This window comes from Anabas testudineus, chromosome 17 (genome assembly GCF_900324465.2).
Source record: "Anabas testudineus chromosome 17, fAnaTes1.2, whole genome shotgun sequence".
Classification (NCBI taxonomy): domain Eukaryota; kingdom Metazoa; phylum Chordata; class Actinopteri; order Anabantiformes; family Anabantidae; genus Anabas; species Anabas testudineus.
The window spans coordinates 22,820,983-22,957,200 of NC_046626.1; the positions used below are offsets into that span (position 1 = coordinate 22,820,983).

At 44.0% G+C, this 136,218-nt stretch overlaps 11 protein-coding genes and 2 gene segments (V, D, J or C); 5 read left to right on the forward strand and 8 right to left on the reverse strand.

Moving 5' to 3' along the window:
* Nucleotides 1-6,977: 6,977 nt before the first annotated feature.
* Nucleotides 6,978-7,444, reverse strand: LOC113163967 (the record flags this gene model as incomplete). The annotated part of the segment is given in 2 exon segments: nt 6,978-7,288; nt 7,381-7,444. Coding segments are annotated over 2 exon segments (354 nt in total), but the record flags the coding sequence as incomplete, so codon positions are not given.
* A 19,050-nt stretch (nt 7,445-26,494) lies between these two features.
* Nucleotides 26,495-27,007, reverse strand: LOC113163966 (the record flags this gene model as incomplete). The annotated part of the segment is given in 2 exon segments: nt 26,495-26,799; nt 26,890-27,007. Coding segments are annotated over 2 exon segments (423 nt in total), but the record flags the coding sequence as incomplete, so codon positions are not given.
* Nucleotides 27,008-33,282: 6,275 nt separating this feature from the next.
* Nucleotides 33,283-43,327, forward strand: LOC113162808 (armadillo repeat-containing protein 1-like). Of its 2 annotated transcripts, XR_003298845.1 has the most exons (8): nt 33,283-33,511; nt 33,987-34,180; nt 34,979-35,070; nt 35,321-35,510; nt 37,207-37,323; nt 37,497-37,571; nt 38,358-39,439; nt 43,285-43,327. XR_003298845.1 is itself a non-coding variant. In XM_026361021.1 (7 exons), the coding sequence occupies exons 2-7, from the start codon at nt 34,019-34,021 to the stop codon at nt 38,547-38,549; spliced, it is 828 nt and encodes a 275-aa protein (XP_026216806.1). In that variant the 5' UTR covers nt 33,283-33,511; nt 33,987-34,018; the 3' UTR covers nt 38,550-43,121. The 2 variants fall into 2 exon arrangements, 1 of the variants encoding a protein (XP_026216806.1); XM_026361021.1 differs by lacking the exon at nt 43,285-43,327 and having other exon boundaries at nt 38,358-43,121.
* Nucleotides 43,328-44,913: 1,586 nt separating this feature from the next.
* Nucleotides 44,914-51,645, forward strand: LOC113162806 (cytochrome P450 7B1). 3 transcript variants are annotated; one of them, XM_026361019.1, is made up of 6 exons: nt 44,914-45,081; nt 46,824-46,960; nt 47,696-48,295; nt 49,209-49,415; nt 49,521-49,699; nt 49,815-51,645. In XM_026361019.1, the coding sequence occupies exons 1-6, from the start codon at nt 45,011-45,013 to the stop codon at nt 50,106-50,108; spliced, it is 1,488 nt and encodes a 495-aa protein (XP_026216804.1). In that variant the 5' UTR covers nt 44,914-45,010; the 3' UTR covers nt 50,109-51,645. The 3 variants fall into 3 exon arrangements, with proteins under 3 accessions (XP_026216804.1, XP_026216803.1, XP_026216805.1); XM_026361020.1 differs by lacking the exon at nt 44,914-45,081 and adding an exon at nt 46,152-46,721; XM_026361018.1 differs by having other exon boundaries at nt 49,209-49,699.
* Nucleotides 51,646-52,886: 1,241 nt separating this feature from the next.
* On the reverse strand, nt 52,887-54,497 carry LOC113163801 (nuclear factor 7, ovary-like). The gene has a single exon (XM_026362786.1). The coding sequence runs from the start codon at nt 54,030-54,032 to the stop codon at nt 53,049-53,051; it is 984 nt and encodes a 327-aa protein (XP_026218571.1). The 5' UTR covers nt 54,033-54,497; the 3' UTR covers nt 52,887-53,048.
* Nucleotides 54,498-55,548: 1,051 nt separating this feature from the next.
* si:ch1073-184j22.1 (erythroferrone) lies at nt 55,549-63,358 on the reverse strand. The gene is made up of 8 exons (XM_026362788.1): nt 61,505-63,358; nt 60,841-60,957; nt 60,489-60,603; nt 58,756-58,883; nt 58,548-58,659; nt 57,929-58,010; nt 56,359-56,437; nt 55,549-56,119 (listed from the first exon to the last, which is right to left on the reverse strand). Exons 1-8 carry the CDS (start codon nt 61,688-61,690, stop codon nt 56,021-56,023), a joined length of 918 nt encoding a protein of 305 aa, XP_026218573.1. The 5' UTR covers nt 61,691-63,358; the 3' UTR covers nt 55,549-56,020.
* Nucleotides 63,359-63,460: 102 nt separating this feature from the next.
* On the forward strand, nt 63,461-72,574 carry mfn1a (mitofusin 1a). Of its 8 annotated transcripts, XM_026362781.1 has the most exons (20): nt 63,461-63,503; nt 63,901-63,982; nt 64,376-64,454; nt 64,546-64,673; nt 64,782-64,917; nt 65,422-65,584; nt 65,752-65,876; nt 67,678-67,786; nt 67,855-67,962; nt 68,046-68,208; nt 68,620-68,687; nt 68,775-68,896; nt 69,086-69,212; nt 69,959-70,063; nt 70,355-70,457; nt 70,541-70,761; nt 70,847-70,948; nt 71,167-71,663; nt 71,751-71,885; nt 71,968-72,574. In XM_026362781.1, the coding sequence occupies exons 4-20, from the start codon at nt 64,559-64,561 to the stop codon at nt 72,032-72,034; spliced, it is 2,466 nt and encodes an 821-aa protein (XP_026218566.1). In that variant the 5' UTR covers nt 63,461-63,503; nt 63,901-63,982; nt 64,376-64,454; nt 64,546-64,558; the 3' UTR covers nt 72,035-72,574. The 8 variants fall into 8 exon arrangements, 5 of the variants coding, with proteins under 5 accessions (XP_026218566.1, XP_026218568.1, XP_026218569.1 ...); XR_003298939.1 differs by lacking the exon at nt 63,461-63,503 and having other exon boundaries at nt 63,742-63,982; nt 71,187-71,663; nt 71,968-71,978; XR_003298940.1 differs by lacking the exon at nt 63,461-63,503 and having other exon boundaries at nt 63,742-63,982; nt 71,427-71,663; nt 71,968-71,978.
* Nucleotides 72,575-75,962: 3,388 nt separating this feature from the next.
* Nucleotides 75,963-95,890, reverse strand: pex5lb (peroxisomal biogenesis factor 5-like b). 2 transcript variants are annotated; one of them, XM_026363404.1, is made up of 14 exons: nt 95,642-95,890; nt 86,665-86,760; nt 84,568-84,682; nt 83,119-83,361; nt 82,583-82,703; nt 82,132-82,219; nt 81,719-81,817; nt 79,256-79,375; nt 78,326-78,469; nt 77,824-77,894; nt 77,522-77,734; nt 77,210-77,375; nt 76,523-76,680; nt 75,963-76,185 (listed from the first exon to the last, which is right to left on the reverse strand). In XM_026363404.1, the coding sequence occupies exons 1-14, from the start codon at nt 95,654-95,656 to the stop codon at nt 75,987-75,989; spliced, it is 1,848 nt and encodes a 615-aa protein (XP_026219189.1). In that variant the 5' UTR covers nt 95,657-95,890; the 3' UTR covers nt 75,963-75,986. The 2 variants fall into 2 exon arrangements, with proteins under 2 accessions (XP_026219189.1, XP_026219190.1); XM_026363405.1 differs by lacking the exon at nt 86,665-86,760 and having other exon boundaries at nt 95,642-95,889.
* On the forward strand, nt 95,655-97,429 carry LOC113163902 (E3 ubiquitin-protein ligase TRIM39-like). The gene is made up of 2 exons (XM_026362940.1): nt 95,655-95,904; nt 96,090-97,429. Exons 1-2 carry the CDS (start codon nt 95,655-95,657, stop codon nt 97,427-97,429), a joined length of 1,590 nt encoding a protein of 529 aa, XP_026218725.1.
* An 828-nt stretch (nt 97,430-98,257) lies between these two features.
* On the reverse strand, nt 98,258-100,009 carry si:ch1073-184j22.2 (dual specificity protein phosphatase 18). Its single transcript, XM_026361270.1, has one exon. The coding sequence runs from the start codon at nt 99,463-99,465 to the stop codon at nt 98,842-98,844; it is 624 nt and encodes a 207-aa protein (XP_026217055.1). The 5' UTR covers nt 99,466-100,009; the 3' UTR covers nt 98,258-98,841.
* A 172-nt stretch (nt 100,010-100,181) lies between these two features.
* sft2d3 (SFT2 domain containing 3) lies at nt 100,182-101,285 on the forward strand. The gene has a single exon (XM_026361268.1). The coding sequence runs from the start codon at nt 100,369-100,371 to the stop codon at nt 101,047-101,049; it is 681 nt and encodes a 226-aa protein (XP_026217053.1). The 5' UTR covers nt 100,182-100,368; the 3' UTR covers nt 101,050-101,285.
* Nucleotides 101,286-101,861: 576 nt separating this feature from the next.
* wdr33 (WD repeat domain 33) lies at nt 101,862-121,210 on the reverse strand. The gene is given in 22 exon segments (XM_026361267.1): nt 101,862-102,962; nt 103,057-103,236; nt 103,543-103,715; nt 104,110-104,203; nt 104,205-104,434; nt 107,880-107,937; nt 108,022-108,798; nt 109,320-109,475; nt 109,578-109,717; nt 110,079-110,165; nt 110,247-110,341; nt 110,421-110,531; nt 110,693-110,771; nt 110,975-111,129; nt 111,305-111,431; nt 111,731-111,828; nt 116,725-116,876; nt 117,200-117,295; nt 117,501-117,605; nt 118,079-118,147; nt 118,339-118,557; nt 121,133-121,210. Coding segments are annotated over 21 exon segments (3,417 nt in total). The 5' UTR covers nt 118,543-118,557; nt 121,133-121,210; the 3' UTR covers nt 101,862-102,731.
* Nucleotides 121,211-131,576: 10,366 nt separating this feature from the next.
* The window catches only part of LOC113164098 (T-cell ecto-ADP-ribosyltransferase 1-like), a 10,534-nt gene continuing 5,892 nt past the window's right edge, over nt 131,577-136,218 (reverse strand). The window contains exons 1-3 of one of the 3 annotated variants that reach the window (XM_026363231.1): nt 134,553-134,725; nt 133,827-133,906; nt 131,577-132,976 (exon numbers count right to left, since the gene is read on the reverse strand). In XM_026363231.1, the coding sequence (XP_026219016.1) occupies nt 132,236-132,976; nt 133,827-133,895 (810 nt within the window). In that variant the 5' untranslated portion in view covers nt 133,896-133,906; nt 134,553-134,725 and the 3' untranslated portion in view covers nt 131,577-132,235. Of the gene's footprint in view, nt 132,977-133,826; nt 134,019-134,552; nt 134,726-136,218 lie in introns of those variants that run through there. The other 2 variants (XM_026363232.1, XM_026363230.2) reach the window with 2 other exon arrangements.

The window sequence follows — 136,218 nt, forward strand, 5'->3', positions numbered from 1 at the left end:
CACAGTACTGCAGTGAGAGCATCTTCCACACAGTATCTGTGTTCTGTCTGCTTTAGATATTGAATGGATCTGACAGTAGGAGTTCTTTTGTCTTCTGCTCTTTGACAGAGCTGCTCCTCCCTCAACCTGTTCCTCCTCATATCACTGGATGTTATCAACACCAAAACCACACCTCAACACATTTTACTGGTTGAAGCATCAAAACATCCTCTTCTGTTCTTCTTCTGGGTTTTTATTGTATTTGATTTGCTTCTTACAGATGTTATCACCTTGTGATATGTGGCCTCAAAATCCAGCATTCTAATGTTTCTTTGTCAGATGGTCTCACAGTACAGGTTCCTCAGGGTTATACAGGATTTGTAGTTCATGCTATTCCCCAAAGGTTTTTCTTAACCAATGAACATGATGTCAAATGAGTTTGTATCTTGTTGGATTTATTCACTTTTAATTGTTTTCCGGCTGTGTTTGAATCCTCATCCAGTTGGTTTGTGGTTGATGTGGATTTGCTGCTCATGTGAATCCTCCCACAGTGTTTCATGAGCAGCTGGAACCACAGTGACTGTGAGGAAACAGGAATTAGCAGAATCCATCTGATATGAAGCTGTGGTTTGAATACCACTTCCCTCCTCTTTGAAGAGTAGTCAGATATCTGTGTTCAGGTTTTTGTACAGCCTCTTCTCCACTTTGTATCACTGTGTTTCTAGAGCACAGTAGTAGAGAGCTGTGTCTGCCAGGGTTAGTCTGCTTATGGTCAGTTCAGTTGATGAATCTGATGTTTGGGATTCATATCGTTTATCAGGGATATATTCACTATCACTCCGTGATCTTGCTCTTTTCCAGAGAATAAACTGAGGAGCCTGAAGCTCAGAATGATGTTTGTACCAGTAAAGGTCAATACCAGATGATAATGTCTGATATCTACATTTGAGTGTGACAGATTCTCCTTCTCTTCCACTGACTTCATGTTGATCAGCAGAGATGCTGTCTCCAGCTATTAGTCCTGGAAAAAGTGGAGAAAATGAAGCCATTAGATAAACATTGTCCATGAGGCTGAGAGGAGAAGACAGTGGAAAATGTCCCTGTACAGTGTTACTCTGTGGACAGAAACAAGTCAACTGGAGCTGAGATCATCATTCTGTTCAATGAGACACGGATTAGTTGGAAACTCACCTATGAAGTGAGAGAAACAGAGAAAGAGGTAAAGCAACATGTCTTTGGAGGAGTTGAAGCCAAACAGACAGCAGATGAACAATGTTCTTCCACTGCAGTAGAATGAAGCAACTAAACAGCCTCTCTGCTGCACAGCCCTTCTCCTCAACATCAAGCTGATTGTGCTTTTAGTTCCTCCAACATTTCTGCTCTGGACACACAAACAATCTCATTGGTTGACTTGGACTTCAGTGGGTGGGACCAGGTCATTTGATCCACCAATGTTGAAGCTGTTAAAATAAGAGGGTCGTAATAATCAGTAGAAACCATGTTTATTTACACTTTAGTTGAAGGTTTGGTTAAAATGATGTAACAGTGAAACTTTGGATCCACTTTAGTTCATTAATACTTTGACTTTATTCAGTAGGTTTCACTTAAATATGTGTTCATTGGTTTGGTTCCTCTTTTCTTCCAGGTTCACTTCCTGGTTCAGGATGATGCTCTCATTAACGAGTGCACATGAACGCCCCCTTTGCTCCACCAGGTGTTGTCAGTATGGACTGTACCATGTTGGACTGTCCCATGTTGGACTGTCCAATGTTGGACTGTGGGAAAGAGGAACAATGGGTTTTCTTTGTAGCTGTTGTTTTCCTACCAGCTCTAGTAAATGTAACTCAGGTCTAAATAAGATGTTGTAGAGTTCTTGTACATTTTAAAGCCTCAGTGGAAAAGTTAATGCTACCAACATTTGAAATAGCTTTGATGGTCTGAGTTCACCCTTGGTATTTACTAAGTACTTTAACCAGGCAGGATCAGTCCTATGACTTAATGAACCTTACAAGGAGGAGGAGTGATTGGAGGAAGAAACTGGAGGGACACAGTTCAACCTGAAATTTAGTTATTTCTACAGGTTCTGTTGAGGTCTGAGGATGTGGAGCAGAGCTGAGAGAGTGAACGCACAACTAGAGGGAATAAAAATCATGAGGTCCAACAAGGACCACAGCAGCCTGAGGTAAGTCGGCACACTGTGGTGGATCATCAGGGATTGAACCAGTCTGAAGGTAGAAACAACCTTTAACCTTTAAAATGACTGAGAGCTTTACTTCATACTGGATGTGTCCAAACTCTGGTTCATCATCAGAACTGAGTGAAGATCAGCATTTAAGGTGGGGGGGGTCTCTGTAACATGTGTCTATGGTGATAAACATGGGAAATAAATAGAAGATGTGAACATCAGTCCTTGAAATGATGGAGGGTGTTGGACAGACTGGTACTGACCCATTTGAGTCCTCAGACTGAAACCTCTTTAGACCCACTACAGTTCATCTATCACCCCCAGGTTGGACTAGATGCAAGTGATGAGTCCGGTTTGGTCTGGGTGGATGAGTATGGGGGTGACAGTCTATACTAGTAGAAAGAGCTTTGATGAGTGATGGGGGATGGTAGCTGGAAGGAAGAATTGGATCCTTGTTGGGTTTTAGTAAAGGTGTAATGAGAGCTGTATTCATCTGTTCGAGTTTTATAGAGGTGGCTTTAATTTCAGTGGTTAGTCTGTGAAATACTGATGGTGATAAATGTGATTATTATTATTATTATTATTATTATTATTATTATTATTATTATTATTATTAACCTTCAAATTGAAAACACTGTGAAACTGAAACATACAAAATAAAACATATATAAATCAACCACATCAAAACTGACACGTTTAAATATTTATAAGTTTGACACGTTTCCCAGTGAAATACAAATAAAATCCTGTCCTGATGTACTAAAAACTAACTTATTAGCTTGATGCTAATTCCTAATGGAATTCCCCTTTAACGTGCTAAAGTAGATCAACATTGCGTTCACATCTATCACATCTAAGCGTTTTTACAATATAAAGTTATATGAACCAGTATTTGTACTTACTCACATAGAAATAATTTGTTCTGTAGAAATCAAGATATGATTTGATATTTACACATATACTATTGTACTACTCTGTTAGCATGACCGACCTGTGACCAAAACTACGACAAGCGTAACAGAACAAAACTCAAAAACATTTACCGTACAGCCACGATATGTGGTATTATTCCACCATCTAGTGGCAGCACAGTGGATTTCTTGGATATTGCTAGAACCAGAAGAAATGATCAACAGTTGACAGTTTAGGACTGTGTTAAAAGATGCTGTCTATAACACAGTCGATGTTTCCATCCTCCTGGACCACCTGCAGCATGTTGGCATTTTGGAACAGTCCCTTCAGTGGTTTGATTCTGACCTCCAGGACAGATTGGTCTGTTACACATGAGAAGAAGTTCTCTTACTCTGACTTATCTTAGGTGGAGTACCACAAGGCACCATATTAGGTCCAGTAATATTTATTTTATAGAGGCTTCCTTTGGCATCTGTTTTGTGAATTAAACAACACCACATGAGCAGGAGTGCTGTTGTACTGTATATCAGCACGGCTGTGGTCTGCAGGCTGAGTGCTGTAGGTATCACAGCCGTGCTGATATTTGTATTGAATCAGTTATTTGTCTCCATCAACACAAATAGACAGTTGGACTGGTTCTTCACTGTTACTGAGCAACACACACACGCAAGTAATGGCCGCTAATTTGATTCATGTACATCATCTGTATGTTTCTATTTATCTTACAAGCAGAGAAAAAAGTGTTGGGAGTTTCTTTGGTGTAACTTTATGTAGGAATCTACTGCAGGTTTTATGGCTTGTTAAGTTGATTAACATCTAATATCTAAATATCTTGTTGTTTAAATCACCAACAGAAAGAGTCTGGATCATCAGAGTTGAACAGTGTGTGAGTCCCTCTAGTGGATGTTGTGGAGTTTTGTGTTTCTTTGCTCCAAAGGTTTTTGTACAGAGTTTTGCTGTTTCCTGTCACTGTGGGCTGCAGAGCACAGTAGTACACAGCAGAGTCAGACACTGCATCAGAGGAGATCTGCAGATCAACTCGATTTCTCTCTTCATTCAGTTTAGCAGTCAGTCGAGGGTTTGGAGGTTTTGCTTGAATCACATTAGGTTCTTTTGTGTCAGTGATCAGGAGAAGATACTGAGGAGCTGATCCAGGATCCTGTCGATACCACTGGAGATTATTGGCTTTAACAGAATATTTACAGGACACAGTGACACTTTGACCCTCTGATGAAAACACCTCAGCTCTGATGGCAGTAATATCATCTTCCAAGGTTTTACCTAATGAGAGAAACAACAGGTTTTATTTAGAGTTACAAATTCCTCATTTAATGAAAATCACATTTTTAAATGTAGTTAAATATGAGTGATGACGTTTAAACTAGTTTCTTTGAAATGTTAAATTTTTCACTTAAAATAATCCAAATTAAATCTGTAAAGTTTAGTAAATGTTATATTTCAGGTTGTCTTATTAAGACCATACGTACCTACGAGAGTTAACAGGAACAAAATGGCAGCGAGTTTTTCCATCTTTACAGAGGTGAAATACTGTAACTGAATGTTGAGGATGAACTAGTTGTTTGTTCTGATGTTCACAGCTGGAATCAAACTGTTCTCTGTCAAACAGCCACATCTGCAGTTAGTAGGAGGAGACTCAGACAGTGCTGACAACAAGTATTAGACCCCTCCTGATTCCTCCTGTGTGTCTCTAAACCTGAGCAAACACAAAACACAAGTTTGAAACGATCAGTGGAGTTTTTGAAGCAAAACGTTTCTCCAAGACCAAAATGACCAGTGTGAAAAAGTAATCAGCCCCTGAACTAGAGGTCCAGACTTTGACCAGGTCACTCCACAACTTTACTTTGATTTCTTTGGAGACTTTTACGTGTCGACTTCCTCTGATGATCGGGATCATCGTCGAGCTGCAGTTGTTCTTCAGCTTCATCTCACAGACTGATGACCTGATGTTCTCCTTCAGGATTCTCTGGTAGAAAACAGGATTCATGTTTCCCTCAGGTAGAGAAAGTCCCACTGAAGCAGCAAATCATCCCCACAACATCACACTGACCCCCTCATGTTCCACTATAGATGTGATGTTCTTGTTCTGTGTTTGGTTTATTCCAGATGTAACAAGACGCTGTCGTTCAGACAGTTCATCTTTTGATTCATCAGTCCACAGAACATTCTCCCTAAAGGTTGGAGGGTTATCTAGGTGTTTTGTGGCAGATGAGCCTTAATGTCCTTCTGGATTATCAGTGGTTTTCATCTCCCCACTTTCTCATTGATGTTATTTCTGCCCAGTGTCCATCAGACAGCAGAGTCACAGTAACTGACTTTTATTGAATTACAGTTCTTTGGATCCTAGAATCTTTGGAGACCTGCTGTGTTCTGTGGTGTCAGTTTTTCTATCTCTTGAGCCAATTTGATCAAATTCTTTCTTAATAGTGTCAGAAATGAAGTTCTTCATAAAAATCCGACAAAGAGACAGAAACAGTGTTGTTGGGTTTATTAAGGTCAATATACTGAGACACAGCTGAATAATGTCTAAATAAATGCCTTCAAGTCGTCTCTTTAAATACAGCTCACTGCTCCTCTTTACTCAAACCAAGCACAGTTCAAGTCTTATTCTTTCATCTAATTCCAATAAACCCTCTTTTCTTCACTCCCTATGTGTTTTCACATCACTGTACCATGTATGGCAGTTACCCCTCTGTACGCCTGCACTTCTTCTTGTACAGAACAGGACCTATACACTAGAAGTCAGTATTGAGTTCATGTCTCTGAGTCTCTCTCAGACAGGTTAGAGGATTTTCACAACAGTTCCTGGACTGATTTTGGAAGTTGGTCCGTTTATGGGACGCTTCCAGGTTTATGTGTAGATAACAATTCTCAGTATCTCAGATTTTTCATTGCAACTGTGTCTCATGAGTGTAAAGAATTCTCTTAGAATATTCTGAGAGTCCTTCAGGTGCATTTTATCAAACTTATACTGAGGAGTGGTTTCCATCTGTTCACTCTACCGTACAGGCCTGATTGGTGGAGTGCTGCAGAGATGGTTGTTCTCCTAGAAACACTGGAGCTCTTTCAGAGTGACTATCGAGTTATGGGTCAACTCCCTGATGCCCCTCTTTCAGTCATTCACTTTGGCCTAGCAGCCGCTCTAGGAAGAGTACTATTGGTCCAAAGTTCTTCCATTTACAGAGGTTGAGAATAATAAATACTTTATTGATCCCCTACGGAAAATTGTGGTTGGATGCTGCCAGACAGTACAAATCAGAGGTACTACAAGTAACCAGGTAAAAAACAGGAATTGAACCACTCACCCTGAGGTTCATAGACGACTGCTCTACCACCTGAGATACTGCCGCCTTAGGATGCAGTAAGTATGATGGAGGGTACTGTGCTCATTAGAACAATTAATGCTGCAGAACTTTTCAGTTCCCTTCTCCAGCTCTGTGCCTTGATATAATTCAGTTTCCGAGTTCTACATATAAATTCTTGGACTCCATGGTTTGGTTTGTGCTCTGACTGTTAACTGTGGGACCTCATCCAGACAGGTGTATGTCTTTCTAAATCACATCCAACCAACTGAATTTCCCACAGGTGGACTCCAAACAAATTGACATGACAAAGAAGATCAGTGGAAACAGAATGAACAAGAGCTCAATTTTGAAAATCATGGCAAAGACTGTGAAAACATGATTTTTTTAAATTTTTAATAAATTTGCAAAGATTTCAAGCAAAGGTCTTTAACATTGATATTATGGGGTTTTATTTGTAAGATTTCGAGTAAAATCATTAATTGAAACCTTTTTGGAAAAAAACTGTAGCAAAACGAAATGTGGAAAAAGTTAAGTACTTAATTGCTCCAAAGGTTTTTGTACAGAGTTTTACTGTTTCCTGTCACTGTGGGCCTCAGAGCACAGTAGTACACAGCAGAGTCAGACACATCAAGCTTCTGGATCTTCAGAGGAACTGATTTGTCTTCGATCGCAGCATCAAATCTGTCGTTGTCAAACTCTGGAGCCTTATCTACTGTGTTTGAGAAACTTTTCGTCATGTACTTTGGAGGTCCATGGACGTCCTGTTTGTACCAGAACAAATATGGACTTGGGTAACTGGTCTCAAACATACAGTTGAGTGTAACAGCGTCTCCTTCAGTAGCAGTAACATCTCCTGTTGTCTGGATCACTTTGTCTTCTCCTTTACACTCTGAGGAAGAACAGAACATGCAGAGGAAGAGATGGATCAATAAAGAGGATTGATTAAAGGAGAACAATCAGTAGGTTTATTTCCCATCTTACCAAAGCAAAGAGCAGCAAGAATAATCCACAGCCAATGTTCCATCTGTACAACAAGGTTGAAAGCAGCAGGAGAAAGTGTGTGATGTTCAACATTCATTGGGAGAATTGTTCTCTTCACAGCAGCAGTTCTTATTGACAGAATGGTTGAACACAGTGCACAAGTAGAGCACCGCCTACTGGATAATGTGTCCCTCTAGTGGAGGGAAAACCTTCACTTCCCTGATGACACACCAAGTACCCTCCTACCTGTCTCCCTGATCACATTAACTAGTTGTCCAGTCACTCAGAGTCTGTCTCAGCTCCTACCTGAAAACTACACCATTCTTCCTTTTTAAATTTCAACTACTTCGTCCTCTGTTCTGCCTTGGTCCTCTTCATCTTCCTCCCCACCATCGACATTTTACACCATCCTGTGTTGTCTGGCTACACTCTCCACTACCAATACTTTGCAGTCACTGATCTCTTTCAGGTTACATCTTGTCCACCTGAGTGCTTCTCCCTCTGCTCTTACAGTGGTGGGAAAAAGAGTTTGCCCCCTACTTACCTTTCCTATTCTTTTGCATGTTTGTCGCACTTTATTGTGTCTGATCATCAAACAAATTTAATTATTAGTCAAAGATAACACAAGTAAACACATCATGCAATTTTTAAATAAAGTTTACATTATTAAGGGTAAAAATAAATCAAAAACTACATTGCCCTGTGTGAAAAAGTGTTTGCCCCCCCTAACAATATAACTTAACTCTGGTTCATCACACCTGAGCTCAATTTCTCCAGCTGCACCCAGGCCTGATTGCTGCCACACCTGTTTGCACTCAAGAAATCACTTAGGTTGCTTTCACACCTACAGGATATAGTTAGATTAAATCGCACTCAGTTCGTGTTCCTTCTTAGTGCGGTTCCTTTTGTCCGGTGTGAACACGGTAATCGCACTCGAGTGCGCACCAAAACAACCGCACCGAGATCCCCAGAATTAGGTGGTCTCGATCCGCATCATCTAGTGAACTCTGGTGCGGTCCTCCTGGTGAGAACAGGTACCGAACCAAAACGGGACCAAACACTATGAATCGCATGATTTGAGGACTTTGGGTAGTGTGTAGATTTTCCTCTTTTTTGTTTGTCCACCAAAAACATGCTGTCTGATTAATGGAGGACAAACGTGAAGACGTGAGGAGGTGAAGTTTCTTACAGACACCAGGTCTGAAGACTCTGTAGGAGATGTAACGTAAAAAACAACGAACGAAGTCCAGAGAGTCCAGGGGGGAAGCAGACAGGGCTGAGGAGGACGAGCAGTAGCAGGCAGGTTTGAGCAGGCATGGGAAACACAGGCTGGAAACAGGTTGGGAAATGACAACGAACTGACAGAGGGAAAAGGGCTGAGGAGAGTTTTGTAGGGAGAAGGGGACACAGGTGAGATGGAGAACTGAGAGAAAATCCCAGGCTGGCCTGGTGCCAGGCCGAAACGGTGACATCACCAACACGTCCATTGAAATCTGCACCAATCACCACTCTCTCATCTCTGAGGATGATCTGCATCACATCATCTAACTCACTCCAGAACTTCCATCCTACCTGTGGACGTAACCACTAACAACACTGAACATCACACTTTTAATTTCCAGCTTCAGAGTCCTCACCCTGTCTGAGACTCTTTTCACCTCCAGAACAAACTCTTTCAGAATCACTCCTGCTCCATTTATCTTCCCTTCCACACCATGATAAAACAACTTGAACCCTGATCCTAAGCTTCTAGCCTTGCTACATTTCCACCTTGTCTCCTGAACACAGTTTGTCCACCTTCCTTCTCTGTATCACGTAACCAACTCTCCAGCCTTCCTTCACTATCATAGTCCCAACATGTAAAGTCCTACTGTCAGTCCTACACTCTGGCTTTTACTCTTCTCTCTCTCCCTACGAACACACCTTCCTCCTCTCCTTCTTCGACCAACAGTAGCTCAGCTTCCACTGTTGTTGTGAACCTGCTACGACCTCTTTAATATCTTTGATCAGAACGACAACAAGGAAACTGAGAATCAACATTTGAACAACATGTGAATCCTCATCCAGTTGGTTTGTGGTTGATGTGGATTTGCTGCTCATGTGAATCCTCCCACAGTGTTTCATGAGCAGCTGGAACCACAGTGACTGTGAGGAAACAGGAATTAGCAGAATCCATCTGATATGAAGCTGTGGTTTGAATACCACTTCCCTCCTCTTTGAAGAGTAGTCAGATATCTGTGTTCAGGTTTTTGTACAGCCTCTTCTCCACTTTGTATCACTGTGTTTCTAGAGCACAGTAGTAGAGAGCTGTGTCTGCCAGGGTTAGTCTGCTTATGGTCAGTTCAGTTGATGAATCTGATGTTTGGGATTTATATCGTTTATCAGGGATATATTCACCAGTGTATCCTTTGGCTCCTTTCATTAGAATAAACTGAGGAGCCTGAAGCTCAGAATGATGTTTGTACCAGTGAAGTTCAATATTATTATAAGTTGTCTCATAGTTACAGCTGAGTCTGACAGATTCTCCTTCTCTTTTAATGACAAGATTTTCTACAGGAGTCATTTTGTTTCCAGCTATTAGTCCTGAAAAAGCAGAGAAAATTTAGGCATTAGATGAAATCAATCCTACAAACTGAAATACTGATTGTTGAAAAAACAAGTTATGACTATTTAAATAAGACTACAGTAGTTTAAAACTCACCTATAAAGTAAGAGAAACAGAGAAAGAGGTAAAGCAACATGTCTTTGGAGGAGTTGAAGCCAAACAGACAGCAGATGAACAATGTTCTTCCACTGCAGTAGAATGAAGCAACTAAACAGCTTCTCTGCTGCACAGCCCTTCTCCTCAAGCTGATTGTGCTTTTAGTTCCTCCAACATTTCTGCTCTGACACACAAACAATGTCATTGGTTGACTCGGACTTCAGTGGGTGGCGACATTAAATAGATTTCTCTACTTTTCAGAGTTACATTTACTCAGATTATTTATGAACCAGAGTAATTCTACCTCAATTTATAACAACCAATCTCCAGCAGGACCAGGCTTAGGGTGGGTGGCCATCTGGTGGCTCAATGAGTAGATCATTGGCCTGAGATACAAAAGGTTCGGGGTTCAAACCCCGTCACAGACACCAGGCGTGTCCTTGAGCAAGACACTCCCCGGGTGCTGTATGTAGCTGCCCACTGCTCCCTGCAGGGAGATGGGTTAAATGCAGAGAACCAATTTCATCTGTAACATGTAAATAAAGGCATTTCTTTTCTTAGTTGGACCGGGAACTGCAAACAGAAAACATGTAGCTCTGAAGTCAGGGATTCCTGTGGAAATGTACAGAGAGATGTGTAGTACAGATGGAAAAGAAAGATGGCCAAGAACAGAGCCCTGTGGTACACCGTTTGAGAGACTGTGAGAATTAGAAATGTGTTCCTACCAAGATACTTTGGAGATTTGTCCAGATAAGTAAGACCTGAGCCAGATCAGAGCTGCACCAGTGACGCCCAGATCTGAGAGTGGAGAAATAAGGATCTGGTGCTTTAGTGTCAAAGGTACAAAGGACCATTACTGTTGAGTGAGCGCTCATTAAGTCAGACTGGTTGACATCAGGGAGGTTGATCTCAGAAACATTATCTATAATGTTTTGTATTGGTGCCAACAAATATGTTTGGGTTCTTTTGATTTGTTGGTTTTTCTTAATATTCTGGAAACTCATATTCTTTTTACCAGAATGGTATCATCAAAGTCATGTGTAAACTAAGTTAAAGGTAAGTTGAAACACATTAGATGAACCAGTCTGACTTTGTATTTGTTGTCATGGTTGTTATGAACTTTATGATAAACTATTTTTAGTTCTGCAGTTATGATGTAAAAGTTAAATTATATTTGCCTAAATGCTGCTTTTTAATTTGCACTTTATTGATGTCTGATGTTCTGACTTTTATCACTACAAAAATGAAATGAAACTGTTTCATCAAACCATCAGAGTTGAACAGTGTGTGAGTCCCTCTAGTGGATGTTGTGGAGTTTTCTGTTTCTTTGCTCCAAAGGTTTTTGTACAGAGTTTTGCTGTTTCCTGTCACTGTGGGCTGCAGAGCACAGTAGTACACAGCAGAGTCAGACACTGCAGCAGAGGAGATCTGCAGATGAAACTCCTTTCTTGTTTTGTTGTGTCTAAATGAGAACTTTTCTGTTTCCTCTGAATATTCTGTCATGACAAGTTGTGGAGATGAACTGGACTCCTGTTGATACCAGAAAAGGTTGTCGACAGATCCTGAATAATTACAGGAAAGAGTCACAGGGTCTCCTTCCAAAGCCATCATCACATCTTTAAATGGTTTCAGTAAATCCTCAGAGGATCCTGGAAAAATATCAAAACATTATTGAAGTGAGTTTAGTAGTAAATTCAGTTCCCTAACCCGAACCACTCATAAACTAAACCTTTGTCCACATGTTACCAGCTGTTCTTACAACTTGATGCTGTCTGATTACTCACCAGTCTGAAAGGAGACCATCATCATCCAGATGAAGAGCAGTAACATTATTTTCACTTGTACTGAATGAACAATAGAGAGAAGACAGCAGCTCTTCACTTCCTCAATGAAGCTTTTCATATTCAGTGGTGGAGCTCCTCCTCTTACTGTGCTCTGTTTCCATTCAGACTGATGGAAGCTGTAGAATGACAGTGATGCTGCATCATCATCATCATCATCATCACCACCACATAAAATGTGAACTGAAGGAGGAATCTACAGAAACTTGTGACCGTTTTGACTCTTTGATTCATGTTCAGATAAAACGTTTGTGCTGAAGAACAGAACATGCAGCGAGAGAATCAGTAAAGATTCTTAGGAAGGGATTTTAGGAAGTCACAGTAAAATGAAACATTTGTTCCTGGTGAAATTCACTGAGCTTCACATTAAAATGGAAACAAACTCTTGGAGACGACCTGTTGCAGTACTGTGGATGGTTTTACTGACCTGATAAACTGTACCAGGAGGTTTGGTTCAGTTCAAAGGACATTCTCCTTCATTCTCCTCCATGGAGCCAGTTGTAGCTCAAAACTAAACCTATGATGTGATCAAAGCCTGATGTAATTTGACTTTGCTCCTCGTAAGATGTTTTCTACATTACAGCCTCCTACATGCAAAATGTTTTTCCAGATAAGTGGGACCTGAGTCAGTTCAGAGCTTTACCAGTGAAGCAGAAATTAGAGAGTGCAGAAAGAAGGATCTGGTCATTCAGTGTTGAAAGCTGCAGATAGATCAAGTTTTCTGTATTAATCACATCAATTGATTATTGAGAACAACCATTAAAACCTAGTGCTAGAAGAAAAAGTATGTGAACCCTTGGAATCAATAACTGGATGACCCCTTGGCAGCAAAAACCTCATCCAGGTTCTTCCTGTAGCTGTGGATCAGACCTTCAGGAGGAAGTTTAGTCCATTCTTCCAGCAGAACTACTTTAGCTCTGTCATATTCTTTGGACGTCTCATGTGTGGCTCTCTTCAAGTCGTTCCACAGCATCTCTGTTGGGTTGAGGTCTGGGCTCTGACTTGTCCACTCCAAAAGGTGGATTTTGTTTTTCTGAAGTTGTTCTGTTGTGTGTTTTGGGTCATTGTCCTGTAGCATCACTCAACTTCTACAGAGTTTCAGCTGACGTACAGACATTCTCACATTATGCTGAAGACTTTTTTGATACACTTGGGAATTCATTTCACTCTCAATCACTACAAGATGGCCAGGTCCTGATGCAGCAAAGCAGGTCCAAATCATGATGTTTCCGCCACCATACTTTACAGTTGGGAAGATGTTTTCTTGGTTATATGCAGTGACCTTTTACACCAGATGTAGTGCTGTGTGTTCTTCCTGAATAGTTAATAGTTTAATATTATTTCATCAGTCTAGTTTTACCAATACTGCTGTGGAGTGTCAATGTGCTCTTTGTTAAACTTCAGACGTTCAGTAATGTTCTTTTTAGTAAACAGCAGCTTCCTTCGTGGTGTCCTGCCATAGACACAGATTGTTCAATGTTTTACCTACTGTAGACTCATGAACACAGATGTTAGCCAGTTCCAATGATGCCTTCAAATCTTTGACTGTCACTTAGGGTCTGGTCTTTATCTCATTGATGAGAGTTTGTTGTTCTCTTGGAGTCATTTTGACTCATCGCCCACTTCTTGGTAGAGTAGCCACATTCCCAAAGTGTCTCCATTTGTAGATTGTTTAACTGTAGACTGGTGAATTTCTAAAGTCTTTCACATCACTTTGTAACCCTTTCCAGATTTATGTAAATCATCAATTCTTGATTGTGGATCCTCTGAAAGCTCCTTTTGGTGAGGCATGGCCCATAAGAGGCATTTTCTTGTGCAGAGCAAACTCAAAAAGTTAGAGTGTTTCTTGTCAGTCAAAGTAGCTCTACTTCACATATACAAACAGATTTTCTTAATACGACTCCAGGTATGTTAATACCTGACTCCAGTTAGTTGTTTGAAAAGGTTCAGACATACTTTTTTCATAAACACTTTATGGATTTTATGGTTCTTCTCAATAAAGACATGAAGGATCAGAATGTTTTGTGTTATTATTTTAGGCACATTAAATTTATTAATACTGTAGAGTTAGATGAAGATCAGATCACATTTTATGAAAAATGACATGGTTCACATACTTATTCTTACATTGTAATTGTAGCGGACATAAGAGAGGAGTCTGGTCCCCCAGCCAACTAATCTCTATCACAGTAACTGAGAAATGGTTCAGAGTCACCTGAGCCATCTCCATCTCTGTATTTTGTTGACTGATGTTCTAACTATTACAGCTACAAAGAATCGACACTGTTTCATCATCAAAGTTGAGTTTTATTAACTCAAAAATTTTAAAAAGTTGATTTACCTTTAATATTTTGAGTCATTTGAACTGTTTTTTATTTTTAAGTTTATACTGATTAAATTCTTTGAGTAAATTTAGTCATTGAACTCAAATGTTTTGAAGAGTTCTGTCTGACGTCACGCGGTTCAAACTCGAAGCGCGCGCGAAAGTCCGCCATGTTGTTCGCTCGCATTGTGGAGAAAGTGAACTGAGGACGTTTCAGGTGGACCGGGTCAGACAGGGTCAGACAGGCATCACCATCTACCGGACCGGGTCAGACAGGGTCAGACAGACAGCACCAGCTCCTGTCGGACCGGGTCAGACAGGGTCAGACAGGCAGCACCAGGTCCTGTCGGACCGGGTCAGACAGGGTCAGACAGACAGCACCAGCTCCTGTCGGACCGGGTCAGACAGGGTCAGACAGGCAGCACCAGCTCCTGTCGGACAGGGTCAGACAGGCAACACCAGCTCCTGTCGGACCGGGTCAGACAGGGTCAGACAGGGTCTAGACAGGGTCTAGACAGGCAGCACCAGCTCCTGTCGGACCGGGTCAGACAGGGTCAGACAGGGTCAGACAGGGTCAGACAGGCAGCACCAGGTCCTGTCGGACCGGGTCAGACAGGGTCAGACAGACAGCACCAGCTCCTGTCGGACAGGGTCAGACAGGCAACACCAGCTCCTGTCGGACCGGGTCAGACAGGGTCTAGACAGGGTCTAGACAGGCAGCACCAGCTCCTGCCGGACCGCGCCTTCACACCACTGACCGCGTCTGTCGCAGTTGGACCGACTCTGACTCTGAACCACTTCTCTGGTGAGTTAAGAAACATGGTGTCGTGTCTCACTTGATTCATCAGCTTTTGTAGTATCAACATTTTGGTGTGTATATGAGAGGTGAACGGTGTTTTAGCTAATTCTTCTATATTGTGTAGAATAAATAGTTTATTGGGAGGCTGTGTGTCGAGCTAACAGCTAGCTTAATATCTGACAATATAAAGCTAGCAGTTAGCTTTCTATTGCTAACTGCGAGCTTTATATTGTTAACAGTTAGCTTTATATTGTTAACTGTTATCTTTATATTGCCGTTTTAACAAGTAGCTAATGTTCATGGCGCCAAATCAGCTGCTTAAAGTTTTTGTTACCGCTTCAGGTCAAAATGTCACTTTTTTACTCAGGTTTAATTTTCATACATGTCTGGTGTGTTGAGCTAAGTAGCTAACGGTGACATAGAGCCTCTGTGAAACGACCATGTTGAGACAGGAGTTGTAACATGTGCTTAGCTAAGTCTTTATAAATCATGTCAATTATAGGTTTGAATCAGTTCAGTGAATAACCTGAGTGTCATTAAATGAAACAAGTAACGTTGTTGTTAAATCAAAGTCTTTGAGCTTTTTCTGTCTGTTCTGTATAAGTCATTTCATATTTGGTGATATGATTTTTAAAATATTTAATTATGTCGAGTGTTGCGTATTTGTCATAAATAGTCAATTGTTTCTACTGTAGTGTCAGAAGAGTTTTAACATTTCAATTTCGTTAAATTGTCTATATTCTCTCTCTTTAGGCTAAAAGTGAAGCACCTGTTTGGTGGAGTTTTTAATCAGGTAAGCTGTGTGCATTTTCAGTACAGAACACTGAAACCAGTAAAATGACTTGGAGGTGCAAACTTTGTGTTACCACCATTGATAAAAGATTATATTTACTTTTCAGGCAAGAGGAGTAGAAAAAAATCCAGACAAACAAGCTCCCCATACTAACGTTAAAAGGCCAAAGTGTATTTCCTTCCTAACTTCCCAAGAAGTGAAGATGCTGTGAGCCTTGAACAACTGAGACTGCAAATTGTTGGAGAAGTTCAGAAGATGGAGAAAAATCTTCCTATGATCACTAAGCTAACGCAGACCACCTTTGCCCTGCTGTGGAAAGAGGTTGTCTGTGATGACCTGCCTGTTAATGACATACTGGAACGCTGGCCTGCCCTTAAACTGGAGTCACAGGTGAAAATGTTGTTCTTAGTTCATCTGTTTGTCTAGGTAAATGTAATTATTTGTGTCAATAGTATCTTGGTCAGTTTCACTTAACACCTGGCATATGAATTGTGCTAGTATAAAGATGGTTTTTATGTCTTCAGCCACCATTAGATATATTTTGGCATTTTATCTTTCAGTTTTTACATTAAACCACTTATAACAAATGTTCAAATATATATATTCTAATATTCTGCTATGTGTGGTTTTTCAACACAGACCGTACATTCTTCATTCGTTCAGGAAAAGTAGCTGAAGTTCTGGAGCTGTTTCGGATTTATGACCTTCAGGTAAGTTATTTAAACAAATTGGTACCTGAACATACTAACATTGGGAATCTTAGGTTTACCACACAAAGAAATGAAAGAGAAATATTATTATACGTTTTTTTTATTGCTGTGACCTTTACCATCCATGCTGAAACAAGTTCTGTTCTCACACTCAAGGATCAAATTGATGTTGATGTGAGACGTGCTGCTGTCCTTCAAGCTCTTCCTGCATATCTGCATGAGGACGGCTCAACATTTCTTAAGATGTGAGATGTAAGTTAGCACATTGTTTATAGTTTAGGCAACAGTTCATTTATATAAACAAATGTCATTATGCTAAAGAATAACGTGCAATAGGCCTGGTGTGATTAGGGCACATCATTAAACCTTCAGATTTTCATCACATTCAGATTAAAGTTGCATTTAATTATCAACAAGAGAGTTTTTTATTCCTCATTAATTGGACTAATCCACCAACCTGGTTCATGGACTGTTTAACTAAAAGAGTATAATGTTATGGGAGTTTCTGAAGATTTGTTAACCCAAATGAATAGAAGTGATTGGAAGTTATGCTTTTCCTTCATGCAAGTACTTTTACCTAATTTTTACTTATTTAATGTGATCAATATGGAGGCATTAATTAGATGTTTATACAGTATGAGAGGATGTGGGAGATAAGCAACAATTTGTTTGTTGGGTCACTAAATCTTTAATATGAAAATGTTGTGAATTATTCCAGATAAACACATTTTAACAACTATAGCCCATTTTGTGTCGACCTGTTAAGTAAGACAGCACTCTCCACATCTGAATGGGTTGACCCTTACACCAATATAGTATGGCTCAATTTGATTGATACTGTCTACCTTTGGAGATACCATAGGCGATGTACCCCAAGTAAGGTAACCTTATTTTCTCTTCAGTTGTCACAGGTTGAACAACCAGACACAGGTGACCAGTTGGACTCCTCTTAATCAACTCCACCTCCAGCAACATTCTTCTCTCCAGATAGGATTTCAGTTGTGCTTGAGGGTAATGTAGTTGTTGATTGCACCACACTGGCTGATGCTTTTGTAATACTTTTGGCACTTATTTATGCCCTGCATCTGAGCTACCCAAATAAGTTGGCCAACACATTTAACTTTATCCAGAATGTGTTGATGGGCCTAGATGATGGGAAGTTAAGGCCCAGGGTGCTGAGTCTTAAAAAGGACCTTTTATCAGTGGAGTAATCTGATGTGACTTTATTATCTTGAAGATTGTACACATGCACTACAGTCACTTTTGTAATATAGTTAGCAATTGAAGTATTTTTTGTGATTTGATCATTTTTAAATTAGGTAAATGTGAAGAAGTTTAGCCATAGTGTAGTATGTAATTACATTGATCACTGTGGGTTAATATGTAACACTTATATATGTGTTAGAAGTGTTTACAAGTATATCTTGCACTGTTTTATGATGGTATTTTGTCATGCATGTTTGACTTGAGTAATGGTTACTTAATAAAGAAGTAACTTGTTCTGAAACGGCCTATTATTCTGTTGTGTAATCTACTGTTAAAGTGTATGGGTTTAACAAATTGAGTTAAAACTACTTAAAAAAACTTATGTAATCAGTTTCAAAAGAAATTTTAAGTATTGTGTTTTAATTTTTGAGTTTTAGTTAAGCAAAGCTTTAAGTTAGAGTAGAGTGCAAACAACTTTATTTACCATGTACGCTTTACTTGAAAAATCTATTACTGAGCAACTAATTATTTTTTGTTACTTGTAATTGATATATAAGAGTTAACTATACTTAAATTAGTTCTGTATTCTGAACTTAAAATAACAAGTTAAAAACAATGATAAAAAGCAGTATTTAGAACTTACAAAGTCAAGTTAGTATCAATTAAAACTAATTTGTAGAACTCACTTGATACCATATGTTTTTTGGACTTATAAAAACAAGTTATGTTAAGTCAAAATTTCTTATGTAATCAGTTTCAACTAATTTTTTGAGTTCTATTAACTTATCGAGTTTTACAGTGCAGAGTTGAACAGTGTGAACAGTGGAGGTTGTCCTGTACTAACAGGATGTAGTTGCCTAATACAGGAGGTTAGTCACCTGATGAGGTTCACCTGACCTATAAAACATGACTTACAGGGACAATTGTTCTCTCTTTACCTTAAGCTGAAACCTACCTGTTATTGACTTCTATTGCTCTTTGTTGGCTTTAGTTTTAATAGGTTCCAGTGTTTTATCATGACCTTTGCATAAATTCTCTCTTTTTCACATTACTTGAGTCAATTTGAGAATGATTGTGTGAAATCGTTAAAGTTGAACAGTGTGTGAGTCCCTCTAGTGGATGTTGTGGAGTTTTCTGTTTCTTTGCTCCAAAGGTTTTTGTACAGAGTTTTGCTGTTTCCTGTCACTGTGGGCCTCAGAGCACAGTAGTACACAGCAGAGTCAGACACATGAAGCTTCTGGATCTTCAGAGGAACTGATTTGTCTGTGATCGCAGCATCAAATCTTTGTTTGTTGAACTCTGGAGCATTATCCTTTGTTCCAATCTTGTCACGTCGCAAAATGTATTTAGGAAAGTTGTTTTTTTCTTGTTTGTACCAGAACAAATAGGGAAATGAGCCACTAGTCTCATATGTACAGTTGAGTGTAACAGCGTCTCCTTCAGTAGCAGTAACATCTCCTGTTGTCTGGATCACTTTGTCTTCTCCTTTACACTCTGAGGAAGAACAGAACATGCAGAGGAAGAGATGGATCAATAAAGAGGATTGATTAAAGGAGAACAATCAGTAGGTTTATTTCCCATCTTACCAAAGCAAAGAGCAGCAAGAATAATCCACAGCCAATGTTCCATCTGTACAACAAGGTTGAAAGCAGCAGGAGAAAGTGTGTGATGTTCAACATTCAGTGGGAGAATTGTTCTCTTCACAGCAGCAGTTCTTATTGACAGAATGGTTGAACACAGTGCACAAGTAGAGCACCGCCTACTGGATAATGTGTCCCTCTAGTGGAGGGAAAACGTTCACTTCAACAGTGTTTTCTGTTCCTCTTGTTCCCTCTCATTCATTCTGTTTTGCTGTATCTAACCTTCATTCCTCTTCTTTCCAGAGCACACCTCCACCTCTCTAGATTTTCCTCCACCTGTTCTTACCGCAGATCAGAATGTCATCTGCAAACTTCAGAGTCCATCTCTGTCTTCACCTCCACAACCTGTACTAATCCACCTCTCCCTCCTTACTGTCTAACCTCTCACCTCAACACCACTTCCGGGTCGTCATCATCTCGTCATCTCCTCGCCTCGCTGCTCTCACTCAGGTCAACTACTTTCCATATTACAACAGTATTCTAAACAGTGTGAACCCGGCTTACTCTGTCTCCTCTCTTAGATCACCACCCACACCAGAAGTCACCCCTCTTCAGTTGTGACACTACTGGAGTTCATCACATTATTATTGTATATCTTTCTGTAATAAACATCTTTAATCTCACTCTGGTTTCTGAATCATCTCAGGTTATGAAGTCTGATCCTAGACCTGTGACACAAACAACACTGAACATCACACTTTTAATTTCCAGATTCAGAGTCCTCACCCTGTCTGAGACCCTGTTCACCTCCAGAACATTTAAACAAACTCCTCTTTTAGAGTAACTCCTTCTCCATTTCTGTTTCCTAAAATCATGGTAAATCCACTTGAACCCTGATCCTAAGCTTCTAGCCTTACTAACTGGTATCTCTCCTCTTCTGTCAGTCATACCTTTTCTCTCTGCCATGAACACACCTTCCTCCTCTCCTTCTTCGACCAACAGTAGCTCAGATTCCACCGTTGTTGTGAACCTACTACGACATCTTTAATATCTTTGATCACAACGACAACAAGGAAACTGAGAATCAACATTTGAACAACATGTGACTTTTTATTGTTTTCCTGCTGTGTTTGAATCTTCATCCAGTTGGTTTGTGGTTGATGTGGATTTGCTGCTCATGTGAATCCTCCCACAGTGTTTCATGAGCAGCTGGAACCACAGTGACTGTGAGGAAACAGGAATTAGCAGAATCCATCTGATATGAAGCTGTGGTTTGAATACCACTTCCCTCCTCTTTGAAGAGTAGTCAGATATCTGTGTTCAGGTTTTTGTACAGCCTCTTCTACACTTTGTATCACTGTGTTTCTAGAGCACAGTAGTAGAGAGCTGTGTCTGCCAGGGTTAGTCTGCTTATGGTCAGTTCAGTTGTTAAAGGTGATGTTTGGGATTCATATCGTTTATCAGGGATATATTCACCAGTGTTTGATCCTGCTCCTTTCCAGAGAATAAACTGAGGAGCCTGAAGCTCAGAATGATGTTTGTACCAGTAAAGGTCAACACCAGATGATGATGTCTGATATCTACATTTGAGTGTGACAGATTCTCCTTCTCTTCCACTGACTTCATGTTGATCAGCAGAGATGCTGTCTCCAGCTATTAGTCCTGGAAAAAGTGGAGAAAATGAAGCCATTAGATGAACATTGTCCATGAGGCTGAGAGGAGAAGACAGTGGAAAATGTCCCTGTACAGTGTTACTCTGTGGACAGAAACAAGTCAACTGGAGCTGAGATCATCATTCTGTTCAATGAGACACGGATTAGTTGGAAACTCACCTATGAAGTGAGAGAAACAGAGAAAGAGGTAAAGCAACATGTCTTTGGAGGAGTTGAAGCCAAACAGACAGCAGATGAACAATGTTCTTCCACTGCAGTAGAATGAAGCAACTAAACAGCCTCTCTGCTGCACAGCCCTTCTCCTCAACATCAAGCTGATTGTGCTTTTAGTTCCTCCAACATTTCTGCTCTGGACACACAAACAATCTCATTGGTTGACTTGGACTTCAGTGGGTGGGACCAGGTAAGAACCTCTGTTAGAGATTCTCCTCCTTCCAATGTTCAATTCACTCAGTGAGATTATTTGATTCTTAATCAGCTCAGTCTCAGTAATATTTGCTGAATGTCAACTTTCTCTTCTTAACTCCATTGTTAGAAAATAAGAACGTCTTAACAATCAGGTAAAACTATGTGTATTCGTAATCTAGTTCAATCTGGAAGTTAAGTCATGGCAACTCGATTTCCTTCTCTTCAGTTCCACATGTTCCACTACTCATCCCAGTGGCACCGTCCACAGATTTGTCCTCCAGGTTGGTTCCTGCTCTTACTGAATAGGTTTCTAAGGTGTTCATATTTTTGTTTGTGGGTCTGATTTAATTCAACACAAACAATTTGATGTTAAAAACTCAACTGATGTTTTCTTCATCTTGACTAAAAGCTATAAAAACAGTAAATATGGTTGATATTGTCCCTTTATCTTTTCTATTTGGGGTCAACTAAGAACAGATAAAGATCAATTCCCTCAAGACAGAGGGTCAAATGTGCAGAATGTGAGAGCAGACAGGTGTCGGTGCTTCAAGTTTAAAACACTAAACTCACACTGTCTCACACACAAACTAACATCACGTCCAGACAGCAGAGGGACAAAGTGAAGCTACACAGGACCTGGAAATACTACAGCTTTATTAGCCCCAGACCCGAACATCCTGTATGTGTGTAGATGTACAATGTGTGGTCAGTGAAAATGTGTTCTGATCAATGTTGTTCACAGATAATGAGGCAACGAGTCTGAGTTTGAATAAATAATGATATATTTTATCTTTTCACTGCAGCAGACGAGATCTGAAGATCCATGAGGGTTTTATCCTCACTCACTGTCACAGACAGTCCAGAAACTGGACTTTGGATTATGTTGCCTGTTCCTGAGTGAGAGATGAGGAACTCTGGTGGTTTTCCTGGATGATGTCGATACCAGTAAAACTCATCAGCAGCAGCTGCTTTTTTGGAGAATGTGTAGATCAGAGTAACAGAGTTTCCCTCTAAACTGAACTCTTCTCTCTTTACTGGAGTTAGATCTTCACAGCTGACACCTAAAAACATTTAAAGATCAGTTCATATTTATAGATCTATATATTCATATAACACTGAAATATACTTTGTATGTATCTAACGTACCTTTTAGAACAGAGAATAACAGCAGAGTTTGTACATAACACACCAAGCCCAGCATGTTGAGTACAGTGAATGTTTCTGGTTTGTGTATTAAACTCTGTAGAATCTACAAGTTTCTCTCTCTTCTATAGTTCAGTAACAGCTCAGCTCCTCCCTGAACCTCTGTCTCCTCTTAGATCTGTAGTTTCACTTCTCTCTGTTCCTCTTCCTCCTGGTTCTCAGACTGGTGGCAGCATTTAGAATCAACTGGTGGTCGGAAAGTTTTATGTCTGTTTGCTTTTGGTGTTTGATCATTTCTTCATAAGCAGATAAAAACCTTTTGATGATTTTGAACTATCAACACTGAAGCTGTCCAGGAAAAATGTACAAAATAATTTAACTGATTCAAATCAAGAATTAAAATCTAAATAAAATTTATTTTACATTTTAATTTCTTACAATTAAAAGTGAGTTTTTCTACCAATTTCCTTGACTCCAAGTGATTCAACACTTTTAAGACTGTTGCACACAACATCCTAATTATTAATAATCACTTGTTATAAGGTTGGACTTTTCCTACTTCCCCAAGTGTACTGTTACTGAACAATAACAAGTATCCAGATCCATGTGTGATCAGAAACAACAGGCCAATTTCCAACTTTTGTTCATCAGCAAAATCTTTAGAAATATTCAGCATGTTAATATTTTCTGATGTTAAATGTGGAGTACCCCAGGGCTCGGTTTTCGGCCCTCCTCTCTTCTCTCTGTATATTTTACATATTGGCCAAACTACACACGGTCATGAAATTCAGTTCCACTGTTATGTGGATGATGTGCAGCTGTACGTCCCTGTAAAGGCTGATGACCCTTCTGAAATTACAAAATTAGAATCTTCCCTTCCTACATAGGCAAATTGGAAGTCACTTAATTTTCTGGTCTTAAATTCAGATAACACTGACATGCAGGTCATCAGTCTGCCCATTCACAAGTTTGATACCCTTAACCATTGACAACCATTGGACAGTGATTCCTCTTCACTATTATCTAGTGCTGCTCAACAGGGACTCTAAAAGGTTTTGACCTTAGAATGTGAACTCTTCTAAGTTGTAGCATATTAAAAAGTTTGTCATCATCAACATCCAGTCTATAGAGAACATTTTTAATGATTAAAACATCCCTGAAACATCTAAATAGTTTCACATATTCTTATTTTTAAGGGTTTTGAGTCAGTTCATTGTGTTTCAAAAATCTTAACTCAGTGGTTCCCAAACTGTGGTTCTCCTACTACTGATGACACGTGAAGCTCCACCTAGTGCTACACCAGTATCCTGCTGAAATAACTGAACTCCAACTGGTCCAAGTCTTTAACTTGTTAACTTGTGGTCAGTTCAGAGGATGAATCTGATGTTTGGGATTTCATTCATCAGTGATATATTCATGATCACTCCATGATTTTGGTCCTTTGTATAGAATAAACTGAGGAGCCTGAAGGTCAGAATGATATTTGTACTAGTAAAGGTGAACATAATTATCAGTTGTCTCATGTAAATTTGAGGCTTTGAAGTGAACAGGGTTCAGTTAACACTGAGATAAAACTGTGTAGACGACTGAGTCACCTGTTAACTTACTGTTTCAAAGTCAATTTAAAAAGTTCTTCAGTTTTTTGTTCATGTTGTTTGAGACTTTGTCAAATCTTCTCTGGAAATGAAGAAATTAGAAAAAACACAGAGGAGAAAATGTTTCTCTGTGGACAGAAACAAGTCAACTGTGACTGAGACAGAACTAGACTTCATGACACAGATCTGACAACTGAAGTTGAACAGTGTGTGAGTCCCTCTAGTGGATGTTGTGGAGTTTTCTGTTTCTTTGCTCCAAAGGTTTTTGTACAGAGTTTTACTGTTTCCTGTCACTGTGGGCCTCAGAGCACAGTAGTACACAGCAGAGTCAGACACTGCAGCAGAGGAGATCTGCAGATGAAACTCCTTTCTTGTTTTGTTGTGTCTAAATGAGAACTTTTCTGTTTCCTCTGAATATTCTGTGATGACAAGTTGTGGAGATGAACTGGACTCCTGTTGATACCAGTAGAGGTTGTTGACAGATCCTGAATAATTACAGGACAGAGTCACAGGGTCTCCTTCCAAAGCCATCATCACATCTTTAAATGGTTTCAGTAAATCCTCAGAGGATCCTGGAAAAATATCAAAATCTCATTAAACTGAGTTTAGTAGTAAATTCAGTTCCCTAACCCGAACCACTCAAACTAAACCTTTGTCCCCATGTTACCAGCTGTTCTTACAACTTGATGCTGTCTGATTACTCACCAGTCTGAAAGGAGACCATCATCATCCAGATGAAGAGCAGTAACATTATTTTCCCTTGTACTGAATGAACAATAGAGAGAAGACAGCAGCTCTTCACTTCCTCAATGAAGCTTTTCATATTCAGTGGTGGAGCTCCTGCTCTTACTGTGCTCTGTTTCCATTCAGACTGATGGAAGCTGTAGAAATGACAGTGATGCTGCATCATCATCATCATCATCATCATCATCATCATCACCACCACATAAAGTGTGAACTGAAGGAGGAATCTACAGAAACTTGTGACCGTTTTGACTCTTTGATTCATGTTCAGATAAAACGTTTGTGCTGAAGAACAGAACATGCAGCGAGAGAATCAGTAAAGATTCTTTATTTTAGGAAGTCACAGTAAAATGAAACATTTGTTCCTGGTGAAATTCACTGAGCTTCACATTAAAATGGAAACAAACTCTTTGAGACGACCTGTTGTAGTACTGTGGATGGTTTTACTGACCTGATAAACTGTACCAGGAGGTTTGGTTACAGCCCATGGATACTAGTAGTATAAGAGGTTTTAGTAAAGTCTGCTAGTGTAGTGTAGACCTGGATGGGGGAGTTCAGGTTCCGGTGCTCCATGAAGTCAGTGCAGAGATCTGAACAGTGGTGTAACGTGTCCTTAATACTGATCAAATGAGACGTTCCATCTGTACAACAAGGTTGAAAGCAGCAGGAGAAAGTGTTTGATGTTCAACATTCAGTGTGAGAATTGTTCTCTTCACAGCAGCAGTTCTTATTGACAGAATGGTTGAACACAGTGCACAAGTAGAGCACCGCCTACTGGATAATGTGTCCCTCTAGTGGAGGGAAAACGTTCACTTCAACAGGTGGAAAAAAGGCTTCCAGCAGCTTGTCAGTGTGTCAGCTGGTGTTTCTGTACAGAGACTGTGGCTTTGCTGTCACTGTGGGCCTCACAGCACAGTAGTACACAGCAGAGTCAGACACTGCAGCAGAGGAGATCTGAAGATCCATGAGGGTTTTATCTTTTCTCAGTTTACCATCGAGTCCAGAAACTGGATTTGCTGTTATCTCTCCTGACTCCAAGTGAGAGATGAGGAACTCTGGGTGTTTTCCTGGATGTTGTCGATACCAGAAGAAATATTCAGCAGCACCTTTGGAGTATTTGCAGGACAGAGTAACAGAGCTGCCTTCTACACTGAACTCTTCAACCTTGGCTGCAGTGAGTCCTTGACAGTTGACACCTAAAGAAAAAGAAAACTCAGTTATAACATGTTGAAAAGTCCCAATTTAAGGAATTCACATGTGAACATTAACATTGAGACATGTTTTAAGAATCTTACAAACCTTTTAGAATGAATAATAACAGTAGTAGAAGTACAAAATACTTTGATGACATCATGTTGAGTACAGTGAATGTTTCTGGTTTGTGTATTAAACTCTGTAGAATCTACAAGTTTCTGTCTCTTCTATAGTTCAGTAACAGCTCAGCTCCTCCCTGAACCTCTGTCTCCTCTTAGATCTGTTTTCTATTTTAGTTAGTTGAACAGTGTGTGAGTCCCTCTAGTGGATGTTGTGGAGTTTTCTGTTTCTTTGCTCCAAAGGTTTTTGTACAGAGTTTTACTGTTTCCTGTCACTGTGGGCTGCAGAGCACAGTAGTACACAGCAGAGTCAGACACATGAAGCTTCTGGATCTTCAGAGGAATTGATCTAAAGGTGGAATTCAGTGTGGATGAAAATCTCTCCTTAAATTCATTCTCTGTTTTCCCCTGGCCGATCTTAAAGCGGCTCAAGATGAATCTGGGTCTGTTGTTTCCATCCTGTTTGTACCAGAACAGATAATAATTTGTTGAACTGCTGTTATACAGACAGTCCAGTGTTACTGTGTCTCCTTCAGTCTGAGTCTCGTCTCCTTCTGGTTGCAGCACGTTGTCTTTTTGTGCTCTGCATCCTGTAAAACACCAACAAACAGTATCAGTGTGCTGTTAAAGAATCATGTCAATGTTGGATTGATATCAAAGAAACAGAGTTGTGTTCATACCAAGGCACATAGCAGCCAGCAGCACTGAGATGAACAGAGGCGTCATATCTGCAGTGTTGAGGAACTGGGAGCTACAGCGAGTAGAAAGAAGGCTGTGATCTCTCTGTTTAGTCTTCATCAACACTAAGTTGGTGGATTAGAAGAAGGAACCTGATCACAGTGACAGGGCTCATTCACAGCTCTGTGTTATTCCCTCTGCTGACAACTGGACACTAAACACACTTTGTACCAAGATTAAAGACTTTATTGATCCCAGAGGGAAATAGTTTTACCTCATTACAGCTGCTCTCTGTTCAGAAGGTTAGAAAAATATATTTGATCATTGTCATTGTTACAGTTTGATGGTCACTGGTAGAAACGATCTCCTGTGCTGCACTTGACTTTGATCAGTCTCTTTTCATGCTCCTCTCTGTTTCTAATGAGACTAATAGATTTTTGTCAGGTTCAATCATCATGACCTTTCCACAGAGGTCTCTGTGTCACTAGCTCAGATTAACTGTGACACCAATTGTTACCCCTCGTTACAGTCACAGTAAGACAAAAGAATCAATAATGGATCATCATAAAAGGAAATATAGACTACTACTAACTGCCACTGATCATCAGTTAATCAAAATAGTTTCCTCTTAAATATGTAGGAGTTCACATTGATGGTAAATTCAGTTGTTCAGATAATGTTCAGTCTGTGGAACAGGACAAACAGCTTTATTAAAAAAGACGGTTTTATTAAAACTGTTTCATTATAGACCAAACTACAGTTTTAGGGTCGTCTCTTTTAGTGACTGTAAAGTGCAATGAGTGATTGATTCAGGACTCCAAGGTGCATCCACAGAATGTTTTAGAAGCTATTTATACCAACTTCTGTGGGACTTCTGACTGAGACGTCTATCGATGTTTGTAGGACCAGGTTTTAAATGTTAGTATTAAATCTTGTTTTTACTTGTTTGAAATTAATTAAGAAATAGACCCTTGAAGTCCACCATGTCCTCCTTGAACAGGTTTTTATGTCTTGTGGTGCTGTGAACTGTTCTCTTGTTGTTGTATAGCATTAACAACATAACTTTCCTCTCTGGGGATTAACCCTTAGGAGTCTAGGCTGTGGACTAAGTTGACTACATCGCTCTATGTGCTTGTTTTTATGTTACACTATCTTGACCTAGTCATGTGATCAGGTCACACCAGTATCAGACTCCTAAGGGTTAATAAATCTGTCTATACCACTCTCCTTTCCTGGTACAACTTGTCTTGTAGTCATCATTGGAAATGTCAGCTGACATGTTTCCTGTTTAACAAGTGCTGCAGATTCACTTTGTTCACTAACATAGAAAAGGTGCTGATTGTTGTGAACCTGCTACGACCTCTTTAACATCTTTCTAGGAAACCGAGAATCAACATTTGAACAACATGTGACTTTTTATTATTTTCCTGCAGTGTTTGACTCCTCATCCAGTTGGTTTGTGGTTGATGTGGATTTGCTGCTCATGTGAATCCTCCCACAGTGTTTCATGAGCAGCTGGAACCACAGTGACTGTGAGGAAACAGGAATTAGCAGAATCCATCTGATATGAAGCTGTGGTTTGAATACCACTTCCCTCCTCTTTGAAGAGTAGTCAGATATCTGTGTTCAGGTTTTTGTACAGCCTCTTCTCCACTTTGTATCACTGTGTTTCTAGAGCACAGTAGTAGAGAGCTGTGTCTGCCAGGGTTAGTCTGCTTATGGTCAGTTCAGTTGATGAATCTGATGTTTGGGATTCATATCGTTTATCAGGGATATATTCATCAGTGTATCCTTTGGCTCCTTTCAAGAGAATAAACTGAGGAGCCTGAAGCTCAGAATGATGTTTGTACCAGTGAAGGTAAATTTTATAATAAGTTGTCTCATAGTTACAGCTGAGTCTGACAGATTCTCCTTCTCTTTTAATGACAAGATCTTCTACAGGAGTAATTTTGTCTCCAGCTATTAGTCCTGAAAAAGCAGAGAACATTAATGCATTAGATGAAATCAATCCTACAAATTAAAATACTGATTGTTGGACAAACAAGTTATGACTATTTAAATAAGACTACAGTAGTTTAAAACTCACCTATAAAGTGAGAGAAACAGAGAAAGAGGTAAAGCAACATGTCTTTGGAGGAGTTGAAGCCAAACAGACAGCAGATGAACAATGTTCTTCCACTGCAGTAGAATGAAGCAACTAAACAGCCTCTGTGCTGCACAGCCCTTCTCCTCAACATCAAGCTGATTGTGCTTTTAGTTCCTCCAACATTTCTGCTCTGGACACACAAACAATCTCATTGGTTGACTTGGACTTCAGTGGGTGGGACCAGGTCATTTGATCCACCAATGTTGAAGCTGTTAAAATAAGAGGGTCGTAATAATCAGTAGAAACCATGTTTATTAACACTTTAGGTTAAGGTTTGGTTAAAATGATGTAACAGTGAAACTTTGGATCCACTTTAGTTCATTAATACTTTGACTTTATTTAGTAGGTTTCACTTAAATATGTGTTCATTGGTTTGGTTCCTCTTTTCTTCCAGGTCCACTTCCTGGTTCAAGATGATGCCCTCATTAACGAGTGAACATGAACGCCCCCTTTGCTCCACCAGGTGTTGTCAGTATGGACTGTACCATGTTGGACTGTCCCATGTTGGACTGTACCATGTTGGACTGTGCCATGTTGGACTGTAGGAGAGAGGAAACAATGTGTTTTCTTTGTAGCTGTTGTTTTCCAGCTCTAGTAAATGTAGAGTTGTAGTGTTGAGAGTTTCTTTGATGTAACTTTATGTAGGAATCTACTGCAAGTTTTATGGCTTAGTAATAGATATATAATAGATATTTCCTGTTTCTAATAACAGTAAGTCTTCAGTAACATAATTAATATTTTCATCTGTGTGTAAAACAAATTGAATAACATCTTATATCTAAAAGTCTTTTGTTTAAATCACCAACACAAAGACTCTGGATCATCAGAGTTGAACAGTGTGTGAGTCCCTCTAGTGGATGTCTTAGTTTTCTGTTTCTTTGCTCCAAAGGTTTTTGTTCAGAGTTTTACTGTTTCCTGTCACTGTGGGCTGCAGAGCACAGTAGTACACAGCAGAGTCAGACACATGAAGCTTCTGGATCTTCAGAGGAACTGATTTGTCTTCGATCGCAGCATCAAATCTTTGTTTGTTGAACTCTGGAGCATTGTCTTCTGTTCCAAAAGTGTCGCGTCGCAAAATGTATTTAGGAAACTCATTTTCTTTTTTCTTGTACCAGAACAAATACGAATTTGTGGAAAGGCTACTTTCAAACATACAGTTGAGTGTAACAGCGTCTCCTTCAGTAGCAGTAACATCTCCTGTTGTCTGGATCACTTTGTCTTCTCCTTTACACTCTGAGGAAGAACAGAACATGCAGAGGAAGAGATGGATCAATAAAGAGGATTGATTAAAGGAGAACAATCAGTAGGTTTATTTCCCATCTTACCAAAGCAAAGAGCAGCAAGAATAATCCACAGCCAATGTTCCATCTGTACAACAAGGTTGAAAGCAGCAGGAGAAAGTGTGTGATGTTCAACATTCAGTGGGAGAATTGTTCTCTTCACAGCAGCAGTTCTTATTGACAGAATGGTTGAACACAGTCCACAAGTAGAGCACCGCCTACTGGATAATGTGTCCCTCTAGTGGAGGGAAAACGTTCACTTCAACAGGTGGAACAAAGGCTTCCAGCAGCTTGTCAGTGTGTCAGCTGGTGTTTTTGTACAGAGACTGTGGCTTTGCTGTCACTGTGGGCCTCACAGCACAGTAGTACACAGCAGAGTCAGACACTGCAGCAGATGAGATCTGAAGATCCATGAGGGTTTTATCCTCACTCACTGTCACAGACAGTCCAGAGACTGGACTTTGGATTATGTTGCCTGTTCCTGAGTGACAGATGAGAAACTCTGGTGGTTTTCCTGGATGTTGTTGATACCAGTAAAATGTATGAGAACCAGTTGCTGTCTTGGAGTATTTGTAGGACAGAGTAACAGAGTTTCCTTCTAATCTGAACTCTTCATTCTTCAGTGAAGTTAAACCTTCACAGCTGACCCCTAAAGGAAGAGAAATGTTTTTATCAGTGAATTTAGTTTGACATTCCCATTACATTTGACCTCATTGGTGATCTCTCCTACCTGTGATGGTGATCAGAATCAAAGCTGAAAGCAGACAGGTTCTCACTGACTCTATCCTAAACATACAAGCTGTGGCTGTTTCTGTCTTTTCTGTACTTCTGTCAGTTTTCTGCCTCCCTTCATCTCCCCCCCCCCCACGGGACTGACTGATGTGCTTCACTCTGCTGATCATTGACTCTTATATCAATACATGCTTTAGATGAACAACTAGCTCAGTCTGTCATCTATCATCTCAGGTTTTTTGTCCTTAAAATTCAGTTTTGTCAAAGTTTTAGTGGCACTCTCATGAACTTTTTTGTTTCAGTCTATGACTGATAAAAACTTAAAGTGAGAGGTTACATATAAATTTAGTCCTTGAGCTGATTCTTGTTGATGTTGCTGATCTTTCCACAACCTCCGTCCATGGTTCTCCTCATATGTTCACAGAAACTAAACAACAACATGATGCAGGAACTTTTCTGCAATTATGTTTTCATGTCTAACTCATTAGAATAAAACAGCTGTAGATCAGGAACATTCTTGATCTTCTCTTTGTGTATGAAGCCTTATTTATACAGATACATAAGATTGGATTTGTTTGATTTCATGATTTTCGGGAGCTTGTTTAAAAATCATTTGAGACACAAATTCACTTTGTTCTCATTTAAATATCAGGTAAATGTTTCATATATCTCGAACAATAAGAAGTGGAAAGACAAGAAGGTAAAGCAACATGCCTTTGGAGGAGTTGAAGCCAAACAGACAGCAGATGAACAATGTTCTTCCACTGCAGTAGAATGAAGCAACTAAACAGCCTCTCTGCTGCACAGCCCTTCTCCTCAACAACAGCTGATTGTGCTTTTAGTTCCTCCAACATTTCTGAAGTGAAGGAGCTGTCAGGTTTTTGTACTGAGTGCTGCTGCTTCCTGTCACTGTGGGTCACTGCAGCAGACGAGATCTGCACATCCACCTGGTTTTATCTTCATTCACAGTAACACATACTACAGAGTTTGTTGTTTTCTGTTTCCACATGCTTCCTGCATGGATGTAGTCATTAACTGTAACATTAACATGTTGTTTCTTCAGAATATGTGCAGGACAGAGTAACTTTCCAAACATGTAACCTGCAGACTAGTGCCCCCCTCTGCTCATACAGCTCACTGCAGCACAGGACATCCTTTTACCTGCTGACAGGTGTTATGTGATGAAACATTTTCTGACAGACCTGTACTTATTGAGGTCAGTGATGATCCACGGAGCAAACATCTAAAAGTCTGTTTTGGCATTAAATTCACATCTACTGTAGTTACTCTTAGATTACTGAGTTGGAGAATCCAGCTGTGTGTTTTTCCTGGTTTATCTGTGGATTGATTTTTTGCAGGTCTGTGCTGCTCTCTGGTGGGATAAATGGGATACACGCCAATACTTTAATGTGACACAATCATCGGCTCAGTAATGAAGAATTAAACAGATCATATTCACTTATTTTATATGTTCAGATGTTAGCTTGGCCAGACGGTTCTGACATGTTTGTGGATTTTTATTATGAGACAAACTTGCTGTTCATTGATGTGTTGATGTCTTTGCTGCTATCATTTTAAAAGTCATGAGATGCATGAAAGCGCTTTGAGTACTAATAAGGTACAAAAGCGCTTTATAAGTGCAGACCACTTACCATCGGAGCAGATGGACCTCACCTGAGTTCACCTGACCTCACCTGTCCCCACCTGTCCCCACCTGACCTCACCTGACCTCACCTGACCTCACCTGTCCCCACCTGACCTCACCTGTCCCCACCTGTCCCCACCTGACCTCACCTGTCCCCACCTGACCTCACCTGTCCTCACCTGACCTCACCTGACCTCACCTGACCTCACCTGTCCCCACCTGACCTCACCTGACCTCACCTGTCCCCACCTGACCTCACCTGTCCCCACCTGACCTCACCTGACCTCACCTGACCTCACCTGTCCCCACCTGACCTCACCTGTCCCCACCTGACCTCACCTGACCTCACCTGACCTCACCTGTCCCCACCTGACCCCACCTGACCTCACCTGACCTCACCTGTCCTCACCTGACCTCACCTGACCTCACCTGACCTCACCTGACCTCACCTGTCCCCACCTGACCTCACCTGACCTCCTTCATCCTCCTATAGACTCGTCTCTGCCCACAGGGCGTTGGACCTTTAACTAGTAGAACAACGCAGCTCATTGGTCAGCAGTATCAGGTGGCTGCTAGCGTCCAATCACAGCCCGTTTTGTTGCGTGGTGGCTCTGGTTTCTTTTTCGGCAGGAAGACTCAGCACGATTTATTTACTGTCCGTCTAAACGGCATCATTAACGTATTTTAAATTAAATTTCAGTGATAAATAATCTGTGAGTCGCCGTATTCTGTCTCCAGCTGCTGGTAAAGAAACGTTAACCGAGGACAAGCTAACCGGACAGCTAGCATTAGCCGCTGCTCGGAGCCGGTGACCGTCAGAGGTGAGTGCCGTTAGCATTAGCATTCCTCCAGATGTTAGCTTGGCCAGACGGTTCTGACCCGAAATATGCAGCCTGAGAGCCGGGCTCACGGGAGACAACACCCGGTCCTGTTGGCATACCACCGCGTCTGTGGTCTGCAGGAGGACCAACCGAGGACGGTGCTGATGAGATGTGATGTTTACATGACTTCATGTGTTAAATAATGTGCAGAGTTCGGCTCATGTTTCATCCATTAGTCTGTATTTTATTTAATTAAAACAGTCTATAGGTTGTCTGTCCTACTGTCTGTGCTTGTATTTGATGAGATAACAGGTGGCTCCGTGTTAATAAAATAATAAAATAAAGAATGAATGAATGATGAATGAATGATGCAGAAAGGCACCAAGAAGTAGAATCAGGAACTGAAACAGTGATTTATCATTTATAATAAATGTACATATAACAAACCCTGAACGTTTGTCTCTGCTGTCCTCAGCTCGTTCGTGCGTGGATGACTGACCGTCAGCCATGAGTACAGAGCCGGAAGCCCTGGCCGTGGTCAACCAGCTGAGGGACCTGGCCGCAGACCCCATGAACCGCAGGGCCATCGTCCAGGACCAAGGCTGTCTGCCTGGACTCATCCTGTTCCTGGACCACCCGAACCCTCAGGTTGTCTACTCTGCCCTCTTGGTGAGTTACACCAATCAGTGGAGGGATTACCTTGAAAATCACTTCTGAGTAATCTGATTACTCCTCTACTTTGGCCTACATGGCTCAAAGGTTTTAACTGTACAGTGACAGAAGATATGCTGACTTCTATTTGTTCCCTTTAAAGCTTGAACTGTCTGAATATAATGAAAAGTAGAAACCAACTTATTCAGACTTTTGGTTTGTTAGTTTCAGTCTGATGCGTCACTCCATGTCGCAGTCACTGTCCTGCACATCTGAAGTGGGACAAAACAGATTAGGATACTGGCTGTATGCCAATTCAATTCAGTTTTATTAGTGAAGCTCCAAATCACAGCAGAAGTCATCTCTCACATAACTGTATACAGAATTATTTAGAAAACCCAACAACCCCACTGAGCAGCACCAGGAGACAGTGGAGAGGGAAAAACTCCCTTTAGAGGAAGAAACCTCCAGCAGGACCAGGCTCAAGGTGAGCGGTCATCTGCCTCGACAGGTTGGGGTGAGTGGAAAGAGGAGAGAGAAAAGAACAGCAGGCAACAAAAACAACAACAAGCAGCAGAAACAGCACAGGTTGGTAGGACCAGTAACTGGATTCTGGAGATAACAGCTTCAAGGAGGAGGATACCTGCAGAGGAGAACAGAGAGGAGGAAACGACTACAGGAGAGAGAAGATGTTTTATTACTTTAAAGTAACATTGCTCAGCTGCTGCCTTGAGGGACAGTACAGAGTGTAGGTCGTCCATGGGTTTAAACGAAATCCAAAACAAACATCAAGGTGATTGGATGATGTTATTCCAGGCGATCCGTTACCTGGCAGAATGTCGAGCCAACCGAGAGAAGCTGAAGGGAGAACTGGGGATGATGCTGAGCCTCCAGAACGTCATGCAGAAGTGAGTCGATCTTTACCTGGACAGGTATCTGTGTCAGCAGGTACCACATGTGATTCAAAGTTTCAAGACAGTTTTAAGACCCCTCTCAGGGTCAAAATGAAAATGGTTTAAAAACTAAATAAAAACTGTAGTAATTCACTATTATTGCTGTTAACTAATTTGGTCAGTACCATATATAATACCTAAAGTATACTAATACTATCAACAGGGTCGAAATCAAACAGAAGTTTCATCTTGTTGTATCGCCCAGGTCGACCACTCCTGGAGAGACGAAGCTGCTGGCGTCTGAGATCTACGAGCTCCTGCAGGCTTCAAGCAGCGTTGACTCTGAGCCGGCCGAGGAGAGCGTTAGCAGCCGCCGTAAAGCGCAGTTCTTCCTGGGCTCCAGCAACAAAAGAGCCAAAACCGTCATCCTCCACATCGACGGACTGGACGACTCGGTGAGTGTGATCCTCACTAAGCCTCCAGGCTTGTCCAAGTGGGTGTAGGTGCGATGGAGAAGGTGTATGATGGCGTCATCCACTCCAATATGGGGTTGATAGGCAAACTGGAGGGGGTCAAGTGAGGGTTTGACCAGAGGTCGGAGGGACTCCAGGATCAGCCTCTCAAAAGCCTTCATGATGTGTGATGTCAGAGCCACTGGTCTGAAGTCATTGAGGACTCTGGGACGTTCACTGGAACCAGGCACGACTTTTTCCACCCTAGAGGAACTCTCTCCAGTTGTAGGCTGAGGTTGAAGATGTGTTGGAGAACAACACATAGCTGAGGAGCACAGGCTTTCAGCATCCTTGGACTGACTCCATCAGGACCTGCAGCCTTTGTGGGGTGAAGCCTGTTCAGCTCTCTTCTCACCTGCTCAGCTGAGATTGTTAGGGTGGGTCGTGTGGGGGAGGGACTGAGGAGCAGTTGGTGAACTGAAGTGGGCTCTGTGGATCAGCCTGGAATCGATTGAAAAAATGATTCAATTCATTGGCTCGGTCCACAGTCCCCACATTCTCCTGGCTGCTGGACTTGTAGCCAGTGATGGTCCTCATACCCCTCCAAACCTCCCTGGTGTTGTTCTGTTGAAGGCTATGTTCTAGTTTTCTCCTGTACGTCTCCTTCCCCTTCCCGATCTTGACAGACAGCAGTCTCTGGACCCTCCTTGCTGCCTCCCTGTCTCCTGATCTGAAGTCTGCTGATCTGATTAAAGTCTCCAGAGATCATAAAGAAGGCGTCAGGGTGTCGGGTCTGCAGGCTGGAGGTGACTGTCTGAATGATGTCACAAGCAGCTGCGGCGTTGCCCCCCACCCCCCCGTCCCAGCGCACGGTGCAGAAACCGTCTATATTAACACTGGAGTCAGGAATACCATCATGCAGCCATGTCTCTGTGAAACACATCAAACTACACTCAGCAAAGATTTTCTCCATCCTCACCAGAGCTGTCAGTTCGTCCATCTTATTGTCCAGTGATCTCACATTGATCATAATCACAGAGGGGAGATGTGGTTTGAATCTTCTCACCTTCTCTCTGAACATCGCTCTTCTCCGTTCTTTATTTCCTCCTTGATGTTTTTTGCCTTCCCTACATCCTCTCGTTGTTCTTCTTCTGATCTCCTCTGGAATGTTTAAAGTCCCGGACAAAGTTTGATCTTTTACTCCGGTCGTCCTCAGTAAGATCAGCTGATCCCGGGTGTAAACAGAGGAGCTGTCTCCATGGTGATGGAGCAGCTGCTGCTCTCCGGTCTTTCGGATCAGTGAAAGGATGAATCCAAAGGTAAAAACGAAGATAAAAACTCTCTCGAACAACATGATCTGAGCAGGTAGAACCTAATTTCAAAACTAGTTTATTATCTACACAAAAGTAATAGAAATAATAAGATAAAGACATCACAACATGAGAACAACGTAAATCGGCTGCAGCACAAGCAGTTTCTTTCTGATGAGATAAACTTTGAAGCTCTGCTCTGTAAACAGCCCAAACGTGTTTTAAATTACAGAGAAATACAACAGGTTTGACCCAGAATATTCAGATTTCAGACAGCCTCTACATTAAAAGCTTACCACCACTGAAAAGGCATTTAGACAAAGGAGAATGAAAGGAAAGGGTGAAGTGAATGTCACTTAACATCTGGCTGTAAATGTGTTTCCTCTCAGTGTCGGAGGAGTCTGTGTGAGGACGCTCTGCTGAAGGTCAGAGGAGTGATCAGCTTCACCTTCCAGATGGCCGTGAAGAGGTGCATCGTCCGGGTCCGATCGGACCTGAAGGCTGAGGTGAGTGATGACAAACGAATGATCCACACTGATGAAAGTTTGTCACACTTACAGCAGTTTATGAGTTGTTAAGTCTCATCATGGAAACTCCTGATGAATCCTGGAAACCCTGGAATACTGGGTTATGTTTTATAAAGACATGATTAACTGATGTTCAGCGTTTTCCTGCTCAGGCTCTGGCGTCTGCGATCTCCACCACTCAGGTGATGACGGCTCAGCAGGTGGTGAAAAGAGAAAACGGAGACGAGGTCAGATTCTTATTTGACTGCTTTAAAGTGTTAACGGTTACACTTGTTACACTGTTCACATGTTAATCTTTATGTTAATAAACGTCAGTTAGAAACCAGTTAGTAAATCTTTACATACTGGTTACACTGGATAAATGGTGGAGTTGTGTATATGGTTGATTTTTTAGTCTTTAGCCTCCTTGTGAATCTTCAGTATCTTTTAGATACTGGAGATTGAAACAATAACAAAATATCCTGCTGCCCCCCCTGGTGTTCACACCAGGAGGGGGCAGCAGAGTCAGGCTGAGGCTGAACCAGAGCTGCAGACACAATGAGAGAACTCAGTGAAAAATTATCTTTTGGTTTTTCCTAACTCACAACGTCCACTTCAGTCCAGAAAGGTCTCAGTGTTTCTACTGGGGATTAAACATTACAGAGCTTGAACCAGCTTCTGTTTTTCTAAGGGGGGGGACCTTATATCACAGACCATTTATGACCGTCTAGTAAGGACTATTTCAACATTTAGATAAATCCTGATGTTGAGCTCAACACCACTTGTGTGAGTGCACTAAACTACTTAATGCGTTAGCCTAGCTTAGCATAAAGACTGGTAGCAGTAGGAAACTGCTAGCCTTGTTCAGCGTATATTAGGATTGTAGCCAGCCTACCAAGTCCAGCACTTTCTCTTACTCAGCAAAAAAATGTGTCTGCAGGTCCAACAAACCCATCTCACCTGACGGCCCTCTGTTGTCAGTCAGGTATGTTGAACTTGTATCTGTAGCACGTTTTCACTGTGGGTGTCCTCAGGTTTTGATCCCGTTGGTGGAGGACGGTTCAGTGGAGGTGGAGCAGAACGTGGATCTTCCAGACTATCTGCCGGAAGACGAGAGTCCGTCACAGGAGCCTGACAAAGCAGTGAGCCGTGTGGGATCAGGCCAGGACGGGTCGAGCTGGCTGAGCACTGCCGCCAACTTCCTGTCCCGCTCCTTCTACTGGTGACCGAGCAGGGCCGCTCCCCCCTCCTGCCCCCTCCATTAAACCTTCACCTCGTCTCTGAACCAAAATCCACCAGCTGCCAAATGTCACCGCTGTGTCTCAGCCAAACAGAGAAACAAAAACTGAGACTTGAACAGTGAGTGTAAAAACTGATCCACGGTCTCTCAGCACTGTGACAGGGGAGACGAGCCGGCCCTTCCAAAACCCACAGGATTCTGGTTTTAGTTCCAAGCTTCTGAGAGAGACCTGTGGAGGTGTGGCCTCTGTAAACGGGTCCATGTGTTACAAACCAAATTGTCTTAACAGACTCCTCCTTCTCTCTTGCGTAATTTATTTATTACAGACTTTTCCTGCAGTTTGACGTGTTTTAAAGGACGAGCAACATCAGAGAGCGGTGCCTTCAGTTCCTCTGATCCACAAACGACAAAGTCACTGGTTCAGTTACTGATGGTTCAGAAATGATGACAAACACCCAATACACTTAACAAGAGGCGTCCAAACAGTAGACGCTGCTTCAAAGCACCTGAACACGGTAAAACGTTAAAACAGACAAACTTCTCAGGCTTTCACTGACTTTATACAGACTTTAGACAGGAGGAGTTTCGACTGTGTGATGGAGGTTCTGCTGGACTGCATCATACTGAGAAGAGCTTCTGTCATTCAGCCTGACTGTGGGGTGGACAGAACAATAGAAACACCCGTTGATGTGTGTCCAAAGTGTCGCTACAGCTGAATCAGATCCTCTGTGAAACAGTTTAGTTTTACACAGTGATTCCTAAAACACTGACCGCTGGTCCAACCTGTGGACCAGGTTTGAGACCATAATTCGAGTTCCTGTCTTAAATGCTTCTTGGATGTGTGGAAGTGGAAACACGGAGTGAGGATTTCTTCTTGTGAGTATTTGTCATCGTTTCTGACAAACTGAAAGACAGACTGTCGGTTTCGTTACTTAAATTAATAAGAGATATTGATATTTTGGTGCTTTACTTTCTGTCTCTGACTTTCCCTCTGAATGCAGCCGCTGTGTTTATAACTCTGTATGAATGCCTTTATACCTTTTTAAGCTTTTACTTTGAAACTGCCTCACATCACACCATGGTGGTAATTTATGGAGCGATGTTACTTTCCTTCTTGTCGGCCGTGTGTAACAAGCTGAAGGTTGTTGGGAAACACTTTGTGACCATTTTGCACAGTTTAACCTGAGATGGATGTTTTTTAAACTTGGGACCACAGGCGGCCTCAGATTGAAGAGCCGAGCGAACACTTTCCTGTGAACAAAAACCTGCAGACAGACAGTATTAACAGGACTGACCTGACGTCGTTTCCCTTTTTAAAAGTTGCCATTCCCTCGGAGCACGTTGGCTGTTATCTCCTTCCCTCTTCCTCTAATTGTGTCTCGATGTGTGATTAGTGATTAATCTACACAAATTGAGGCTAAAGGAAGAACAGCAGACGGGTCTGAACCTTAAGACACAATAGAAGGAAACCACATGGTGAGATATAAACCCACCATGTCTGGGTTTAGATCCAGCACTGTTTCCAGACGCTGACTTGACCTTTAATGACCTTGTACAGATTTGTACTCTTCTTCTCTTCCTGTGATTGTTTGTGTACCTGCCAGGTGTGCTCATAGCTCCGCCTACACCACACGCTGTCCAATCCCATTCACAGCAGCCTGACATGACTGATCTGAATATGAGACGCCTGAGAACCTCACACGGTTACATTTTCTAAAGTCATGACAACCCTGTCTCCTAAAAATCATGAGTCGTACTGAACATGCCGACGTTTCTCAAGGAACACAACTGGACTCTGGTTCCCGTTGACCTATCGGTATCTTATAGGTTAACAGATTCTCAGTCTTCCAGGTGAGGTTCTCTGGAAGCTGAGTCCTGGTCACTGGACTTCCTTCTTGATTGGTCACTACCCATCAAGTAGCTTCTTCAGTCTGAGGACAGTTAGTCCAGTGATCTGAGCCAAATGTGTTTGTGTTTGGACCTAATTACCAACAAGTCCAGTTGTCACGCCTCAACTTCCAGAGCCCGTCACCTGGACCACACAGAATCTTCACACTAACAACAAAAAGACACAAATGATGAAACTAAACAAACTGTGCGTTTAGTCCCATCGTCCATCTGTGTTCACTGATTGATTAATTGATCCGCTGATTAGTTTCCTATAAACTTGTAACGACTGTCAGGATCTTCTACCTGGATCCAGAATGATCCAGTCCAGAGTGGGACAAGCTTTTTTATTTCGTTTTTAACATGGAGGGAATGAGCACCACAAAGTGACACCTGAGCCAAACTGGGACTAGTCTCACCTCAGACCTGGATCTCATGGTCTTTCTAGTCCTTCACATTAAATGTTCATTTAACAACGGGAGCAGACACATCGTGACGACTTGCAGCAGCCTGTTGGTTGTTTCAGTGGTTTGACTTCACGCCTCTGCAAACGACTCACGTTTGGTCTCGTGTCTGAGCTCGTCTGTGTCTTCATGACTCTGACTGATGCTGTTGATCCGGATCAGTTTCTGTGGTGAAGACACGGTTTGTTCTGGTCCCAGTCTGTCGTGTTCTCCCAGACCCGGAGTTCACTCTGCTTTGGTTGTTACGTGTTGAGAACATGTTTAAACTAAAACAGATGGTAACATGTGCTTCACGCGTTTGTGCTGTTACATTTGAATAGATTCCTGCATGAGCTGATCTCTGCGTTTCTCTTCTACTCAGGTTTTATTCATGTGGGATCTTGAACATTTTAGTGAACAGCCCTAAAAACCCAGTTTCCTTCTGTTGTTTTGTGGTTTCTGATTTTTTGACTTGTTTCCTGAACCTGGACACATCTGTTCATCATCAGTGTGCTGCTGTACAGTTTGTTTAGAGAATAAAATGTGTGGCATCAAACTTAGTCTCGACTTCACCTGTTAGATTCGTCTTTACTAAGGTCAGACGTTGATCGGACCACAGCTCACTGTGTAACCATGTCCACGCTGCATTAATGTGTTAGCTTTTATTTTCCTGCAGCTCGGGCTCAGTCTGTGTTTTATACATGAAGTGAATGAGGCTCTTTGAGCTGCGAGCGTCTGCGGCGACTCTGCTCCTGAGCTCCACGGACGCTGAACAGAGGTTTTTGTTCAGGACTGAAAGCTGAGACTTTGATTTGAGACAGAAAGAGCTGCTGAATGCGGCTCGTCACCAAGAGGTTACTGCAGTTCAGGAGGCTGCGAACGCCTCAGCAAATACTCGACACACGCGAGCTGCTGTATTCCAAAAACAAGTGTTCGATTTTTTTTATGGGGGTACAGCCTCCCACTGTCTCTGTCCTTTCTTTGCTTCTTCACTTTGTCTGAGCCCTGGCCTCCGTGAGCGGTAACTCTTCAAACTCAAAGTCAGGACGAGTAAGAGAAACTGAACTGAGGTCATTGAGACGAGTCTGAACGAGTTCTGTGTCGTCGCTTCATGAAGGAATTTCAAAAAGAGCTGGAGGGTTTCAGAACTGAACTCGGCTCAGGTTTGTCGTCCAGGTAGCAGATCTTCTACAGTCTGCTGTTTAGATAAGCTACCATCAGACCCCCCAGGCGAGGCTGGCTTCACCTGGACCCCAGTCAGTTGAACCAGTCGCCCTCCCCCTCACTGGCTGGAGCTGAGCCTCACTTCCTGAGGACTGAGCTCAGCTGGATTTAGTTTGTGTAGGTTCAGGAAACTGTTTAATGAGCATTATGAGACGTGCGAGCGGCCGTAACGTTAGTTACTTGAGCTTGAGGATAATTTTACTCTCATGAACTTTGACCCCAGAGTGACTGTGACTGTGAAATGTCCTGAAAACTGAAACTGTTTGACAACAGATTCTGCACCAGGACCAGGTTTGTGGGAGATTTCAGATGAAGTTCAGTTGTCACAGAGGCGGCTCGCTGTAGTATTTTAGTTCTTAATTAATAATTAATTCTTGTGCTAAGTATCCAACCGCTCAAACGCAACATAATGACGTCTTTGTCCAGAGCTAAGAGAAAACTTCATGACGTCTGGTTCAGTCACAGAGCTGCTTTATCTCTGCAGAACAGTGATGTAGAACATCGAGCGTGTGAATTAAGGAGGTTTGATCTGAGTCGTCAGCTGCTGATTCATCAAACGTGGTTCTGAATCAGAGCTGGGATCATTCCACATACAGACAGACTCCATTTAACGATGTACTGACGCGTTCAATCCGACTGAAACTTCAGGATCAGTTGCTCAACCAGAACCTGCTTAAGGTTTTCCCACAGTTACAAAACTATGAGAGCCGGTGACTCACTGTGACCTCACGGCTCAAGCTGCTGAACTATCTGCTCGTCTCTAACAGGCCGGTTCAGCACATCTACCACAGCTGACTACATCGGACTAGTCCCTACTCTCCAGGAACTGAACTTCACAGTGAACAGAATCCACAGTGAACTAAGGACTCAGACATCCGGCCTGCTCCCTCCTAGAACTGTGACCGTCTGGTCAACACTGGAAAACACAGCACTATCTTTAAACGTCTGTGTCTAACAAATGTACTGGAATTTGCACATAATAAAACTGGCTCTCTCTCTCTATATATATGTATGTGTGTGTGTGTGTGTGTGTGTGTGTGTGTGTATATATATATATAATATAGTGTGTGTGTATATATATTTATTTATTTATTTAGCTGTGCGTACAGTTGTCAGCTTGTATGTTGTTGTTCTCTGTCAACCTGTTTATTCTTTATTTGCTCACAGACAAGGACCCGGTGACTCTGATACCTTTAATAAACTCTGAGTAAAGGTGCGTACGAGCCGATGGTTCGACACTAGTTCACGAGTTCTCCAGGTCATTTTAAACTATCGACATGTTTTTACACAGACACAGACGTGAGTCAAACTGTGACTCTGGAAGCTGCTCGTTGTTCACGGTTTCGGTTTCACCACCAGCAGAAGTGATGTTAATGTCTTCCAGCTGTGAGCTGCTCCTCCAGCACATCTGGGCTGTGAACTGTGGGAAACTGCAGCTTCTAGTCTGAACGCTGAGTTGGGCCAAATGCGATGGTGGGTGATGTGGACCCTGGACCTGGTTCTGGACCTGGAAAGGAAGCAGAGTGACACCACGTTATGTGAGTGCTGTAAAACATCCGACAGGAATTTAGAGAAGTTGAATTCAAACATTTAGACTTAAATGATGACGCCCGGTCATTTTCTGTGTTCTGACCTCTGCCCCCCGACCTTTACCCAGTGCTGTGAGGCTCTGAACCCATACGTAACATTGACATTTAGTGGAAGAGAGAACAGGATGTTGTGTTGAAACCTTTTCATGTGACTGGATCTGATGGTCGGTGTCGTCTCCTACCCACAGTCCTCTGGTTCCGTTCAACCCAGTAGTGTGGAGGTTCTGTGGTGACCCAACAAGCCCTCTGAGCAGCACCAGGACACAGTGGAGAGGACAAACTCCCTTTTACTGATTTCAATGGGATTCGTTGTGTTTTGTCAGTGACCCTTGTAAATCAGTGACGGTGACACGGTGGTCTTTGTGTTCTTGTGATTTATTGGTCCTCTTTTACTGATGAGTCACTCTCCAGCTGAACTTTCATCTCTTCATGTCTGCACAGAGCAGTCTGCCTTCAAAATAAAAGCCCCGGGACACAGCAGTAATATTAACATGTAGATAACAGTTGGGGATTTGTGACAAGGTCTGTTTTCACATCAGAAACTTTTTATGGAGGTAAGAACAATTGTTTATCTCACTGAACCACACAGCTGAGCATTAATTCCTACAGGTGTGACGTCTCTACAGAACCTAGACTGGTTCCTGGTCATCCAGGTGCGTCGTTCACCTGAACGTCCTTCTTCCTGGAGTCGGGTCCAGATTTGTTCCACGTGTTTAAAAGAACAGGTTTCTGCAGAATCCAACATGTTCAGGTCCAGAGCAGGAGCGGGTCTAGGTTTTCATCCTTGGGGGGGGTTAGCCCTCACTGCTGATGTTCATCTGGGACAGCCTTAAGCTAAAGGCTGTTTGTGGTTGTATGTTTTATTGTCGTTAAACTGATTAAACAGATTCAATGTGCGTTGAATTAATAAATCTTTTCCTCTGGATGTTTTTCAGAAACAGTTTATTTTAAGATCATTAAAAATCTTATTAACAATAAGATTTAAAAAATTATTCTTAGTTTAAAAAGTAAAACGTTCAGTAACTTTCACACTTTTAATAAGTTTTAATGCTTTAATTAAGCTGAACTGTCTCTGTGGGACCTGGAGAGGGGACTCAAATCCTGGTCTGCAGCTGTGGTCTGGATTCAGTTCTTCCTGATCTGGTTCGAGGGTCTTGGGACAGACGGTCTCGGTGGCTGGTCTCCAGTAAACCGCTTTATTCTGAAGGCTGGGACCGGAAGCTGTGCGTGTGCATGTGCGTGCTGCGGGAACTCTGAGGAGCGTGTGTGTCGGAGCTGCTCCGCGTCCGGACAGAAGCTCCAACATGTCCCCGCTGCTGCTGCTCCTGCTCGGCCTCCTGTCCCTGGTCCTGTGCGTCCTCCGCGGCAGGAAGAGGTCAGTTCTCCCGCTCGGCTCTGTGTCGGCTCGGCTCGGTTCGGTTCGGTTCGGTTAGAAAGGTAAAGCTGCATCACACGCGGCTCATTGACGGAACTTTGGCTCCTCTGCGTTTGCTCCTGACTTGATAAGATCATCATCAGCCCTGATCCCTGTCTGACAGGAATCAGGGCTGCTGGGTGGTGTCCTGCCTGATCCTGCTGCAGGTCTGTGGCACCAACATCAGGAAGCCACGGTACAGTTCTTCTTCCCCCTTTGAGCTTCAGGTCCCAAATGGATGGAACCGGTCTCGGCTCCACCACTGATGCTCAGTTGTTCTGGTCCAGATCGTGATTGTTGGTCACGTTTTAATAGAGCGAGACTGACAAACACCATGTTAAGACCCAGGGAGGGGTCCAGACCCACAGGTTGGACACCTAAGTGTTGACTTGGTAGCGGCTGCTTCAGGGACTTTCCTGGATCCAGATCAGCTGAGCTGGTCTGGCCTCTGGAGGGGTTTTCCACTCTGCTGTGTGTCGTCTCTCAGACTGGATCAGAGCGTCAGTCAGTTCATCATCAGCTGGTCACAGAATCGATTCACCGTCTGAACACAGTAGCTGAAGACACCGGCTCCGAATGTGGACCGTCCTCAAACAGACCCGGAACAGGAGCTGGGTCAATGAGAACTGCAGCACATGAAGAACTAGTTTTGACCAGTGAGGAACCGGTGTGATGGAGTTCTACTACTGAATCTACGGACGTGTAGAACGACATGCATCAACTCAAAATCTGGACCTTGAGGTCGATTGAAGACGATTGACCAGTTCAAAGCTTCCTGTCTGTGGGGAGCAGCCAATCAGCTCCCAGCAGGAAGTAGTGGGGTGGTAATCACATTCCTTCATGTTTACCACAAAGACTGGAAAAAGAAAGAACTCTAACTGTTCTACTGGACACATAGCATGTAATCACCCATATGAGGACGGGTTCCCTGTTGAGTCTGGTTCCTCTCAAGGTTTCTTCCTGTTGTCTTCTCAGGGAGTTTTTTTTGCCTTGACAATCTGATTATTATGATTCATACACATTCACTGTTCTTTGCTTGTGTAAAGCTGCTTTGTGACAATGTCAATTGTAAAAAATACAAATAAAATTGAATTGAACTGTCAGCACGTCAGTGGCCATCAGCAAAGACGCGATACTAAAGATAAAGAGGACGTCTGGCAGATGATTTGCTGAGAAATCGTTGGTTGAATCAAAATTAGCTCCTGAAAACAGATTAATCAGTTGAATTTACAATATTTGAATCAATCAATAAATGTGTAGAAAGAGGAAATGTGAAACTGTGGGAGAGTAAAAGTCGGCTGCAGAAGTAGGAGTGATCGTAATCAGCTGTAAAATAACCCCCAGTGTCCACAGACTGAGGAAGGATCCTCAGAGAGGACAGTTCAGTGCAGACGCTCTGCAGCTCAGGTGGAGAGAGGTGAGCTTCGTATTATCAGCAGCAGAGAGAGGAAAAGAATGGGGAAGGGCGGGAACCTGTGTTCTCAGGTTAGAGGGAGGAGGGAGTTCTGTGTTTGTTCCAGCAGGTTTCACAATCACGCAGTCCAGAGTCCAGGAGCGGATTCAGTAACACGAGCGAAGCGAGGAAAATAAAAGAGGAGAAAGTATGTGGGTCATGAAGCAGCAGCTGAAACAGCCCCCGCTTGAATCAAAGGCAGCAGACGGAGAGTTCCGCAGCAGGTTTATCAGTGTTTTCTCTTTTGCAGGAGAGCGGGTGAACCTCCTTTGATCAAAGGCTGGATCCCGTACGTTGGAAAAGCTCTGGAGTTTGGAAAAGATGCTCACAAGTTTCTTGAAGAACACAAGAAGAAATATGGAGACGTATTTACAGTGAGGATAGCAGGTTGGTATTTAACCCTAACCCGAACCCAGCACAGCTGGTCACAAACATACCAGGCACAGGCCCTGGGGGCCCGAGAGGTCAGGGGGCGCCGGTCACAGACTGAGCTCAGTTCAAAGACACAAACCGACCACAAGAAGACACAAGAAGACTGAGAGACAAACCTCACTCACACTTTGAGTCTGGGCGTCTATGTGCTGTACAGTAGGGGGGGGAGGGCTTTACTCGTCTGTGCCCCAAACAGTTTAATAATTCACTGATGAAACTGTTGTTGCACAGCTGCACACTGACTGCTGAGCTGCTGCTGCTACACTGGCTACGAAACTAACAGCAACTAACGACCACAAGATCAGAATAAGAATAAAATAAAATAAGATAAAATCAGAATAAGAATAAAATAAGAATAAGATAAAATCAGAATAAGAATAAATTAAATAAATTACGGTCCAGTTACAGTGAATCAGAGCTGAGTGTCTTGTCCCCTTGTCCATCATCAGCTCGTCTTCCCTTCTCCCGTCTCTATCCTGGGATATAAAAACTAATAAAACCAAAAACAACAAAGTTAAACAGGTTCAGGCTCCAGGTTCAGGATGTCGTCGTGTTTCCACGGTGGGACGGAGCAAAGAGAAAACTCAGGGCCTAAAAACAAATCGCTCTGAAACAGCCGCACACGTTCTTCTAAAAAGGTTTGGTCAGGAGTCTGGTACTGTGGTCACTCAGGTGTCGTCTCCTCCGCAGGTAAATACATGACCTTCATCACGGACCCTTTAATGTACCCAAACATCATCAAACAAGGCCGGCAGCTGGACTTCCACGAGTTCTCCGACAAGGTGGCGCCCGTCACTTTCGGCTACCCACCGGTCATCAACGGGAAGTACCCCGGGCTGAGCGAGCAGGTCAAACGCTCCTTCAACCTACTTCAGGGAGACAAGCTCACACCGCTGACAGAGAGCATGATGGGTAACCTGATGCTGGTGTTTCGTCAGGACCACCTACAGGAGGAGGGCGGCTGGAAGATTGGCAACATGTTCGAGTTCTGTTTCTCCATCATGTTCGAGGCCACCTTCCTCACCATGTACGGCCGGCCGCTGTCGACCCGCCGCCACAGCGGGATGGACGTGCTGATGGACCACTTCATCAAGTTCGACACCATGTTTCCTCTGCTCATTGCTCAGATCCCCATCCGGCTGCTGGGACGGACCAAGGCGATTCGCGAGAAGCTCATCAACTACTTCCTGCCAAACAAGATGTCGTGTTGGTCCAACACTTCACAGTTCATCAAGAGACGGTCGGAGCTGTTTGAGCAGTACGACGCGCTGAGGGATGTCGACAAAGCAGGTAACTTGCTAACGTGCTAATGCTAAAGCTCCCTTGGTAAAACATTCCAGTGGCACCAGGCTTCAGTCAATCTGGGAAAGAGTGTGTGGTCAGTCATCAGCTCAGAGTCCAGGCAGCAGAAAAGGCCGAAACCATTAATGAACAGTCGTGGTCTTTGGGCCCTCAGGGGCCACTGCATTAGAAACGAGCATGATTCTGTAGTGGAGATGTAAAAAATCATAAATGTCTTTTTCAGCCCACACAATTCACATCCGGACTGATCAGGATCAGAATCCCCTGGTGCACCAGATGTGGGAGTACCGCCTGACAGACGTGCTAAATGTGGCCCAATAATAATAATGACAATTACTGATCGATGATTAATATCCTTTTAATCCCCCTCGGGGAAATTCCTGTGGACATGCAGCCACATTTAAGACACCGAGGGTCCTGGGTTCACTGTCTGTCAAGAGGAACAGGGGGTCAGACCACCAATCCTGGACTTTAGGGACAGCTCATAGAGTTGTTGTGTTTTGGTTCCAGCAACACGTCTTTTTTATCATCAGCTGCTGCTCATCATGTTACAGTCATCACACGTTCTACAGCCAGATCTCCTCCTCTCGTACAATCTGTTCAGTGTTTCCCAGAATCTCTCGGAGCACAGATTAAGTCGTATTGTGCAACTCAAGAAAGTGAAAGTATGAAAGTGTGGTTTGACTCCAGCTGGTCACAGATCCTCACACATTCTTTTGGCCTGTTTTCACGGAGTTGGATTCTTCTCTCTGTCCGGACTCGTCTCATTCCCCGATGGGATCAATAAAGTATTTCCTTATTATTATTTTCATTAGTTCACTTTGACTAACATGGGAACTTGAGATGTGAGGTTACGTCCTGTACAGTAGTTTGAGTGATTCCTCTCCCCCCTGACTTGCAGCTCATCATTTTGCTATGCTCTGGGCATCTGTGGGGAACACCGCCCCCGCCACCTTCTGGGCCATGTACTACTTGGTGAGTCACCCCGAGGCCCTGCAGGTCGTCCGTCAGGAGCTCCACGACCTCCTGACACTCAGCGGCGTGGACTTCAGCAGTGACAAAGACGTGATGCTCAGCAGAGAGCAGCTGGAGAAACTTCTCTATCTGGGTAAACTTAGCTTCTCTGCTTCTCTGTTGCTGTGGGGACACTTTGACAGATTTCATATTTCCAGTGGATGCTGGACTCTAACCACAGGTCTGCTCTTCTCCACAGAGAGCTCCATCAACGAGAGCCTCCGTCTGTCGTCATCCTCCATGAACATCCGGGTGGCTCAGGAGGACTTCAGTCTGCGCCTGGATGCCGAGCGCTCGGCGAGTGTCAGGAAAGGAGACATCATCGCTCTGTACCCTCAGATCATGCACCTGGACCCCGAGATCTACGAGGATCCAGAGGTATGACAAACAACTCCTTCAGTGAAAACTGAATCTGTCCAGTGTTAAATTCACTTTACAGAATCCACTGTAAGTGTTTGAATCCAATGATTGATTTAGAACTAAATCCCTTCAGACTTTCCGGTTCGACCGCTACATGCAGGACGGCACAGTGAAGACGGAGTTCTACAAGGACGGCCAGAAGCTCAAGTACTATCTCATGCCGTTCGGCTCCGGCTCCACCATGTGTCCCGGACGACACTTCGCCCTCAACGAGATCAAACAGTTCCTGTGTCTCCTGCTGCTCTACTTCGACCTTGAGCTGGAGGAAGGTCAGACCAGAGCCACTCTGGACCCCAGCAGAGCTGGACTGGGAGTCCTGCTGCCCAACAACGACGTACATTTCCGCTACAGACTGAGAAAGGTTTAAACCGCTTTAACCTGATGTGCTCCTGGTACAACGCTTTTTAACAACCGTGATAGAGAATAATCAGCTTAATCTGCAGGTTTCCGCTCATGGTTCAGTATCCAGACCACACTTTGACATTTTGTTCTGTTCTGCATCACACTGTCAGACCTGCACTGGAACCTAGAGGGTTATCCTCCCAATCTGACTGAGCCCACACATAACACGTCGATGCTAATCCTGCGACTGCTTCTGCTTCGATGTGCTGTAAACAAAACACTGTGATTTCTGCAGCACTTTTAGTGTCTCAACGTGCCTCCTGCACGCTCGGACCAGGAACCACCCCTCAAAGAAACCAAAGGACTATTTCCCCGAGTGAGAACACGTCTGACCCAGACAGTCTGGAGATAGTGTGAAAATAGCTTCACTACTTTCAGTGTGGTTTTAAAACATTAAACAGCTAAAGAGATGCTGCAGCTTGAGGCGTCAGCATCAACATGACGTCATTCACCCTGAAATGACCCGACCTGACACGGCTCAGCCGGACTCAGGTCGAACTGACCCGACCTGACACGGCTCAGCCGGACTCAGGTCGAACTGACCCGACCTGACACGGCTCAGCCGGACTCAGGTCGAACTGACCCGACCTGACACGGCTCAGCCTTCCATTGTCCAGTTTAGTCCTGTCAGTCATTTACTTTGAGGTTTAGTTCATCACTTACTGTGAGTCGAGTCCTTTTTACTGTACAGTTGTTTTTCTCTTCTGTGACACTGAGCTGTAGAAACTGGAGGAATGAGCACTGACATCAGCCCACAACGCTCCGTTAACTTTGAACAGACACTCTCCTTCATTATTTTTATTAGTTGCTTTACTTTTACGCTATTGTAAAGGAACAGTCCAGCATTTCTGTTGATCCTCTAGTTGCCGGCTCTACATGTTGCGTCATGTTTACTGAACAGGGACAGAAATAGAAATGTAAAAAGGGGATTTTAGAGTTTCAGCAGCAGCTTCATGACTAACAACTGTTCCTGTAACCAGTCACTTTGCCAAATGACTAAACGTGAAGACGCTGATCTGCATGTTCAGCATCTGGCTGGTGACTGATTGGTAATCTACTGGTAAAGATGCACTGTTCATCCCCTCTCTGCTGCAGTGTAGCTGCCTAGAGGAATTCCTAAACTGTGGGACTGTTCCTTTAGTGTCAATGTAATTGTCAATGTGTTTCAGTTTGTGAATTTTATAATGTGAGTCACACAGTGAAGTGCTTTAGTGATTGAATGTAAAGTTGGGTTGTTTATTGCTCTCGGTAAAATGGGGGATTCACTGTCTATAACTGGATCTGTACTGGTTTCCAGTGGATAGCTGGGGGGCAACACGGCACAGGATCGACCAGGACGAGCCCCGTCCACAGATGTTCTGTCAACGCTGTATGTTGGAACACGGCTGAAATAAACTGCTGTCCGTGGAAATTACCCCGTGATGACAGGTTTCAGAGACTCTGTGTGTGGAGGTTGCAGCACTGTAGTGATTCTAAAGAATTAATAAATAAGCTGATAATTGTTCTGGAAACTTTATTTCACAGGTCGAAACCAGCTTCCATCATAACCAGAAGCCTGGAGCTCGTCTTTTATTTCCAGGAGTTGAACCACAGGCTTCATCAAACTGTCTCAGCAGGTGCTCACAGGTGTGTCTGTGGTGAAGCTCATAGCTTTGTCGTGTAGTTCAAGTTCATCTGCTGCAGCTCGTTCAGTATCCGCTTCCTCCCTTTGACATTTGACCTCTAATACTGCAGGATACGGGAGTTTGACCTGTGAGCGCCTTTTAATCAGATTCAGGTGAACAAGAGAAACTAGAGTCAGACCTGTCAGGTTATTAAACTCACCTCAGTTATCTTCATGGCCTTTGGGTCTGGTCTGAAGTGAGCTGTTCAGCTGTTCCCACCACTAGAGGCAGCAGACTCACCTGTTGCTCCATTCAGGTGAGAGAAGAAGAGGTTTGCAGGATCACAAACATCTGCTGCTAATTCTGTGAAACTCGTGTTTTAGCAGCTTTAACCTGCAGGAATATTTTCTCCTGATGAAACGGGACTTCATCTTCTCTCAGGTGAGTTTGTGTTGTTCACTGTCCTCTGTTAGTAAAGGTCAAGGGTTAAAGGTTAAAGTAAGGGGATGCAACCGTGTCTGTGTGTCAGTTTTCACACGTGGGAAAATGTTTTATTGTTCACACTTAGAGAGTTTGTCCAACGTTTTCTAACTGATCATGAACTCTACTGAAGTAGGTGTGTGACTGGAGGCTGCAGGTACCTGTTTATCTCTCTGTTTTTATTTTATTTTATTTTATTTTATATTATTTTATAATTTGATTTTGTTTTATTTTATTTTAGTTTAGTTTAGTTTAGTTTTAGTTTAGTTTTAGTTCATGTGATTCTGTTCTGCAGGAAGTCAGGCTGATGCTTCACAGTGTCCAGCAGCAGCACAGTAAGTATGCTGGTGTGCCATCTGCTGGACACCTGTCAGTACTGCAGCTACATCTGCTGGTTGGAGAACTGTCAAGCATCAAGTTATTGTGCAAGAGATGAGTTACAGAACCTAGATTCTCAGAAACGAGCAACAACAGGACTCTGTCCAACTTTATCCAGCAGGTCGAGGAGCCGCAGCTGATAATTAGAGAAGAGTCAGAACAACTTAGAACACTGGTTTTAAAACCTGAACACAAACACAAAGCACCAGGACTATAAACCAGACAGAAAGGCAGCGTGGAACGACCAGAGGTTTGGATCAGCTAAGAGCATCCGAAGCATCTGAGAAAGTCTAATGAATCGGTCGATCCTCAGGTGCAAGTCTTCAGAAAAGCTCATAGACTGTTAAAGTACAGGTAGAAGACGTGAAGACATGCGTAATGTGTTTATTTGTTCTGGTCAGCGTCAGTTACCCACAGAGTTCTGGAGAAATCGTAGCTCATGTTTAATCTGATGCTGGAAGTTCTGACTCGGCTCTGTCAGTCCTCCTGCCTGAGACCGAGCTCGCCCCCCTGCCGTGCCACCCAGCAGGTGTGAAGGTAACTGGATTGTATTGTATAATCCTGTAACAGATTCGATTCGTGTCTGTACCTGAATCCTCTCCCACACCACTACAGTCCCCTGAGCAGCTTGAACACTGGACTGTTTTTGTCCGGAACCTTTTTTTTTCCTGTAGATTATTCAGCAGACTCAGTGTTCCTGCAGCGCTCAGCTTAAACCAGTTTAAAGATGCTCTGCAGGAATCCGGACTTTCAGGGAGTTTGGCAAAAGTTGACGTAAAAGAAAAGAAAATTACATTTAATTGAATTACTGTGTTTCCCTTCCTCTGAACAGACTCTGCTAACACATCCAGTTTCCAGTTTGTACTATCTCCAACCTCAACATCCCATCTGTGAGTCCCTGAGTTAAAACCCTCAGAGCCCAGAACAGACCAGTATCTGAACCTCTCTGGGTTTTCAGGAAGCTGCTGTTTCTCTCCTCGTCTCACACTGGTCAGATCTTCAGACAGGATCAGTTCTGGATGAGCAGTGTTTGGATCCAGAACCACAGGAGTGTAGGAGACCACGTCCTTCATCTTGGTCCAGATGTTGAAGCTCAGGTTTCCCAGGTGTTTGACCTGGTCTATCAGAGCTCCTGAGGGCAGCTGTGGATCCTCCAGCAGGGGGCGCTGCTGGACTCTTTCCACTGCAGCCTTGTAGTTGTTGAGGAATGAGACGTCTCCAGCTCTCAGCTCCTCCTCTGTGGCTCTGACGGTGTCTGAAAGAGCTGCTATGTCTCTGCTCAGAGCCTCCATCTTCTCCTTCATCCTCTGACTCTTGTGCTCCTCTTCCTCCCTCAGTGCAGCCATCCTGGCCTCCTCTTCCTCTTCTAGGAACTGGTGAAGAGTTTGAGTTTCTCCGAGTGCAGACTGCAGAGACTCTCTGAACATCTCGGCTCTGTCTCCTGTAACAAACTCTCACACAGGTTCTTTAACACCATGTTACAGGGAGGTTCACTCTGAAAAGATAGTCTCTTACAAACTGGACAGTCATGGATCAGTTTCTCTGTCCATGAGTTCTGCAGACAGACTTTACAGAAGCTGTGGCTACGTGACAGGATCTTTAAAGATGTCCTGGCAGACAGGACAGCAGAGCTCCTCCTGTAAACCAGTGGGTGTCCGTGTGCATCTCTCCTGAAAGTTTCTTTCCCCTTTTCTCAAACTCTTTTTCCTACGTGTGTTTTTCAGCAGGGTGAGTTCTAATCTTCCAGTGATCCCACGTCTCTCGTCGTTTCCTCTCTTTCCTGTAGAAGTTTTGGTCTGAACCATGTGTCCGTCTGTGTCTCCTGTAAATTAATTTTAAGGGACTTCGAGCGTTTGGACATGTTGATGTGAAGGATTTTCTTCCTGTGAAAGAAACAGGTTCATTTTTTATGCCCTTTGAACTTTGAACTGAAGTGTCCAGTGATATAAAGGTCTGTGTTGTGAGATGATCTCAGGGCAGCATAGACAAATGTCACCAGGGACGGTTCAGACATCAGCAGGAACTGTTTCCCTGTCAAACCCGAGCGACACGTCGGTGTCGCAGCTGCAGTGAATGTTACACGACCACCAGCTGTTAATTGAGGATAATGGACTCGTTCCTTCCCCACAGTTCTGTTTATGGTTCAAATCATTTATTGATCTCTGTCAGCAGGTCACTGCAGTGTGCATGAGGTGCACACTAGTCTGTTTCAGTGACGTCACTTCACAGCTGATGGATGAAAAGTTGAGTCACAGCCCGATGAGAGGTTTTCTGCACAGATCTGAAGAGCTTTGTCTTCAGGGACACTGAAAACTGCTGAGACTTAACTCGTACGTGTAGAGACTGCACAGTGGAAACACTGTGTAACTGTGGTTTTCACATTTGCCGTCTCCAACTCTCCTTCGTGTGCTTCAGTTTGTTTAGCTCACTGAGCCGTGCTGTCAGCAGGGCCGTCAGGCAGCTCTCATTATTCTGTCGACACACCTTGTACGGTGATTCAGCCTGTGTGTGTGTGTGTGTGTGTGTGTGTGTGTGTGTGTGTGTGTGTGTGTTCGTGGCCTGGTGCCAAACATAAGGCGCCACTTTGTGAGTTGGATGATCTCACCTCGACCCACCTCCAAACACTGTTTATTCAGTGTTTGCTGTGTGAAGTGTACTTTGGCATCGTTTTTCAGCTAGAACAGATTTTACAGAAGCTGTTTGTTGCTGTAAGTCTGAGCCTCAGAAGGTGGAACACACCACAAAACTACAACGTACTAGTTAAACTACTAGAGTGAGTAGAAATCAGAGTAAATGTTGCAGTAAAAAAACTCACTGAGTCAGATCTGAGGTCTATTCAGAGCAGTTTGAAACTGATTCACTGAGTGTTTTTTCTTTTTAGATATTCAAAAACCAATAATAATGATAATAGAGCAGCTACTGTATCTTTCAAATCAAACACTAGAAATCATTCAACGAACAGTTGAACAGACCTGGAACGATGAGAACCGACAGCAAGTAGAAAAGATTTATTAGAATTATTCACATCCAGAGAATAAATAGTGATATTACAGGAACAACATCGAGCACACGTTCAGCGTCTCTCAGCTCAGGCTGCTGCTGTGAAGGGAAAAACCAAAGCTAGAAAACACGGAAGCTTCATCTTCAGCTTTAAGAAACGGCAGCAAGACGTGTACGTGTGTGTTTGGACTGGTGTCCACCGTCTCCTCTGAACTCCACCCAGGCTCCTGGATCCAGATCAGAGGCCCTGATGAGGATCTCATGTTAAGACCAGGTGGAGAAGGGGTCCTGCTGTTCACTGCTGAGCTTCTCCAGCAGCTGATGCAGTGATGGAGAAGTGATGGAGAACAGGTGTAAAACTGGACCAGGTGAAGCTTCAGGCACTGTAGACCAGGTACTGGAGGTGTGTGTGCGCTCAGACTCCCAGCAGGATCCCAGAGAACACCGAGTCCTGCAGGATGCTGATGGCCGAGCCGGTGGCGTTGTCCACGAACACAGACACATATTCTCCAGCCTGAAAAACACACAGAGAAATATGAGGAAACTCAAGCCTGAAGTGTCCAGAAGACAGAAGACAGGTCGTAGTACAGCGACGTCGTTCGTAGTACAGCGACGTCGTTCGTAGTACAGCGACGTCGTTCGTAGTACAACTGTCGTGCTGGAACTTTAATAAACCTGTGTTTTCACTTTGACACTGTTCCTCTTAAAGGTGAACGCGGTGTTTCAGGCTGTGGTTGGATGTACGCGTCGTACCTGTAGGTAAAGAGTTCCTGTCAGTAGAATGCTGAATGTTCCTCCAGCAGCCGCCACGCCCATCACTGACTCGACAGAGCTGAAACACAGACAGGTGACGAGGTAAAGTCCAAGCTCAGCTGTTCCACTTCACACTGTAGGACGGTGGAACTGAAGGAACAAGATTCTAAAGATATTGTCTGTTCCATCGTTTCTGTGCTGTGATGTTGGAGGAAGAGTGTGACGGCTGGTTCGGCCTAATTCAGTCACTTTAATCCCTCCACGCCTCAAACACCCAGACAGACTGCTGCTGCACGGGTGGAGCATTGAACTGCAGCTACAGCGAGTACTATACTGTACTGTACTTGTACTATACTGTACTGTACTATAATATACTGTACTATACTATACTGTACTGTACTATAATATACTGTACTATACTTTACTGTACTATATTATACTGTACTGTACTATAATATACTGTACTGTACTATACTGTACTATAATATACTGTACTATAATATACTGTACTATACTTTACTGTACTATATTATACTGTACTGTACTATAATATACTGTACTGTACTATACTGTACTATAATATACTGTACTGTACTATAATATACTGTACTATACTGTACTATAACATACTGTACTATACTGTACTTTACTGTACTGTACTATAATATACTGTTCTATAATATACTGTACTGTACTATAATATACTGTACTATACTGTACTATAACATACTGTACTATACTGTACTTTACTGTACTGTACTATAATATACTGTACTGTACTATATTATACTGTACTTTAATGTACTGTACTATAATATACTGTACTATACTTTACTGTACTATATTATACTGTACTATATTATACTGTACTGTACTATATTATACTGCACTATACTATATTATACTGTACTGTACTATATTATACTGTACTATACTGTACTATATTATACTGTACTGTACTATAATATACTGTACTGTACTATAATATACTGTACTGTACTATAATATACTATACTGTACTGTACTATAATATACTGTACTATACTGTACTGTACTATAATATACTGTACTGTACTATAATATACTGTACTATACTGTACTGTAATATACTGTACTATACTGTACTGTACTATACTGTACTGTACTATAATATACTGTACTGTACTATAATATACTATACTGTACTGTACTATAATATACTGTACTATACTGTACTGTAATATACTGTACTATACTGTACTGTACTATACTGTACTGTACTATATTATACTGTACTGTACTATAATATACTGTACTGTACTATACTGTACTGTACTATAATATACTGTACTGTACTATAATATACTGTATTGTACTATAATATACTATACTGTACTATAATATACTGTACTATAATATACTGTACTATACTGTACTATAATATACTGTACTGTACTATAATATACTATACTGTACTATACTGTACTGTACTATAATATACTGTACTATACTGTACTGTACTGTACTGTACTATAATATACTGTATTGTACTATACTCTGCATACGTAGTATTTTAGAGGTCAGTACTCACAGGTTGCTCTGGCACAGGGACTCGATGCAGATCGCTGCCTTGACGTTGTCTCTGATCCGGATCTGGACTCTGTCTCCAGACTCTGACACACAGATAGAGATCAGTTACTGACAGTATGTGGACTCAGGTTTATGTTGAGCCTCGGTGCTCAGATCCAGGCTTGTAGGGAGCGTGGGGGGATCACAGCGTGGTTACAAGTGAAATCCTGACACCGGTGAACGCCGTTTGCTTTGTGTACGTGGACTCGTGCAGCTGGTGTGTTTGTGGATTTAGAGTCGACAGGTTGCAGCAGAAACATGAATCTAACATGAATCTACAGGACGAACAGGGAACTGTTTGTTCTACGATTGTTGTCTGTGTGAGAACGTTCCCTGAAGGTTTCTGTGTGAGAACGTTCCCTGAAGGTTTCTGTGTGAGAACGTTCCCTGAAGGTTTCTGTGTGAGAACGTTCCCTGAAGGTTTCTGTGTGAGAACGTTCCCTGAAGGTTTCTGTGTGAGAACGTTCCCTGAAGGTTTCTGTGTGAGAACGTTCCCTGAAGGTTTCTGTGTGAGAACGTTCCCTGAAGGTTTCTGTGTGACTTTGAAGTTGAAGTCTGAGTCGTCGTCACTGAACTCTCACCTATCAGGAGGCTGGCAGTGAGCTGGTAGAAGCCAGAGACGGGTGCTGTGTATCGGCCGGTGCTGGTGTTGAAGCTCTGACCCCTCTGGAGGCTCCGCTCGGAGTTTGAGGGCTGCAGGGGTCAAAGGTCAAACACAAGAAGCAGTTAATCCCTGTGTGAATTAGTCTGAGGCTCCGCCCACTAAACCTGCTTCATTTTTAATTTCACCTTGCTGAACGGCTGCAGCTCCAGCAGGCTGCGCCGCGGGATGGCGACGGTCTGCAGGAGGCGACCGAGGAAGGACGTGGCCACACGAGGAGGACGGTCACACAGCAAACACACTCCTCCTGCCGTGTCTGAGAGGCGGTGAAACAGGAAGTGAAAGAAAAACAGGAGAAGAGGAATTAGAAGTAAAAAGGGTTTTTACTCAGCTCAGAGACGACAGATTCACAGAGTGTGTCGACCTTCGTGTGTGGGACGAGTGGAAACTCCGACTGTGGTCAGACTGCAGACGTCTGAGCTCATCAGTCACTCAAACCTCTGCTGTACAACTAATTCACCATGAACTCTGAAACACGCTCCTCTCTCCTACAGCCAGCTGACTGAGACGAGACAGAACCAGTAGAAACCTGTAGTCCAGCACCAGTGAAATGGATCAGTCCAGACACACAAACAGACACACACACACACACAAACAGACACACACAGACACACACAGACACAAACAGACACACACAGACACAAACAGACACACACAGACACAAACAGACACACACAGACACACACAGACACACACAGACACACACACACACACAAACAGACACACACAGACACACACAGACACAAACAGACACACACAGACACACACACACAGAAACACACAGACACACACACACAGACACACAAACACAAACACACACAGACACACACACAGATATACACACACACACACACACACACACACACACACACACACACACACACACACACACACACACACACACACACACAGACACAAACAGACACACACACACACACACACACACAAACAGACACAAACAGACACACACAGACACACACAGACACACACAGACACACACAGACACACAGACACACACACACAGAAACACACAGACACACACACACAGACACACAAACACACACAGACACACACACAGATATACACACACACACACACACACACACACACACACACACACACACACACACACACAGACACAAACAGACACACACAGACACAAACAGACACACACAGAGACACAAACAGACACACACAGACACACACACACTGACACACACTAACGTGCAGAAAGTCAGACACACACACACACTAACGTGCAGAAAGTCACACACACACACACACACACACTAACGTGCAGAAAGTCACACACACACACACTAACATGCAGAAAGTCACACACACACACACTAACGTGCAGAAAGTCACACACACACACACACTAACGTGCAGAAAGTCACAGACACACACACACACACACACACATAGACACACACACACACACACACACACACACACACACACACACACACACACACACACACACACACACACACACACACACACACACACACTAACGTGCAGAAAGTCACAGACACACACACACACACACACACACACTAACGTGCAGAAAGTCACACACACACACACACACACACACACACACACACACACATACACACACACACCCCATCAGTCAGCAGGAATGTCAGGAATCCCGCCGCTGAGCCAAGTCCCGTCCACACTCCACCAAATTGCCCCTATTAAGGTCTCAGACAGGCTCCACACAGAACACAGAGGGATGAATGAGACGAGTCCGACGAGCTGCTGGACTGGACTCTTCACAGGAACCAGACAGTGACGCAGCTCCTGGACCTGGTTTAAAATCGAGTTAATCTGGGAGCGATCGGTCGGGTCTCACCTCTTAGTTTTTGCTGCAGCTCCTGGATGAGAACCTGCTGCTGGGGCAGGAGAGGGGCAGGTGGTCCTGGAGGCCCTTGGGGCCCTGGAGGTCCTGGAGGACCTGGAAGACCATGCTGCAGAGACACATATGAAGATGAGTACAACTGCTTCTCGTGGCTGAGGCCGACTGTCTCCTGACTCCATGGACAGGTGGTCCAGTCTCAGACCCACATTCACGGTTCTGCTGCTCAAATACTCACTAGACACCAAATCTGGATTGATCCAAAACCCACAATGTAGAACTATGTGTAAACTATATGAACAGACTCGATCCGATCACTGTCATCACTAATGATCTTTTTTAATCAGACCTTGGAGGTTCTTCTGGACCCTTTGGTTCTCCGGTTGTCCCCCTTGTTGGAGTTTCTTCTGAAGATCAACCAGGAGTTGTGAGGAGTCATTCTGGACGGTTCAGAGAGCCCCGGCTCCTGGAGGAGAGACACAGCGCAGCAGGATTAGATTTCGAGCTGCAGCTGGATTCAAGCTCAGTAACCAGAAGAATTCACATGATCAGCGTTTGATTCGTACGGTCTGCAGGTCACTGGTTCCACGTTGTGGTTCGTTCTCTCCTCGATTTATATGTAGGAGCTGTCAACAGAAACCACCTTGAACCTGAACAGGTTTAATGAGACCTGGACTCAGGTCTTGGATGAAGCTGCTACACAGTGGGTCCAGAAACCCCACAGAACCCCGTTCAAGCCCAGCAGCCGACACCGTGGTTCTGTATTACCTCTAGTCACCTCTGGACTGGTTTTCCAGTCCAGAACCGGGTCCTCCCCGCCCCCATCACTGTCAGTGTCAGACGGACACTGTGACATGTTCAGAGTGATCAGTAATTCGTTCTTTGTATCCGGGTCTGGATCCCTGATGTGACTCAGTGGAACACGTTCGGCTGCAGAACGTCTGGTTCCTGTTCACACAGCATGCGGGAAAATGCTGGAACATTTGTGGGTTCACCTGTGAAAAGGTTCTTACCAGGCTGTCGGTGCTGACGTCGTCCTCCAGGATCTCCAGACTCTCGTCAGCCTCCATCTCATCGACGCTCACGGCCTCCACCATCATCACCATCATCATCGTCGTCACTCCCAGGAGCAGAGGGAGCAGCCGGCGCCCTCCTACCCCACCCCGAGAGCTGGTGCCCGGGGATAACCTGACCAGCATGCTGCAACCAGAGGACGGCGTTCAGGTCTATGTCTTTATGGACCTAAGACGTTCCCATGATGCTCTTGTGACATCAGCGTGAAGTTCAGTGGGAATGTTTCCTGCTGCTTTTCTTCTTGGACTCTCGTGCTGAAGTTCATGTGTCCTCCCGTCCGTCCTCCTGCTTCTTTTCCAGCAGCTCTTATTTTCCACCTCGCTGCTGTGAACACAAACAGAAACACACGGTGCTGCGACTGTGTGTGGAAACTTTCTCTCCGTGGGTGGTGCTGCCTCCGCCTCTTTCCAGCTCTTCTTCTCTTGTCTTTCAGCGCTCGCTCTCTCGTTCCTGCTGCAGCCCGACGGTCTTCTCTGATCCTCCTCAGCGTGGACGTCTCCTCTCTGCTCACTCTGTTTTCTTATCTCCTTCCCTGCTCCCTGACTCCTCCTCCTCCTCAGCTCCTCCCTCCCTCCCTCCTTCTCTCTATCTGTCTCCATCTGTCTGCAGTCTTTTCTCTAATGTCTCCCCAGCGTCCGTCTGTCTCTCTCTGTTTTATCTCGTTCTGCCATCGTTTGTCTCTCTCCACACTTTGTTCCTCTCCTCCTCCTCCTCCTCCTCCACCTCCTCCTCCTCTCACCTCTTCAGGGTCCTAATGCTGCAGCTCGACCAAAAAAAAGACCATAAATATTTGGACACGTTCAGCTTCTGTGCTTCAGCACAGAATGAATGTGAGCAGGTTTCCAGTGTGGAAGATAAAACGCTGCCGAGAAATTAGCTACACGGTGGTTAGTGATCAGCAGTTGAAGTAGTAGTAGTAGTAGTAGTAGTAGTAGTAGTAGTAACTGAGGACGTTCTGATGGAAATGGCTATGTAGTAGTGATAGTAGTTTTACTATTAAACACCTGTGGTACCAAACGCATGGATAAAGAAACGTTAACACTACAAATCATAGTTTGAAAATAAAAGTCGACCCCGACCCTGAAACAGCAGCAGACACACAGACAGCCCCCCCAGATAAGCCGGGTGTGGCCGTCAGCTGACAGGGTGATGAAAGCCGGGTTGGATGTTGGCGTCGGTGATGAAACTGCAGCGACCGTTTGCATTTTCCTCTGAACCTGACTGAAGCTGATAGAGACACACCCACCGCTCGCTCCGGGTCTCACTGCAGCCTGTCTCTCTTCTGTCCTCTTCACTGAGGAAACCACAACGGATCTGAAATAAGATGCTGAACATGGGTTTTCATTTGAAGCGTCCTGTAGGTACTACAGCCACCTTTAGTCACACCTGTCCAGGTTTAGTGGCTCTTAAGTATTTGGACGGCTGACTGCTCTGATGTGTGTTCCTTCCTCTTTAGTTCATTTCCAAAATCAAAGGTGTAGAGTTGAGAAGTGTTGTCAGTAACGTCCGGAGCTGTTACTGCTAAAAAGAAGAAACCGACCTTAACAACAGTCGGTCAGATCCAGGTCAGCCTCCAGGAAACAGAGGCGTCAATACCCGAGTCAACAGGAACCAGATTAGAGTTTGTTAAAAAGTCCTGGATCAACATCACCTGAGCACCAGGTGTTGGTTCTGTTGTGTTTACTGATGATGAATTCTGAAGAGTTGAGAGGAGAATCTGGTGCCTTCAACTCAACACAACATCAGCATTAACATTGGATCTGCGGTGATTGCCCCTACTAAGTCAGACAGAAACCTGGGGGTCATCATTGATGATCAGCTGACCTTCACGGAACACATCGCCTCAGTCTCTAGGTCGTGTAGATATGACCTCCACAACATCAGAAAGATCAACCAGGGAACGTCGTCTGGTACCAGCACCACACAGTCGACACCAGGGTAAACTGTTCAGCTCAGTGATCCCACGATGGTGGAATGAGCTGGAGAACTCTGCACGCTCAGCCACCTCACTTTAATATTTAAAAAACTGATGAACACAGAACTCTTCATCATCTTCCTTTGCACTAAAAAAAACTTTTCTACTCTTTTGTTCTCACATCTCTTGAAACAGAAATACTTCTTTAACAGCACTTTGCTTTGATGTTGTTTCTTCTTGACTTAGATTTGGTTTGTTTGTCTTGTTCCTCACTTGTAAGTCGCTTTGGATAAAAGCGTCTGATAAATGATTGAATGTAAATGTAAATGTGAGATGATCTGATCACAGTCATGCACCCGACTGTGGTCAGTTCACATTCAGGATGTTGGTGCTGCTCATTAATAATTAATTATCCTCCAGCCACAGCACACGAGACGTTGACTGAGCGATGATAACGAAGCTATAGTCAACACACACATGACGGAGGCAGCAGGTGGAACAGGTGAAGCAGCTGTAATCCTGTTAAGAGGATCAGTGCACGCATACTAACACACACACACACGCACACACACACACACTAATACACACACACACACATTAACACACACACACACATTAACACACACACTAACACACACACACACTAACACACACACACTAACACACACACACATTAACACACACACACACACACACACACACACACTAATACACACACACACACATTAACACACACACACACATTAACACACACACACACTAACACACACACACACACACACACACACATTAACACACACATTAACACACACACAGCAGTGTAAGCTGAGCTCTGTGTGCCGAGGATCCGCTCAGTCGTCGTGTGTGTGTGTGTGTGTGTGTGTGTGTTGAACAGAGGGATGATGGGAACTGACGGGGACGAAGAACACGACTGACGTCTGAACAGGAGACAAACAGAACACGGAAAATACACGGTAACACTGTGTTGTTGGTGTTCGTGTGTGTGTGTTAATGTGTGTGTGTGTGTGTGTTAATGTGTGTTAGTGTGTGTGTGTTTGTGTGTAGGGGTCAAGGGGTCATGGATGTCGTGGATCCGTCTCCTTTGCGGCGTTTCGTCGTAGCGAAGCGATCGATCACCTCCATCTTTGATCAGCTGCTGGACTTCGTGAAGGACGGCTTCACCTTCGTGGACGGTCAGAAACACACTGTGTTGTCTGTAGTTGTGAGGACGCTGCCCCCACCCTGCCCCCACCCGCCCGGAGGTCAGCAGTCTAACAGCTGTGTGTCTGTTGTGGTGTCAGAGGTGTGGCGGAGCGACGACCTGGGTCAGGTGGCCGTGGAGGAGCAGACTCTGGAGATGCAGAGCTGCGCCACCAAGCTGTCGACCATCAGAGAGGTTCTGGTCCGGAGACACATGAAGGTGGCGTTTTTTGGCAGGTGAGAAACTGTCGGGTTGAACGAGGACGTAGATGAAGCCCAATCGGACGGATTCAGAGCACGTTGGTGGCCTCGGTGTTTCTGAGGTCACGAGCCGAGACCTGTCTGACGTGCAGCAGAGGGAAGCTGTGGACGATAAAAGCAGCAGAGATCTGGTGGTTTCCAGTATTTTTCTGTTCTGAGAACAAACTGTCGCCTCAGATAAACTTATCTCTGATTCACAAGCTGCTGCTGCATCTTAGTCTTCAGCTGAAACTCGAACACAATAAAACCAGTGGAGTTTTTCCTGATTCTGTAGAAAGTGATGATGCAATAAACTAAAGGTTTCCTGGTAAATGGGGTAAAACGAGTCCATAAACAGCTTCAAACATGAAACTGATTCCAACCTTCTCCTGTTTCTGGAGAATTCAGGCCACATTCAGTTTAGTGTAATTATTTACTATTTATAGATCCTTTCAGAATAAAAGTCTTCAGACTCTGCTGACGCTGGTCTCTGTTCCTCAGGACCAGTAACGGGAAGAGCACGGTGATCAACGCCATGCTGAGAGATCGAGTGCTGCCCAGCGGCATCGGACACACCACCAACTGCTTCCTGAGGGTGGAGGGAACTGAAGCAGACGAGGCGTACCTCACCACCGAGGCGTCCAATGAGAGGAGGAGCGTCTCTGTACGCCAAACCCAGAGGCTATAAAGGAGCAGTCCGACATTTAGGAAACCCAGACACTGACTAACAGTGGTTTAAAGAAACATTGGACTGTTTCTATGCGTTTGATTTTTCTCTCATCTGCTGCTGATTCAGCTGCGATAACTCTTCTTCCTCTTCCTCTTCCTCAGACGGTGAACCAGCTGGCTCACGCTCTCCACATGGATCCCACTCTGGACTCTGGGAGTCTGGTGAAAGTGTTCTGGCCTAAAAGTCGCTGCGCTCTGCTGAGAGACGACCTGGTGCTCATGGACAGGTAAGTTGAGCGCGTATCCACCCAGGTGTGAACGTCTGGGTTCCAGAAACCACCAGCAAACCAAAGTCAGCCCAGTATTTATTACTGGATACGTTTCAAAGATCTTCTCTAAACTCCTCAACACAGGAGAAAAGTCAAACATACATATCAAAGATCCTAAAACCTCAGCGCCAACTGTTGGACACGGAGGAGAACGTGCAGCGTGTTTTTACCACTAATCTTTCCACAGATCTTATCTTAATATATCTTAATAATATCTTCTAATATATTAATACTTCAAATGTCGTCAGTAAACTACGACGGCATAAAACAACAGTTTAGTTTGACATCAAATCACTGGTCTAACAAAAAATGAACAATTTCATAACATCAAGAAAAATTCTTTTCCATTGTTGTCTGTGATTTAAAGACGCACGAGACAATAAAAAAAGAGATCTAATCTTCTGTTCGAGTGCTGCATTCAAATGGTAACAAGTAGTAATAGGTAGTAATTAGTAGTAATAAATAGTAATATATAGTAATTAGTAGTAATAAATAGTAACAAATATAGTAGTAAGTAGTAATAAATAATAATTATAGTAATAAATAGTAATTATAGTAATTAGTAGTATAATGAGTAGTAATAATAGTAATAAGTAGTAATAAATGTAGTAGTAAGTAGTAATAAATAGTAATTCGTAGTAATAAATAGTACCAAATGTAGTAGTACAGTAGTAATACAATAGTAAATGAGTAGTCATAAATAGTAATAAATATAATGTAGTATAAATAGTATATATAGTAATTAGTAGTAATAAATAGTAATAAATAGTAATGAGTAGTCTAATAGTATTATAGTAATTAGTAGTATTAATAGTAATAAATAGTAATGAGTAGTAATAAATAGTAATATATAGTAATTAGTAGTATTAATAGTAATAAATAGTAAGCGTAGTAAGTAGTAGTTAAATAGTAATAATAGTAATGAGTCGTAATAAGTAGTAATAAATAGTAAGAGTAGTATTAAATAGTAATAAATAGTAATTAGTAGTAATAAATAGTAACAAATGTAGTAGTAAGTAGTAATAAATAGTAATTATAGTAATAATAGTATATATAGTAATTAGTAGTAATAAATAGTACAAATGTAGTAAGTAGTAAAATAGTAATTAGTAGTAATAAATAGTAATGAGTAGTAATAAATAGTAATGAGTAGTAAAAGTAGTAATAAATAGTAATAAATAGTATGAGTAGTAATAATAGTAATGAGTAGTAATAAATAGTATAAATGTAATGAGTAGTAATAAGTAGTTAATGATATAGTAATGAGTAGTAATAATAGTATACTAGTAATGAGTAGTATAAGTAGTAATAATAAAATAGTAATGAGTAGTAATAAATAGTAATGAGTAGTATAAATAGTAATAAATAGTAATGAGTAGTAATAAATAGTAATATATAGTAATTAGTAGTATTAAATAGTAATAAATAGTAATGAGTAGTATAAATAGTAATGAGTAGTAACAAATGGTCATAAGTAATATATAGTAATTAGTAGTAATAAATAGTACTAAGTAGTATGAATAGTACTAAGTAGTAATAAGTAGTAATAAATGGTACTAAGTAGTAATAAGTAGTAATAAATAGTACTAAGTAGTATCTACAGATGAAAAAGCTCCATCAGGTTTAAAGGAGGTTTAAACTGTGGTTATGATGTTTATGATGCTGCAGCAAGTTCCTCACTAATGAAACATTTAAATCAGGTCAAAACAACAAAGCAGGAAGCTAAATGATTAATACCGACCTTTGACCCTTGACCCAGCCCTGGCACCGACGTCACTCTGCAGCTGGACAGCTGGATCGATAAGTTCTGTCTGGACGCCGATGTCTTCGTCCTGGTGGGAAATGCAGAGTCGACGCTGATGAACACGGTGAGGAACCCGCTCGCAGGTTCGTCGCACTTCTTCTTCTACTCTTCTAACGTTTCTTCTGTTTTCAGGAGAAACTCTTCTTCCACAAAGTCAGTGAGAGAATTTCCAAACCGAACATCTTCATCCTCCACAACAGATGGGACGCCTCGGTGACTGAGCCTGAATACATCGAGGAGGTCCGTGAGTCCAGAAACACAAGGGATTTATTAATAACATCTGAACGAGGTGAGGGTGACGTGTTCCGCCCCCTGCTGTCCAGGTGAGGAAGCAGCACCTGGACCGCTGTGTGAGCTTCCTGGCTGAGGAGCTAAAGGTGGTGGGTCTGGAAGAGGCTGCGGGGAGGATCTTCTTCGTCTCGGCCAAAGAGGTTCTGAGCTCCAGGATGCAGCGAGCGCAGGGCATGCCCGAGACAGGTGAGACAGGTGAGACAGGTGAGGGGCAGTCGCAGGAGAATCCAGGAGATAGAATCAGACGAAGTACATGCGGAGTACTCGCTACCTGCTGCTTAATTACTTTTAATGTTGTGACTCAGGATTTCGGAGATGAAGGAATTTGAATGTGAGCGAAGGACCGGGTCGTGGTTCTGTACGTTAAAAACAGTCAGGTGACCCGCTAACGAGAAGCTTCAGCAGTGTGAACGGGTCAGAATAGAACGTTCTGAAGTGACGTCTGAACTGCTGAAGCCTCTCGCTCCTCTGCTGGACTCGTGCATTGCCTGATCGTGTTACTGCATCGTAAAACGAGTAGAACCCTAGCAGCGCAGAGCTGTGGGTTCTGTCAGATCAGAAGAAGTTAGAACCGTTCCACCTTCACTGAAGCTGAACGTCCTGCAGGTGGCGCTCTGGCCGAAGGTTTCCACGACAGACTGAGAGAGTTCCAGATGTTTGAGAGAACGTTTGAGGTATGAAACCAGACCACTTCTATCTTTTTGTATGTGTATACCTTAGTCCACGTTCTGACCCGATCCGGTTTACCTGTGACCCTGCAGGAGTTTATCTCCCAGTCTGCCGTGAAGACCAAGTTCGAGCAGCACACAGTGAGAGCGTGGCAGATCACTGAGGCCATCAAGGCCGTGATGGACGCCATCAACATCGCCTCCGCTGACAGGAAGTGAGGCTCTTTAACCTCTTAGGCCGTAGACGGGTTCATCCAGGTTCTGCCAGATTGAACCTGAACCCAGGGTTCTGTGCTTAAAGTAGCTGTTCCACCCTCACAGATGTTCTGAGGACGCAATTTAGTTTAGTCACATGTTGTTTGACGTGGTCAGAGGTCAGTGTGCCTGTCTCTGACCTCTGACAGGATCTGCTGCCTGGAGGAGCGCGAGGAGCAGAGGGACCAGCTGGACTTTGTTCGAGGGCAGATTAACCGTCTGAGCGACAACGTGAGAGAGCGGATCAAGACTCTGACGGACGACGTCGCTGCCAAGGTGAAGAAATCAGAGCCGACAGGTGTCGTCTCACCTGTAGAGAATCACCTGGTCAGTCACCGGTCAACACCTGGTCTGAGGAGCAGCCGGATACTGATTCTGGTTCTGTTCAGTCCAGACTGTGACAGTGATGAACCCACTGGTGGTTCTGGAAAAATGAAACCAGTCCAACAACACCGGGTGTACTAGTGTGTAATATGTGTGTATTAGTGAGTAATGTGTGTGTAATATGTGTGTACGAGTGTGTAATATGTGTGTACTAGTGTGTAATATGTGTGTATTAGTGTGTAATATGTGTAATATGTGTGTACTAGTGTGTAATATGTGTGTACGAGTGTGTAATATTTGTGTATTAGTGTGTAATGTGTGTATTAGTGTGTAATGTGTGTGTATTAGTGTGTAATATGTGTGTATTAGTGTGTAATATGTGTGTAATGTGTGTACTAGTGTGTACTAGTGTGTAATATGTGTGTAGTATGTGTGTACTAGTGTGTAATATGTGTGTACTAGTGTGTAATATGTATGTAATATCTGTGTACTAGTGTGTAATATGTGTGTACTAGTGTGTAATATGTGTGTAATAGTGTGTACATGTGTGTACTGGAGTGTACGTGTGTGTAATATGTGTGTACTAGTGTGTATTAGTGTGTAATATGGGTGTACTAGTGTGTATTAGTGTGTAATATGTGTGTACTAGTGTGTACATGTGTGTATTAGTGTGTAACAGCAGGTTGTGTCGTCGTCAGGTGGCCTCCGCTCTCTCAGACCAGATCCGGTCTCTTCCGGTCCTGGTGGACGAGTTCAGAGCCGACTTCAGCCCGACACAGGAAACTCTGCAGCTCTACAAAACTGTGAGTACTGCAGTAAAACTGCGAGTACTGCAGTAAAACTGCATGTGGGAACATCTGGCGACTGTCGGACTGCTCCTTTATACCCCTGTGGGTGTGGTCATGGCTCCGCTTCACCTGTTCAGGTGACAGGTGTTACTGTAAGGAGTCAACGAGATCCAGGTCAGGACATAAACAAATGGTTTTCTTAGTCTTGACCACAGTGTAACCATCAGGTCCAGGTCCTGAATGAGGTCTCTGACCCCCCTGAACTGCAGGAGCTGGATCTGATCCGATCTCTCCTCCGTTCTGTAGAAGCTGCTGCTGCACGTGGAGGAGAGGATGGTCGGCTGCTTGTCTCATCGCTGCTCCGTCAGCGTCCTCAGAGACATCAGAGACGCCCAGAGACACATGATCGGTAACGACGACGTCTGACGACATTTTCCTGTGGATCAGAATCCTCAGAACCCTCTGACCTCTGACCCTCTGCTCTGTCCTCAGACAGCGTCCGTCCTCTGCTGTCTCTGTCCGTCCAGGAGCAGCTCTCTGCTCCTTCTACCTCCTTTGAGTTGACCTATGACCTCGGCCTCGCCGCCCTCTGTGCAGATTTCCGGGAGAACATCGAGTTCCAGTTTTCTTTGGGCTGGACCGCCCTCGTCACCCGCTTCATCGGTGCGGCCAACGCCAAGCGGGCGCTGTGCAGCTCCGACTCCAGACTGCAGGTCTTCACATCACAGACGAAACTCCAGCTGTTTGAGGCTGAAACAGTTTTAACAATAAAAAAAACACGTCGCTCTGTTTCTGCAGGAAGCCTCCACCTTTAAGGACGAGATGGTGGTTTCCATAGCAACAGGTCTGGTCTACGTCACCTCCCGAGCGTCCATGATGGTTCTGGTGATCGGAGGAGTGGTACGTCCTGCAAAGTTAGAGACTTTACTGGGAGACACAAACGTAAGGTCAGGACCCGCCCATATGTCTATAAACGATTAGCACCTGTCCTCTCACCTGGACAGTCGGGGCTCAGCCCCCCAGGACTGGAATGTCACATAATGAAACAGAAGGAGCAGTTTGTAAAATGTGCAGCCTGCTCCTTTAACGGCTCCTCAGGTGTGTCGTTGTTCCTTCAGGTGTGTCGTTGTTCCTTCAGGTGTGTCCTTGTTCCTTCAGGTGTGTTCTTGTTCCTTCAGGTGTGTTCTTGTTCCTTCAGGTGTGTCGTTGTTCCTTCAGGTGTGTTCTTGTTCCTTCAGGTGTGTTCTTGTTCCTTCAGGTGTGTCGTTGTTCCTTCAGGTGTGTCCTTGTTCCTTCAGGTGTGTTCTTGTTCCTTCAGGTGTGTCGTTGTTCCTTCAGGTGTGTCCTTGTTCCTTCAGGTGTGTTCTTGTTCCTTCAGGTGTGTCGTTGTTCCTTCAGGTGTGTCCTTGTTCCTTCAGGTGTGTCGTTCGGTGGGCTGGCGTCTCATTGCGCTCTCTGTGTCTCTCTACGGACTCCTCTACCTGTACGAGAAACTCACCTGGACCGACGCCAGCAGGGAGCGCGCACTGAAGCAGCAGTTTGTGGAGCACGCCTCCCAGCGCCTGAGAGCTGTCGTCCCCGTCACCAGCTCTGCCTGCGGACAGCAGGTGTGCAAGTAAGGCCACACCCACTCCTGATGCACAGTGAACACCTGACGGGAGCGTGAACGGTTGGTTTATTCTGCTGTGTGTGCGCGTGTCAGGGAGCTGTCGTCCACGTTCAGCCGTCTGAGCCAGAGAGTGGATCTGAGTGAAGCTGAGCTGGAGGGAAACATCCGGCAGCTGAGCTTCAGGATCCAGAGGCTGGAGAACATCCAGAGGCGGTCCAAGGCCTTCAGGTGCGGACTCTACTAGTGCTACACAGCTCAGTGGGGGTGATAACGTTCAGTAGAAATTCACTAGAGTGTCGTCGTTTTGCAGGAACAGATCCACAGAGCTGGAGACTCAGCTGGAGGCGTTCTCTGTTCAGTACCTGCAGGGAAACTGAGGAACAACTCAAGCGGTTCCTGACATCTGTGGCTGCTGCTCTCCAACTGTTCTTCATGTGCAGAACCATCACAGACTGTGCACCGTGCTGTAGTTCCTGAGAGACACGTCCAACATCAGTCGTTTCAAACCTTATTCATTTTATATCGATTGATCAACCGACAAGTTGAATTCACTAAAAAACAAAGTGACATGACGTAGAGTCAAAGACGTAGTAACTGAAGGAACTCTGGTTTCTAATACGTCGTTCTTCTGACTCACGATCAACTCACCGGCTCTTTCAGATGAATCAGTGAATGTAGCTGTTACTGATTAGATTTAAATCATTATTATTATTATTATTATTATTATTATTATTGAGGATCCGTTCTGGACCATCAGCCGTGTGTAGACAGAACATGTTCCAATCATGAATGTTTGTTTCTTATGTTTGCTGCTGGACTCAAACCCACATCTGTCATGTTGTTTCCCTTCACTTCACTGGTTGATGTCATTTTCTTATTAAATCTGTGTGACGTCACTGCGGCGACTTACAGGTGTGCTCAGGTGTCACTCTCTCTCTTCCTTTGTAAGAATGAGCAGCTCAGACAGGCTGACACACAGCTCAGTACAAAACCCGACGTCTCTGAAACTTTCCTGTTGTTACTTCCACCTGTAGGATACTTGATAAAACCCAGTATTTTATGTTGTGTGTACTGTGAGACATGTTGAAGTACCTGAACACCTGAACTTATCAGTTCACGGAGTCATGAGGTGTCAGGAAAATAAACTTCATCAGAGCTCACATTTAAACGTTCTTTGAGATTTGAACCAGTTAAGCTGCTTGGAGAAACATTTCCTTTGGCTGCATCACCACCTCCTTCCACCAGAGGCCACTGCTGCACCAACATCTGCAGGTGAGGGACACAGGTGAGTACGGTTCTTTACAAATGGATCTGACTTTATCGTTTAACACTTAATCTTCTGTGTGTTGGAGGTGACGCGTCTGGATGGTCCAGTTCTGATATGGTCAGGTGAGCCACACCTGCTGGACCAGTCATCAGGACTCTGAACCACATGATGCTCACGATGGTCAATACTTTAGTACACAGCAGCAGCAGCAGCGCCCCCTAGTGTGTGAATCAACTGTATGTATACTGTAGTATAGTTAATGTACAGTACATAGTGTGTATACTACAGTATACTTAATGTGTATTTACTACAGTATACCTAATGTGTATATACTACAGTATACCTAATGTGTATATACTACAGTATACCTAATGTATATACTACAGTATACCTAATGTATATACTACAGTATACCTAATGTGTATATACTACAGTAAACCTAATGTGTATACTACAGTAAACCTAATGTGTATATACTACAGTATACCTAATGTGTATATACTACAGTATACCTAATGTATATATACTACAGTATACCTAATGTGTATATACTACAGTATACCTAATGTGTATATACTACAGTATACCTAATGTGTATACTACAGTATACCTAATGTGTATACTACAGTATACCTAATGTATATATACTACAGTATAACTAATGTATATATACTACAGTATACCTAATGTGTATATACTACAGTATACCTAATGTGTATATACTACAGTATACCTAATGTCTATACAATTCTACTATATTTATAACATTTTCAGTCAACATCTGCTTTAAATTCCAGGTTTTTGTGAACGATGCAGGTTCTGTGTTTTCTGTCTGCTGCTGCATCTTTGTTCCCAGGTCATAAGGTCAAACCCAATCCAAGGAAAGAAAGTGATGATGATGATGATCAGTCAGTGAAGCTGTGAAACATTGATAGTAGAATGAAGACGTTTTATTCAGGACGTCTCTTCTGACAGAGCAGCTGTTTAATTCCATGTTAACTTAGTCTGTACAGATTCATCATCATTAATAACTGTGATCGGTCTGGAAACCTTCGTGGCTCCTTATAACTAAAACTTTACCGTGAAGACGTTTACATTTAGAAGATAATAACTATGAAGAGAATCAATATGAACAGTGAGAGGCTCCGTCATCTTGTCCTACTGTCATGAAAACTGAATCTCACGATGACAAATCAAGAAAAACACGGAGACATGAGGAATAAATAGGAAAGCGCCCACAAAACGGACCCACAGCTGAGCTGAGGCATAAAAAGAACAAAGTCTCTGCTTCAGCACAAAGAGCAGCTGATCAGATGTGTAGGGAGACTAACTTCACGTCTGGTCTGGAGTTCTGTCTCCAGCTGAGACTCTGTGGTTTGTTATTTTAGTTTCTGTCTCCGTTCACCAGGTTTGAATCTTTAATGGTGTAGATTTGATTATTTCATGTTAATGATTGTTAATGCTTATTAATTACTTCTTTACGATCCAGTCGATTCCTGGACACGGTTTTTATGTCTCAGCCCACACTGGGAGGTTTTTAAATCCTCTCTAAGTGTCTCCACGACCTGAACGTTTGAAATGTGTTTGGATCAAACTGAAACCAGAAGATTCACCTGAGCAAAGCACAGGAAACAGGTAAGAAAACTGCCAAAATAAAACAAAAACACCTGGAACAAATGACTGACACAGAAATAAACAGTTAAACAGCTGAAGAAACGTTTTAGACACATGATCACCTGAGAGCAGGTACAGTCAGAATCCACCAATCACAGAGCAGCAGCTCCGTCAGACGAGCAGGTGGTGTTAAATCTGCTGCTGTTCTTATCTTTACCTGCAGGTGTGAACAGCGCCCCCTGCTGGAGGACATGTTGTCACAACCCTTCAGAATTAAAGTCCAGAATCAGGAACAACGTGAAACAGGTGAGTTTCAGAAAGTTTTACATTCTGGAGCAGTCGGAGGTTCAGTGCTCGGATGATAGAAGTGATCATTCAGATTTTATGGCTTGAAAATGTTTTAAAGGGCAGAAACATGCTGAAAACAGAAAAAAATCGTTTTTTATTTAAGTTTTGCACTTTAATCTCATCAGAATCTGTTGAGTTCTTTTTACTTTTACATCCTGCAGCCACGAATCATCCTCAACATCAGGGTCCATTTAGTCTGAGCAGAATCATAATGAGGAGAATATGTCTAACAGTATATCTGATAAAGGCGCAGGTCGATAGTTAACTCATGCATTTAGCAGGTTCATAAATAGTTGAACTACATTTATTTTTACATTTGTACCTGTTCCTACGTCAGGTGAGAAGAAGCTCAGAGATGAACCTGAACGTTTATTGTAATAGAACAGACACCTGTCAGCTGAGGGCTTCTAGTTTGATTAAGACACAGTGGAAACAACCAGCTCTTATTAACTGAGACAATAATTTGGGATTTTGTTTTTCCAGCTCAGGTAAAGATTCGTGATCAGTGCAGGTTGTTTTCAGCCACTACAGGAACAAATGAATGATGCAGGTTCCTTGTTTTCCGTCTGCAGGTCACAGTGAAGTGATGCTGCTTTGTTATCTGCTAATTTACCACTGGTACTATTAACGGATTCTTTTAGTCTCTGTAAAGTTTCTATCACTAAAACAAGCTGAAACCTGCCAGTGAAGGTGATTGACTGTGTGAAATGTTAGTTTCATTAGTGAGACGCTGTGAGTGTGACGTGACCTGAACTGAACTGATGACAGGTTCAGGACCTTTGTGTTTGACGTGGCTGCAGTGATGTAAACCAGCTGTGTTAGAATTCTCTCTGAACAGTCTACATGTAAATACTGAGCCCAGTATAATGGCTTTTAAGGCCTTTTCTAAAAGTGACTTTAAGATGTTTGATATATTTTATTAAAGCGTCACTGACCTCGTCCTAAAAGTTCTGAACCGGGTTCCTACAGGAAGCTAAAGGGTTGCACTGTAACTAATGGAATCTGCAGCAGTCGTTTCTTTGGCTTCGCACCAAACTGTCATGTACTGTAGTTCCTGGGAGACAGCAGCACCAGAACCTTCCAGTGAACCACGAGCCCCCTCAGACGTCGCCCATATCAAAGGCCCTCATCAGCAGGTCCAGGTCTCCGATGTTGGCGGCCTGGAACAGCTCGGGCCGGTCCAGCATGGAGATGGCGATGCGCAGGGCGGTCCAGATGTTGGCCGACATCTGCTGGTGGCTGCAGCGCTGACTCCGCCTCTGCTGGTTCAGAGCTGTCAGGAAGTTACTGACTGCCTCCCTGCAGGACCAGAACCAGAACCAGGTCAGACCAAATACTGTACTGTATGTGAAATATCACCTGAGAATACCAGCTGTGTTTCCTTGGTTCTGAATCTTTTTGAATGGTTCACATCTCACAGCTGAATCCAGTTCTGTTCCATCTTTGGGTTTGTTGATGCAGCTTTTTCTCAGACTCTATTTAGATTCTATTTCCTGTCACTAAAGCTTCTGGGTATTAAGAATCAGAACCAGAACCATGCATCGCTCATATTATTTTTAGCTGAGCAAATGCCACACACCTGAACAACCTTCACGTTATTCAGCCCGTGTACCTTTTCCTCATGATGTCAGTTTACCTGTGAGCTCCGAGGTTGATGCAGCTGATTCCCAGGTTGTATCTGGACCGGATGAACCCGGGCTGCAGCTCCAGAGCTCTGGTGTACGCCTCCACCGCCTCCTCATTACGGTTTCCATTTGCCAGCGTCGCCCCCAGACGGTTCCACAGCAGGTAGTCCTGAGGGGGGGGCAGGAAGTAAAGGCTGAGTTCATTGCCTTGACACAGAGGTAACTTGTCTCTGAGCAGTTTAATCATTTACATTTAGTCATTTGGCATTTGGTACAGGGCAGAAGTCTCGCCCCAGGACCCCTACCAGAGGCAGACCACAGCTGGGACTGGAACCCGTCTACCACCTGATCAGAATAATCTAATCTAATCTAATCTGATAAAAAGGCTAATTAGAGGCTTTAGAGATCGACGAGCTGTCCAGACGAATTCTGTCCTGAAACTGAAGCAGCTTCTTCGACCACTTTACTTTAAACTCGTCTCCTTGACCTAATTATTTGCTTTGTATGTGAAAGTTGCTTTGAATAAAAGCTGTAAATGTAAAGCTCACTGTAAATGTTTGATGTATTTAAGGATCAGTATAAACATGTTCTGTTCGTCGCTGTGTTCTGGATGTTAATGACCCAAAATGCTGTCAAAGCTTGTTCTTGCTACACCTCTGATTTTCCTGTACCTCCTCCCGTCAGACGTCGTGTGTTACCTGTGGTCTGACTGACAGCGCTGCAGTAAAAGCCTCCACTGCTTTGTCAAACTCTGAGCTGAGGTTGAAGAGGACTCCGAGTCCGGTCTGCAGGTCTGGATCCACACAGTCCAGATTCAACAGAGCTGCTTCCTGGAAGAGGAGCAGCACATCCTGGAGCTCAGACCTGCGACACAGATGAGATGTTGTACTCTAACTTCAGTGCTGCCTAATAAATGTTTATGAGTATTAATCCTGTTGGATTCATTGACATTAACACACAGCTGATATAGTCTCCATAGTAACAGCAGCTTAGTCTCAAGGTGTTCGTACCTGGCTGTGGTGGGGATGTGGGGGCCCCTGCGTGACGTGGCGGGGGAGTCCTGTAGCAGGCTCCTGTGGTCCAGGACCAGGCGTTTGTATCGAGGGTTGTGGCTGATCCAGCGGTGCAGGGCACCACACGCCTCCTGCTGCATGCTGCTGTTGGTGAAGCTGACGGCGAGCGCCATGAGAGCCAGCAGGTTGTTGGGCTGAAGCTCCAGACACCTGCAGCAGGTGAGACGGGTTAGAAGCCCTCACAGTCACCTGTGTCACATCTATCTTATTTATTTCAACAGCGTTAAAGAACATCTGACCTCTGCAGGGACACGATGGCGGCCTGCTCGTTCTCGTTTTCAGCTTGAGTCATCCCCAGAACCTGCCAGGCCTGAAAACAGGGTGAAGATGAGTCGGTCATTATCATCTGACTCTGATTTAGTAAAATGCTCTTGATGCTCTTGGTGCCAAAACAACGGCCAACGTCATTTAAAACACAAACCACACGTGCAGCTTCTACTGGTGAACCGAGCTCACAGCCCGGCCCCCTCTGAACTGCATCCTGCAGCACGTCCTGTCACGTTTAACCATGAGACCATGTGTCTCGTTAGCAGGTCTTTGTATTGGTGAGTTTACTAAAACAACCTGTCAGACCACCTCTAAATAAGACCTGCAGTAAAAGAAGCGACAGGACATCCCAAACGGTACAAACTACGTTAAACATTGTTTAGTTGGCAAATCTTCCTGTGGCACTGAGGAAGACTCCGTCTGTCTGTAGCTGTATCACTGAAGCTGCTCATGGAAACGTTCAGGAGGTTTCACCTCATGGTCCTGTGGGTCCTGTAAGATGGCAGCTTCCAGCAGCAGGACGGCCGTGTTCAGGTCTCCTTCTCGGACCTTCTCCTGCCCCTCAGCGAAGGCATTGGGCCAGTCTCGGTACGGGTTGTTGGTGCTGAAGTAGTAACTCTGGAGGGAAAAAACACCAGATCATTAACACCTGTAGCCCCCGATGTTATCAGTGTCCAGAGGAACTAATCAATCAGACGAACTGAGCTGAAAAAGTATTTATCTTCAGCTCAGAAGAATAAAGTGAGAGAGTCAAGAACCAGGTGAGAACCTTTGTTTGTCTGTGAATTCATCGTATTATATGAGAAATAAAGTTCTTATCTTCAATCAGCCAAAAACATACGTTGGTCCAATTTAGTCCTTATTGCTGACTTTCTATTATTGAACTTATCTTTAAATGGATTCTGTTTCTCTCTGATTTGAACTTTAAACTTCTGTTTGTGTATAAAGCGTTTGACGTCGTTTATTCCAAACTCGCTTCATTATCATCACTAGCAGCTGTTTTCTCTTCATTGAGATTGGACAGAAGTGGACTGAACCTTCAAACTAAAACTGAACACAGGAACCCAAACAGCTGAAACCTCTTTTTCATCAGATTAAAACTTGTCAGCATCAAACGAAAGCGAAGTTTTCATTAATAAAAGCGAAATTAGGATTAAAAGCGAAGAGGGAAAAGACGAATATGAAGGATTAAACATCTGTTCACACTCGTCAACAGATGTTTAATAATGTGTTCACCTCCGTCACACGGTGATGTAACCTGAGCAGCGATTACAGCAGGATTACTGAGGCGCTCAGAGCTGATCTCAGGCCAGAGGATTAAAACTGCAGATTAGTGCTGACAAACATTCATCTCAGTAATATTTGCTAGTTTCAGGGAAAAGCTGGCTGAGAAAACACAGTCACCTTCTCCACAGGTGAGACAGAAGGCGGGATCGGACGCTGTTCCTCCGAGTCCTCCAGCCAGTTTCTCCGAGCCAGTTCTTCCCACTCCGCCTGCATCTTATCCCAGAACTCCGTGTCCGACTGAAACACAAACAGGTTTAGACGTGTTCACACATCCACAGTCTGGTTTGGACCTGAATTTAAACCTCAAACTGTGTGAAACTAGTTTAGCCTGTTCACAGTCACAGACGGAGACTTGAATCTACTTAAACCCGTTTGATCTGTCCTGGGCTGTGTTTTTAGGTCCTCATGTCTCATCTTTTATTCTGATGATTTTAATACGAGGACCATGTCACTGCAGGGATCTGTGTGAGTCTTTCATCTCTCCACAATTCTGGCTTTGAAAATGTCTCTCTGAGCTCAGAGTTCACCTGTATAATGTAGGATCTTATAAATACTGGATCAGTACTCAGTGTTTGAACCAGCTCGCTCCGAGTCCGTCATTAAATACCCAGCAGGAGGAGGAAACACTCTCAGCCTTCTTCACCTTTATTTCACCTCCTCTCGAAACAGAGCGATGGTGCTTTCAGCTCAGTCACGTTGTCCTGTTTGCTGCGTTTCCTGTTGTGAATATAAAAGCTGTTTCTCTAAAATCCATACTGCTGCTTGTTGGACCGGAGCGTCAACAAACAGGCTGTCAGAGCCAATCAACTCCAGACAGGAAACAAACAGCCGACAGAGACAGTCTGAGCATCAACATATGGAAAAGTACTGCAGGAAAAAACTGTGTCAGTGCTGCAGGAAAATGGGAAAAACCCCACAGTGTCTCAGTAAAGAACTGGTGTCTACACTTTGTTAAATTACTGCAGTATTCTGCAATATTACTGCAGTATTCTGCAATATTACTGCAGTATTCTGCAACTCCTACTCCTGAGTAGTTTAAAGGTTTTTCTTGAGGTTTTAGTGTCAGACTGTGGTGACCTCCATGTGCTTCACCCTCTGTGGATTAAACACCTGCAGATAAATTCAGAAACTGTCGGTTTAATGAAGAAGAGCTTTTTAATCAGAGCAGACGCTGGGATCGGTTCACTGAGCCGAGCTGAAAGGACAGAAGAGCAGAACAGAACAAACTCATCGACACGAGTGTCTGACAGAAAATCTGCACTTTAATCACTGAGCTGTTAGTTCCCCTGCTCCACATCCACATCATCACCGGCAAAGTCACCATCCTGAGTCAACCTGAGCCAACCTGAGCCATCAACCCCCATCCTGCCCTGGACCAACCCGAACCATCAACCACCATCCTGCCCTGGACCAACCCGAACCATCAACCACCATCCTGCCCTGGACCAACCCGAACCATCAACCACCATCCTGCCCTGGACCAACCCGAACCATCAACCACCATCCTGCCCTGGACCAACCCGAACCATCAACCACCATCCTGCCCTGGACCAACCCGAACCATCAACCACCATCCTGCCCTGGACCAACCTGAGCCATCAACCACCATCCTGCCCTGGACCAACCTGAGCCATCAACCACCATCCTGCCCTGGACCAACCTGAACCCAATGTCAACCATCCTCTGTAGTCACTGACTGAGATGAACCAACGTGAACCAACAGGAACCAATGTGACCAAACGCGAACAAACAGGAACCAAAGTGAACCAACAGGAACCAAGTGAACCAAAGTGAAAAAACGCAAACCAAAGGGAACCAACAGGAACCAAAGTGAACTAACATGAAACAACGTGAACCAACAGGAACCAAAGTGAACAAACGCGAACCAACAGGAACCAAAGTGAACCAACGCGAACCAAAGGAAACCAACAGGAACTAACATGAACCAACCAGCATCACAGCAAAAAAACTAAATGTTAGTGAGAATAGACGTCGCACCAGAATCTGAAGATTTAAAAACATGAAAGATTTGGTTGCTTTTAATCTGGGTGGATCCTCAGTTCCTGTGTTTCTCTCTGAGAGCAGGACGCTCAGACTGTCGGGAAAATTCAGGGCGTATTTAGTATCATCACATTTAAATTAAATGATTAAAGCAGACACAGCTGTGGACTCTGATGATATAAGTCAATGTCAGATATGAAAACTGATCCTAGTTCTGCTGGTTCGTCTTGCTGTAGGCTGATCCGAGCGCAGCGTCATTCATCTGAACGTTTGCTGAATCCCAGAGTTCTGAAATCTGATCAGCAACATACTGAACTCTGCTCCGTCTGCAGTTTGGACGGAGGTATTCTAGTTTTCTAACATCGGCACAGGAAAACTGAGAAAAGGAGAAGAGAGACTTTCTTCTCAACTGATTTTTCTGCAGCAATGACACATTTGGAAGAGAGGAATCCGCTGAAAACAAAGACGTTTTTGGAAAGTAGAGTGGAGTTCAAAGGTCGTCTGTCGTAGAAAGTGAAGTATTTGTTGGAAAAGTGAGATCCGTGAGCACATCCCTCAGTGTGTGTGGTCTGCGTGTACCTCGACAGCAGCCTTCGCTCTGACAAACTCGTCCTCCAGAGACTCGTTTCTGGCCAGCAGGGAACGAGTCCGTCTGCGCTGTCTGGACACCCCGCAGTCCTAAAAACACACACAAAGGTCGGCCAGCAGCCGTCAGTGCGACAGTAAAGACAGACCAACAGATGCCAAAAAACTTCAACAAGGTCAAAGTGGTATTTAAAGCACCTGAAGTAACAGGCAGGGAATACCCTTCTATCCCAGACTCCCTGAACTACACACCACTCACTCTGTACTGCACTGTTGTGTTCGTATCAATGGTAATTTGTATGTTTTAGATAAACTACAGAATTACACGAGTTATGAGCTTTCTTTAATTTATTAAAGTGGATTTTAGAAGAGTACATTCATATAAATACTGTGAGACATTAACTGACCTGTGTGGAGGATATGAAGTCGAGATCATCAAAGCTGTGGATGTCGAACGAGTTCTTTATGAGCGGGTCAGTTTTAAAGTCTGCAGACCTGAAGGATCAAAATACAAAAAGAGTTTATGAACAAACAGCCACCTGATCATTTCTCACGTCTGAAAAGCAAAACATCATGGAGTCATTCTCCGGGAAACGGTCTAAAGAACTAAAACCGCCTTCTGCCGATGACTCCATCACTTCAGAAGAACCTTAGATTTAAGGGCAGTTGATGTTTTCTGCATTTGTGTGACGTCAGTTTCATCAAATCTGTGAGAGTCTACATTTGGACTCTCAGTTTTAGAAAACACGTCTATTATAGAGTGAAATCACTTTGACAATGAACACTTCAAACCTTCAGAAACAGGCGTTATGCAGACGACACTCTGTTGTCTGTTTGATTTAGGTTTAGACTGTTTACCAGAGCAGTTCGCTGGAGGAGTGGTGAGAAGTGCACCTCTTCTCGTATCTCTTCCTGCGTCTCCCGTCCTCCAAGTCCAGCTTCACCTCGTCCCATTTGTCCGGAGGAGACAACAAACTGACTGTGAATGACGAATGAAACCCCTTCAGTACTGCTCGACACACAGTTTATATCAAAATCAAATGAAAACAGGAGCAGGTGATGAGCAGGTTTCAACAGGCCAATTAGCTCTTTATTAGAACCTTTTTAAATAAAGGTTGGAGATTTAAAGTAAGGACCCGGCTTCTACCTGACCGTCTTTACCTTGACGATATCATGCTCCATAATTCTTGAATGAGAAGATAGAAAAATACGTTTTGAGGTTCATAGCAAACTAATGTGAAACCACCACCCTGCTGCACCGTACCCATCTTAAAACCTTTGGTCATTATGTGGGGGTCAAACCAGAAGCAAGGGCACCAGAACTGTAAAACCAGTAGGACCCGAACACCGGGAATTTGTCTTAAATCTCATAACGATGACATTTCCTGTGTGACCTGAGTCCAGTGAGATCCTCTCAGGTGTTCTGGGGCTGGTAGGCAGATGTTCCACCTCCACCTGGATCAGCTCCGTCTCATCAGGTCTCGCTCGGCGTCGAGGACTCTTTGAGCTGCCCTTCCTCCTCAGGGGGCTCCTCCTCTGGTCCTTTTTACCGCTGCTGCTACTTCTTCCACCATTACTTCCCCCACTGCTCTCCCCCGGCTCGCTGAGGTCAACCAGGTCCAGAGCCGTGGACAGAACTGCAGGAGGACAGAACAGGGGCTAAATATGAGTAACGGTGTGATCATACATTTAGAACTATAATGGATCCAAACCAATAAGTCCTGAACCACTAACTGGACTCTTCCAAAGACTGCGAGCGAGAAGACACATCACTCCGTAAAATCTGCACGCCCACAAATTCACTCATTTCAAAAATATTTCGGTCCAGTGTGTCTGATATTCTGTTCTTTATCATCAATAACACATTTGAGATTTAACTTTTTCACTGTTCCCACCAAGAACTGATCAGAGAATGTTTTACGTGCATTCACCGTGTGACACAGCTTGTTCACTGCGACCTTTAAAATGTCAGAGAAAACATGATGCCGCGGTTTGATCTCCACTTTGTCTCTGAACAGATGAAATTTCAGCTGCTGCCTCAGATTTTATTTTAATGAACACAGAGAAACAAACAAACAGAGGAGTCGGTGTGTTTGAGACAGGAAATGAATGTGAGGAGGACGACGGAGGAGACAGGAGGACAGAGCGGGTCAGAGGTGTTAATTAATGGCTGGTGTACCTGCTGAGTCGGAGGTGACAGATGGGCACAGAGGAGGAAGGAGGACGCCAAGGACACAAAGTTAGAGGAGAACAAAGAGGTTTGGGAGGAAAGAGAGAAACAGAGGAGGGTGGAGGAGGGTGGAGGAGGAGGCATGAAGTTAAAAAGTCAGAAAAAAGACAAACTGAGTTTGCAGGAGGAAGATGAGGCATCAGACTGGAGGATGACGAAGAACAAGAACGTGATGTCTCTCCTCTCTACAAATACCAAGTCAGGACTCCACCTCTCCCTCAGTCAGATGGTTTGGACGTGTTGTTGAGTGACAGGTGGTGGTTCTAAGACTTCCACTAATAAAACCTGTTTAACGTTGCCTGGATATTGCAGCAGTAGTAAACAGACCGAGGTTCTGAATGTTGTAGCTGTAACACCCAGACCCTAAAACATCGACTGAGTTGGGTCAGCTATGACGTTGGACTGAGCAGCGGTTAGCTGAGTTCACCTCGTCAGTTATTTTAGGCTTTAAAATGGTGTTTGATGATATTCTGATCAGAGGGATCATCTATCGTTAATGACTCGACACCACCTGATAGGAGGGGGGGAGAGGGAGGAGGAGGAGGATCCCACTGAGCTGTGCAGGAAGGGGGACACAGAGGGGGTGAGAAGGTCATCATTAGCGGGAGTTTACCTGCTGTGTTGGAGGTGAGGGGTCGGGTGGAGGGGGCGTCGCTGCGGCTCTCTGACAGGAAGTCATCGATGGAGGGGCTCAGCAGGGGTCGACTCTCCTGCTGCTCCCCGACCAGCTGGAGACCAGAAACACGGAGTCAAACCACAGAGCACAGAGCGGACGACTGATGGAGCATGATGATAATCAGTGATTAGTAAAGTCTGACAAACAGCGACTGACAGAAACGTTTCAATGGATTTTATAAAACCTGATCGTAGTTCTCACTTCACTGGTCAACAGACAGAAAAAAAACGGCTGTTGTTGAACACGTGCACGTAATGAGCTAACGGGTCTAAATAGAATGAAATGGTTCTGAATGAAACGATGAAATCCTCCACAGCTCTGGAAGATTTCATGTATTTTTAAAACCTGAAGAATCATTTGGTGTTTGCATGAAGTCTGAAAGTTCCAGAGCAGCAGACAGTTCTCAGATGCTGCTGCTGGTTTCACTGTTACAATCTCTTGAAATGTTTAATTCATGAGCGGCTGCTGACGGGACAGAAGCAAACAAGAGCAACAAGGAGGTCTAAAAACAGCCTGAAGGACTTTCAACGGACTCGGACGGATTTAAACTAAGTGATTTTCAGACCAGAACGACTGAAAAGCTGCTCTACACAAGTTTTATAACTTTATGAAACAGACAACACAGCCACTGCACACATGTCTTCATCTTCATTCATTCTCCACTCTGCAGCACTGTGTCATGAACACGTACATTTAAAAGGAGCTGCAGGAGCTGCTGCAGACGGACACCCCCACAGCTCATTTATCAGACCCAATCAAAACCCCATTAGATCTTCACTGGGTTTACACTGACGGTTCCATCACATGATCAACATGTAATGTTGAAACACCCAGCGAGTTAAGCATACATTTATAACCCTGAACCCTAAAACTGATAAAAGTCTGATTGATCATGACATGACATTGAGCTAAGATGGATGCAGCTGTTCTCCCATCCCAGACTCTGACTGAGGAAAAACGCCACCATAATCCCACCGTGAAAAGGCCACAAGGCGACAAATGACTTCCAGCTGGGGTTACTGAAAAGCATTCTGGGAAACGAAGGAAAAAACACAGCCTTTGATTCACAGTCTGAGGCCTCATTTAATCTGATCCCAGATGTGTGTGTGTGTGTGTGCCTTCCTAATCCTAATCCACACACTGATGTACACCCACATGTCAGCTGTAATCTACTCATACTGAATCCTGTGACAGAGAAAAACACATCAACTGTCCAGTAAAAACCACCCTGATCAAATCTCCTCAAGACAAAGACCGCTGACAGATTTCAGAGACAAGGTTTGATCAGATAGAAACTGTGGTGCTGACAACAGAAGCATTAACATCACTAAGATTAAATAATACCAGTAACAAAAGTCACGGAGACAGATTTAATTCAACTCCTCCAATATCTGACCTTTTGAAACCAAAGATCTGACTTTGAACTTTTTCCCCTAAATCGAGCTGGATCACGAACTCTGACCGAACACGTTTCACTCGAGGACTCGGTGGTGTTTCTGCACAGAATTGATGTTTGGCTTCCTCCTTTTCCAGGATCACTGCTGGATGCAGTGGTGGACGATGTTAAGTAACACTTATCCTGAGATTTATCTGAATCTGTTCAGTGGTATAACCTGTAGATGGTGGAGACTTCAATTCTTTAGTGTTTTAGGAAACACAAGGTTGTTATGAAGTGATGAACCATGACCCGTCTGCAAAGACTGAGCCTTTGGTGGATAATCGCTGTTTCTGCTGCCGGAACCAGACTCACATTAAACATTCAATTAATGTGTTCAGTGAAAATACAGAAAATCTAAAGGTTAAAGTGAGTCAAGAAATCGGAATTATTACATTTATCGTTTCTGATAAATGTGAGATAAACATCAGACGATCTTATATTACATGCACACGCTAAGGAAACTTAAGAAACGGTCGTACTTTAATTTGGGTGAATAATTGAGTCATTTTTAATGATGTTTCTGTTTTCTGAAGAAAAAACTAAAGAATAATGAATCTGAGCAGTGCGAGATAAACAGTCATGGTCGTCATGCCAACCTTGGTTGTCACGGTGAGGAGGTTGTTTCCTTCACAGGATGCCTTTTTACCAGGAAGTTCCTTCAGCACCATGGCAACGACCCTTTCCCCTTTGCCCTACAACAGGTAGATCAACAGGTTCAGACTCTCTGGCATCCTCACAAACAAATGTTAGTTTGACTGATTCAAGAGACAAAAAAACAACGTGCTGTCCAGCAAGGCAGCGTGGATTTTATCAAGACGCAATCTAGATACAAAAGTACAGTCTAGAAACAGTGGGACAATCCAGATAGAAGGATCTGGATCAAACTACAGAATCTAGACCCCGTAATCAACAGTAAGACTAGAAACAACGACACAATATAAATACAAAATACAGATACAAGAATCAAGAGATGTTCGTCCATCTCTGAATCTAGACTAACAACGTGATCTAGATAGAAGGCAGCACATACAATCTGAATCCAGATTCAAAGGTGGAATCTCGATAAAAAGACTCTATGTAGCTCCAGATACACGGACAGGATCTGTGTACAACAATGGATAAAAGAATCTAGAAAAATATTCTATTAATAATGATTAATAGAAGAGGACACAATCTAGATTCACGCATCTAGAAACAAAACGATCTAGAGGTGAGGTCTAGATATACGTATGTAATGTGAATCGAAGCAGGTTCTAGAGACCCAGATACAACGCAGACAGACCTGTCTGGATACATACAAAGAGACAAAAACACTCAATCCAGATAACGGTCCACACTTCCCATTTCAAATCTGTAGCACATCAGTACCTGTACTCTCTACGCAGTACACAGTACTGCAGTACCAGCACATACTGTAGGTATGCTGGGTTCAGTTGACAGAATAATGAGACGAGTTGATGGAGTGGGATCGGCCTCGGTGAAGCCAGCAGGCAGGACGAGGTTATCAATAAAACATGGTGCTCAGCAGCTTTATTATTAGACCGGCTCACATACAGACACAGCAGCACTTCACCTGCTCCTCCTCCCAGGGATCAGTAAAGACCACGTCTGCTCTGATTCTTCAGTCCGAGTGCAGGAGACATCACAGCCGAGGCTGATTAAAACCAAACAGCTGTGATAGACGGACAGAGACAGATGGACGGTACACAGACCAGGTCTGTTTGACATGAGGGGAAAGTAAAACACAGGGACACGAGCATCTCGAGCTGCTGCACTGCTTTTCTGATACGTGACTAACTCTATTTAAGGTTTTATTGACCTTAAGTTACTTTAAAATCATCTGTTCCAGTACTTTTACTCTGTCTTCTGATGGTAATAACAGCTTTCTGTCGGAAAGTGAATTAGCCTCGTCGTTCTAATACTTTCCTGTGGGAATGTATTACTGCAGTAGCACAGAGTAACTCTGAGTACTGTAGCCAATCTGGAGTTACTTTAATCCCATGTAAGAATCCTGTAAACTCAATCTTTTTATATATAACAGTGATTCGTTTCATTAAAGCCAGCTGTGAGTCTGTTCTACAGCAGCTTTAATTTATCTTGTAGAGAACTGTGAGTTCCTGTAAACAGCTCCGCTGCAAATATGTTCAGTTACAGTTGAATGATGCTAATTAACCAGTAATAACATGTATGATAACACTAATACTGTGAATGGTGAGTACTTTTACTGTAATACTTTACTAATATTTGACGTCAGAGGTTTACTGTGTTTCTACTGAGCCACAGACGAACGACGATGATCCTGATGTGAGATGTTTCACTGAATCCTAACTTCCTCTCTCCTTTCCACCACATCTCCTCACTGTGTCCAAGTGTGTGTGTGTGTGTGTGGTTCGTAGAGATGCTGTCGGTCTAAAAATAACCTGCTGTTGTGCTGAGCAAACAGTCCTCCTCCATCAGCCCACAGAGTCCCAGCAGAGCTGAGCTCAGTGCTGCTGCAGCACATCCACCAACACATTTAGCAGCTTCACGTGCACCTGGAATTATCCTGACGTGCACACACTCACACAGCTGCTGCTGGTCTCACACACACACTTCGTTCATGCTGCTGCTGCTGTGGTGAATTCAGAATTTGTGCTGACGGTTTGGAATCAGCTTCTTCTTGACTTCATCGAGTAGCAGCTGAAAACATTTTATCAATAATTCCCGTCTATGTCAGACTGTTAGAAAACAAACTAACCCTCCACCAGCGTGGATTTCAGCCTGCAGCTCTGAGACAGCAGGTGTTAAATCAGACTTTGTAATAAAGGCCTCAGGTGATGGGGACACAGAACCACGGGAGATCGTTCACATTAACTGGAAGATTTGTCAGTAGTCAGTGAAATCTGCTGGTGAATTTGTGCCAAGGGCAGCGACAGCAGCAGCAGCAGCAGCAGCAGCTCGGCCGTCAGATGTTTGACCCTGGAGAGTTCAGACATTTATATCCTCCAGCGATGCAGCAGCTCAGCTGCTAATTAATCTTGTATGAGAGTGTTTCCCTGTGGACCTCCGTGCCTCGGTCACACACACTGTAACTACAGTCCAGGACGAGCACAGCAGCCGTTTGTTCCGGGTCGGGATCAGTCCTGGATCCAGAAGCAGCTACTAAAGATTCTTAATTCACGATCAGCTGCTGCCCTGTTGACCGGCCGGTCTTTATTACAAATGGCTGCTGATGATCTGGTTTTGGCAGGATCAGGATCACAATCTAGTCTTTGATCTGGTTTTATCACAAACGTGATTCAAGAAGACAAAGAGCATTTATTTCAAAGTGAACTAATGAACTGCACTGACCCAGCTCAGACACATGAAGTGGTTCAGAGTGGAACCGGTTTGTGAAAACATAAAAAAATGACCTTGGGACAGTGAAACCCGCCGCTACACCTAACAGACTGGAAAGCGGTCGGACTGTGACCCACTCAGGGTGGATTTTAAAAACACAGATTCACCAAACCAGAGTTCTGGACTTTTGGCTGAGACATTAGTTTAATAAATGAGAACGTGGTTTCACAGCAGCACCTATCATCCTGCTCGAGTCTCATATTCTACTGGTCACACTCTTCATCGTGACGTGAAAACATCAGGATGATAAATGTGCAGAGACAGGATGTACGGGCAGGTCAGTCCTCGTACAGAGTCCACTGACAGATACGTTCTAACTAACTGAGTCTAATTCAGAGTCCACTGACAGATACGTTCTGAGTCCACTGACAGATACGTTCTAACTGAGTCTCTGACAGATACGTTCTAACTAACCGAGTCTCGTTCAGAGTCCACTGACAGATACATTCTAACTGAGTCCACTGACAGATACGTTCTAACTGACTCCACTGACAGATACGTTCTAACTAATTGAGTCTCGTTCAGAGTCCACTGACAGATACATTCTAACTGAGTCCACTGACAGATACATTCTAACTAATTGAGTCTCGTTCAGAGTCCACTGACAGATACATTCTAACTGAGTCTCTGACAGATACATTCTAACTGAGTCTCTGACAGATACATTCTAACTGAGTCTCTGACAGATACATTCTAACTGAGTCTCTGACAGATACGTTCTAACTGAGTCTCTGACAGATACATTCTAACTGAGTCCACTGACAGATACATTCTAACTGAGTCTCTGACAGATACATTCTAATTGAGTCTCTTACAGATACATTCTAACTGAGTCCACTGACAGATACATTCTAACTGAGTCTCTGACAGATACGTTCTAACTGAGTCCACTGACAGATACATTCTAACTGAGTCTCTGACAGATACGTTCTAACTGAGTCCACTGACAGATACATTCTAACTGAGTCTCTGACAGATACATTCTAACTGAGTCTCTGACAGATACATTCTGAGTCCACTGACTGATACATTCTAACTGAGTCTCTGACAGATACATTCTGAGTCCACTGACAGATACATTCTAACTGAGTCTCTGACAGATACGTTCTAACTGAGTCCACTGACAGATACATTCTAACTGAGTCTCTGACAGATACATTCTAACTGAGTCTCTGACAGATACATTCTGAGTCCACTGACTGATACATTCTAACTGAGTCTCTGACAGATACGTTCTAACTGAGTCCACTGACAGATACATTCTAACTGAGTCTCTGACAGATACGTTCTAACTGAGTCTCTGACAGATACATTCTAACTGAGTCCACTGACTGATACATTCTAACTGAGTCTCTGACAGATACGTTCTAACTGAGTCTCTGACAGATACATTCTAACTGAGTCTCTGACAGATACATTCTAACTGAGTCCACTGACAGATACATTCTAACTGAGTCCACTGACAGATACATTCTAACTGAGTCCACTGACAGATACATTCTAACTGAGTCTCTGACTGATACATTCTAACTGAGTCCACTGACAGATACATTCTAACTGAGTCTCTGACAGATACGTTCTAACTGAGTCTCTGACAGATACATTCTAACTGAGTCTCTGACAGATACGTTCTAACTGAGTCCACTGACAGATACATTCTAACTGAGTCCACTGACAGATACATTCTAACTGAGTCCACTGACAGATACGTTCTAACTAATTGAGTCTCGTTCAGAGTCCACTGACAGATACATTCTAACTGAGTCCACTGACAGATACGTTCTAACTAATTGAGTCTCGTTCAGAGTCCACTGACAGATACATTCTAACTGAGTCCACTGACAGATACATTCTAACTAATTGAGTCTCGTTCAGAGTCCACTGACAGATACATTCTAACTGAGTCCACTGACAGATACATTCTAACTGAGTCCACTGACAGATACATTCTAACTGAGTCTCTGACAGATACGTTCTAACTGAGTCCACTGACAGATACATTCTAACTGAGTCCACTGACAGATACATTCTAACTGAGTCCACTGACAGATACATTCTAACTGAGTCTCTGACAGATACATTCTAACTAATTGAGTCTCGTTCAGAGTCCACTGACAGATACGTTCTAACTGAGTCCACTGACAGATACGTTCTAACTGAGTCTCTGACAGATACATTCTAACTGAGTCCACTGACAGATACGTTCTAACTGAGTCTCTGACAGATACGTTCTAACTGACTCCACTGACAGATATGTTCTAACTAAGTCCACTGACAGATACGTTCTAACTGAGTCTCTGACAGATACGTTCTAACTGACTCCACTGACAGATAGGTTCTAACTGAGTCCACTGACAGATACGTTCTAACTAACTGACTGACTCCACTGACAGATACGTTCTAACTAACTGACTCCACTGACAGATATGTTCTAACTGAGTCCACTGACAGATACGTTCTAAATGAGTCCACTGACAGATACGTTCTAACTGACTAAGTCCACTGACAGATACGTTCTGAGTCCACTGACAGATATGTTCTGAGTCCTCTTACAGATACGTTCTAACTGACTGAGTCCACTGACAGATACGTTCTGAGTCCACTGACAGATACGTTCTAACTGAGTCCACTGACAGATACGTTCTAACTGAGTCCACTGACAGATACGTTCTAACTGAGTCCACTGACAGATACGTTCTGAGTCCACTGACAGATGCGTTCTAACTGAGTCCACTGACAGATGTGTTCTAACTGAGTCCACTGACAGATGCGTTCTAACTGAGTCCACTGACAGATGCGTTCTAACTGAGTCCACTGACAGATACGTTCTAACTGAGTCCACTGACAGATACGTTCTGAGTCCACTGACAGATATGTTCTGAGTCCTCTTACAGATATGTTCTAACTGAGTCCTCTTACAGATACGTTCTAACTGAGTCCACTGACAGATACGTTCTAACTGAGTCCACTGACAGATACGTTCTAACTGAGTCCACTGACAGATACGTTCTGAGTCCTCTGACAGATACGTTCTAACTGAGTCCTCTGACAGATACGTTCTAACTGAGTCCACTGACAGATACGTTCTGAGTCCTCTTACAGATACGTTCTAACTGAGTCCACTGACAGATACGTTCTAACTGAGTCCACTGACAGATACGTTCTAACTGAGTCTCTGACAGATACGTTCTAACTGAGTCCACTGACAGATATGTTCTGAGTCCTCTTACAGATACGTTCTAACTGAGTCCTCTTACAGATACGTTCTAACTGAGTCCACTGACAGATACGTTCTAACTGAGTCCACTGACAGATACGTTCTGAGTCCTCTTACAGATACGTTCTAACTGAGTCCACTGACAGATACGTTCTGAGTCCTCTTACAGATACGTTCTAACTGAGTCCTCTGACAGATACGTTCTAACTGAGTCCACTGACAGATACGTTCGTCATGAACTAACTGAATTAACCACTTGGTGAAACACTGAAAACACCCGTTAAAAAGAACAGAAGCTGAGTATGTATGAGACGTAAAAGACCAATCACTTATTGAGAGAGAGGTTTGTCTTTAGACCGTTTTAATCCTTCCTGAGGTCCAGTTTCAGCCCGGACTCGTTACACGAGGATCAATAAACCCAGTACAGAGACGTCTGACTTCCTCCTGCTGCTCCGTCGACAGCAACAAGATCTGACTTCAACACCTTGATGTGTTTTTCTGTTCAGCGACACTAAAGTTTCCTCATCTCCTTCAGCAGCTCCTCGTTTCTTCGCTGTGAAGTTAAAGACGGATCAGTTCTAGGATCTGAGTTTTAGGATCGGTCCTAAACAACCCAAGCAGCCGTCACAGGTTCCTGCCGGTCCAAGCTGCTCTCACCTCTCTGTGTTTCAACATGACAGAACCTCCTTCATTCAGAGGAGTGAGATGGAGCTCAACGTGCTTTACTGTGATCGGACCCGGTAATAATCCAGGTTCTGAGGTTCATACATGAAACTGATGATCACAGAAAGATGATGTTAGTTTTCACAAAACAGCAACGCTGCAACACCTCATCTGAACCGGGTCAGGTTCAGTTGAGGTGATGCAAGGTGAGGTGAGGTTCTGGACAGAATCACAGGATCAAAGATTCTTGAGGATTCTGTTGGTCTATCAGGTTCTGCTCTATAACAAGAAGCTGACGCTGGTCCATCCCCAGACGCTGACTGGACTCTGACCATTTATCCGGTTGGTGAATGTTTGGCTGGTTCTGGTCTGCGGCCCGGTAAGGCCCAATGACAGAATCCCCACCTCCCAGCTCTTCAGGGTGTAATCAGAGCTGCAGGACGCGGCTCTCAGGCACACTCAGCCTCTTCGGAAAAGCCATTTGATCCCTTCGCTCCTCACATTCACCAAGGTCAGCCGGGCCGCGACCCGCTGAGCAGAACCCTTCTCAGAAACCTCCTCCTGGATTTTCTCATTCACTGTTTGATGAGTGGAAGTGACATGCTGAAGGGGGGCGGGGTGTCAGGAGACGAGGTCGAGAGCGTTTAATTAAAGTGAAGACACTTCACCTCCGCTGACTCGGCACGGCTCGATCGAAGGAGGGCAAAGGTCACGGTGAGTTCATTACCCAGTTGGTCCAATCGGCTCATCACCAAGTCTCGACAGAGTCCAGAGGATCTGAGCAGAACATGAGTCGTTCATAAATGGGGATCGTGATTAATGTTGTTTATCTCTGTAAAATCCGAACAGTCCAAAACCCGGTTGACGGTGCCACGATGGACCCAACTAGTTAGTGGACTAACCGGTTCTGCTGAAGTTCAAATCAAAAGCATCAAAGCGAAAAAATCCGATTGACCTGTCCAACTCAAATTCAATCTTAAAAACAACTGTGGTTCTAACAACCGACAGACGAGGTTTAGTCCAGGTCCAGGTCCGGTTCGGTCCAGTCCAAGTCACACTACAAGAGATCAGAGTGACACAGGTCAGCACGAGTCTGATGTTCTACTGAGAGAAAGACAGAAAACAGGTCAAACTAGAGGTCTAGTCTAGTCTGAGGTCGGAGGTCAGAGGTCAGCACCATGTGGTCACATCAAAGTCTGCTGTTCTTTCTGTTTCCTCTGATCAAAGTGTCGTCTTCAAACGTCCGAGCCCACCGATTGGACTGTGTCTGAACATCAGAACACAGCTGCAGCAAAGAGAAACGACCGGTTCGCTTGGCGCCAGTCAAAGGTCCAACACATCAGAACAGAACCAACCAGACACGAACAGGACCTTTCACCACTTCCTGGTCCCGGTCCAGAACATCCGTCCATTTATCTTCGACTGGAGCGTCTCTCGTTCAGAAAAAATTGACAGCGCCGGTTCTGTTTCCACGGTAACTTCTCTACAGCAGGACTCTGGATCTGACCCGTCTTTAAATGCAGCACCAGACCCACAGCTTTAACTAGAATCTAAGAGCGAGACAAGGACCAACACGCTGAGCAAGACCAGGACCAACACGTCTCTCACAGTGTGTTGGTCCTGGTCTCGTGTCAGTCCTGGTCTCAGTGAACATGAGGAGATCACAACTTCCTGTCACCAGAAGACCCTGGAGCTGTTCTCCTGGGTTTTGTTCCCCTGGTTTTGTTCACCTGGGTTTTGTTCCCCTGGTTTTGTTCTCCTGGTTTTGTTCTCCTGGTTTTGTTCACCTGGGTTTTGTTCTCCTAGTTTTGTTCTCCTGGTTTTGTTCTCCTGGGTTTTGTTCTCCTGGTTTTGTTCACCTGGGTTTTGTTCTCCTGGTTTTGTTCACCTGGGTTTTGTTCTCCTAGTTTTGTTCCCCTGGGTTTTGTTCTCCTGGTTTTGTTCTCCTGGTTTTGTTCCCCTGGGTTTTGTTCTCCTGGTTTTGTTCACCTGGGTTTTGTTCTCCTGGTTTTGTTCTCCTGGGTTTTGTTCTCCTGGTTTTGTTCTCCTGGGTTTTGTTCTCCTGGTTTTGTTCTCCTGGTTTTGTTCTCCTGGTTTTGTTCCCCTGGGTTTTGTTCCCCTGGGTTTTGTTCTCCTGGTTTTGTTCACCTGGTTCCGTTCACCTGGTTCCTCAGTTCTCTTTTATTTTAGAACCTACTCAGCTTCTTATTGACTATTTTCCATTTTCACACACAAACACGGATCATTTCTTCTTCTCTCTACAGATAAAATCAGGATTTGTCCTCGTCCTAAACTTGGAAACAGGTCGGACTCACCTGGACCTGGTACATGTCTCAGTCCGCTGCAGCAGCTCCGGTCAGCGGGACGCAGGTGCAGCTGCAGCCGCCGGGAGTCCACCCCAACTCGGCTGTGCTGCCACAAACGGCTCGCTGTCTGTCCGGAGCCTCTCCGGTCCGAAACCGCAGTAAGGACGCTGATATCCCGGTCCGCTCCGAGTCCCGGTCCGCTCCGAGTCCCGGTCCGCTCCGTCCAGTCTGTCCGACGCCGCGGAATCCGGTTTTCATCTCGCTTCGTTCCGGTGAGGGGCGGGGTCAAAACAAAACGATCAGAGCCGAGAGGAGCCGAGCTCCTCCGAGGTCGAGTTGCCATGGCTACACTCTGTGACTTCCTGTGAGGGTTTTCACAATAAAACTGTTGTTTGTAGGAAAACTAAACGTGGAGAATATTATTTAATTATGAAGATAAAATCTAATTCAACATGAGGAAAATGGGTCAAAACTGTCTGTCTGCAGAACTCATGGACAGAGAAACTGATCCATGACTGTCCGGTTTGTAAGAGACTATCTTTTCAGAGTGAACCTCCCTGTAACCTGGTGTTAAAGAACCTGTGTGAGAGTTTGTTACAGCAGAGAGATCAGAGATGTTCAGAGAGTCTCTGCAGTCTGCACTCGGAGAAACTCAAACTCTTCTGTCTGGACCATCAGCAGCCGCTTTGTCTCATCTGCAGAGATTCAGAAAATCACATCAACCACAGATTCAGACCCATCGAAGAAGTTACTCGACAACACAGGAAGGAACTCGAGGAAACTCTGGAGCCCTTAAAGGAGAAGTTGAAGGTTTGTGAAGAAGCTAAAGTGAAGTTTGATCAAACAGCAGAACACATTAAGGTCCAGGCCCGACACACAGAGAGGCAGATCAAGGAGCAGTTCAAGAAGCTTCACCAGTTCCTAGAAGAGGAAGAGGAGGCCAGGATGGCTGCACTGAGGGAGGAAGAGGAGCACAAGAGTCAGAGGATGAAGGAGAAGATGGAGGCTCTGAGCAGAGAGATAGCAGCTCTTTCAGACACCGTCAGAGCCACAGAGGAGGAGCTGAGAGCTGGAGACGTCTCATTCCTCAACAACTACAAGGCTGCAGTGGAAAGAGTCCAGCAGCGCCCCCTGCTGGAGGATCCACAGCTGCCCTCAGGAGCTGTGATAGACCAGGTCAAACACCTGGGAAACCTGAGCTTCAACATCTGGACCAAGATGAAGGACGTGGTCTCCTACACTCCTGTGGTTCTGGATCCAAACACTGCTCATCCAGAACTGATCCTGTCTGAAGATCTGACCAGTGTGAGACGAGGAGAGAAACAGCAGCTTCCTGAAAACCCAGAGAGGTTCAGATACTGGTCTGTTCTGGGCTCTGAGGGTTTTAACTCGGGGACTCACAGATGGGATGTTGATGTTGGAGACAGTACAAACTGGAAACTGGGTGTGTTAGCAGAGTCTGTTCAGAGGAAGGGAAACACAGGGTCTGGATTATGGAGGATCTGGTTCTTTCTAGGTAAATACACAGCACTGTGTCCATCACATCCAGAAACTGTTCTCCCAGTGAAGAAGAAGAAGATCCAGAGGATCAGAGTGAATCTGGACTGGAACAGAGGAAAGTTGTCTTTCTCTGATCCTGATACTAACACACACATACACACCTTCACACACACTTTTACTAACAGACTGTTTCCATATGTTTATAATGGGAAAAATCTCCCAGTGAACATTTTACCAGTGAAGGTCTCTGTGAGAGTAGAACAACACACACAGATGATGATGAACTTTTCCACTTGAACATTTGAGACTAAAACCAGGTCAAGAGACCTGCTGAACTGGATCCAGCAGCTGGACTGTCTGAATGATTCAGTGTTCTGATGATCCAGTGAACCTGTCCTCTGTTCTACAACTGGATCCACATTCAGCTCTGCTTCATCGTTTTCTGCTGTGATGTTTCAGCTTTGACTCGAACTCGGTCGCTTCATGTTTGTTTCCTGTTTTTATGCTGATTTTTGTTATAAAGAGTCGATTTGAGGATTTTTAGTGTAAAGATTCAACTTTTCCAAAATACAGATGTTTCCAGATGTTGGTTCTTCACTAACACAGTCACTTACAGACTAATCCCGTTTTCTAACAGTCTACTGCAGTACTGCTGTGTACTTTTTACTAGGCTGGTTTCTGTCTCCTCCCTTTAATGCAGACGCAGGAATGGGAATAGAGAAGCAACTGGTAGAATTTCTGTTAAAATACACAAACTGTGACTGAAGTCTCGTTCAGAAAGGTTCAGCGTCTGGTTTCACAGGTACTGTAGTAAACACAGTAGAACTATTTTCTATCATTGTCTCACCACCGGGTGTCTCTGTCCTCTAGTATTAGTACCAGGCTCTATAGACTACAGGAAAAACTCTTTAACAGAAGAAACCTCCAGCAGAACCAGGCTCATGGTGGGCGGCCATCTGCCTCGGCCGGTAGGGGTGAGTGAAAAGAGGAGAGAGAAACTGACTTGAGTGAACAGAACTGAACAGAAGCTGCTTCCTGCTCTCGTGAGAGTTTCTGCTGCCGTCACGAGACTTTTTCTTGGTTCAACATCAAAACACAGACAAAGCTTCAGATTTTCTGCTTTGCTTTAATATTATGTACAAATAGATCCATTAAAAACACAGAACCTGTTTCTATCAAGTGCAGATTTATCCCACAACTAAAATCTAATGCGTTTAGGACACCTGGTAATATCCGCCGTCTTCATGTTCCTCTGTAGTAAGTAAAGAATTGATAATAATAATAATAATAAAGTGAGTGACGGAGAAATCAACTGGACCCAAACAAGTGAAGTCAGAGTGTTGATGTCGTGACTGTTCACAGAACCAGTTGTTGAGCACAGAACACAGTGACTGGACTAAAGGTTAACGACTCTGTAGTGAGGCAGTTCAGACTCCGACAGAGCAGGATTCTATAAAACGGGATCATCTGATCCAGATCAAGGGTCAGCAGCCTCTTCAGAGCAGGTTTGCTATTGGCCAGTAGAGTGGACCAGTCTGCAGCTGAGGATTAAGTCCAGTCTACGGCCTGTGTAGTTCACATGTTTCAGGATGTACAGGTCTACTGCCGGAACGGATCCAAACCTCCCTGACTTCAGCTGTGTCTGGTTCCGTCCTCAGGTGTGTCCCTGCCTTGAGTCCTGGTTGTTGTCTTCTCAGACTGTCTGCAGCTCAGACTTTGATGCTGCTGGACTTTGCTCCTCCTCTTGACTTGTTTTCTGAGGTCATCTTGTGAGATCGTGACATCAGAGGTGATCTGGGGACGTGTGTAAACCAGGTGGTCTGCTGCTGCGGCTGCACCGACCTGGTCATCCTCGGGGTCCTCGGGGTCGGGGTGGCGTCCTCCACTGCGGCCACTCTCACGGTGTTCCTTCCGTACAGCCTCCTCTCGTACTGCAGCAGCTGGTCCCAGAAGCCGGCGTTCAGCCTGACGTAGGGCCGGCTCTCCTGCACCCAGCGGTGCGCCTGGCACAGCGTCACCCCTCGGTACCGCATCAGGTAGGCCATCACCAGCGCCGGAGAGCGGCTCATCCCCGCGGCGCAGTGCACCAACGTGCCCCCCGCGCGGTTGCAGTGGATGCGCTCGGCCACACGGTCGAAGTGGTCCCCGAGGCGGGCGCTGGGCAGGTCGGACACGGGGACTCTAACGCACTCCACCCCCGGATACGTGGGGCTGGCGTGGCTCAGTGTGGCGTTGACGATCAGCGTGATCCGTTTCTGCGACACCAGCGCCGCGTTGAGGGGCCCGTCGGCCCCGCTGAGGAACAGGGTGGGGGTGACCTGGGAGACCGACATGAGGCCCACCTGTCAGGAAACAGGTGGGGGAGTTAGAGCCCCTCCGGGCAGCTCCGAGTACTTTTACTTACTCCAACTAGCCGGATGGATTCAATACTTGTAATTCAGTATCGTTACTGGTACTTCTACTTAGAGTACTGCAGTACTTCCTCCACCACAACTGTACAAAGCGTCTCCACAGTCTTTAGCTGCTGCTGTCGCTCGTCTCTCCTCTGGTTCCTCTGGTTCCTGTGGTTCCTCTGGTTCTGATGACACCCTACATGGTGTACGTGTCTGTGGCTCAGCTCAGAGGTTAATTTTAGTCCGACAGCTGGAGACTCCTGAAGTCCTGAAGTCACGTGACTCTCACCAGAAATAAAACCAACACAAAGTTCTGAGAACAAAACTAATTCTAACGAGGAAAAACAACAACAGACAAACAACAGAACACAGTGAAACATCTGGGACTTTCTCACATACTGTTTATGACTCGGACCCCCCCTTTATTATGCATTTTGTTTGTAATTCACTTATTTATATTCATGTTATTTATCACCTGTACATTATGTCGTTGACCTGGTCTCAGTTAAACGTGTCTGTGTCTACAACAATAAATTATAATACAATTCGTTATAAGTCGTGACTTTATTTTTCTGTGACAGTGTTTGAGCCACAGCTCGTCCTCCTCCTCTGTTCTTATTATTTTTCTTCTTATTATCATCATCATCATCTCTTCTGGTGCTGGTTCTGACCCGGTTCTTTGCTTCTGTCCGAACTTACATCAGCTTTAATAGAGCTGAGCTACAGCTGTAGTTCCTCGTGTGTCCTCTGGAGGGCAGCGGCGCACCGGAAGTGGAGCATTTGTGTCGCATTCCTCATCGACGAAGAAGTCGAGCTAGCAGTTAGCAGTTAGCTTCCTCCGTCATGGCGGAACTGAACCGACAGCTTCAGGAGTATTTGGCTCAGTCCAAAGGCGGCGGAGCCAAGACCATCTCCCAGTCCAGCTCCAGCACCTCGGTGGACCTGGGCGACCCGGAGCCGGTACCTGGGAGCTGGTTCGGGCGATGGTCTAGTCCGTGGTCCGACAGCCGCGGCGGCACTCAGGCCAGCTCCAGCGGTAGCAGCGGGTTTTCCTGGCCGTGGTCGGCCGAACCGGACCCTTGTCTGCCGGGAATGAGCCGGCGGCAGCGGCTGGTGGCCTTCGGGGTGTGCGTGTCGTTTTCCGGCCTGTGTTTCGGACTGTCGGCGCTCTACGCGCCGCTGCTGCTGCTCTACGCCCGCAAGTTCGCGCTGCTCTGGTCGCTCGGTTCGCTGTTCGCCATCGCCGCCGCGGCGGTGCTGCGCGGCCCCAGTAAACTGGCCGCCGGACTGCCCACCTCCCCCGGGGCCGCCGTGTACCTGTGCGCCCTCGGAGGAACTCTGTACGCGGCGCTCAGCCTCCACAGCACCGTGCTGACCGCTCTGGGAGCCGCCCTGCAGGTCACAGTCATCATCGGCTACGTGGTGTCGCTGCTGCCCGGGGGGAGCGCCGGTCTCCGCTTCATGGGGGGGATGGCGGCCTCGGCCATCAGAAGGACCGTCACCGGGAAAACTATGCCGATCTGACCAGGGACAGAGCTCAGAGAACCACGGCAGGGTCCAGCATCTGCCGGACTTAAAGTACTGAATCCCTAACCGGGGTCCAGGGGCCCAGGGGCCCCCAGAAGAGTGGGCCACTACATTCCCCGCAGACTGATCAGAGTGATTAGTGGCTGCTCTCTGCTGAACTGTGACTCTCTGAAGACCAAAATCCAGATCACATGTAAATAGTTTGTAACCTAATAAACTTTATTTTCTCCGATGATCATTGAGGTTTGTGTCTGAGAGGGTTGAAATAAAACTGAGATAAACTCTTTAAATCTACAAACCATGAAACATTTTTGCATTTGGAAGGAACCCTTCCTCTTACCGCGTTTAACAGCTTCCCGTGTGACGTGGCTGAAAGACTCAGCAATGACCTGAAAGTGTCCTCATTCAGTCTCTAATCAGAAACTAACATTATTCCAACACAATAACCCACAGATTAAGTCACGTCATTAGTTTGGTTCAGTAAGAGCTGAAATCAGACTAACTAAACTCTAAACGTGCTGAACTGATGACAAATTACTGGATGTTATGTAGTTTTTGTAACCGATGTGTCGACACGTCTGTAATTATGGTCTGTAGGACCTGAGATGAGCCCAGGGTCACTGCAGAGACGAAGAGAACAGAACCACAGACCTGTTCTAATATCAGGTTCAATTGTCTGAAGAGTTGGAAAGTTGCACAATGTCTGATCAGTTCATTGTACCAGTGTGAATCTTGTTTCTGTGTCTAAGTTCAATGATTAGAAACCAGAGTCAGACCCTGTTTGTACAAACATAATCAGATTCTGATCCTTTGAGTTTGTAAAGACCTGCAGAGAGCGTTTTTACTTGACTGATGCACAGAAAATATAGAACTGTCACATCGATCAGATGAGACTCATACTGAAGAAGCTTCATTTTAACCTGAAGATGTCTGAAAACATTTCTGCAAAAAACAAACTGGATTTTAGTCTGGACAATACACAGTACTACTAAATAACAGTACAAATACTACAAACCACACCTGCTGATCTGCACCTCTCCAGTAAATCCCTCTGATAAATGACTAAACAAAGTCACAAACATGATCCCGGCCCCTTATTGAATTAGAACTGGTTAATCTTGGCTGAGCAGACTGCATCTGTTCCATCAACACAGCCCCTTTTAAAACTCAACCAACGGTAGCTGTCAGAGAAATGTCTTCCTGTGTCCAGGAGACGTGAAACTGAACCGTCTGAAAATCTTGAACCTGGTTTAACAGCATTTCATCGAGTTTGTTTCATACGTTTGTTAAAAACCAGCAGAACTTATTTACACAAATGTTGGACTGTTCCTTTAAATCTCAGCTGCTCTGAGTCAGCACACGTGGAGCCGCGGTGACGATGGAGTTTGAAGAGTGAATCTTTATTGTCCACCTCGGTGAAAACACAAAACATAGAAATCTTTTACAAAAGGACAAAACGAGCTGCAGAGTGAAACCGAGGAGACGACGTTCGGACGTTAAAACTGCTTCTGTGCTTCAGAGGAGACGTCACACCTGTCGCCTCAGGTGTTTCACACTCTGTTCAGTCAGTACGGACCAATCACAACGCACCATTCGTCACAGGAGCAGCATCTCAAAGTGTCACATGACCAAAAGTCTGTGTGAGGGTTCGTCAGGGTCTGGTGTATCAGGATCTGGTCTCAGGTCTGTGGAGGGTCCAGCAGGGAGACGACCAGAGCAAAGGTGGTCCACAAGGCTTGTGTTCTGCGGAAACTACCGACCTCGGCCACCCCCCCTCGGCATTCCTCTGGGTGGCGGCCCTCCTCTCCTGGGGCCTGGACCCGGTCCAGGTCCTCCTCCAGGACCCCAGCCGCCTCGTCCTCCTCGACCTGAGGGACCGTAGCCGCCGTCCTCCCTCTGAGGCGGTCGACCTGCAGGACCAGAACAGAGTTCAGTTAAACCTCTGCTCATGCTGAACGAGTGAACAATAATCACATCGTGTGTTTTTCACTGGAGCGTTTTCACCTCCATCAGGTCCGGGGGACTCTCGCTCTCGGGGGTCTCCAGTTCCGGGTCCGTCCTGCCACGGGCGCTTCCTGGGGGGCAACGACGCCATGTCCATCCCCTGCAGGGACGACGAGCGCTCACGACCGGCCGGAGAAGACCCATCATGCATCTGCTGAGCATCTCGATAACTGTCATGGCCTGCAGACAGGAAGACAAGGAGAGAACTGCCAAAATAAGAGTCTGGAGAACAATTCAATGAATGTCAGGAATTTTACTGTGTTTAGCAGATTTCGTTAAAACAGCAGGAGAGAAAAGGGAGAAGAGAGGAGGCAGAGAGCTGATGGGGATCGAAGCGTCAACACCTGATATGTTAATGCTAAAATCCTCCGGCTGTACTGATCCAGTGTTTGTTGGTTCCTGGAAAAATACAACTTTCATTTGCAGGGTTTTAAAAGTGAAACAAAGACTAGAAAAAACGGTTCTAGTCAGTAAGGGAAAAGTCACCTCCTCCTCTGGGGGGCCCTCCTCCTCGAGGCGGTCTCCCTCGGCCTCCGTTGTCCCAACCCCGGCCCATCTCCTCCGGGCCATCGTAGCCCTCGTAGCTCTCGAAGCCCTCCTCCTGACCACCGTACTCGTCAGGGTAACCTCGACCTCCAGGCCGACCGGCTCCTCTGAACCTGAAACACAGAGTCTGGTTCAGATCTGATCCATGTGTTAATGATGACACCATGTTCAGGCAGCCGGTCTGTTCATATCTCTGCTACAGAGGGGTCAACTCAACAGCACCACCTGATCCAGGTCTACAGCCCCCCCACTAGGCCCTTCAGATCAGTGGTCAGACGAGGTACATAACTCTGACTCTGACCTGAACACAGGATTCTGGATCCTGAGAGAGACCTTTTCCTGGACGTGGCTGAAGAGGATGATTTTTGTCTGATCTGCTACAGAATCTACTGGGATCAGTAGAACCCCTCTATACAGACTTTAACAGTCCTGATAAATCCAGACCTGTGTGGATTAAGGTCCCAGACTCTGCTGGTACCCATACATTCAGAATAAAAAGTGACTCACCGGTCGTCTCTCCGTCCTCTAAACTCTCCTCCCCCGAACCTCTCATCGGGGCCCCAGTTCCCTGCGTTCCCTCCACCTCCTCTGTGTCCTCCCCCCCTGTGGCCTCTTCCTCCTCCGCCCTGGTATCCTGGACCAGGTCCTGGCCTCCAGCCCTCCTCGCCACTCCCGTGGAAGTCCTGTCCTCCCTCAAAGTCCTGCGGTCCTCGCCGACCCTGCTGATTGTCCCCCCAGTAAGGCCCGGAGCCCTGGTCTGGTCCTCCAGGACCTCCGGGACCCTGCCGGTCAGGAGGGCCCATGTGGTGGTTTGGCGGTGGCCCTCGCGGGTCTGATTAGAAGAGACAGTGACAGTGAGGACTCTGAAGTAGTTTCTGAGAATCAACTAAATAAAGGTCCTGCATCACGCTGGCACAGGTTCCAAAAACCACACACTTTTCTCCAGAAACCTGGGTTAAACTCTGGACCTGATGAACATCTAGTGGATCGGTTCTTCTCTGAACATCACTCAGTGCGTTTACACGGATTCAAGTAACCAGGTTTCAGTCGTCTTAAGTGTCATGTAAATGGAAACCTGGTTACTGCAATTGGCGTAGTGGATTAGAGAAACCTGATTTCTCCTGGAGAACTCTGATCACTCTCTCATGTAAACGTGTACCTGGGATTCTAATCTACTTTCTGTAAGAGCGCACTCAGAACAAAGGCTGCAGACACTCACCAGTCTACTACTATCAGCAGAGGATGAAAGCAGAGGTCTTCACACAGAGAGATGCTGCCTCGATTTAAATTAAGTCTAAGTTTGCTTTCACACCTTAGTTCGTTTGCTTTGATCCGAATCAGTTGATGAGTTTTTAAACTTGGAGCAGTTTCTCCTCAGTTCGGTTTCGTTTCACACACAGAAAAATTCAAACAAACCAAAACACGTCACTTCAAACTACCTGAGAACGTCCTCTCCTCTTATTGGTCAGATTGTTTCTGTTCCCGTGGCAGAAACAATCTGACCAATAAGAGGAGAGGACGTTCTCAGGTAGTTTGAAGTGACGTGTTTTGGTTTGTAAATACAGGAAGTGAAGTGTTGTTCTACTGTACGTTTGTGTGACAGGAGAGAGATGAGTTCACTATGAATGTTAACACGGGTTGTTATTATTGTTTAATGTTAACACAGGTTGTTATTATTGTTTAATGTTAACACAGGTTGTTATTATTGTTTAATGTTAACACAGGTTGTTATTATTGTTTAATGTTAACACAGGTTGTTATTATTGTTTAATGTTAACACAGGTTGTTATTATTGTTTAATGTTAACACAGGTTGTTATTATAGTTTAATGTTAACACGGGTTGTTCGTCCTGTTGATTACTGTTTAATGTTAACTCAGGTTGTTATTATAGTTTAATGTTAACACAGGTTGTTATAATAGTTTAATGTTAACACGGGTTGTTCGTCCTGTTGATTATTGTTTAATGTTAACTCAGGTTGTTATTATAGTTTAATGTTAACACAGGTTGTTATAATAGTTTAATGTTAACACGGGTTGTTCGTCCTGTTGATTACTGTTTAATGTTAACTCAGGTTGTTATTATAGTTTAATGTTAACACAGGTTGTTATAATAGTTTAATGTTAACACGGGTTGTTCGTCCTGTTGATTATTGTTTAATGTTAACTCAGGTTGTTATAATAGTTTAATGTCAACACGGGTTGTTCGTCCTGTTGATTATTGTTTAATGTTAACTCAGGTTGTTATTATAGTTTAATGTTAACACAGGTTGTTCGTCCTGTTGATTATTGTTTAATGTTAACTCAGGTTGTTATTATTGTTTAATGTTAACACAGGTTGTTCGTCCTGTTGATTATTGTTTAATGTTAACTCAGGTTGTTATAATAGTTTAATGTCAACACGGGTTGTTCGTCCTGTTGATTATTGTTTAATGTTAACTCAGGTTGTTATAATAGTTTAATGTCAACACGGGTTGTTCGTCCTGTTGATTATTGTTTAATGTTAACTCAGTTTGTTATTATAGTTTAATGTCAACACGGGTTGTTCGTCCTGTTGATTATTGTTTAATGTTAACTCAGGTTGTTATTATAGTTTAATGTCAACACGGGTTGTTCGTCCTGTTTATTACTGTTTAATGTTAACACGGGTTGTTCGTCCTGTTTATTATTGTTTAATGTTAACACAGGTTGTTATTATAGTTCAATGTTAACTCAGGTTGTTCGTCCTGTTTATTATTGTTTAATGTTAACACAGGTTGTTATTATTGTTTAATGTTAACACAGGTTGTTATTATAGTTTAATGTTAACACAGGTTGTTATTATTGTTTGATGTTAACTCAGGTTGTTCGTCCTGTTTATTATTGTTTAATGTTAACACAGGTTGTTATTATTGTTTAATGTTAACACAGGTTGTTATTATTGTTTAATGTCAACACAGGTTGTTATTATTGTTTAATGTTAACACAGGTTGTTATTATTGTTTAATGTTAACACAGGTTGTTCGTCCTGTTTATTATTGTTTAATGTCAACACGGGTTGTTCGTCCTGTTTATTATTGTTTAATGTTAACACAGGTTGTTATTATAGTTTAATGTTAACACAGGTTGTTATTATTGTTTAATGTCAACACAGGTTGTTATTATTGTTTAATGTTAACACAGGTTGTTATTATTGTTTAATGTTAACACAGGTTGTTATTATAGTTTAATGTCAACACAGGTTGTTATTATTGTTTAATGTTAACTCCGGTTGTTCGTCCTGTTTATTATTGTTTAATGTTAACTCAGGTTGTTATTATTGTTTAATGTCAACACAGGTTGTTATTATTGTTTAATGTCAACACAGGTTGTTCGTCCTGTTTATTATTGTTTAATGTCAACACAGGTTGTTATTATAGTTTAATGTCAACACAGGTTGTTATTATTGTTTAATGTTAACACAGGTTGTTATTATTGTTTAATGTTAACACAGGTTGTTATTATAGTTTAATGTCAACACAGGTTGTTATTATTGTTTAATGTTAACTCCGGTTGTTCGTCCTGTTTATTATTGTTTAATGTTAACTCAGGTTGTTATTATTGTTTAATGTCAACACAGGTTGTTATTATTGTTTAATGTCAACACAGGTTGTTCGTCCTGTTTATTATTGTTTAATGTTAACACAGGTTGTTATTATAGTTCAATGTTAACTCAGGTTGTTATTATTGTTTAATGTTAACTCAGGTTGTTATTATTGTTTAATGTTAACACAGGTTGTTATTATTGTTTAATGTTAACTCAGGTTGTTATTATAGTTCAATGTTAACTCAGGTTGTTCGTCCTGTTGATTATTGTTTAATGTTAACACAGGTTGTTATTCTAGTTCAATGTTAACTCAGGTTGTTCGTCCTGTTTATTATTGTTTAATGTTAACACAGGTTGTTATTATAGTTCAATGTTAACTCAGGTTGTTCGTCCTGTTTATTATTGTTTAATGTTAACACAGGTTGTTATTATAGTTCAATGTTAACTCAGGTTGTTCGTCCTGTTTATTATTGTTTAATGTTAACACAGGTTGTTATTATAGTTCAATGTTAACTCAGGTTGTTCGTCCTGTTTATTATTGTTTAATGTTAACACAGGTTGTTATTATAGTTTAATGTTAACACAGGTTGTTCGTCCTGTTGATTACTGTTTAATGTTAACACAGGTTGTTATTATAGTATAGGGTCCACGTGAGTCCACCAAGGGACTGATGGAAACCTATACTCTAATAAGGACCAAATTAATTTTTCTTACCTTTGTTGCTGGGCCCCTGCTGCCCCATGCCGTGCATCATGGGCCCCGAGTTCTGGCCCTGTAAAGACCAAACAACAGTTCCAGAGACCTCAGTCCACTTGAACTCAACACGACTGATAAACATGATAAGAAGAGAACTCACCTGGTGCTGCATGTACGGAGGCCCCTGCATGTTTCCTTGAGGCCCCTGCATGTTTCCGTGGGGTCCTTGTATGTTTCCGTGTGGCCCCTGCATGTTTCCATGGGATCCTTGCATGTTACCTGGGGGCCCCTGCATATTTCCTGGAGGCCCGTGCATCCCTCCAGGGGGCCCCTGCATGTTGCCCATCCCATAGTTGTTTTGCATGTTGCCATGTGTCCTTGGTGGGGGCCCCATCATCCCACCCTGCATAGGGCCCTGGGGCCCCATCATGTTCCCTTGAGGTGGCATCATACCCCCCTGGGGTGGAGGCCCCTGAGGGTCCCTTGGACCCATTCCTCGAGGAGGAGGACCCATCATGCTTCCAGGAGGCCCCTGTACCCCTCTGGGTCCCATACCGTGAGGCCCTTGAGGGCCTATGTTTCTCGGTGGACCGGGATGTCTCTGCATACCTTGGGGTCCTTGCATGTCTGGCGGTCCCATCATACCCTGAGGAGGCCCCTGATGAGGCTGGGGTCCAGATGGTGGCCCCATTTGTCCAGGTGGCATGAAAGGAGGCTGCATGCCTCCAGGGCCCATTGGGGGCCCCATATTGTTGGGTATTTGCTGAGGAGGCATGTTGGGAGGAAAGCCCTGCTGGCCTGGAGGCATGGGGCCTCCAGGACCACTGGGACCTCCTGGCCCTCCAGGTCCGGGGAAGGGGGGCATAGGGCCCTGTCCTGGTGGGGGGCCCATGTTCCCATCTGTGTTCATCTGGTTCATGCGGTCCATCTTCATTTGCTGCAGGAGAACAGAACAGGTTCAAACAAGATCAGTGGTTCCTGAGATGAGGAGCAGAGGGAGCGAGGGGAGCAGGGAGGAGCAGAGAGGAGCAGGGGGAGCAGGGGGAAGAAGGAGGAGCAAGGGGAGCAGGGAGGAGCAAGGGGAGTAGGAAGGAGCAGGAAGGAACAGGAGGAGCAGGGGGGAAAGGGGAAGAAGGAGGAGCAAGGGGAACAGGGAGGAGCAAGAGGACCAGGGGAAGCAGGAGGAGCAAAGGGAGCAGGGAGGAGCAGGAGGGAGGGGAGCAGGGAGGAGCAGGGGAAGCAGGAAGGAGAAGGAGCAGGGGGAGCAGGAGGAGCAGGAGGACCAGGGGAAACAGGAGGAGCGAAGGGAGCAGGGAGGAGCAGGAGGGAGGGGAGCAGGGAGGAGCAGGGGAAGCAGGAAGGAGAAGGAGCAGAGGGAGCAGGAGGAGCAGGAGGACCAGGGGAAGCAGGGGGAAGCAGAGAGGAGCAGACCTCCACCCGGTCTGACCAGGCCCTCACCTCCAGCAGCAAGGGGTTGGTGTACTGCAGAGCCGCCATCTCCTGCTCAATCTCTGCCTGAGTTTTCTTCTTCACCTCCACTTTCTGCTCCACCTTCCGGTCTTTGGACAAGTCTCCTGAGGGAGGCATCATGGGCACTTTGTTCTCTGCCCAGGCCTGTGGAGCAGCAAACGAGTCCACGTTCAGAACACTGATGATTCACACTGCTGCTTATTTGATGTATTTAATGTTCAGGTGACGCTCAGGTGAGCAGTTTACCTGCTGGAACTGGGCTGGGATCGGTTTGGCGTACGGAACTTTCTTTTGAGGGACCTTCTTGGCGTCTTTACCCATGACCTCGTCCATGCCCCAGTCCAGACCTGGGATGGACATCTCCACGTCAGGAGCTGTCTCTTTACCTGCAGGACACAGGTACACCTGAGTTACACCTGAGTTACACCTGAGTTACACCTTAGTTACACCTAAGTTACACCTGAGTTACTCGAAGACTCAGTGAGATGTCAACACCTACAACTGCACTTTTCTTTAAATTAACTTCCACACGTTGGGTTCAGGTTCAGGTGGAGTCCAACATGCTGCCCTAAGGTCCTCTAGATTCATGACATAAACCAGGTATCATCAGCATAAAAACAGACCGGGCAGTACCGGACCTGTACCACCGTAACTAAACAAACCGGGCAGTACCGGACCTGTGTCTACATAACTAACCAGGATGTGGTTAGTTATGTGGTGACCAGGATTTTCCAGGGAACCACTTACTGCTCTGCTCCTGCTCCATGGCGGCCTTCAGCTGCTCGGGGATGCCCATGCCGGGAATGGAGGCCACGCTGTTGGGCTCCACATCATCTGGAACAGACACACGAACATCAGCTGCCAACTAACAAAGTCTCAAACGGTCGTGATCTGTTTTTGTCCTGTGCAGCTCACCGTACTCCACGCCGTCCTCCGACATCCCCGGCAGCAGGTTCAGATTGTAACGGTCCCTCATCTTATCACCGGGTCGATTCCTCGTCCAGAATTTACTGAGGAATAGAAACTTTTAATACACCTCAGGTCATTTGAAACCCACAAACTCGGTTCCTGTGGATCAGGAGTCGTTACCTGGTGTGGTCGTTGGAACCAGAACACAAGATGTGACCCAGCGGGTGCCAGGCCAGACTCCAGATCATCCCCTCATGAGCCATCTCCATCCCTCCAACCTCTTTCTCCACCCTGACACCAACAACAGCAAAAATGTGACCCAGTAAAACCAGTCAATTCAGAACCACAGGGGGTGGACAAAATAACAGAAACACCCTACATTGGACCAGCTGTTTATTGTTGTGCTAATGTTTAAAACCAGTGTGAGCCCGCTTCAGGCTCATTGTTCTCACCCTGTGTGCCAGAAGAGCAGAGACCCGTCAGAACCCCCGCTGGCAAAGAGACCTTCATGGACGGGATGCCAGGCCACAGCTGAGGACAGAAAAACAGCAGCTCAGTTTGTCCTGCTGCAGTATAGACTCCTTATCTCTGTCCTGTAATAAAACCTGGCTGAGCTGAAACCATCCAACTCCAGAACACCGCTGGTCTACAGGTGAGCCAGAAAGGAAGTAATAAACTAATCTTCAGTCTTCAGAGACCAGGAGCGTCTTCTACCTGTGGACAGACAGACTCACCTGTGGCCTCCTTCTTGTGTCCCCTAAACACCTGCAGCTCCTCCTTCAGGTTTCTGATGTCAAACAGTTTACACAGGTGGTCACGTGACGCCGTCAGCAGCCAGTTACCGTTCAGGTTCCACTTCACCTCCATCACCGTGTTCTTGTGGGCGTGACTGACACGGAGAGACAGAGACAGTTGTGAGGGGACGATCAGGATCAAACAGTTTCTGTTCACCTGTTCTACAGGTGGCTGTAGCGTCCGTCTGGATCCGACAGTACAACACATTCAATAAAACCTCAGTAATCTGTTTGCACAGTTTGGCGAGAGTTCCTTTGTGATGGACTCACAGCGTCGCCAGACTCTGTCCGGTCTTTGGATCCCAGAACTTGATTGGCTGCTGGCTGTCTTTACTGCCAGACACCACCAGACCTTTAGTGGGATGCCAGTCGACACACTTGACGTCAGCACCGTGACCTAAACACACATCACATTAATGACACGTTAACACGAGTTAATGATCCACTGACTCTCTGTTCTCATGTCTGATGTTCCAGTTTGAACTGGAGGAAAAATAACTATTAAAAAGTAGAGAATTTATAAAGACTTGAGAACTAACTCAAGTACAACGGAGTCACATTAAATCAAATAGAAATAGAAAGTTTGGTTCAGATAAGTGCAACATAAATAACTTTAGTATCTAAATGTTCACGTCACATATTAATATGTATTATATGTGTTTCCATGACAACTGAAGCAGGAACATGGTCTGGTACCTCGGAGGATTCGCTCCTCGTGGCAGCGCAGGAAGTCCCAGATCCGAACGGTTCCGTCGTCTGAGCAGGTGGCAAATTTATTATCTGTTGGAGAGAAACTGAGAACAGGAGAGGAGAGTCATCGAGGGGACACTCTGAGGTTACGTCATCATCTCCTCAAAAACCCGTCAGGACTGAAACGTGTGACAGAACTGATCCAAAGTCTGGTCTCACAGGTCGTCAGAGTCCGAACTGATCAGAGTGAAGCTTTTAGAGAGTGAATGGTGAAACCTGTCACCTGAGCTCACACTGACATCTGAACTTTGAGCTCTGTCACAGACGGGCAGCAGATAAAACTCAGTAAAGGGGTTTCCACTGTGTTAGTCAGGTAATTAGCACAAAATGGATGAAGTTGTTTCTCATTTCTCACTGAATAAACTGAATCTCTGGACGTTTTCAACTTTTTAACTACTTCAGAGACTAAATTAGACTAAATCCAAAGCCTGACAGTGAAAACAGCTGTTACTGATGACGTATAAACACTGAGTCCACCGGGACTGAAGAAGTGGATCTGAAGCCGCGTCAGGAAGTTTATTACTTATTAATCATCACATCAGTGATTCTCTGCAGGTCGTTATTCAGGATCCATTCAAAATATTTTATTATTGATTCATCTTTTGATTTTGGTTTTCAAATTTGATTTATCGTTTGAATTGTCAGAATCTCACAGACCTCCAGACGATGTAATGTCCAAAACTAAAACTCATTCAGTTCCCTGAGGTAAACCCCGATGGATACATTCACAATCAACAAAGGTTTCACGTCCATCTACCTGCTGAGTCTTTAAACATTTTCTATATCAGTATCTGAGGTACTGTTATTACATCTGCGTAATATCCACACTTGTCCCTCAACAATGAGTTTGGACTAAATTAATATATATATATGTAGATAAATAGGCTTTAATGTACGTGAGTTTTAGTTTAGCTGTTCTTTTTTACTAGCTGCTGTACGTCACACACCTAATTTAACGATAGAGTCTTTAGATTTCACTACATTTTAAAAGAATTTTTCATTCTAGTTCCTGTGAGTTCTGACGTGTTTCTAACACTGATCAGTGAATCAGCAGACGTCCGAGTCTGAATGTCTCCATCTGCTGAATCTTCACTGCATTACACTCTCACTTCAGTAAAGCTCAGTGGTTATAACCAGGAACATGAAGTTTAAGTACTGAGTACTACTACTACTACTACTACTACTACTACTCCTCCTCCTCCTCCTCACTGTCTCTTTGCAGCTGATTTTACATTTTCATAGAAAGGCTCCAACTATATTTTCAGTTTGAATCGATCTGATGATTTTAGTTATTACCTGTAAATTAACAGTGAACCCTGCATAAAAATTGGTTTTATATTTAAAGTTATTAAAAAGTCTTTAATTAAAAGTATTCAACATAGTAAAATGCCCCAGGTGACTATTTTACTGCTCATTAACATGTAATTAAATTACACGTGAGCATTTTCCTGTTGTAGCCGATTATTTTCTCGAAGCCTCATTTAATTGTCAACTTTGTTTAAAAAAAAATCTAATAAAATAAAAAAATCTGGAATCCACAGTGATGCTTCTACTTTCTTACTTTACTTGCTATAGGTTTTAAAATAAATCGAAGTGATTCAAAGGAAAATCCTCAGGCTGGAAACACTGAATCCAGGACAGATGGAGCCACAGCTGTTTCTACTGTTTTTTATTTGTTTCTTCATCTGATCTCTTTGCTAAAACCTTCATGTGTAAAGTTCTCAGAAAAGGAAAACATAATTATATCATAGTACAACTGAAGTACAAGTATAAAGTGGCACAAAAGGAGAAATGTGTACTAGGGTGCAGTATTTATGTAAATGTACTTAGTTTCAAACTTGTTTGTACTGAAACGACAAACAGACGCTGCAGCAAATATTGAAATGAATTCATCTAGTCACTCAGAATAATAAGAAAACTAACTTAGGACCTAACCAGGAGCTGCTGGTGTTTAGTTAAAGCAACATCTACCAGGTTTATGATCTAAAGCTGCTGTGACCGTGTCTGACATGTTGACTCAACCTAAAGGCTGAGAGACGACAGGGGTGTGACGACCTCCTACATCATCTCACTTTCTGTTGTGTGTTTGTTACGCTCATTATTCTACTTCCTCAGTTTTCTGCTGTGAAAAACAATCAAAAAGTCTGATGGTGTTTTTTCAGTTTTCTCTGTTGCTGTCAGAGAAAAGAAGTGCTGTACACCTGTATAAAACTGTTGTAGCATTAAAACCTTAAATAATGTCCAACAGAACAAAATCAGTCCATTTAAACATGGTTCTATCAGTTTATGCGTCAGCTGATTTCAAACGTTAGACGACGCGTTGACCCGCCCAAATAATGGGATCAACACAAACCCTCCTGAAAACACTCGACACCGACAGAGGGACTCAGTGTCTCTAATTCTCTGTTTAACACATGAATTAATGATCAGTGAAAAAGGTTCTATCACCCAGCTGGAAACAATTGAATCAACCTAAACAGAGCCCGATTCAAACCTGTTATCACGACTGAAAGCTCTGGTCTGAGAACATGTCTCTGTCCATTTACTGTCACATCTCGGTTTAAAAGTCAATCAACTAAATCTGTCAACAGGCGGAGACTGTTGTAAAACATACACAGTCTTAAGATTTGCTTTATACTGCACTAATAATACACACGTTTACAAAAACCCCTGTGGCAGGCCGAGGTTTGTGTTTGTAGATCAGAACACATCATGATAAAAGAAGAAGTCTGCAACATTTCTGAATAAAAACATGTTGGTTCCAGTTTCTCACATAAACTAAACGTCTTTGTGTTGTAGACGATGACTCGAAGATGTCATTGAGAGCTCTAGACTAACACCTTAGCTTTTGGACATTCGTTGTTAATCTAAGTGGAAAATTCAGTGATGCTGCTGCAAAACTAGAAAATCTGTTAAGAGTGAAGTTAGTCTGACACTGGGACACGTTAAAAGGGAAACAGCGGGTTATAAACTCAGATTAAGAAACGATGGAGCAATTGTGAACACATAATGTAGGTAAAGGTGGACGACACAAAACACAATCCGAATATCTGAGCACGACTTCCCCAGAAACACAAACGTCATGAACTTCAACAAGAAGCTGTATCCAGATCAGGTCAGCGCGTATGACATCATCATCACTTTTATCAATAGAAAACCTTTTAACTCCAACATTAAAGTACATATAAGATTTTTACTGGAATTTCAACAAAACGTTGTTAAACAAGTATTTACTGTAGTTTCCGAAAACAGTTAACGACACATTTCAAACGTCAGCCAGGAGAAGCAGGAAAGCTTCTCACAGCACAGAGGATCATGGGTAGTGTAGTTCTCTTGTCACTAAGGAAAAATAAACAGACTTCTCCTACACCATCATCTGACAGACTGAGGTTAGAAGCTGACAAAGAACCAGAGCAAGCAGGTGAGAGGATGATGTCACACTATGCAGCTGAGCCTGATCAGGTAAAGGGTCGTTCCACTGATTTTATACGTAATGGTCAGTTCACCCAGCTTTAAGCAGTCTGTAGTCATTTTAACGATGCTCCTTTGATGTGTTCCTCTGATGTTTCCCTCTCTACACTTAAACTTGAGTCATCATGTACGTCATCGGTTTAAATCTGGTTTGAAGCTGGTGTTTAGCTAAACCTCTGACAGAGCATCTCTGTGATATCTGCAAGTAAATGTTTGCAAGTCCTCAGTTAAAGGTTTCTGTCCAACAGGTTAAACTCAGAACTCTGTTATTAATTAGAAGTTAAAGGACGAGTTCTCGGCCTGAGCTACCGCCGGTGTTACAGTGTATTCTGTGACTTGAAGCAGCAACGACCAGTTCACCTTCAGGTATCGTTACATTTATTGAGCAGAGATTCACTGAATGATGAAGCAGAAAGAAGAAACTTCAACAACCCTTCTTCCATGGTTTAGTCTACAACTGGAGTTTCTGTTGGTCCTTTCATCACATTAACTGTAGAACTGATTCTTAGACATCAAGTTTGATCTTTTATTGCAGTAGAACTGCACTTTCTAAACTCACTCGACTGGTGTCGTTAGAACCAGTTTAAAGGATAATTCCACGTTTGAATCAACTGGGGAATGTGTTGGAATGAAGAAACAAATCACCCAGTGCAGCAGAGTCTTTTAAGACGTTTTGTAGTATCTGCGTGGGGACTGTTCAAACTATCTTTGTCTATTTGGGTCATTTTTCACATGGCTGGAGTCAGCTCTGTGTGTCTGAACAGGCTCTGAAACTCACTTCATCCAGACACTCAGGACTAGGTGCTGCCTCACCTGTCGGGGCCCCTGTGCTTGAATGACCACTTCACACTGTACAGATGTTGTTGTCCAGTTAAAGGGTCAGTTCTCTGGTTCTGGTCTGTCTGCAGTCTGCTGATGTCAGTCTACGACTATCATACAGTCTGAGCTGTGGCAGGCAGAAGCTATCCAGGTGCTTTATGGGTAGTGTAGGCTCCAGTGTTTTGGGACTAATGTTTAACAGTAAGAGGATGATGGGGCGTTTACTTCCAGGTGCAGATGTGGATTCAAACCTTTATTAGCCGCCTGATGGTGATGTTCAGACCAGCAGCGCAGTGACTTCTCTTTATTCACTTTATTTTAAAAGCTCAAACTTTATTGGTTCAGAGCAGACCCTGCCCCCCCACCCGCCCCTCTCCACTGGGCCTACCCCAACCAGTTAAAATAAATGATTGATGACTTTATTCAACACAACAGATAAACAGCTCATCAGCCACATCAAGTAGAATATCAACAACAGATCACTGCAGTGTTGCAACAGCACACACTTACATCTGTCATTAATCAACCACAACAACATGTGGCGAGAGGTGATGCAGCGCCCCCGCTCGGCTACAGGGGGGCGCTGCAGTGCTGACAATGAGCAGCAGAGACTCAGGTTAACTACAGAAAATGGGAGATTGGGTATAAACCTGGCTTCTCTAATGGCCTCCTTGTGAGCCTGGAACATCTTGACGTTGTTCATGTTGGACTGCCAGTATTTCACGTAGCCGCCGTGGTCCGCCGTCAGCATCCACATGTCGTTATGAGACCAGGTCATGGCCCGGACCGGACTGTCGTGGGCCTGCACGGGGGACAGATGAGAGGAGAAGATTAGTTTTTACGTGTGCTGGAACCTCTTACTAAACATATAAACTTTTGAGAAAGATTTAGATCTCTTTGATGTGGAACACAACAAATCCATGACTCTGGAAATGATTTAAATCAAAACAGATCGACACACACAAACACGGTAAAAACACAGATGAGATAGAAAACATGATGGAAATGTGACATTTTAGTAGGAAGGTTCCAGACTTTGCAGACCTGAACAGAGAAGCTGTGAAATCTAAAGGACGGGTGGAGATTTACAGAGAGATCAATAGAAGACAGATAATGCATGTTTACCTGTAAAATAGTCTCAAAGTTGAAGGTGAGTCCGTTCCACAGAGTGAACTCCCCACTGGAGGCTCCAGTGACCAGACGTCGACCTTCAGGAGTCCACTGCAGACAAACAGAGGAAATACTGATGTTTAACTTTCAGTCTGTCCACCACAGGACAGACAGGCTGCAAAGATCATAAACCTCAAACTCTCACAGCTGCAACATTCAGTATCTCTGTGTTAAACTCTACTCTGAATCTGTAAATATTAATCACAGAAGCAGGACGCCTTCTGGGTGTCTAGGGGACCAGTGAGATTCTGCGTACCCTGATGACGAACACAGGACACTTGACTTTGTTGGTGGAGGTTCGGACAAACTTTGTGGTGACAGCGTTCATCGGGTTGTTCAACATGCCGATTGGAGGAACCAGCTGCAGCATGGAAAAAAAGAACACAAGAGATTTTTTTTAGTTTGAAGGTTTCTAAGAGTCGTTAACTTTACCTGTAGAGCAGATCAGAAACAACACACACAGGAGCCAACAGTTCAATTCATTTAAATTTATGAAAAGTCAGAAACCAGAAGGGGCCTCGTGCTCTCTGTGTTACACTTCCAGTGACTACAGGAGGCTTTAAGGCGCTCTCCAAGACACAGAACAAATGGAAAACAACTTCTCTTTCTCTTTCAACAGTGCTAAAAAGTATCTGAAAGTTATGTCTCCTATCTGTCACATTTAAATGTATTAATAAAACCAGAGCTGAAGATATAAATTATGAGCAGTCTTCAGACAAAGAAACAGTGGGCAGACTGAACCATGAAAACAATAGTTACTTGCAGCACCAATGATTTAAGAATATGTCAAAGTTAATGTAAAGGTTTAAAAACCACAAAGTCTTAGCCACTCACGTTATTATAAAATCCAGCATCAGGTTGGATGGCTCTGAGGTCTCGATGGTCTCGCTGCCACAAACGGTTCTGCAGAGGAAACACAGATTGATGAATGCTGCATGTAGCACTTAGAGTCAGACTCCTTTATAACAGTAAACTGAGCATATCTGGGTTCTTGTCCAATAAGATAAACGGCAGACATCCCTTCACCACCACTTGTGCTTTTTTTCAGTGTTCTGACATTTTTTATACTAACAATAAATAACTAGGTGTGTTACCTCCAGGTATCTGATGACAGAGGGGTTATAGTCGATGGTTTTGCGGTTCACGGCCTTCCTCATGCGCTTCCCGTCAAAGGTGAGCTGCTGCATCGCCTGCTGCTGAGCAAAGTCCGGCCTCTTGTAGAAAACCTGCCGCGGCGCTTGGTGCTGGAAACGCGGCATGTGGAAGAACCGCTGTGGTGAGCCGATGTCCGTCGCCATGGTGACCGGCTAAACCTGCAGGACCAGAGACCAGGGGTCTAGTAAGGCTGGGGTTCTACAGCGTCATACTGAATCAACGTGTGGTCTTACAGCTGAACCTCAGCTCGACTTCGAGCAAGCATCTCCACTGTGTGTATGAGGACGTAACACTAATGTTCATCACAGGTAACATTACTGGTAACATTAGCATCACCTGTAGCTGTGTGGGACAGAGGCTACAATTAGCTGTGCTCTGGGTTTATACTGGTGTTATTATTTTGAACATGACGTGACGTGACAGACGAAACTCTGAGCTCAGTGTCACGGCTGAACTAAACTTTCAAATCAAGACAAAACAGTAAAAGACAATAAAAAGTGCATCTACTCTAATCAGACTTATAAATATAAAAATTAACTCTATGCTGTAAAAAGTAACTAAATGCCCAAACACTGCTCTTCCATTTCATTTAAAACACAATCCACATCAACAGTCAACGGAGTCACTTTGACAAAACCACAACCGGACCGGCACAGCAGCACGAAGCAATTCGCTGAAAAAATGTTCTCTTCATCCATCTGCTGCACCTGCCTGATGGTTCTTACCTGTACCCAGTAAACCCAATTACAAAAACTGACAACAAGAGGACAAAATACTGAGTAACACAAAATTAATGTTCACATAATCTGAAAGGAGTCAAATAACTAATAAATAGTCAAAGTCTGTTCAGATTCAAGAGCGTCGCAACCAAAAAAAAAAAAAAATCACCTTTACAAAAGACAAATCTGCACAATGTGATTTATGGAGTAAAGTAACTTTTTCAAATAATTATTCTGTTTTCTGTTTCTCTAACATGAAGATTAGATGTTTTTCTTTTTAAATGTTAAAACGTGTCACATGGGGAAATGTTTCCAGAATAAATAATCCTATGTAAAAGTTTCTGTGGATAAATTAATTAAATACCAGATAGAAAAACACTATGTGTTTCCAACATTGATGTAATGATATAATTCGAGACGAGCAGAAACATAGGAAAGAAGGAAAATACTTTGCTATAAATCTCATGTCAAAATATGAAACTTATTTCACAGTATTTGTCATTGTGTCATTCATACAGCTACAAGACGACTCCACCCTGAAATCTGAAATCTCGATGCAGATCACGTCACATTTCATCACGTTCTGTTTTCTGTTACACTTTGTCCACACTTCAGCTGTAGGTCAGTCAGAACATGTTTCACAGGAACTTTGCGACCTGATCAATGTGTAAGATACACCTCACCGGTGCATAATTTAAAAACTGTTTAAAATATGAACTAGTCAGGTGTATCTGACATGTCCACATCAAAATTAAAGTAAAAACCTGAACTCACCCACAGCTACACTAAAATAAACTTGCACTGCATCAACATATTTATCCTGTGGGATGTTCCAGTCAACAGACAAGGAACTGATCAAATGAGCATACAGAACCTTTACACATCCACAGAAGCAGCCAAAGTTAGGGAAATAAAGCAAAATGAAAACGGAGGATTCAAACTTAAACACAAACCAAGGCTTAAATGCACCGACATGTTTTTTCCTTGACTTTAGCAACTAGAAGACTCATGGACAGTAACCTCATCTCCACAGGTTGCTCAGATAGGATATACTATGCTCAGTATTTATTCTCATTACTAAACACTACATTAGCAACTCGTCGTGCAGGTTTGTAGTTCTGTAATGAAACAAGACAAACACGCAGAAAGTTAGCTTCCATCTGCTTTAGAAACTTCAATTACAAGTTCCACTGCTGAGATTTCACATCACCTGTAAGCACACATATAAAAACATCACCACCACTACTCGTGATTTCTACACTGCTGCAGCTGACCAGAGCTGGCGTGAAACAAACATACAAACCAAGCTGAATACTTCCTTTTAGGTTACGCACTAACACTGATTTACACACAAAACAATGTGAACATAATGTCTCCTATAACAAGGTGATCCCTAAAGAAACACAAGTATTTGTATGTTTGCATGCTATACGGCCCTTTACTGCCACAATCTCTCATACTGATAACACACTAACTGAACCTGAAAATATCACCAACACTGCTCACATCATGAGGTAACAAACACAGACAACCACTGCCATAAAACAGATTTGCTGATGTATATCGACATCAGCGGAGCTTCTGAATTCAGTGTCAGGGGAGAAAATTCTCTGTAGCCACAAAGTGGCACAGAACAAGATCAGAAATGTCTGATGTACACGTCACATGCAGAGTGTAATCTTTATTTCTTTGTTGCTTTATTCTGTATTCACATTATTTATTATTCTTTTATTCTGAAACTTCAGTAATGAACATTAAAATGTTTTGAACAGTTTAATGTTTAAATTTGATTAATGTTCAGCATCATCACAGAGGCTGGTCTGGACTGGTTAAACTACATTAAGAAGAATCGACCGGCAAACAGATTTCAATTCAGCATGAACCCTATGTCCATACAGTTCCTAATTTCAGACGGTTTCCACTCAAAAGAACTGAGACTATGAGGAAAAAAATTTGGAGGGGGGAACCAGCTTCTCCTACATTATGTTAAAAAAAAAAAAAAACTCTGAATTACCTTTGTGCTGAAATGTGCAAAACAAAAGTGTCTCAAAAGTGTTGTGACACAAACTTGTGTCTTCAGCCTGTTTCCAAACACAGAGACAGCCATGTAAGTCCTCCCAAACTCAGTCCTGAACAGAGCTACAACAATCTGTTAATTGAGCAGAAGGAAAACCAACAACTATATTCACAAGTGATTAATAAAATAACTCAACAGCAAATAAATTGGCCTGTCTCTCAAGACCAAGTATTTCATGTTTTCATTTGCTTTATATCATATGAAATATATTTGAAGTTTGGAGAAAGCAACACATGAAATCATCCTGGAGTTAAACTGGAACATTTTACAGAGTAAACTATCACAAATATACAGTCACAATATTCAGATTGTTGTGAAGATAAAAACATGAACAAAAGTCACTGCACAAATGTATTAACAACAGAAACAGCTGCTATATTACATATGTCAACAGTGATGATCCAACAAGCACAAGAAAATAACGGGAACCAGAACCTGTAGTGACCCAAACACAATTTTACACCTATTCAAGAAACTGGTACCCGAGTTCTCCACAAGACTAAAACCTGACGTTCACTGGAAAAGAACTGAGCAACATAAACCGTTTTTCCAGCAACATCCAGGTTGTTTCAATGTGAACTCCGGGTGATATATCTTCAAACTGAAATATGTGATAATGCCTCCAAACAAAAATCTAAATCTTATTGTGACACCAATCTCTTGTTTTCTGTAGTTTATATAAGAAGCGAGAACCTGAACCTGACAAAATACCGAACCGGTGTTAACTGGAAAATAACGGCTGAACCGCACCGGAACCAGTTCCATTAAATCTAGATTAAAGGTGACACTAACAGTTTGTACAGACATAGAGAGATCATATTAGTCCTATTAATAATCAGTATCACAGTCCAGGTGTTATTCAGGTCGTTATGATAAAACACGGTGTAACACGAGGTTTCTGTTTCTGCACACGGATAAGTTAACACTAAGCTAACTAAAGCTACATACGACCACCGCAGAGTGAAGACTTCAATATGAGTCTCCTGCAGTCGTGCTGTGGGTTTATTTTATTTATTCGGAGGGATTTTGTTTCAAAACACATTTACCAGATGTTGTTGCTGCAGCTAGCACGGTTCGCTTCGCAGCTAACAGGCTAAGCGTTAGCAGCATGTAAACACAGAGGTCCTCCTCGCTTGTTTTCAGGGCTATGACTCGAGTTAACTTCCATAAATTGAGTTATTGTGGTATTTAACTAAAATAAGCCGCCGGAGTCGCTCGGAAATTTGTAGTTTTTCATCAGCGTCTCGTTGCGGTTGGTGGCCGGAGCTAAATGGCGGCCCGGTGTTACAACAACAACGCGCTTCAGCTAAAGACTCACCAACAATCTCCGCAGCAGAGTTAGCTATCTAGCTGTCATTAACTGGCCAGATTCTTCTGTAACGCTTTTCCTGGAGAAACATGAACGTCTCAGACTTTATTCAACTCAAATGTAAGCAGTTTATCACATCAGCCACCAGCGGTCTCCATCGTGACGACTCTTCTTCTCGGCCTTGCTGAAAAGCATGCCGGGAAATATTATCAGCGGGCGGGAGCGGTGTCGTCATGACGCAACGAATTATGGGAAGTGATGGGCGGAAACTTGAACGTTTACGACACTTCCGTTAGAAACACGGCTTTGGAGCTGTAGCTAAGTGACCGTGTCACGTGGTCGTGATAGTTTCAGAATCGTCTAAGTTCGCTTTCACACCTTAGTTCGTTTGCTTTGATCCGAATCAGTTGATGAGTTTTTAAACTTGGAGCAGTTTCTCCTCAGTTCGGTTTCGTTTCACACACAGAAAAATTCAAACGAACCAAAACACGTCACTTCAAACTACCTGAGAACGTCCTCTCCTCTTATTGGTCAGATTGTTTCTGCCGTGGGAACAGAAACAGTAAATACAGGAAGTGAAGTGTTGTTCTACTGTACGTTTGTGTGACAGGAGAGAGATCGTTGGTGACGTATTGTAACCTACTATGACATTCAACATATAACATATAACATATAACAGCTTCTATGAGTATAGGCGTAGCCCTCTAAGAGCTGTCGCTATTGGGTTTATCCCCGCGCGCATGCGCAGTCGTGAAGAAATCTTTCGCGCCCTGTGCCAGCACAGGGCTACCTCACTCAGGTCCGCCCACAGAGTATAAAAGCCCTGCGTGACCTGAGAACTGCTCCCAAAGCCAACTTTACTTCAGCCGACATAGGGGGAGCCAGTGAGGCCCCTAGAGGGCTACGCCTATACTCATAGAAGCTGGGGTTACAATACGTAACCAACGTTCTATTTCGTATAGGCTTCGCGAAGGGCGAAGGGCGAAGCTGGATGTAGTCAGTGCCTCACTGGACCACCGGAGTCCTCAAGCACCAACAACACCAGTCCACCCAGACCAACCTAACAAGGATGTAATCAATTAAGCCAACAAGGTCTTCTGAAGAGCCGTCCTGTCCAACACAGACGGTGTCACTCATGACAGTGTCAAAAACATCCATTCTCATAAGGAATCAACACACATCAGAGAAAGACACATGTTGTCAGGATGTGCTATGAGAATGTTCCAGTTCACATGCAAGCACATCCCGGCAGCGCGCGCTCTGAACTGACAGAGCTCCACCGGTCGTCATGCACGCTCAGCACAGAATGAGATAAGGAGGATACTGACGTATCCCGCAAGTAAAACGTATAAAAGGACACGGAGATGCCCCCGATGCAGCTGTACATTTATCCTCCACTGATATACCTTTGAAAAAGGGCTGTGGAGGTGGACATGGCTCTAGTGGAATGAGCACGAACATTACGCGGAGGCTCTTTACCCACTGACACATAAGCCTGTGTGATAACTTCACACAACCAGTGAGACAGCCGTTGTTTGGTCAGAGCTTTCCCTTGGGAATGTTCCTTGTAATGCACAAACAATAGTTGAGTCTGTCTGAAAACAGCTGTGCGCGTCACGCAATGTGACAGTGAACGAACAGGACAGAGACGGTGCGCAGCCTCCTCCTCCTCACTACAGTGGGGAGGAGGGAAAAACCCCTCCAGTGTAATGACTCTGGATTTAAAGGAGGAAGTCAGTATTTTAGGCGTAAATGCCGGAGTAGGTCTGAGAATTGCCGAGGTTCCATCTTCCCTGATAACAATGCAGGAAGGGAAGACCGACAGCGCACACAAATCACTCACTCTCTTAGCTGAACACAGGGCTAAGAGAAATGCTGTTTTAAAGAAAAGAGCCTGAGAGAGATTAGCGATATAGGCTCCAAAGGAGGGTTTTTAAGAGCGCACAAAAAACAGCGGCAATTCCCACTGAGTCGTAATATTACGAGTCGGAGGCCACTATCTCTGACACCCTTTAAGAACCGTTTAATCAGTGGATGTGCAAAAACAGTTCTCTCTCCAAAACCCTCATGGCAAGATGAGATGGCTGCGGCATATGTTTTAACAGAGCCAGCTCCCGATCTACCAATAACTGAAGAAAAACCAGAATTTGGGGAATGAAGCAGGAAGCGGGATCCATGTCCTCCTCCACACACCATCGCTGAAAAGCCGACCATTTTGCCGCGTATGAGGCTGTGGTGGATTGAGCTAGCGCATTCTGAATGGTGCAGTCACTGCAGGCGGCAGACCCAGGCTCTCTAAACGTTCCCGTTCAGCGGCCAGGCCCACAGGCGCTGACCTATCACTGGGTAGTGGTGGATCGTATTGTCCACCTGTGAGGCAGCCACCAGGGATTGCTTGACAACAGCTGAATCATAGTGGGAAACCAAGACGCACTCGTGCGCTCCGGAGCCACCAGAATGACCGACCGACGCTCATCCTGGACACGTATCAAGAGACGTGGAATCAGAGGAATGGGAGGGAAAGCATAGAGAAGGACTCTGGGCCATGGATGGTGAACGAAAGCAGAGTGGAGGATCGTCGCGTGCGTCCATCGCGAACCACCGCGCGCACTGTGCGTTCTCTGACGCGAACAGATCCACCTCTGCCGCGCCGAACCTGTTCCACAACTCCAGCGAGATCGCAGGATTGATTTTCCCGTTGCTGGGCGACGGTTCGCCTCGCGACATCAGATCTGCGGCTCGGTTCTCTTTGCCGGGGATATAAACCGCTCTGGTGGAGCGGAGCTTGCTGTGGGACCACAACAGCAGATCTCTGGCTATTTCCAGCAGGCGGGCTGAGCGAACACCGCCCTGTCGAATTGATGTAAGCTGCAGTTTATGTGGAGAGACGGCGGTCTTCTCCATCTTCCTCCCACAACCTGAGACAGACACATGCTGCCCCAGCCGAACAGATACGCGTCTGTGAACACCGAAATGTGTGACGCAGCGCCGTTGAGGGGAAACTTCTGACGACACACGGGGTTTTCCAATAATTCAGATCCGGATCGGATCCAAGTGGAGACGACACAACCACCTCTGAATCCTCCTCATATGAAGAAGACCGAGGGGAACCACCACATGACTGGCTCACCTAATGCCCAGTAAAGGCATCACTGACAGAGGTGTCACTACAGAGTGAGGCGAGATGCGCGCGAGGAGAGAAAGGAGCGCCTCCCGTCTCGCGGGAGAGAGCGTCGCTCTCATGTTGCATGAATCCAAAAACACACTCCCAGATAAACAATAAACTGGGAGGGCAGTGGAGAGTTCTTTGTCCAATTTATGGCAAAAACCAGCAGAGACAGGTGTTCCACGAGCTGAGCTGTGTGAAGCTCTGCAGTTTCTCTGGAGGAAGCCATCGGAAGCAGGTCGTCTAAATAAAATAAGACTCTGATTCTCCTCCTTTGTAACGGTTCCAAGGCTGTTTCTACACACTTGGAAAATGTGCGTGGAGCCAGTGAATAACTGAAAACAAACGGTTGTAATGAAACTGAGCCCCTTGGAAAGAGAAGCGCAGGAATTTCCTGTGTTTTGGAATGATATGCACATGGAATAAGCGTCTTTTAGGTCGATTGATGTGAACCAATCGCCGGAACGAACACATTCCATCACGTCTTATGGTGAGCATGTGAAACTGTCGTTTTATAATGCGCTTATTGAACAGAGACAGATTGAGTATGAGTCTCATGCCGCCCGTCCTTGGAACAAGAAAATAGCGCGAGTAAAAACCCTCGTTTATCTCGCCTATAGGGATTTTGGAATTACACCTTTCTCCTGTAGTTCTGTCAATTCCGTCTGCAGAGCGGCTGTCTCCGCCTGAGACGGCATCACAGTCTCCACCACTCCGTTGAATGGAGGAGGAGAACTGGAGAGTGTAACCCCTTTATTACACTGTTCATCCACCTGTTTAGAGGAAGCAGACTTCGCCACACCGAGTAACACTCTGAAAGCGGGCGAGCACACTTTTGCGGAGCCTCCGTGAACATGGCTGCCAGCCAGAGAAGAACCCTCTCCGCCGCTGCGAGAGCTGAGTGACCGGTCGTCGCAGCCCATGGGAGGGCGGAAGCGAAAAGGCTGTGAATCCAGAGAAAAACGAGTCATTGTCTGAATCACGCCAGAGGGAAAAATCACCGCTAACACTTACAAGAGGATCAGAGGTGAGGAGGCCTTAAAAAGGAAATGTGTGTGGATGAGACGTCAAGTTGTCAGGAGAGAGAGACGTTTCATCCGAGCCGACCCCGGAGAGGGAAGGGGCGGAACGCATCGCTGGCACAGAGTGTGTGAGTGCGTTGAAGTGTACCTGTGAGTGGGAAAAACGTGTGCGTCAACATAACCGGCCGCAAAAAACTCAGAGGAGAAAGGAGCGGCCTGAATGTCAGGAACTGCTCTTTATTGAGAGGTGGTTTGCTCTGAAAAGAGCCGTTGTGTGCCGTCTCTGCTTGCGAGGAGGCTCGGCAGGCGGGTTTGACCAGGTGCACGCCGGCCGATGGTTTCCAGCAGCCGACTGGCGAGGGGCAGGCCGCCTGGGCGCTGCCAGGACATGCTGAGAATGAGGAGGAGGAGGCGGTGGGAACGGAGTGGATGGAGATGCAGCAACAGCTGTGGCTGAAGGGCGTCTCGGTCTGACACGGGAGTCTCTGCGATCGCGCCAGGAGTCCTGGGGGCGCGGAGAACCGCGTTGATGCACGGCTCCATGATGTGAGTCTCTTCACTCTGCATGCCTCCTCTGACGCCTGTTGCATGTAAGAAACGGCTTTCTGAAGGAGCGGACCAACAACCCATCGGGGCTGATCTGTACCGAAAACCGAGACATGTGAAGCCACATATTACGCTGTAACATGGTCCTCCTGGCCCTGATGCGGGACTGCGCCACCGCCGCAGCTGATGACAACGTGAGGATGGCCGCTATAGCCTTGCCGATTTCGTCCGCTGACTCGGCTGGCAGCACTCCAGGCTGCGCAGCGATGGAAGAAACAGAGGAGCTGAGCAGGGAAAATTATTGATGGCGGCTGCCGTCTGAGCGGCACACTAGTGTGTGCGGTCGGTGAGGCGGGCGGTGACTTGGTCACGGGAAGATGGCGGAGTAGGCCGACGTCTGCCGAAGAAGGTCGCTTTAGGGAGCAAGATGGAGGCTAGACTCAGCTCTAGCGGTGGAACGGCAGGAAAGCCACGTTCCGTCTCCCCGTGGACCCTGGTGAAGGGGTCATAACGAGCCACCGGAGCCTTCAGCTTCCCAGGATTCTGACCAGCCTCCGATAGGAAGGAGCGGAGGGCGGGAAAAGTCGGCCATAGCGGAAGGCGTAGCCTCCTGTTACTGCGATAAATGTCGCCAACCATGTCGCTGGAAGCAGGTGCAGGAGGCTCTGGAGGCAAAGGAATAGCCTTCCTGTCAGCCGCTCTCTTAATAATCTCGGGAAGGTCCCGGAGAAGAGCACCGCAGGCAGGCAGGTGGCCAGCAGGCGGGAGAGAGGAGACGGCGTGTCGCCGTGCTGGCTGAACCATCCTGTCGTCACCCATGTCTTCCACGAGGAAGAGGGGGAACCAGGAGGGGAGCCAACAATGGAGGGAGCCGAGTCAGGGGACTCTTGCCCTGCATGGAGCTCGCCCTCTGGGCCGGGGGGGTCCAGGCAGTTGATAGCTTCTCCATGTGGAAGCTAACTGGTTAGCCCAGCTGTCGCCTTCATCCTCCCGGAGCGCCGCAAAGGCGCCCACTCGTCGCTGCTTCTCCTCCAGGGGCAGACGTGCACAATAGGGACACGTAGCCCAAGGAGTGAGGGCTAGCTCGACCTGTTCGGAGCCAAAGCAGATTTTGCAGCGAGCATGGAGGTCTTCATCTAGGATGAAGGCGGTATAGCATCTTGGGCACAGCCGGACCCCGCCGGTGGAACGTAGAGTAGAAAACATATTCTTACCTTCACAGGTGACTGCATAGCACGCTGAAGTAAAAAGGGAGCAGTTCTCAGGTCACGCAGGGCTTTTATACGTTGTGGGCGGACCTGAGTGAGGTAGCCCTGTGCTGGCACCTATACGAAATAGAAGAGTTCATTAAGAATGTTAACACAGGTTGTTATTATCTTTTAATGTTAACACGGGTTGTTATTATAGTTTAATGTTAACACGGGTTGTTATTATTGTTTAATGTTAACACGGGTTGTTATTATTGTTTAATGTTAACACAGGTTGTTATTATCTTTTAATGTTAACACGGGTTGTTATTATTGTTTAATGTTAACACAGGTTGTTATTATTGTTTAATGTTAACACAGGTTGTTATTATTGTTTAATGTCAACACAGGTTGTTATTATTGTTTAATGTTAACACAGGTTGTTCGTCCTGTTGATTATTGTTTAATGTTAACACAGTTTGTTATTATTGTTTAATGTTAACACGGTTTGTTATTATTGTTTAATGTTAACACAGGTTGTTATTATTGTTTAATGTTAACACAGGTTGTTCGTCCTGTTGATTATTGTTTAATGTTAACACAGTTTGTTATTATTGTTTAATGTTAACACGGTTTGTTATTATTGTTTAATGTTAACACGGTTTGTTATTATTGTTTAATGTTAACACAGGTTGTTCATCCTGTTTATTATTGTTTAATGTTAACACAGGTTGTTCATCCTGTTTATTATTGTTTAATGTTAACACGGGTTGTTCATACTGTTTATTATTGTTTGATGTTAACACAGGTTGTTCATCCTGTTTATTATTGTTTAATGTTAACACAGGTTGTTATTATAGTTTAATGTTAACACAGGTTGTTCATCCTGTTTATTATTGTTTAATGTTAACACAGGTTGTTATTATTGTTTAATGTTAACACAGGTTGTTTCATCATGTTTATTTATTGTTTACTGTTAACACAGGTTGTTATTATGGTTATGTCAACACGGGTTGTTCATCCTGTTTATTATTGTTTAATGTTAACACAAGGGTTTGTTATTATTGTTTAATGTTAACACAGGTCTGTTAATAATAGTTTAATGTTAACCACAGGTTGTTCATCCTGTTTATTATTGTTTAATGTTAACACCAGGTTGTTATTAGTGTTTAATGTCAACACGGGTGTTGTTCCTCTGTTTATTATTGTTTAATGTTAACCACAGGTTGTTATTATTGTTTAATGTTAACACGGTTGTTCATCCTGTTTATTATTGTTAATTGTTAACACAGGTTGTTATTATTGTTTAATGTCACACGGGTTGTTCGTCCTGTTTATTATTGTTTAATGTTAACACAGGTTGTTATTATTGTTTAATGTTAACACGGGTTGTTCATCCTGTTTATTATTGTTTAATGTTAACACAGGTTGTTATTATTGTTTAATGTTAACACGGGTTGTTCATCCTGTTTATTATTGTTTAATGTTAACACAGGTTGTTATTATTGTTTAATGTTAACACAGGTTGTTATTATTGTTTAATGTTAACACAGGTTGTTCATCCTGTTTATTATTGTTTAATGTTAACACAGGTTGTTATTATTGTTTAATGTTAACACGGGTTGTTCATCCTGTTTATTATTGTTTAATGTTAACACAGGTTGTTATTATTGTTTGATGTTAACACAGGTTGTTCATCCTGTTTATTATTGTTTAATGTTAACACAGGTTGATCCTTGATCCCGGTGATTATTGTTTATTACGTTACATCAGACCTGATCTCTGTGAGACACTTCACCTCCTCACGTCTCCACGTTTGTCCTCCATTAATCAGACAGCATGTTTTTGGTGGACAAACAAAAAAGAGGAAAATCTACAAACTACCCAAAGTCCTCAAATCATGAGATTCATAGCGTTTGGTCCCGTTTTGGTTCGGGACACGTTCTCACCAGGAGGACCGTACTAGAGTTCGCTAAATGGGTTCTGTGTTAACATTCATAGTGAACTCATCTCTCTCCTGTCACACAAACGTACAGTAGAACAACACTTCACTTCCTGTATTTACTGTTTCTGTTCCCACGGCAGAAACAATCTGACCAATAAGAGGAGAGGACGTTCTCAGGTAGTTTGAAGTGACGTGTTTTGGTTCGCTTGGATTTTTCTGTGTGTGAAACGAAACGCAACCAAAGAGAAACTGCTCCCAAGTTTAAAAACTCATCAACTGATTCGGACCAAAGCAAACGAACTAAGGTGTGAAAGCACCCTGAAATTCCCGAACCCGAGGTGGATCTTTACCGGATCAGAACCAGCTGCTGATGCTGAGTCAGTTCGGTCAGTGCACAGCTGAACCACATGAGTATCAAATAGGTTTGGGCTGATCCCCAGTCAGGGATGCAGGTCACCTGTCTGCAGGTGTGCCGCCTTCTAACACTAGGAGTTACAGACAAGTAGAGATGGAGATATTTAATATTTAGCAGAGATGAATCTGGAAAATGGAACAAGGAAGAGAACAAGGTCGCCTGTTTGGGAGCATTTAGATTAGGTGCAGCCCAATTTAGTGAAATGCACCTTTACAATGAACAGGTGGCATTTTATAACAGCACATCATGATGCTGAGGTTCCTGCTGCACCATCTGGACCTCAGCTGGGACTGGATCAGGTATTTATAAACCGTTTATTGGTGTCATTTATTTAGACGAATCAATGAGCAGGTTTTTCTTAACTAACTGTTGCTTTGATTCCACGGTGTCTGCAGTACATCAATGATTTTTAATCTGCTTATTCCTCTAGGAAGACAGAAGGAGCTTGACGAGGCCCTGGTGGACATGGTCATTATGGATTCTCAGCCATTCTCCGTGGTGGAAGACAGAGGACTCAGGGCCTTTGTTAACGAGCTGGACCTCAGCTATGTTCTTCCTTCAAGGTACGGTTGGTGGTGAGAGAGTATAATCCAAACAGAGGAGGTTTTAACCTAATAAAGAAACAGTTTACGTCCCAAAACACTAGAACAAATCATATTTCTCCATCATAACTCTGAACACGTTTAACCTCGTCTATAGCCCCAGTCACACAAGCACTCCCCATTCCAGAATGTAGACCTACTGACAGTCAGTCAACTGTAGAAGTCGTCTCCAGGAGCTCAGCACATGGACAGAAATACAAAATAATGGAGATAAGATTTACAGTTGTTACATTTGATTTATTTGATTGACAATCCCAATCTCTTTCCATCTAGTTCCCACAAGAAGAAATGTCTTAGAAATAACATCCTGTCACGTTTCATCTCATTTAAAACACATTTCTCCAGCAGATGTCGCCAAAGTAGTGATTCAAATGTTTCAAACTGCTGAACTATGTTCTCAATCGATTGCTTCTTTTGGTTCAAAGATTGATTATTAAACAGGCGGCGGCCAGCAGGGCCCCGGCTGGGGGCCCCAGAAGGTTGTGGAGGTCCATAGACCCATGTATCATAATTATAAAGAGAAGCAAACTGTCAAAATACAGACTCACAACAACCACAAAAGCACACGACACAAAATGATAAACAGCAAATAAAAAAAACTGTAAACATGACTAAAAACTGACAATATACCTTGAAAACAACTCAATACGATTTGTAGCTTTTCTCAGTGTTGAAGAACACAAAGGTGTAGATGGACAGTTAAACAGCACGTGGTGGCAGACTGAAGACAAATATTAGTATATTATATTAATTTGATTTGAAAATTCAAACTCGCAGATCATTGTTTTGTGTAAAACGTTTGGATTCTGGGTTGAAAGGTACTTGTTCCAGCTTGAGAAGAAGCACCGTCACTTGACAGCTTTACAGTTCAGATTGCTGAGAACTCTGATGCTTTTCAGCAGATACACAACCTCACAGTCATCCAGCTCTTTGACATCACGGCCATTCTTTTTACCAGTTATGTTGAACACCTCGTAAGGAGGGATCAGAACCTCTTTCTCCTCATCATTAAGATATGTATAATGTTTCAGGTACGCACCAGAACAGGTTTGAATTTTGAAGCAGGTCTTTTGACCAAAATTCATTGATGGTGTTGTCTTCGCGGTGGAGGTAAAGGAACCAAACCGCATTTTCTGATTGACCTTCCCAGTAAAGTCCAGGTTGGTTCTGCGGTAAGTAGTTTCACACTTCTTCTCCTTATTGAGAATCTGAACAGCAGTTGTCAGCCAGAAATGTAAAGAGTGATATGGAAATGAAGTACCATACTTACTCCTGCCGGTTCTGACAGCATCGTTGAAGATCCTATAAAACTTCCCGGTACTAGATGTGTACACACAGATCGCCTGCATGTGCTCTCTAGTTAAGGCCTTGTCCTTTGGATCTTTTTGTTTCATTGTCCTGTTCACACAAGGTTCTGCTCGTTTCCACACTGACTTAAATTTGCCGGTGTTTTCTTTTTTAAAGTATTTGTTATTGACCTTTTTTGTCATGTTTTCTCTGCAGCCGTCGTACATGTCATCAACAGCATCGTCGGCCATGTTCAGCGGGACGGGTTGTTTCACATCCTGTGAAGTGAAGCTCAGACTGATCTGAACGGGAAACAAAGAGAAGGACACGGTTCAGACTGTACGTTATTATAGGATCTGTCGTCCAGACACACTGTGACCGCCCTCAGAGTGTTCTGTTGATAAGCACGTTCAGTTCGTCACTGTTGTAAGAGGACTTAAGAGTTCCCAGACTGTATGGAACTGACTGGGATGTTTCTCTGAGAGACCTGATGCTGAAAGAACTGTTGACCAATCGAGGAACACTGCTTTTAATTTTTATACGTTAGCTGTCCGTCTTCTATGTCCTTAGGACACATATCATCTCCATTCATAGGTTTATACTGTACGCACCTTCTGAGGCTTCCTTATATGTGGATGTTTCTCCTGATGACAAAGAACAAACGGATTTCTTTTTTGTGTTTTAGGTATCAGAGCCTGGACAGCTGAGCAGGATAAAACTGAAGTTGTAGTTATAGCAGCAGCAGCAGAGGATGACACTACAAACCAGAGACTGGACACTTAAACAGAAATGTCCATTTCTGCTGGTCGCACCCTTAAAAAGGGGAAATTCAAAGTACCTAAATGGGATCAGCTGTTGGAGATTTGATTCATCACAATCAGAAAACAAACTATATCTGGACAGAAAAAGTCACTGCCCACTTTTGTAATTGTAATTTATTCTAACAGAAATACTATGTGATTATTAGGTAGTCGTGTTGGTGCCCAGTACTAAAAAGTACTGATCTGTAGCTACATACTATGTGACGTCTGAAAAAAGTGGTACTGGTTCATCTCGTGTGATAGTTATGGCTCTTTAAAATAGGATTTATATGCTGTGCAAAAACAAATATTTTCCGGTGATATGTAGTGGATCTTCTCCTGTTCCACTCACCATCATGGAGTCTACAGGCAGCATCGAGCAGAGGAGGAAACACAGCGGAGCGGAGAGCAGCAGGTTCATCACTGCACAGTCTACACAGAGAGAGAGAGCTGAACCGCTGAACACCACCATTACATTTACAGTATGTGCAAAAGTCACCATCTGCTTTGATCTTTTATTAAACGATCACCACTATTAATTTTTCTTTTTTTTTTTACATTAGAAACATAAAGTGGTTTCTTGGCTTTTGTCTTTCCACAACAAACATTTCTGGTCCAGCTTCTTCAGGCTGCAGAAGGACCAGCTTGAAATCACATGAAGCTGCCAGATGCTGAACCAGGTCCTTGCTGGACTTCTGATCTGTCAAAGAAGAAACTCTGGATCTTCCACTTCTGCCACTTCTGTTTTTGTCCTTGACCTTTCCTCTACAGAGGTTCCACTTATTATTTGTCACTTTAGCCACATAATGTTTATTCTGATATGTTTGTGTTGTTTATCACTGTGAACATATTTCCTATGAACACTAGCTGTATTCTAATCATGTGACTACAATATAAACAGGTTTATAGTTATAATAGCACTGTTAAACCAAAGACATATGTAATGGTGCCTAAGACTTTTGCACAGTACTGTACATTTAGTCATTAATCAGACGCTTTTATCCACATTGACTGGACTGAAATGTTTCTGTTTCGTTACACATAAAATCAATGAGTGACACCGAAGAGACAAACTCACCAGTTCACGCTGAGACGACAGAGAAGAGTGAAACCTTGACTTCATCAGATCATCACACACACTTTGTGGTCAGGTGGGTCACCAGGCACACCACCCCCCACCAAGCACACATGCACAGTCTGCACATCATCTGCATTCACAAGGTGTGTGGGCAGAATGAAAAAGAAAAGAATCTGAAGTCCAGAAATCCAGATCACACGGCTAGAAAAACTTAAAAACAACCGTTAGTGATGAAATGAAAAGAAGAGAGTCTGACGTCTCTGCTGGATTGGTCCAAAGTCCAGCGTATAAAACACGTTTAAAGCAGCAGCTTCTCTAGTGTTATCACATGTTCCTTCATGGGGAGGTAACAGAAAGGCTGAGCTGGACCCTGGACGTCAGTTACATCCACATTACAGTCCACCACCCAAATCCAGACAATAAGGGGACTTAAAGGGAGCAGAGTCACGGTGAACAGACCGCTTAAAGAGTCCCAGCACAGGTGAGGAAAGTGGAGCTCTAAAACGTTAAAAGGTCAAAGGGTGAGAGTTCGCCAAACCCTAAACAAGCATATTTTACATTGGATTGAACTTCTTTTGATTACTTTGCTAGAGTTGTGATTTGAAGTCTGGAGCTGGGGGCCACTGGGATCCACGTAGGGTGGATGCATAAAGTGAGTTCAGCTTCGATCCGTCAGCAGAGACGCTGCAGACGTTCAGGGACGAACATCAGTCAAAGAAAAACGGCATCAGATTATCTGAAGAGAAGGTTGATTTCTCTGAAAAGACGCTAACAACCTGTCACTGACCACAAACTGTGAAACTGCTCATCAGGTCGTGTGCGTGTGCAACACACACACAGGTTTCTGTGGTGGGGGGCGTCAAGTTCCTGATCTTGGGTTGCAAAGATATGAAAACTGTGACTAAACCAGCAGCTGACACGACGTGTGCACGAGTTCGTTCTACGTCCACAAAATATTTATTCAACACTAAAAAGAAAAATGAAGCACGTTAACAGAAATCTGGAAAAATAGGAGAGAGGTGGAGTCGAAGAGCTGCAGCAGCACCAGCAGCAGCTCAGTGTGGGTGGAGCGCTCGACGGGAACACCGTGATATGGATACTGAAGTATACACAAGTATACCGTACTACTGAGTACTACACAGCTGTACTGTACCAGTGAGTACTACGCAGCTGTACTGTACCAGTGAGTACTACGCAGCTGTACTGTACCAGTGAGTACTACGCAGCTGTACTGTACCAGTGAATACTACGCAGCTGTACTGTACCAGTGAGTACTACGCAGCTGTACTGTACCAGTGAGTACTACGCAGCTGTACTGTACCAGTGAATACTACGCAGCTGTACTGTACCAATGAGTACTACGCAGCTGTACTGTACCAGTGAGTACTACACAGCTGTACTGTCCCAGTGAGTACTACACAGCTGTACTGTCCCAGTGAGTACTACACAGCTGTACTGTACTACTGAGTACTACACAGCTGTACTGTCCCAGTGAGTACTACACAGCTGTACTGTACTACTGAGTACTACACAGCTGTACTGGACCAATGAGTACTACACAGCTGTACTGTATTAATGAGTACTACACAGCTGTACTGTCTTAATGAGTACTACACAGCTGTACTGTCCCAGTGAGTACTACACAGCTGTACTGTACTAGTAAATG

Coding starts and splice junctions, on each gene's coding strand:
- LOC113162808 (XM_026361021.1), top strand. CDS start 34,019: ATGAGTACAGAGCCGGAAGCCCTGGCCGTGGTCAACCAGCTGAGGGAC. Junction 35,511..37,206: donor TCGACGGACTGGACGACTCG/GTGAGTGTGATC, acceptor GTTTCCTCTCAG/TGTCGGAGGAGTCTGTGTGA. Junction 37,324..37,496: donor GATCGGACCTGAAGGCTGAG/GTGAGTGATGAC, acceptor TTTCCTGCTCAG/GCTCTGGCGTCTGCGATCTC.
- LOC113162806 (XM_026361018.1), top strand. CDS start 45,011: ATGTCCCCGCTGCTGCTGCTCCTGCTCGGCCTCCTGTCCCTGGTCCTG. Junction 45,082..46,823: donor GTCCTCCGCGGCAGGAAGAG/GTCAGTTCTCCC, acceptor TCTCTTTTGCAG/GAGAGCGGGTGAACCTCCTT. Junction 48,296..49,208: donor GAGGGATGTCGACAAAGCAG/GTAACTTGCTAA, acceptor CCTGACTTGCAG/CTCATCATTTTGCTATGCTC.
- LOC113163801 (XM_026362786.1), bottom strand. CDS start 54,032: ATGTTCAGAGAGTCTCTGCAGTCTGCACTCGGAGAAACTCAAACTCTT.
- si:ch1073-184j22.1 (XM_026362788.1), bottom strand. CDS start 61,690: ATGCTGGTCAGGTTATCCCCGGGCACCAGCTCTCGGGGTGGGGTAGGA. Junction 60,958..61,504: donor ACGTCAGCACCGACAGCCTG/GTAAGAACCTTT, acceptor TCTCTCCTCCAG/GAGCCGGGGCTCTCTGAACC. Junction 56,438..57,928: donor TCCCTGTGCCAGAGCAACCT/GTGAGTACTGAC, acceptor TCTGTGTTTCAG/CTCTGTCGAGTCAGTGATGG.
- mfn1a (XM_026362781.1), top strand. CDS start 64,559: ATGGATGTCGTGGATCCGTCTCCTTTGCGGCGTTTCGTCGTAGCGAAG. Junction 70,762..70,846: donor GCTCCGACTCCAGACTGCAG/GTCTTCACATCA, acceptor CTGTTTCTGCAG/GAAGCCTCCACCTTTAAGGA. Junction 71,886..71,967: donor AGGCGGTCCAAGGCCTTCAG/GTGCGGACTCTA, acceptor GTCGTTTTGCAG/GAACAGATCCACAGAGCTGG.
- LOC113163902 (XM_026362940.1), top strand. CDS start 95,655: ATGTCTCAGTCCGCTGCAGCAGCTCCGGTCAGCGGGACGCAGGTGCAG. Junction 95,905..96,089: donor TTTCATCTCGCTTCGTTCCG/GTGAGGGGCGGG, acceptor ATTCAACATGAG/GAAAATGGGTCAAAACTGTC.
- pex5lb (XM_026363404.1), bottom strand. Junction 81,818..82,131: donor ACTTCATATCCTCCACACAG/GTCAGTTAATGT, acceptor GTGTGTTTTTAG/GACTGCGGGGTGTCCAGACA. Junction 76,186..76,522: donor ATCAACCTCGGAGCTCACAG/GTAAACTGACAT, acceptor CTGGTCCTGCAG/GGAGGCAGTCAGTAACTTCC.
- si:ch1073-184j22.2 (XM_026361270.1), bottom strand. CDS start 99,465: ATGTCGGTCTCCCAGGTCACCCCCACCCTGTTCCTCAGCGGGGCCGAC.
- sft2d3 (XM_026361268.1), top strand. CDS start 100,369: ATGGCGGAACTGAACCGACAGCTTCAGGAGTATTTGGCTCAGTCCAAA.